This window comes from Siniperca chuatsi, linkage group LG8, assembly GCF_020085105.1.
Source record: "Siniperca chuatsi isolate FFG_IHB_CAS linkage group LG8, ASM2008510v1, whole genome shotgun sequence".
NCBI lineage: Eukaryota > Metazoa > Chordata > Actinopteri > Centrarchiformes > Sinipercidae > Siniperca > Siniperca chuatsi.
In genome coordinates, this window is record NC_058049.1 from 30,503,999 (window position 1) to 30,648,177 (window position 144,179).

Consider the following 144,179-nt stretch of genomic DNA (forward strand, 5'->3'; position numbering starts at 1 on the left):
AGGAGACTGCAACAGAGATATGGAATTAAACAAGATTTCAGGAGAGGTACAGGTAAAAATATAAATAATTATAAAGAATAAAAGATATGACTTTTATTAAAATTACTTACTTATATCTTATCTTGTCTGGAGCAAGAGAGAGAGAGAGCGAGAGAGAGAGAAGGAGAGAGACAGGTTTTGAGAGAGAGAGGGAGAGAGAGGTTTTGAGAGAGAGAGAGGGAGGGGAGGGTTTTGGGGGAAGGGGATAGGGTTAGGGAGGCACAAAGCAAAGACCACGTAGAATTTATAATTTTTTTTTTATATAGGTGAATAGTAATTATAGTGTTAATATTAATAAATTAGTAATAATAGGAATGACAGCTATAGGAAGAATAATGTCAGCATCAGTAACAGAGCCAATAACAACAACTATAGTAGCAGTTGTCGAGCAGGAACACCGGGGCAGCAGGTGGCCCACAACCACAGACCCAGACCCCGCAGCTCCGGAGGCAGAAATACCTGCTGAAAGCGACAGAAGGAGAGAGGAGAGAAACGAGAAAGCACAGAACTACAGGAGAGAGAAGATGTTGAGTTAGTATCATGCAGTAATGGGATAAAAATGCATACAGAGGGAGAGAAGGAGAGAGGAAAGAGGCGCATCATGGGAAGTCTCCCGGCAGTCTAGGCCTATAGCAGCATAACTAAGGGATGGTTCAGGACTCACCCAAGCCAGCCCCGATTATAAGCTTTATCAAAGAGGAAAGTCTTTAGCCTACTCTTAAATGTGGAGATGGTTTCTGCCTCCCGAACCCAAACTGGGACCTGATTCCACAGGAGAGGAGCTTGATAGCTGAAGGCTCTGGCTCCCATTCTACTTTTGGAGACTCTAGGAACCACAAGTAACCCTGCATTCTGGGAGCGCAGTGTTCTAGTCGGGTAATATGGTATTATGAGATCTTTAAGATATGATGGTGCCTGACAAGAGCTTTGTAGGTGAGGAGAAGGATTTTAAATTCTATTCTAAATTTAACAGGGAGCCAGTGCAGAGAAGCTAATATTGGAGAGATATGATCTCTTTTCCTAGTTTTTGTCAGTACACGTGCCGCAGCATTCTGGATCAACTGGAGAGTCTTAAGGGACTTATTCAGGCAGCCTGATAATAAGGAATTGCAGTAGTCCAGCCTAGAAGTAACAAATGCATGCACTAATTTTTCGGCATTATTTTGAGACAGGATGTACCTGATTTTTGCAATATGTAGGTGATAAAAGACAATCATTGAAGTTTGTTTCATGTGGGAGTTAAAGGATAAATCCTGATCAAAGATAACTCCGAGGTTCCTTATGGTGCTGCTGGAGGCCAGGGCAATGCCATCTAGAGTGACTATATCTTTAGATCATTTGTCTTGGAAGTGTTTGGGACCAAGTACAATAACTTCAGTTTTGTCAGAGTTTAACATCAGAAAGTTGCAGGTCATCCAGGTCTTTATGTCCTCAAGGCATGCCTGAAGTTTAGTTAACTGGTTAGTTTCATCTGGCTTGATCGATTGTTGATAGTTGGGTATCATCTGCATTGCAATGAACGTTTATGGAATGCTTCCTAATAATACTGCCTAGAGGAAGCATATAAAAGGTGAATAGAATCGGTCCAAGCACAGAACCTTGTGGAACTCTGTGACTAACTTTGGCGTGCACGGAGGACTCACCGTTAACATGTACAAACTGAGATCGATCTGATAGATAGAATTTAAACCAGCTTAGTGCGGTTCCTTTAATGCCAATTACATGTTCCAGTCTCTGTAATAGGATTTGATGGTCAATGGTGTCGAACGCAGCACTAAGATCTAACAAGACAAGTACAGAGACAAGTCCATTGTCTGATGCAATTAAAAAGTCATTTGTAATTTTCACCAGTGCTGTCTCTGTGCTATGATGCACTCTAAATCCTGACTGAAAATCCTCAAATAAACTATTGTTATGTAGAAAGTCACTCAACTGATTGGCGACTGATTTCTCAAGGATCTTAGAGAGAAAGGGAAGGTTAGATATAGTTCTGTATTTGGCTAAAACCCCAGGATCAAGAGTGGGCTTTTTAAGAAGCAGTTTAATTACAGCTACTTTAAAGGATTGTGGTACATAGCCTGCTAATAAAGACAGATTGATCATATCCAGTAAAGAAGTGTTAATTAAGGGTAAAACGTCTTTAAGCAGCCTAGTTGGAATGGGGTCTAAGAGACAGGTTGATGGCTTAGATGAATTAATCGTCGAAGTCAGCTGAAGAAGGTTGACAGGAGCAAAGCAGCCAAAACACACATCAAGCAGCCAAAACACACATCATTTTAAAGCTGAGGAACTTCACAAGAGACAGACACATGGAGCATGTAGAAACATTTTCATACTGCAGGCAGTGAGAGAATCTTTATTTTGTTATTCTGTTGTGATCTTATGTGCAAATGAAATGAAAGTGACGCTACAGTGATTTAACAGGTGGAGCCCCTGCAGTCCTCTAAATGACCCCACTTTGTAATCCACTGCTTTGGAGATACAAAATAACTCTGAAGGCTACATGTGGGGAAATATTGTAATATTGCATAATCCTCCCAAATTTGCTTCTTTTTTATAGTTTCCATCCCATTCTTGTCACCCAAGGCCATTACAATTGTTACAATGGTCCTCACACAACTGTATGTGTATTCAGTGTATATTTGTATGAAATTCCTTGGGGGAAATATACTAAACTAAATCTCATCTGCTCAACATAATACACTGAAACATGATTACATTGCATAGAGATAAAGTGAGGCTCAACATAATAGCCATTCAGTGTTTTGATTGTGTTTAATTCAGTGTTTCAACTGAATTAAACTTTAACTGAAGTTTAAAGGAAGAAAAAGAAGACAGAAGGTATTATGGGAGGGTGACTCATCGCCTAAAGCTGAAACTGCTGTAACAGAGAAAATCTGCATCCATCCAAAATTAACTAATACAAACACCAAATATTTTCCACTACATAATAAGTGATGATAGATGTAGTACTTGTGAAATATTTTGCGACATTTTTACAAAGTTAATAGTGAAATGCTAGCTACATTTATATCAAATGATGGTAACCACATGGCTGACTGTGTAGCCTACTTAGCAATATATATATTTTCTTTCCACAAATTTCTACTAATTTTATTTTCATCAATCATCAAGTTAGTGTATTATATCTATAGCCTATTATTTGGTTTCACAGTAGTATGGTATGGTATGGTAAGTTTTTTTGGAAGTTATTTGTGTATTTGTCACAAGGCTAACTTTCAATTTTAACAGGCTTTAAGATAACGTTATTATCTGCTTGTTGAATTAACATTTTATGTAATTTGCATTGGTTTTATTGATGACTAGGCTAATAGCAGTTATGTTTTTCAATGAATGGTGTGAACTCGACACATTAATGTTCAGTATTTAATGGGAACTGTGAATAACATTTTTGAAAGCTTGTTGATTACGTGTACCCTAAGGAATACAACAATGATAAAGCTGCAATAATGCATTATTGTTTTGGCCACTTGGGAGCAGCGGAACAAATTGTAATCACAATAACACATAATAGCAAACTGTTGCCTATATAGCTATTCGGTGCAAGATGGCAGCCTCGGTATTGCACTCTCTGGTACTTTTTCTGTTTTAGCGACATCAGGGATTTCGAACTGCACTCCCATCAATCCATCTGGCGAATGTCTGCTACCTTACCAACAAGATGGATGAACTGCTGCTCCTCAACAGAGCAAACACGGACATTTGTAGATCTGCCGCCCTGTGCTTCACCAAAACCTGGCTTGGTGAGCACATCCTGGACACTACACTACATCTGCCGGGCTTCCATCTCCTCTGAGCGGACCGTGTAACAGAGCTATCAGGGAAACCGAGGGGAGGTAGAATCTGCATCTACATAAACGAAGGTTGGTGTATGTCACAGTTTTAAGGAAATCATGCAGTCCTCACTTAGAGACCATTTTCATAGACTGTTTGATCTGACTTTAGAGATCTTCCTCCTTTGTTGTCCTTACAGAGTTAACAGCTTGGCGTTAACTTGCTTTGTGCTTCTTAAAGTAAGATTGTGAAGTTGGCTGGCAGGCTTTGTGTGTGGCAGCCGTTGGCACTAAACTTTGTTGCAGAGATCTAGCAGGCTCTCGTGTCGCAGCAGAAAGATCAAAGAGTTTGGTTCTGCTGTGTGTTTCTGCTCCGAGCAGATTACACGGCGAAGCCAGGAGGAGAGAGTTCAGGTGGGTGTCTGCTGGTGAGCAGGCCACACTGAGAGGGAGACAGCCACGGCCTAAACAAATCACTGGAGCTGCATGATGCTTCAACCACCTCCACAATCATCCCTCTATCACAGGACTGAATGACTACAGGCCTGTCATCCTGATATCTGTGGTCATGAAATCCCTGGAAAGACTAGTGTTGACCCACCTGAAGGACATCACAGGACCCCTCCTGGACCCCCTGCAGTTTGCCTCCTGGGGAAAAAGGTCAGTGGATGATGCAGTCAACATGGGACTGCACTACATCCTGCAAAACCTTGACTCTCCAGGGACATATGCAAGGATCCTGTTTATGGATTTATGTTGGCGTAAATTGATGAACACAAGTAAAATTGCTTTATTAAATTACAATATAATAAGATAATCCTCATTTATTGAAACAACACTACTATATACGTTGCTTCCAAAGCAACCAGTGTATGTGCAACTAATTTCCACAATTCAGTTGTGTAAAACCAACTTACTTTTTAAAAAAAATTGTAGCATATATAGCATCAGTGCTATAGGTGTCTGTAGGCTGCATCATCTTTCTGTTCAGAAAAGATGCAAAATCGTTTCATCATGCAAATTTTTAAAAGACTCATTCAGATGCATAATAAGAACTATGACTTTTATCTGCCTCAGATCTTATCTTGTAACAGACTTTAAGACTTCACTGATTTTGTTGTGGTGTAGAAGCATTGTATGGTGTCCAAGCCATTAAACATGCTATTCCAATATACTGGAGAGGCAGTCAGATCTGTGAGAAAAATCTATTTATTTCTTAGGGTTAATGGCATTCAGTTACTCAACAAACTACAATTATTAGCAATACAAAATACTTGGGGTTTTATTAATAAAAGTTAGAGTAAAATTCAACTTAAAATATCTGACTACTCAGTTATAATCTCCGAGCTCAGTAGCCTATAGGCCTATTTTCATCGCTTGGTACAGGCCTACTGCCCCGAAAGGTGATGATGATGATGATGATCTGAGGAGGAGGAGGAGGAGGAGGAGGGGGGAGAGGAGGAGGAGGAGGGATACCACCAGTTAATAACCCAGCCTCCTCTGCCTTTCAGCATCATGATCGCAGGATGTACCGGGACCCCTTCACCAGCGGAGCCACGTCGTGATGACTGTCCGCGGGCAGAGCTGAAGCCCGGTGACGCTTGACATTTCCTCCATCCAGTAGTTGATTTCTCCAAGCAGCGCGGTGTGAAGCTGGAGCTTTGGCACAAACAGTCACACTCTCTCACACTCAGAGGCTGCCTCTCTGGCGCGTACTTTGCACCGACACATTCCTCCGAGGCTTCTCCTTCCTTCCATTTGGGGATTTGAAACTTGAGGGACTTTACCGTCGCAGGCAGAGAACAAAAGGCGGTCAGACGGACAGTGTCGGTGCGGTAAATGTAGCGGCAGGCTGGGTGTCAGCGGTGCTGCTGGACCAGCCGAGAACGCACCAAGTCCCGTCCCGCATCCCGTCTTACCCCCCGGTGTACCGAAAACGGCAAACATGATTCTCCTCGGGATTGTCCTTCTTCGTTTCTTCTCAGGTACGTTCAGTGATTTGATTATTACAATAACAGAGAGAACTCTTTTTGGACAAAACACGGTCTTTGTCTAGACGGTCCTTGACGCGCAGGTCAGATGGAGAGTGGAGAATCACACTCCACACTCCGCTCCGGCGGCCTCTTCTCTCTCCCATTAGCCTTCTCTGGGGCGCACTTTTCGGCTTTGGGTCAGTCTCACGGTCTTGGAGCCAGGGGAAAGAAGCGTGGCTTAATGCCTCCCAACTTTTCAGCAGAGTAAAGAATGTTTCATTTGGCCATAGCTGGCTATTTAAATCCTCGTGTATAATTCCGTTTCGGCCGTGGTCCTGCGCTCTTAGTTCAAGACAAGACAAGACATCTCTCAGCCAGTCTGTGGTCCAGAGCGCCGCTAGGCTACGCCCTTCCAGCTGCCAGCCCCAACTAAACTTTACAGTGATGCCCGGAGCCAGAAACCTGCGGACGGAGAGGTGTCAAAGCCTCAGGAGACAGGGCCTTATAGCAGCTCAAACAACCCTCTGAGTTCTTAGAATAAAATACAAAAACAAAGTTTTATAAATATTATATAAAATAAATATTTCAAGGGGAAAAAAACAAACAAAAACTGTGAATTTTAAGAAGCAGAATCTTCATGATAAATATAAAGTAGGTACATAGAAATGACATTCAAATCTCCTTAAAGCTGTCGTGAATGGATAATAAGTAACTTTAAGTGAAGCCCTAAATGTAGCACCCAGGCCAGTGTGAGTGACTGAGGTATGGAACCACTTTATTTCAGGTGTATTCAAGCAGCAAAGATTCAGGCATGAAATTCACTGATTTTAGGGGCCCACATTTTGTATGGGTGTAGAGATAGACTAAGGGACAATTAAAGCATTTTAAAGACTTTTAATGGTCGTTCTCCCATTGTGCCTACATTGTCTCCTCTGTTACAGAGCTGCTTTTCTTTGGTTATTGCAATAGAGAACCTTGTTACGCTGAGTCCTTCTTCAGTGCTTTGTATACGGGTAATGTGTTCAGGAGTCTGTGTGCGGGCACTAAAAGCTTGTGAATGAAAAGAAAACGGAAAGAAAAAAGCAAAAACAACTTCTGTAAAGGGTTGTTCAGCAGAGTAGTGGGCTGTGGTCAAGCCTAAAACGAGCATTTCCTGGTATTATCTGGCAGTCACCGACAGTATCAAGGCAGCGTCAGGCAAAGAGCTAAAGGGCAGATTTAGCTTTAAACAAGACTCAAGTCAAGGTCGGAGTGTCCGTGGTTCTTTATTACAAACATTACAGATAGTATGTATGGGTCAATGTACAGAGCAGATCGAGCGAGGCTGGACAAGGAAACAAAGAGCGTTCTTTGACGCTGGGCGTGATCACGGCTGAACAGAATGTAAACAAACTGCTAAATACTTGTTACCGAAAATCATAAGGGTCAACAAATGTTGAGGAAGCAAAAGTCTGAAGGGCCCAGGTCAGTGGGCCAACATCCTTTCTTGTCTCCTACAATAAAGAGGTTACGCAAACCCTTTAAGGCCTGAAGATTAGATAACAGCGGCGGCCTGGGCAACACATTCGACGCACTGTGGCTGAATAATACGTATTTGTAAATGTGTTTGTTAGAGACTAAAGTATTAAACTAACTTAAGCTTTAATAAATGTAAATGTTAAAATGCACAAAGTACACAAGGAGAGATTTGAAAGCACAAAACAAAATTTGTGAGTGCAAAATCACCTGCTTCAACCGGATGCACCCATATCTGGCTGTTTTTCATAGTTTAAGTCTGATGTTGAGACACAAGCTGGAGGAGCACACTGGGAAGGCTAACAGAATGACAAAGCAGCTGGTTTCAGTTGGACTTTACAAGCCGAAGCTGCCTTTGCTCACTCTCAGATGTGGACTTTAATTACCGGCAGTATTTCACTACAGTGGTTGTAGCTGACGTTTGGCTGTATGTGGAGAGTTCCTGAAGTGTCGATGTCAGGCCTGATTTTTTCCTGTGGTATTTTTGGTTTAGTTTGCAGTTGTACTTTTACCACCTGGGGTGGCAGAAACTGGACGCTTTTATCATTTAGCAATTATTTTAGCTTATTGTGGGCTTTTTTCTGGCTACTTTTCATGCACTCTCAATGGCAGGTGTTGCAACTGCCTCAGGTCAGTGGAAGACTGAGGTGTGTCTTATGCTGTCAGACTACCATACTTGGTAGGTCATTGTGACAATAAATATACTAAAGATCAGCCTCACACCAATTTGAAAGCATATTTGTCTGTTTATTTTCCTTCTAAACACACACGTGGATAAGGTTTTACTTTTCAATTTTTCAGATCAGCTCAGCTACTCCACGGCCCTGCCAGCAAAAGTAGCCCCTGGGTGGGAATCAGTGGATTATGTCCCCGCTGTAGCAGGACTAATGACATTCCCCAGCAGTGGCTTTATGTGAGCGTGGTCTGTGCTGCAGCACGGCCCGCTGTGTTCATTAGCTGTGTTAATGATTGTCCAGCTTGTAGTGACACTGTAATGTTGAGTGACAGGCTCATATATCTCCCTGTCTCTCTGCCTCAGGTTCCCCCCCCCCCCACCTCCCTCAAGGCTTTCAGGTTGTGTCTGATTTTCCTGTTTTTAAATCTCAATCTAAATTCCCCCTTGGATTCAGCGGCGCGTCAGAATAAATTGTTCAAGTCGTTCAATGAGGAAGTGCAGTCAACCGACGCCGGTGTGCAAACACATTTGGAGCGGCGGTGGTTGACGTCTTATCGGTGCGCAGGCAGGTGTGCATGTTTGTGTGTATTTTTAGGGGTGGGAGGGTGCGTGACAGGGCTCATTTTGCCTAGACGCCACTAGTCGGTTTTTGAAGACCTATACTGATACCGATAATTTGGGAGTGAAGCTGCCGGCAGGGAATATTTACCTTCTCTTTAGATCATAACCCCTTAACATATAGCTTTCCCCTTTTGGTTCCCCTTAAAGACCAGCTTTGGTTATAGAAATTGAGAGATTTTTGTCTGTGTTCTTCTCACTGGTTTGAAGTGGGTGGGGCTCAGTTATATCAGGTATTCCCACGCACCAATCAGAATACAGCGACATGGTCAAACTACACCCACCCAGTCCAGATGAAGCAGATTAGCTGAGTTTTAGACTCTTAATCAATAATACCTAAAGAAGTTTTTTCCTAACTTTAAATTAGATTGTTGCTTATTTATTCATGACAATTTGATGTAGAAAAAAAGTTCCGATTTGAAACAAAGTTTTCAGGGGCAGCTTTAAGGAAATTAAAATCATCTTATTCAACGCTGTCTCACATATACTGTACGTATGTTCTGTATCAGCTGGTTCCAGCTCTTCATTTAAACTGAATGATCTTTACATTTAGTGAAATATTCAAACCCAAGGAATGGCTACACCATTCCTCCAAATGGAAATATTCTTCCTGTCTTGTGCATCATTTTATATGCATTTCCCCAAAATTCAGCCTGACATATTTGGTGTCTTTGGAAACTTTGAATTTGACTGATTTCCTGTCAAGAAAAAAAAGTGTTACTCAATTTTGTCCATTGCCAGATGGACATACCTTAAACACAGAACACAAAATGTTTTGAAAACCATGACGATAACAGCAATGATACTAATATAGGTTCATTTAAAGGAGTATTCTAGCGATTTAGTGTTGCACTTCCATAAACTTGTGGGACTCACTAGAGACACATTAAAAAAAGAATGGTTAAAATCAAAGCAGTTGATGCCAGTAACATATCTTTTAGTTTTGTTATCAAAAGTGCTTAAAAACATCCAAAAAAAAGCTCAGAAATGTTCGGGAACAAATCTTTAACTTTGAAGCATGTAGCTGGACTCTCCTCCAGCTCTCAGCTCCACCTTTTGTTTCTCTCATTCTCTCTTTCACCTGTCCAGCTGTCCAGCTACGCACACTGCAGACACAGAATGAATGTAGTGTGGATGTGTGGATGTGTGGATGTGTGATCATGCCGTCAGGTTAGGAGCAGGCGTGGGGGCTGACGGCTCCGTTCTGAGTGACACTCTGGGCCCATCGGCCACGTCCGGCCCTGCTGCTCACACCAGAAAGTGGCACAGCAAAATGAATCTCGCATCTTCGCAAAATATTTGATCGTGGAAGCTTGGTGATGTAATGACTACTGGCTGGGCTAATTGGTGAACTACTGTAGCTGCCGAGCTAACCGCTAACACACTAGCCAGCTGGACTAGGCTAATAACTGACTGCAGCTCTCTGAGCTTCTCTCGCTCTTCTCACTTCTGTTCTGTTTTCCCCACCCTGGCATTTTGTTCACTATTGTAAACCTTTTCAATAAAAAGTTATTGAAGAGGAAAAATACAGCTCTCTGAGCTAACAAACTTGCTAATGGTCCGTTAGCAAGCTCGTTAGATTAGCTCGTTCGCTAAAAGGACAATAAGTTCAAACAGTTTATTTAATAGACATATTTGTATCGTCGACTCCTGTCTCACGACTGTCTGCAAATCATTGCTTTTTTGTGGAGCGGTTTATATGACAGAGGAGTTTAAATAAAAGTGAATGGTGCAACACAGCTAATAAACTACAACAGCTTCCTCCATTTTGGACTGTCCGGCTCTCTGTTCTCTCAAAGGTCAGCACTATCAAGACAGCTTGTTATTAGTCAATGGCACCAATTTGCTGTTACCAGTGGACACAAAAAATTGACCCTTTGAATAAAAGGATAACATTGGCAAACTGATATATTGATACATATATAAGTAATATATTGGTCTAACTTTACCAACATTACCTCATCAAAACACATCACCTCAACTTATAGCACATAAAACACACACACACACACACACAGACACAGACAACAGGTGTCAGGTGTTTCAAAGTCTCACCGTGCTAACACACCTATTACTGATGATTCCACAGAAAATGCAGGGGTGTGTGCTTTGAACAACAGGAGTCCTTCCAGTAGGTAGAGAGAGAGAGAACGCCTTATCTGTATTGATCTCCAGTGACAGACGATGACGTCCATGAAGAGCAATGAGGCCAGAGAAATGAGCATCATAAACCTGCTTTGATGATAAGTGTAAAAAGCTGCTCGGAAGTGGAGAGGCCATCATCCCTTGTCAGGGGAGAGAGAGAGAGAGAGAGAGAGAGACAGAGAGCGAGGGAGAGAGAGAGAGAGAGAGAGAGACAGAGAGCGAGAGAGAGAGAGAGAGACACAGAGAGCGAGGGAGAGAGAGAGAGAGAGAGAGAGAGAGAGAGAGAGAGAGAGACACAGAGAGCGAGGGAGAGAGAGAGAGAGAGAGAGAGAGAGAGAGAGCGAGGAGAGAGAGAGAGAGAGAAACACACAGAGCGAGGCGAGAGAGAGAGAGAGAGACACAGAGAGAGGGAGAGAGAGAGAGAGAGAGAGAGAGAGAGAGAGAGACACAGAGAGCGAGGAGAGAGAGAGAGAGAGAGACACAGAGAGCGAGAGAGAGAGAGAGAGAGAGAGCGAGGGAGAGAGAGAGAGAGAGACACAGAGAGCGAGGGAGAGAGAGAGAGAGAGAGAGCGAGGGAGAGAGAGAGAGAGAGACACAGAGAGCGAGGGAGAGAGAGAGAGAGAGAGAGAGAGAGAGAGAGAGAGAGAGACACAGAGAGCGAGGGAGAGAGAGCGAGCGAGCGAGAGAGAGAAAGAGCGATGAAGAGAGGATTAGAAGAGTGTGAGGTGAATGAACTTGGTGAAAGAATTGAGGAAATCCATCTTCCTTCTTCTGTCACATTTAATGAAAAATGAGCAACTTACCTGGCCTCCATCCACCTGGTTCCATCTGATCTGGAGCAGAGGTGTGTGTGTGCTGTGTGCGTATGTGAGTGTGAGTGTGTGTGTGTGTGATAGCGTTCTTCTCAAAGGGAATGGTGTATCCAAGAGGTAGTTTGGAGGTCTTCTGTGTGTTTTGTTGATAACTGGGATTTGGAACTCAAACACAGGGGCGGCAGATGGTGTGTTGGCTTCTGCGTCAAGTGTATGAACAGGCGGATTGAGTGCTGTGTGTGTGTGTTGGTGTGTCCTTACTCAAACTCAGTGTCGGACACGAGTCAGTGGTCCCTGAAGGTAGCGCTGCTCTCTGTGGTCAGAGGCTGTGCTTATCCCAGGTCAGCCGTGGCCTGACCTCAGGCCCATCTGCTATCATGATGACAGATGTGTCAGAGACTGGCTTCAGATCTGTGGCTGGACCCCCAATCCTCAGTTAGTCTTTCTGACAGACTCCACTCCCTGTCGGCAGGAGGACCTCTGCCAGACATTTAGTTTGGTTCTTCAAATCCTAAATATGTTTGGAAACACATTGAATCAAATGTGTTTTCTCCTCTCGAACAGTGGGAGTAAGGAGAAAGCACACGATAGAGATGTGTGGAAGTACTGCTGATTAATACCAGTGACCCAGGGATTACCAATGAGATCAAATGAATCTGCTCTGGGACTCTCCTGACCCCACTATATACTGGGCTCCCGTGGGCTAACAGTCACCACTGTCTTCACTGTAAATGAAATTCTCATTGTGTTCCGGATGCTGAAGAAGCCATGAGCCTGAAGCTTGCAGCCATGTTTGCGTAGAACATGTCATTTACATACTCAGCTCTGATTTGTTGTTCCTGAGCGATATGTTTCCACGCATTGGTTTTCTTTTTCAAATCCCAGTAGGTTGTAAGTTATACCTCACAGAATTACACTGGAAGCTGTTAACTGCAACTCAGCTTTTTCAGCTTTTAATTTTTGTTCAAGTACATTTGTGTAGTTGAGTGGAGTAGAGAACAACTATGAACTTACTTTTCACAGGAAATCAAAAGGAGCACATTTGGGTTTCCCTCCCACGTGTCAGAAGACATTTGACCCTTTCTCAGCTTCCCTATGTTGCACCGCTGCTGCCTTTTCAGTCTTTGAGCAGTGGTGGGCGTTGCCAGCATGTTTTTCAAAGTTCAAATCACAATGATTAGCATCCCGCCGTGCCTCCAGAGTAGGTTTGTACGTGTGAACGGAGCGTTTCTGTCTTTCTAAAAGCCTGACATCATGACCCCCAACAGTTATCCCCGAGGCCTCAACTGACTCCCTCTTTTCTTGTGAAAACCACAGACTGACGACAGTCCCACTTTGCCAAAACACAAGGACAGGAGCTGCTTTAATACACAATGACACGGCAGGAGTTCCTTTGCAAAATGTAAAGTAAAATGGGAAGCATTCATCACTGTCCGAGACCTTTGCAACCATTCACACATTATCCATTATTTTGCTCCTTGATCACAATTACACTAATTATGGCTCCTCTATTACCTCAGTTTTTCATAAACAAGGAAGTAAGGGAAATGAGAATGTAGAGGCTTAGTGATTCAGAGTCTCTGAATGTCTGTGAAACGTGATTAGAAATTTGCAGGTGACACACTGACTTTTGTACGAATTATTCTGGTTCATTTAGGAGGGGGAAGAGCTGGGCTGCTGGCAGAAAGTGGCGAAGAGGGGAACCAAAGCTCAGCTCATATCGTTGATTTTCTGCAAACTGCTCCATGTGCTCCCACAATTTTTTTTTTAATTATTAGATTGGTTGACCTACTGTGGTGCTGCAGAACTAATTTTACCAATATGATGAAGTTTTTGCTCTGTTAAAAGGTCACTCAGACTCCAATTACTGGCTCTCAACTTAAGCTTTTACTAAGGAAGCACAGAATAGGGAGCCAGAGTCCATGCAGCAACCCTAAGATGTCCTCTAATCACAGGCTGCAAACACACAGTCTGTCTTCAGTCTTCCAGGCAGTCTCTCCAGAATCTCGCCCCGCACGCTTCAGCTACCAGTCGTGAATGGACCGTGAATCCAAAATGCTTCTACACATTACATTCTGACATGGTTTGGTGTCATGATTTCTAGTTTCCTCCATTTTGTCAACAGTCCCAGTTTCGGGTCCACTTACAGCTCTGTCTTCCTCCATCCGCTGACTAAGCTGACGAAGCTGCGGTACAGATTTGTGGCTGATGACAAGTGAGCAAACCCCATCTGCTGATGAAGTCATACAGTCAAAACAAAATATGGCTGAAAACTTCAGAAAAAGCAAGTGAGTGGACTTTGAGTTCCAAGGTCATGAAAGAACTTGCATGTGTAAATTTAAGTCAACTCGGATGAGAAGCACTATGAATGTTCTGCTGATGAAATCGGTTGAAAGCTCTGGAAAAAGCTAGCAGGTGGACTTTGAGTTGGGATTGTTTCGTTGAAAAACAAAAGCCTAGTTTATTGGAATAGAGCAGACGGACAGTGTGAGCACCCCCGGCTGAAGCCGAGGCCTGTTGCGCTTACTTTGCAATTTGAATTTGATCAGATATTTACATTTTTTCACGTTCAAATGGCAGTTCAAATTTTAAATAAAAAGTGACAGCCACTAACCATATTTTTCAAAGAGCCAACTCTGAAGAAGAGAACTTTGTTGGATACTACACTCAGTCAAAGCAAGTGGACTTGCTGTACATTCCTAGAAGCTTTACAGAAAAGATTTTAAAAAATCGACAGCAATCCAGTTGCGTTTAACTTTGCATGTTTAGACAGCAAAGCTCTACTTCAGCTTCACAGTAAAGTGTTAATGAATAATTAAACTAGCTTCCTGTCCTAAATGTTGACTCCACCCATCTGAAACTGACATGGCATTTAAGTAAGTCTTTATTTTGTCTCTCATTGTTGCACTCTGTAGAGCTCGATTTTCCAGCAAACACTGTGGTCACAACGGAGACTTCTTTTTCCCTGAGGTTTTTTTTTGGATGTTCAATTTAAGTTTGGGCTTCTTTGTCTGTTCATTCGGCTGTGGTTGCCATCACTTCTCATTCTAACCAACCAGTTATTCCTCTCTTTGTTCCAAACAAACCTGAAAATGTGAAACACATCACTTCCACTTCTCATCACAGTGGTGAGAATACCTCCACCCAGAGAAACACTTCTTTCCCCTGTTTTTCACCACAGCTAGCTCTCAGCCTTTCTGTGCCGACTATAGAGGCAGATATTTGTACACAGTGAAGGATAAGAGCTGATAACAGCACATGATATCAGCCAGTCTCTTCTGACCAGGTAAGTCAGTGAGACTGTGCCGTTGGAATAATAGAAGTGGAATCACATTGTGGATTAGCTGCAGTCGTTCTGTAAACTAATCCGGTTGGTTTCAGATTAATGCAACATACACTGTAGGTGTGTAAGGCCAGGAGGAGCTTGTGCTGTTGGTTAATGGTATTCATATTACCACCTCAGAATTCATGTGCTCATGATTCATTGATGTTGAGGTGCATCGTTATTAGATGATGATGATGAGGTGAGCTACAATCACTAGATCAAAAAAGAGGGGATATTTCTATTATCAGCTATGTATTTTGCTGACATTCTCGAGGTGTGTTCATAATGAGCAAATTTTAACCTTGTATTATTTGCGAGACCTGGACTCTTAGAGAGTTGTTTTGCAGTCTGTAATCTGCTAATGTACCAGCTGTAAAGACGTTAAATACAAGCTAGCTAGCAACTTAACGTTCCTCTGGCTTAGTGAAGAGTAATCTCCACAGACAGCTGTTTAAATCACACTGTTTATGTTGTGAGCTTATTAACGGTATTTGTAATGATTGCTCAGGGCACCCAGTGCCGCAGATTCTCATGGGCAAGGAAATAAAATCAGTTAGTCTAATCAATCAATAAAAACAATGCTGATTTCTTCCTGTGAACCCTGCATGAGAACTATTTCAGTTTGACCAGCCGCTGTCCTCCCAGCTCCTCAGGACCTGCTGCTGACAGGACAACTGGTCCTGAGGACAGAGACGGCCGAACAGAGGTAGGAGTCAGTGTAGACAGAAGAAACTGGCCGCTTCAGTAGCACTTACGTGCCGCTCACATCTTGCTTTTGATGTGGATTCCTCACTAATTAACTATTATTATATATCTTGTCATCCAGCCAAGAAACGGTCTGGCACAGATCCCCCCCCCCATCACTTAACATTTGTATGAAGAAAAATTAAGCAAATGGTGAAAATTAGTGCAGTTTGTGTGTTAATTTCAGTCCATTCACGTCAGTGTATTTTTTGATAACACCACCGGATGGCGCCAAATTCACAGATTTTCTAAACCTATTCATACTGCCTTTAACATGATGTCACCTGGCCGCAAAACAAATTTCCTTGTTGGGACAATAAACAAAGATAAAGATCATAAAAAGTATCTGTTATCACTTTTTTCATGTGGCTCTAATCCTACGTAGACCTTGATCAAAGAATGGATAGAACACCTGTTGTAAATCCACCTGGCTAGGTTTAAAAACTAAAATCTTTATCGGTATTTTGTAGACCAGTCAACAATTCAAAACTACCTGACCCTGTACCTATGGAAAGTAAATCTGTTGAAGTGGGAGAGTGTGCTCCAACATGTATTTCTCTTGGGTGTGAGTCAGAGAAAATGAAGTGTCACATTCTGCTCAAAGCCTGGAACACTTGACCTGTGGTTGACCTGTGGTTGACCTGTGGTTGACCTGTGGTTGCTGGATTAAGTGAATGTTAAACAAACGTGCTCGGTCTGAATGATTGTCTTGCTCAAAGCAGCTCTCCAGACTTTTTTTGTATTCACACAGTGCTGGTGTGCAGCAGATGGCATACTGGATGTTCATTGTTTTCAATGGGAAAACAATGATAAACTCCACCAGCACTGATGGAGCATGCTGCTTGCCGCCTGCAGACACAGTGTGGCAACAAAAGTTTAATCTTCCCTTCTGCTGTCTATTGATGACAAACAGATTTTGGAAATTCTACCAAAATGGAGGCACGCACGTTTATTTTTCAACATGTACTCCTTGTTCTTTTCCAGCGAAGATAAATTAGTGAAGAGCTTTCTTCATCTGACATTTTGGAGTCTGGGAGGAAAAAGGCTTACTGCCAAAGTTAGGTTTAGCTAACAATTTCACTTCCATGCTTGGCCCTTTTTGTAGTCAGCATGGCCCTTCTGGCTTGGCAACGTACACACTGTGGCAAGGACTTCCTGTGGGAACTCCTCTTGAGAAACTCCTAAAGGGGCCTACGACTACAATAACAAGGCAACAGAAACACTGGCTACCTTATTCATTTCGGTGGGACTTACTTCGGTTTGGGTGGGGGTCCCATCACAGACCACTCTTGGCAAAAAGGCAGATGAGTACGGCAAAATAGTTTCTACTGGCTCTAGTTGGCACTGTGCACTGTGTTTGCCACTGTAGCATTCAATTGCATCTTACTTCACCAGCATTGAGATGGAGAAGAAAATCATGGAATGTAAAACCGTAACTTATGGGTTCTGTTCACACTGACATTTGTAATAATGATTATTATTAAATTATTGACCATACTCAATGGGATGTTTTGTTGTTCTCTCTATTTGTCTCAATGTTACATTTAAAAAAATATCTAATAGTGATCATTTGATATTTCTGTATTTAGTGGCTTTTAACACCATTTTTCACAAGCCCAAGACGTTCATGAATTAAACATAACCAGCGTGATATTGTTGCCATGATGAATTTTCTAGACTTCATCTAACCACAAATGTATACAAAGACATGAAATGCTGTGCAGTGTCTTGGCTTTAACAAACCTTGAAACTAGACTCAGTGGTTAAGATTAAATTTTCTTCCCCTGTACCCTCTATCAACATGCCACACAACAACAAAGCCTCCTGTGTAGTTTAATAGTTGTGCTATTGTCCATACTGAAGCAATTTAAAGACAACATGAATGAGAACAAGATGGGTTTCTCTACCTAAAGCAACAAGCCCAAAACTTAACCAACAAAATACATTGCTTGTATTGCCTTCCAAAACGACCCATATCAGCAAGTTAGAAATTGGCACCCCTATTGGCTGAATGATGTTTATCAGAGCCTTCCAAAACACTTACAAATCCCTGTTGCAAAAAGATTAATATTAGCATCTTTGAGACTGTCCTCCCAGGAAGAACAACATCAGTCGTTTCAACCATACTGTATAAAACATGGATGTAGTTTCCGTGACATCACCCATAGGTTTCTGAAGAGCTGTTGTGAAGCTCAAAGTGGGTGGCTCCGGCCGTCGCCATCTTGGCAGTCCCCCGTGCCGGCTGATCAAAAAATGAGCACAAAGGTGGAGCTGAGGTGGGCCAAATGAAGCCTGGTTGCTGAACCACTTAGCGGCCAGCCACCTGTCACTCAAAGCGGCCACGACCTTATTTATGCGTAACTTTAAGCCTTAATATAATTTAAACGGGTGAGTTATAAAAATAATTACTCCCCTCACAGTTGTCATGAAGGGTGAAATTAGCTATAGAGACCAAAACCGTTTTTTGTGCCAGGCTGTAAACATGTTTATTTCTGCTGTAAAGTTGGGCATTTTAACGTGGGGCTCTGTGGGGATTGACTCACTTTTTGGAGCCAGCCTCAAGTGGCCATTCAAGGAACTGTAGTTTTTGGCACTTCTGCGTTGGTTTCATTTTTCGACCCTGGAGGTTGCCTCGTGTGTCTTGTCGTTTTACTTCCTGTCTTTGTTTGCTTTTCCCTCCAGTTTTGATTGTTTGCCCCACCCTAATTAGTTGCACCTGTGTCTCGTTGACTCCCCTACCTGAATGTATTTATTCTGTGTTCTTCCTTTTGTTCTGTGTCAGATCGACGTTGTATCTCTGTCAAGCACCTTGGTTTGTTGTTCCCCTGGATTCTTTGTGTCCCTTGTACCTTGCCTGTTTGTGGATTTTGCCTGCTCACTGTTGGACTTGTTTTTCTGTCTTTGACTGCTTACCTGCTGAGAGTTGCTTTTGCCCGCCAATTCAGTGTAAGCCTTCTTTTGTTAATAAATCTGTTATCAAACTGCACCTGCTCGGCCTCCATTGTCTGCATTTGGGTCCTACTCCTGCTTTCCTGCTTGACACACCATACTGCAATAACACTGAGACAGAGCCAGAGTGATCTGCTTTTGCTGGATTCACTTGCCTGTGTAGTGTGGAATAAAGCTGTTTTGATTTGTATCACAATGTACACAAATAAGTATCCAAGGATTACATGATCTATTGAGGAAAAATATCCATGAAAGAATGACAGTAGTATTCTCTGGGTTAGATTTCCATGTAACCTAGTTTCTTATCTTGTCCTCTCTGTGCTTGAAATTAAATTGTATATTTTCCTTTTACTGTTCCAAGAGTTTGACAGGTTAAAAAAAACAAGCTATAACGTGCTTATTATTGAGCTTTAGAGTTGTTGGTAGGAGGATTTTGTTACCTTTGGACAAAGCCAGGCTAGATGTCTCCCCGTTTTCAGTCTTCATGCTAAGCTAAGCTAACCAGCTGCTGGCTGCAGCTTCATATTTACAATACAGATATGAGGGTGGTATCAATCTTCTCATCTAACTCTCAACAAGAAAGTGAATAAGCATATTTCCCAAAATGCCGAACTATTCCTTTAACAAACACAGGGAAATTGTACAATGGTTTACATGCTGTCACTGGCTTGTTTTCAGTCTGTTAAAGAGGAACTCTGCCAATGTTACACATCAGCATGTGTTTCCAGGTGTTGGGGAGTTCTACTAGCAGACTAATTCGCCTGGAAGCTCTCAGTTCATTTTTGATTTCCAAGGGGTGTTATCAACAGGCGTAGACCAAAATGCCAAGGGACGCAAATAGAAAGACCTAAAACCAATCAGAGTAACAAAACATGCTGAGCGACACATGCAAGTCGGGGCTGTGCTTGGTCCGTTTTCAAGCAGGAAAAAAATGGCAGCCTTTCTTACAAACGTTCTCAAATTACAGCTAAACAGTACACTAAAATGTGTTTCTGAAAACATTTGAGGCAGAAAATAGGCAATGCAGTAACAGAATCTTGATTCATATTTGATCAGCACTGCCTAGTTTGACAGTTTGATCTATGTTTTATGAGCCTGTGCCTTGCGCTGTATCAACCAGTCAGGGCAGCGAGATGTGTGACGTGTGACTTCCAAACTGGACCGGTAACTCTATTTCAGTCATCGTATCGAACCCACCCCATATTAGATAAAAGGCTGTGATTGGCCCAAACCAGTACGGGTGGAAATCTGTTTGAATGGGATGGGGGCCAGACGTATCTGCCAGAGCAAATGAAACATGAGCTCGGCAGATTCGTCTGGTTCCCAGGCTAGAGTTATGCATATGTGTAAAAAGTAGTATAAAGCCTTTTGTGTGATAAATGTCCTCAAGTGATGTCACTCGAGTCGGCGTCGGTCGGTCGGGGCTGAAGGCTACAGGTGTGAAACTGAAACTAATGTGTTGGTGTGGAGTCAGAAAGACGTGAGCTGAGCAGAGCTCTGCAGCTGCTGCTCGTCTCTGCTGCAGGCTGCATTAGCCGCTACTAGCATGACACACGCCAATGTATGACCGAATTGACGGCGGTTGAGTTGCATTGTATGTAACGTAGGCGCCAGGTTTTGACAAGGAAAGAGAATGTGTGGAATAAAAAAAGATATCTCTAGCTCTGCTATATCAATTTTGAACCTTGCTGTTGTGTGCTAGAGTGCTATTGTAAGTGCAGCATATGGGATCTTATAGTATTTTCACACAGTTATTAGTGCTTTTAGTTAGCTAGTATGATTATTATATAATTCCACACTTTTATTCTTTATTCCAGATACACATTTTGGAGCCTTATTTCAAAATTTCACCTAAACCGTAAATTCAGTTTAGCAATCCATTCACACCTTTTGCTGTTCATCTGAAATTGTGAAGCAGTATATTTATGATGAACTGGCATCATACTACGTGGATGACTGAGATGACAATACACATAAAAAATAAGACTAGACCTACATGAGCTCAGCTTAGCCATAATTTAGGAAAAAAATCCTCTCTGCACTGTTGTGTGTGTGTGCTACTGGCAGACATTATGTGTGTGACCTGAGCGTGTCATGACCGCATAGGGAGCTGCAGAGGACACTGGGCTTAAAGGGAAAATGCAATGTTTCCTGTGAAGCAGAGGTGGAAATTAATTTATTTGCAAAAGTTTGGTGATATGAAGCTGGCATGAGACAGGACAGCCTCTGGTCAGAGAAGTGGTGAGGATCAAGCCAGTCGGGCTGAGCAGTTAGTCTGATATGTGGACAAAGTGAGTTGTGGCGGAGTGTTGGGATGCGGCGCTCCACAAAGACTGTTTGTTCAACCAACAATGTTTTATGTATGTGGTTAGTCTTTCATCAGCACACTCAGTATTCAATTTACATACTGTCTACTGATCCGGCACTGAATGTTAAGCTGTTTATGCTCTCTCAGCCACTTTATTCTGACACCAAGATGTGTGTGTGTGTGTGTGGAAGTCTGTGTGTGTGTGTCAGACAGATTGCCCCCTCCCCCCCGGTTGTGCAGTATTGTGCTCTGGTAGTAATGATGGGTTCTGTGCCTCCCAGTCTTCCTCCCAGCAGGACACACACATAAAACGGTCCTTCTCAGGGCAGCCATGCGCGCGTGTCTATGTGTTGTTTTTTGCACTTGTGTGTGTGTGTATGTGTGCATATGTGTGCATCTTTGCGTGATCCTAAGAACATCATTTTCGGCGGTGCATGCTCATTGTGCCTCATACTGTGCGCGTGTCCAACCCATCAAGGTTCACATTGGACGCTCGCGCTCTGTCTCTGCCTCTATCTCTCTCGCTCTCTCTTTTCTCCCACCTCTACCTTTTTCCATCTATCTTCCCATTCCCCTATTTCTCCTCCCCATATGACATTTCTGCTGTCCTCAGACAACTTCTCTGCACTTCCCCTGTGCGTATCAGTTATTGGATTTTACCAGGGGAGCCTCTCCTTTTTGCTATTGCAAATCGAAGCAGCCACACTTCAGAAAACAACAGTTCCTCTTGGAGAAACTTTGGGTTCCCCACAAAACAAAAGCTGTCTGTAGTAAATGAAAACTAGCTTAGAACATCATCTCTGTCAACCAGCTGTGAAAATCCACAGCTTTATCGAATCAACTTCTGATGTGGACTAAACACCCACACCGAGACTGGTTGAAGAAGAGAGTCTCGGTCCACTTACAATCAAACTCTGGTGCATTTCATTTGTGGTGTGAAACAGACCAAATACAGGATTCCGAGATAATATGAAGCTCTATCACAGCATAGATACTGTGAAGCATACACAAACCCAATGACGTTTACTGAAGGAATCTAATTACTATCCTGAACTATTCAATTGACTTTTTTGTTAACAGATTGCTAACTTTTTGACTCTTCTCTGCTTGTGTTATTATTAAAGTGTGTGAATCCATTATTTGCATGAATTTAACTGCTGGACTGTTCTGCAGTCTGGGTTTATTTGCTCCAAACAGCCAATGTACAGACATTAGCTGTAGCTAGCTAGCACAACATATGCACCGCACTGCACCGACTGTGTGTGTTTGTGTGCCAGTTTAGACTCTGACGGGTCTAAGAACTCACCAGAAACTTTAGTTCTTTCAGATATTTTCCTGCACGTTTATGAGGTAGCTCAACATTTTCAATTTGCGTAGACAAGGCGCTGCCTAGATAGAATTTGTGTCTGCTTGCATCTTTCCACAGAATATAAATTTCCAAAATTTTTCACAGTGACATACTATCATACCAGGATTTGATGTTGCACATTCTTGGCTAAAGGCCAGGTCATATCAGCATTTAAACCAGCAAATTAAATTCATTTTAATGGAAACGATGCAATTGGTGAATTCACTCGTGGGGGCTAAATAAATTTGCGTCATTGACGAAAAGCAAGCCATCTTGACAGCGCTGACCTTTGAGGGGTTGGAGAACCAGAGAGACCAACATGGAGGGAACTATTGAAGCTTATAAGCTGTGTTGCACCATTCACTTTTATTTATATTCCTCTGTCGGAGTATATACTGTTCCACAAAAGAGCTATGGTTTGCAGACACTTATGAGACAGCAGTCAATGGTACAAACACGTATTTCACAAAGACATGAGGATTAGTTTCACTGTACCGCTTTCTGGTGTGACCAGACCCAACATGTGGTTGTCTAGACATGTTGCCTGGGTTCCTTATAGCACAAAGCTTTCTGCTTTGGTACCTGATTACTATATTCACTACAACCAATGTGTCAAGAGTTCATGCTACAGTAATGTGATGTATCTGACCTTTACACCTCCTTCTTTCCCTCTCTAGGGCTTCTATTTTCCCTCTTACTCTTTTAACATGTCTCCCTCCATCTCTTTCATCCTCTCTTAGGTGTGTTGCCATCCTCAGCACCCATCTTCCCCTTCCCTCCCTCCCCCACTGACTGTGTTGAAGCTCATCGGGTGTGCTCCAGCGACCCCCGGTGCAAGGCGCTGTACCGGGGCTTGGAGCTGTGTGCGGCCGACGCATCGGTGTCCCCACTGGGGGAGCAGGCAGCTTCCGAATGCCTGGAGAGACAGGACGCTCTGCTGGCCAAACACCCTGCTCTGTTGGCCTGCAAGTGCCAGCGCAGCTTCCGAAAGGAGGAGCAGTGCCTGCGCATATACTGGAGGGTTCGCCTGCTGCCAGGTCAGTCAGGCCTCTGCTGGGCCTGGGGTGTAGGGGACATGCATTCAAGTCTATATGTGGGTGCATACTGTATATATAAAGCTGGGTATCCCTCTATCAATTCATTATCTAAACCAGCTTATCCAGTGCAAGGTCAAGGGGGGCTAAAGCCAATCCCAGTATGGATTTGGTGAGAGGTGAGGTACACTATAGGCAGGTCGCCAGTTTATCACAGGGCTTAAAGCTGCACTGAACCATATATTTATATAATGTGAACAGAATGGTGAGAATTATCACCACCTCTGCAGTTCCCCTTAGCTCTACAGAGCTTTTTAGTGTTTTTCAGCTCATTAGTTTTGGTTTAGCAGCCTGCATCTTTACTGTTTTGGTTAATTCTCACAGCTCTCATCAGCGTAGTTTCCATCAGTTGCTGTTTTTAGCAAACAAGCTCTGATAAACCCACTGTACACCTGCCCAGCACCAAACAGCAGACAGACACAGAGACCAGCTGGTGAACATAGTGGAGCATTTAGCAGCTAAAGAGCCAGATTTTTCTCCGGAGTTGATGGAGACCAAAACAGACGAAAGGAGTGAATATTGGACTTACATTCATCAGGAGGACACAAAACAACTTAAAATGTATGCTAATGTTGCTCGAATGTCTGCAGGATGTGTAAATAAGTAACTGTATGCCAACAATTTAGCCATAACAACTTTATAAGACCTTACTATGTCAAACATGTGCATGATAAAAAAACCTAAAACACAACAGTATTAGTGAAGCTTTAAGGGCGAGGCACACATCCTGTAATTGCCCCACAGTAGCTGCTGCTCAGCATAGGCTTGCTTTAAAGGACAATGCTGGGTTTATTCTTTATTTTTGTCAAAAAATCCCATATAAAACACCAAAAACCAACAATGTGTTACTCCATCTCTCAATACTTTCTGACTTCCCTACCCTGTCTGTGGCTCTCAGCCCCAAACCTCATATTTAAAAAGTTCTCAATGATTAAAAATGCCACTCAAACAGGAGGAAATACTGCATTTGTTGGGGACTATTTTCAGTGGCGGATTAAGACACATTTGGTACTCTAGTGAGTATTTGGACAGTGTCTGTGGCTCATTGATGTGTTTTTAGACAAAAATGGAGCTGTATATCACTCTTTGGATACACAGACAATACTTGTTAGTAAAATGAATTTATTGTTGATTTTGGTATTTTTATTAGATTTGTTGACAATAAGAAAAACAGACAATAATGCCAGCCTTACCTTTTAAAGCTCCTGAAGATTTGTAAAGTGTGTGTCCCATCATTTGAAATCAGTCATTTGACAGGCGTAGCACACGGCTCTTGTACTTTATATAGAAAACAATATGCAAGGTTTTCAAATGGTGTTTGTTGCCATTTACACATATAGACAACCAGTGACACATCCTGGAGGAAACTAGAAAACTAACCTGTGGTCATGCCTATAGCAGCACAGAATGGGCAGATGCCTTGCTCAAAAACACATTCACATGAGACTTTCTAGAAACTACTGTACATTTATTCCATAACCCTCATCTGAACACTTTTACGCAAACCTGGTTAATTTCTACTTTAACCATAAAATGTGTCATAATCCCAAACCAGCCTTGTATAGAAGTGAGGTCCAGTCACAGACACACACAGTAACAGAAGCATATCCGGAGTGCTGGTGTGATATGTCCATCAGTAAGTGAGCTAACACTAGCCAGCGGACTCCTCCTCCCCTGTGGCCTATTAGTCAGCGGAGCATTAGTGTAATTACACACTCTTCAGTTCCTAACGTCTGCTAGGCTGCTCTAGCGTGTCATTACCATAACTATATAGCCTAGAATAGGATTTACATACATAAACACTTTATATGCCATTACATTCTTGATTGAGTTTGTACTTTTGAGTGTGTTTAAATAATTTGAAGGAACCAACGGCTCGTCCACTGGTCAATCAAGGCTCTGCTAATGGGTTTCACAATTGGACAGAAGCTGTCCTCAGTAACATGAGCTCATGGGTTTGACCTCATGTCTTCCTTATTTAACCTCATTTTGGCCATGTGGATGAAATTTAAATGACAGAGGGACTGTAGTATTGCTTTACACAGGTTGTTTTTATGATGCTGTGTTGCATGGATATAAAGCCCTCTGTAATAAAAACAACAAAAAATATATTAAAAAGTGTAGCATCAAGAAGGGAAATGCACCACACTAGATCCATCTATAAGACTTTCTTTATAGCTCATATTTCTACAGTCTTTTAAATAAAGGTTGAAGAAATAGTTCATTTTAATTTGCTTTCTCTTGGAGAGTGAGATGTGAAGATTGATACCACTTTTATGTCTGTTCGTAAAGTACAGTGCTGGAGCCAGGGGTTATGAGCCTAGCTTAGCAAAAATGAGTTACTCCACGCAACTCCCTCTAGAAGAACAAACTGTAGTTTTGCATTTTTGTTTGTGTCTGTCGGTTTTAATTAACGTGTTAAGCTTTAGGTATATAGTCGTATTTTTGAACTTTGGCTGGCTTGCTGTTTTCCACTGTTTCCGGTCTTTATGCTAAGCTAGGCTAACAGGCTAAGCATTTCCTGACTTTAGCACCATACCTAACACAGAGACTTGAGATGATATATTACATATCGATCTTCTCATCTCATTCTCAGAAGAAAGGAAGTGTATTTCCCAAAATGTTGAACTACTTAAATGAAAAAATAAAATGAACTGAAGAACAATGACAGCCTTTGTCACCTGTGTAGTGTTCTAACCCTGTACTGCAGTTGTTATAGACCTTTATATTAGCACTGAGCAATGTTTAAATAATTACTATACACATACACATAGCAAACATGCTTAACAGCAAAAACACAGCACTATTATCAGATGCGAGTTGCTTCAGGGTGATCTCAGAGCTGCTAGAGAACTGACATGCAGAATACTGGCTGGATTTCATATTTCAAAGTGATAGTGACATCCACCAGCCATTCATGGACCCCAGAGGATAAATCCTAATGACTTTGGTGATCCCCTGATTTTTCATTTAGTCAGTGCATGAGGTTGATATTTTTTTGTACTGAGTAACATGTCTCAATAAATATTGGATGGATTGCCATAAAATTTGGTACTGATATTTTCCACAGATGTTCCCCACAGGATGAATCCTAATCACTATGTTGACACCTTTACTTTTTATCTAGTGCCATCAGTAGTTCGAGTGAAATATGCTAACACTCGACTAGATGAATTGGCATAAAATATGGTCCAGACATTCAAAATTTCCAGACAGTATATCCTACTTACTTTGGTGACTTTATCTATCGCCACCAGCAGGTCAAAATGTATTTTTGTCTGATACTTGGTTTATGACCAAATTCCAGCAAAACTAATGGCATTCCCATCAGCCTCAGCTGTACTTTGTGTTTGGTGCTAATTAGCAAATGTTAGAATGCTAACACACTAAACAAAGATGGTAAACATGGCAATACCCACTAAACATCAGCCTGTTAACATTGTCATTGTGAGTATGTTAGCATGCTGACATTAGCATTTAGCTCAAAGGAATGCAGTGTCTAAGTACAGCCTCACAGATCTGCTAGCATGGCTGTGGACTCTTAAAGCACAGCTACAGAGCCTATGCATGTAGGTGGCATAGCTACACATAGATAACTTGTGCCTCTTCAAAAACGTAATGACACGCCAAGTCTACTGCGGCTATGGAGATACCATGTAGAGACTGCAAGACCTGTCATCCATCAGCTTGGGCTACTGGTGTTTTCTTCTACAAGTTTCTGATGCTGGTGAAGATTGTTGATAGTGAAGACAACATCAAGCAAGTTAAAGAATCAGGCTCAGTAATCTGTTAAGCCGTTGCCACTGCTAAGCTCCTGCTCACTGTGATCACTGCTTTTACACTGAATGAAAGAATGTAAATATGGTGATTGTATGGAAGAGGTCTCCTATTCAGCAATGAGACAAAATGAACCTTTCCACGGTCGGGGGAGGCCTTTCTTCTTCTGCTTTAGCTTTTGTAAAGTAAATGACAATTCAATACAGTGAACTGTCGTAAAAAATACATTACCTAACTTAATTTAGAGATAGAATACATCACAGAATCATTTACTTTGCACACATATCAGCTTGATGGTTAGGCCAGTTTAACTGGGTTTGATCTGTTATCAATGATTTATGACTGCATTATAATTTTGGGTGATTTGAACATAGGGTACATGTTAATGACCCTATGTTAATGACTCATGTTTACACCCACAATCTTATCATTGGAGGATTTTCCACCACTGTCAAATTTATTTCCTGTGGTTGTTTTATTTACTCTTCTGTGTGTCATTGCTTACTCATATCTCCATCAAGTGTTATCTTGACTCTTCGTGGGATGACATAACCAACCAGAAGCACCATATTATCTTAAATGAGACCTATTATGCTTTTCCTTATTTTCTGTCATATATATAATGTTACAATGTTGGATGTTCATATTAATATTAAAACTAATATATAACTAAATAACTAAAAATAATATTAATTATTATTAAACATGGCCAAAGTTTCAAATAATGAGGTAAACATATGTAAAAGTAATCCCTGTGAGCAAAACACTGCTCTTATTTGTTTGTACTGTTTGTATAATTCTTTTGTCAATAAAGAATAAAAAAAGGTCATCTGCACTCATGATCTGCTCCAGGAACAGCTCGCCCACGAAGTACTAGGACACACCCATCCACCCGCTCTGCTCATAGCGCTAAAGTCAGGCAGAGTCAGCTAAGCTGAAAGGACCACCAGCTGCACGGCTAACTGAGCTAACGGCAGCTATCATTACAGTTAGCAGCAGTTAGCGGCTACTTTAAAGCTATCTGTCCATCAGGAAACTTAGTAAATCACAGAGAGTTGAGGCAGAGCAGCCAAAGTACATCAGAGGGAAAACCAGAAAATATTTTGTCCATAAAATATGATCCAGTTTCACCAAAATCAGCGAATAAAGGTCCAAAAGTTGTGTGTTTTGTGTTTTGTTCAGTAAGCAGTGAGGCCCAGCCTCCAGAAACACTCTGCTCCGGCAGCTCCAACCTAATTCTTGTCTCATTTGTGGTCTGATAAACAGTACATTCATCCAATTCAGTGCCCCATATCGTGTCATAGCCGTCCAGTACTGGGTGTATAAAGGAAACATTTACAGCGGCTTGCTGCCCCTCAGCAGGCTTCCGGTAAATTGGCCAATCAGAAGAAAGTGTGCTTTTAGGGAGGGGGGCCTTAAAGAGACAGGAGCTAAAATGGCTTGTTTCAGACAGATGAACTGAGGTTCTGCATAAAGGGCCAGTATAAGATAAATAAGGATTTTTCTTTCCTGTGAATCATGTGAAACTACTCTAGTGGAATCCCAGAATACAAAAATTTGAGCTAGAAATGAGAATACAGTTATCATAAAACTTTTATTTCAACAGTTGAATGCTTGCTAAATCCTTGCCTGTTTATAGAGCCTGAAATTTATTTCAGAGGCAAGATAACTGGTTTGTATTTGGCTATCAAATGTTATTGCCTCCAATACTGTAGTCCCAAATAATCTATCTGGCTTCTGTGCCAGAAATAGCACGGAAACAGTCTCGCTCAAAGTTGTAAATCATATCAGGTGGTAGAAAATTGTCCATTCTGGTACTTCTCGTCCATTGCTGTTTTCAATACAGTCAATCACAATCTCTTTATTTATTTAGAGGTTTGAATTGTGGCTTAGGTTCTCTAGCACCTAAGCCACAACAGTTCTAGAGTGGTTTAGATTTTTACCAGCTACCTTGTTTCCTCTGGGAAGTTCTGTTCAAAGAGATCAAATAGTTTTTCTGGTGTGCCCCAAGGTTCAATCCTAGGCCCCATTATTATCTGTTTGAAGAAGAGATTTAACTGTTTTTCTATTTGTTTGGCCAAACTTTTCAAAAATGCAAGAAATAGTTTGGACACTACATTTTCACATGTTTTCTGCATTTTCACAACTATGAAAAATGTATTCATGTTTTTGTTTTATTCATCTTTTCATGTCATTTCATGGCCTCATTCCAGATTAGATTGATGACCCCCTTCCAGTGCATTTGAGGGAGGTCACATTGAATTGCATTGGTGTTTTTCAATTAGTATTTGCTTTTTTTACCTCAGTGTTTGTCTTAGATTTGTTCCTTTTAACCTACTGTGGGTCATATTGTAAATGAACCATCAATCTTTTTGCCAATGTTTGTGTGTTCCTTTTGTCCAGGCGAGGATGAATTGGAAATATCTCCCTATGACGACACACTAATGGATACTCGCATGGCCTCCTTAGTGGCAGGTAAAACACACTCTGAGACACACACACACACAAACACGCACACACAAACACACACACACACACACACACACACACACACACACACACACACACACACACACACACAGAGTCACTCATGCAGTCTTTGTTATGATTAGGTAGTTTGGGTCAGTGTCCATCACTGTCATACATGGAGTGTGGAGTATGGAGCCATAGCACAGACAGTGCTATGGCTCCGGTCATACAAGTACATACCAGTGAAGCAGCTCAATGAATCATTAAGCCTCAGACATGTTAACTGATATGTATCAATTAATAAAGCTATATAAATTCTAGAACTGATGGATGGAGTAGCTGCACCAAAAATATTCATATTCTTCACTGATTCCATCTACAGTTGGAAAGATACTTTGTGCAGAAATTATGCACATGTATCCAGCAAGGTGTTGGGTCTCCACAGATGAATTAATTCATTTGGGTGATTTGTTTACAAGTTTTGTTAGGAGACAAAGTCTCCTGATCTACCAAAACCTGCAAAGACCTATTATATCACTGCAAAGTTTAGCTTAAACGGCTGCTACACACAAACCCTGCCAGCTAACTTCACATGCTAACAGGAGCACGAAGCAACTTAACGTCTAGGACAACCACAGCGACCGGCTTCCTCTGACCTCTACAAGCGAAGAGGATGTGCCACCTTACCCAATGCCCACCTGGCCCTCCACCCAACAATTGGCACCTGGGACCTCTATGATGGACTCCATCTACACACAGAGAGGGTGAGGATATTTGCAAAGACCCTCAAAGACATGGCTCTGGGACTCCTAGGAGCAGAGGCCATCCCAGTCCTCCTCCTCTCCATCATCACCCCAGGATTATTCCTCCTGCTGTGAGAAGACACAACAGTTCAGCCTCAGCCCCTGCCCACCAAGCACCTTTACAGCATCAGCAGTAGAGCTATGCAACAGCACCTGCCCCTTGTCGCCCTCTCCACTCACAGCAGCGGAGCTATGTAGCAGGAGCTGCATAGTACATGCCTCCATGTAATCCATATAAAATTATTATTCATTATTGTAAATGTACAGATAGTTGTAGGTGTTTTTATATTTGTTTCACTATACAGGCTCATTTTGATTGTTTTCATTTCATATAAGCTGCTGGAATATTCAGGGTCTCCACTCCTCAACCCTGAATTCATGAAATCTATCAAAGATAATGATGTAATTGTGTTAACAGAAACATGGTGTCAAAATGATATGCTCACTCACTGTCCTCCAGAAGTCATGATGCCCTCTATAAAATTAAAAAACATATGCAAGGGTAGAACATTGGGGGGAATCTTGGTGTGGTATAAAGGAGATCTTTGCCATCAGATCTCACCAGTTAAATAGGGTAAATCACACATTTGGTTAAGATAAGATCAAAGCCTGGGCATAACTGATAGAGACCTATATATCTATGCTATTTATATACCCCCAGTAGATTCTCCTTATTTCAAAGAAGACATTTTTGAAACTCTCCACTCAGAAATCGCCCATTTCCAGGCCCAGGGAAACGTGCTTCTAACTGGCGATCTAAATGGACAAACAGGAATCGAACCTGATGTCATCGACCCACATGGCAACAACCATGTGTTTGGTCAGTCTCCCCTGTTTACCGCACCAACCATCACCCCTTGTACATAGTTAACGGTAAGTTCAGAGGGGACTCTTTAGGAAGATTCACATACTCCTCAGCTCTTGGGCCTAGTGTAGTAGACTACGGACATGACCCCTCCACTATCAGTGCATTCACTGTCAGACAGCAATCCCCCCTTTCAGACCACAACCAAATAAATGTGTTCTTTCAGATCAAATGAGTGACACAAAAAGTTGGAAAAAAAACAAACTCCAGATCTCATATGAAATTTTTAGAGATTTTTTAAAGCTTTACCAAAGCTCTGTTAAGGCAGCTAAAGCACAATATAATTTGCTGAACTAATTAATAAAAATTCTCAGACCCAAAATACTGTTCAACATAATCAACTCCATCTTAAATCCAGCTGCTGCTGCTGCTCCTACTTTCACTACCGAAACCTAGAAGAAACCTAGCCTTAACCCCAACGACCATAACAGTTACAGGCCCATCTCCCAGTTACCATTTATCTCTAAGATTTTGGAAAAAGTCTTCTCCCAGATCTCCTTCAATCTGAACTTATTCAACAACTTTGACAAATTCCAATCTGGTTTTAGAGCTCTGCATAGCACAGAATCCGCTCTGCTGAAGGTTCATAATGACATCCTTCTCTCTGTTGAGTCTGGTTCCTGCGCCATATTAGTCCTGCTTGATCTCAGCGTAGTATTTGACACAATCTACCATGACTTTCTTTTGAAACACCTGGAGGGCAAAGTCGGACTGCAGGGCCCTGTGTTAAAATGGTTTACCTCCTACCTGAAAGAAAGAACCTTTTCAGTCACATTAGGAAACTGTTCTTGATCTCTTGCTCCCATTAAATGTGGCATCACCCAAGGCTCAATCTTAGGACCTCTTTTATTCTCATTATAAATGCTTTCGCTTGGCTCTATCTTTGAGAAATACAATATTCTGTACCACTGTAATGCGGATGACACACAATTATATCTACCAGTTACACCCGACAGTGCCTGCTCACTGAAGAACCTCTTTAACTGTCTAAATTACATCAAATGCTGGATGGCAAGGAACTTCCTTTAACTAAATGAAAACAAAACTGAGGTAATCATGTTTGGTTTAATGTACAATTAAATTTTAAACAAATATACAATTAGAAACAAAAAACAAAATTATACCCACATGAAAGTTGAAGATATTGAGAACGGCATTAATCAAAATCAATTTTGGGATATGTGTAACAACTTCGACACAAAGCAACCACAAGCACTACCCATTCAAAATGGTGACATCTGGTGAGGACATTGTGAAAGTCTGTTCAAAGACATACCAATAAGTCTAATTTATTCAGATCAATGTATTATAAAAGAAAAACTCCAAACATTAGAAGAAACAATTAAAGCCAATTAAACCAAACGCCCTTGATTTCCCAATTACTTGGAAAGAATGCTCAAATGCAGCACCCCATAGATGCAGGGTTCAGTGTTGAAGTTGTTCAATATTGTATTACAGTCAGGATGTTTCCCTGACATCTGGTGTAAAGGGTTCATTTTTCCCATTCATAAGAGTGGGGACAAATCAATCCCTTGTAACTACCATGACATCTGTGTCAGCTGTTGTCTAGGTATATTTTTCTGTAGTATTCTAAATAAAAGGCAAAATTCTAGATTTCCTTGACGAACACTCCATCTTGAGTAAAAATCAATTTGACTTCATTCCAAAACACTTTAATTAACAAATATGTACACTAAACAAAAAATGGTAACATATTCACTTGTTTTATTGACTTCAAGAAAGCTTTTGACTCTATCTGGCATGAAGGGCTCTATTACAGACTTATACATTGTTGCATAGGGTGCAAAGTGACAGATTCAATTCAATTTTATTTATATAGTGCCAATTCATAACAGAAGTTATGTCGCTGCCGGCTGGACTGAGAGAGAGAGAACAGGAGATAAGAGAACATACAGTAGCACAAAGCAAATTCCACATAGAATTTTTTATTAATAATAATGTAAAGGCAGTGATAATATGAATATTGATAAAATAATAATAAGTATAATAATGATAGGAATAATAGTAATAAGACTTATAATAGTAATTGTAGTATTGGTTGTCGAGCAGGAACATGAGAGCAGTAGGAGGCCAGCAATCATAGATACTGACTCTGAAGCTCCGGAGGCAGAAATACCTGCTGAAAGCGACAAAAGGAGAGAGATAAGAAAGCACAAAACTACGGGAGAGAGAAGATGTCGAGTTAGTAACATGCAGCAATGGGATAAAAATGCATACACATGGAGAGGGAGAGGAAGAGAGAGGAGCTCAGTGCATCATGGGAAGTCTCCTGCCAGTCCAGGCCGATAGCAGCATAACTAAAGGATGGTTCTGGAATCACCCAAGCCAGCCCTAACTATAAGCTTTATCAAAGAGGAAAGTCTTAAGCCTACTCTTAAATGTGGAGATGGTGTCTGCCTCCCGAACCCAAACTGGGACCTGATTTCACAGGAGAGGAGCTTGATAACTGAAGGCTCTGGCTCCCATTCTACTTTTGGAGACTCTAGGAACCACAAGTAACTCTGCATTCTGGGAGCACAGTGTGCTAGTCGGGTAATAGGCTACTATGAGCTCTTTAAGATACGATGGTACCTGACCATCAAGGGCTTGTAAGTGAGGAGAAGGATTTTAAATTCTATTCTGAAGTTTACAGATAGCCAGTGCAGAGAAGCTAATACTGGAGAAATATGATCTCTTTTCCTAGTTATTGTCAGTACACATGCCGCAGCATTCTGAATCAATTGGAGAGTCTTAAGGGACTTATTCGGGCAGCCTGATAATAAGAAATAGCAATAATCCAGCTTAGAAGTAACAAATGCATGCACTAGTTTTTCAGCATCATTTTAAGACAGGATGTGAAAGAAGGCAGTCCTTGAAGTTTGTTTCATGTGGGAGTTAAAGGATAAATCTTGATCAAAGACAACTTTGAGCTTCCTTATGGTGCTGCTGGAGGCCAGGGCAATGCCATCTAGAGTAACTATATATTTAGATAATGTGTCTCTGAGGTGTTTGGGGCCAAGTACAATAACTTCAGTTTTGTCAGAGTTTAACATCAGAAAATTGCAGGTCATCCAGGTTTTTATGTCCTTAAGGCATGCTTGAAGTTTAACTAACTGATTAGTTTCATCTGGCTTGATCGATAGATGTAATTAGGTATCATCCACATAACAATGAAAGTTTATGGAGTGTTTCCTAATAATATTGCCTAAAGGAAGCATATATAAGGTGAATAGAATTGGTTCAAGCACAGAACCTTGCGGAACTCTGTTACCAACTTTGGTGTGCCTTGAGGACTCATCCTTAACATGTACAAACTGAGATCGATCTGATAGATAGGATTTAAACCAGCATAGTGCGGTTCCTTTAATGCCAACTTAATCTTCCAGTCTCTGTAATAGGATGTGATGGTCAATGGCGTCGGATGCAGCACTAAGATCTAACAAGACAAGCACAGAGACAAGTCCATTCTCTGATGCAATTAGAAGGTCCTTTGTCATTTTCACCAGTGCTGTCTCTGTGCTATGATGCACTCTAAATCCTGACTGAAAATCCTCAAATAAACTATTGTTATTTAGAAAGTCACACAGCTGATTGGCGACTGCTTTCTCAAGGATCTTAGAGAGAAAGGGAAGGTTAGATATAGGTCTATAGTTGGCTAAAACCCTTGGATCAAGAGTGGGCTTGAGTTTTAATTACATTATTCTTTAAAAGATTGTGGTACATAGCATGTTAATTGTTATGGACAGAGAATTGGGAGACACAGATATGAAACAAGATGGTGTTTTATTGTGACAACAGCAGAGCAAACACAGATGGCAGGAATAAATGACGATGAGGAATGCATCCAGATAAAGTCAATATGATACTCTGATATTAATTCGTTCACCAGTACAGCTTTAGATGACAGAGATCTGATGTTTAAGAGTCCACATTTAATTCTCCTATTTTGTTGTGCTCTGTCAGCTGTGGTAATTTTGTTGTGTAATTTTAGGTTTTTACGTATAACTCCTCTTCTGTTAACTTTTGGTTTTATTAATTTAAGTGCTCGGGGGGCAGACACCGTCACTAAGGAGTTTTGGGTAGGTAACTGCTCTGGAAGTGCAGAGAAGCGTGTAGGACTGCAACTCCTGGTCTGAACTCTAGGTTTTGATGGTTAAGGTCCACTAATAAACTCGGCCAGATTTCTAAATATGAGAGCTGCTCCATCCAAAGTGGGATGAATGCCGTAGCAAACGGAACTCTTCACACAGAGAAGGGTGTTCGTCAATTTTCTAATTTCCAAATTCCAAATAAAATCTGGCTTAAAATATTTGATAGTGTCATCCACCCCATTGCGCTGTATGGTAGTGATGTATGGTGTCCACTCAGTCATCATAGCTTTACCCGTTGGGACAAACATCCAACAGAATCTTTACATGCAGAATTCTGCAGATACATTTCTCACGTACACAGGAAAACACCAACAAATGCATGTAGAGCAGAATTAGGCAGATACTAACTGACAATTAACATTCAAAAGAGAGCACTCACACACAGATCCTAACCAAGTACAGGCTCAGTGACCACAAACTGGCAATCGAAAAAGGAAGACACAAAAAATCATGCGAACCAAAATAAAACAGAATAACTGGTCACTGTTCGACAGGTGAGGCTGATACAGAGATGCACTTCCTCCTACAATGTACAACATTTAATGAAATAAGGAACGTTTACTTTAGTTCAACTCTGTAATCTCAGATTTCAAAGAGTTTAATGAGCTCTCAAAATTAAAACTACTCCTAGGAGAAGAAGACAGGGCAGTTCCTGCTGCCCAATATGAATCAACATGCCACAACCTGAGGGACAGTAAGTGACCTAGACACACACAGCACCCGCATGCATTCACACGCACACGTGGACACACGCACACTGTTAATGTTCATATTACTGAATTACTGTTATTGTGTGTTGTCCAAATATTTGGACTCATTATGTTTTGATGCTTTGGCAACATTGTTCTTGAAACTTTCATGCCAATAAAGCCCTTTGAATTAAATTGAAAATTAGTGACCAACTGAGGACACTGCTCTTTTTGCTAGTGGTGGGTGAATGAAACAAGCTGTTCATCACTACAAAGTCTGCTGCAACTATGTTCTCTACCACCCCACCTTGTTCTCCTTCTGTGTTGTCTCAAAGTTTCAGAGCGACAGACACAGAGCGTCCCCGTAACCATAGTAACGCACTCTTGCCCCTGCTAGTGTGCTCCCGGCAAGAGAGGAGAGGGAAAGACGCTGTGCTGCTGGCAGAAGAGCTGCGGACTGAGATTACGCAGCATGCATGGGAATAAATTAGCCTACAATATAATAGATTTGTGTTTTCTCACTTTCCCCCGATTGTCTGAGTACCTCACTAGATTTGTCGCTAGTCACTTTTTAGAAATAAAGTCGCTAAGAGGGTCTGAAAAGTCAACCCCCCCATAAATTACACCCTTGAATTATTGTATTAGGCTTGGCACTTATATTTCCCTCTTTACAACTTTTGGCTAATTTGACTTTTCCTCACCCCCTCAGCCTCATCTTTCATGCAGTTGGATGATGAGAACCAATGCCTGAAGGCAGCACAGGACTGTGGCCTGTACGAGAAGTGTGGTTCTCTGCGATCAGAGTATGTCCTGGCCTGCACCAAGCGGGTGCCCGGGACCAACCGATGCAACCAGCACAAATGTCACCGAGGCCTGCGACGCTTCCTAGAGCGGGTGCCTGAGGAGTACAGCCTGGGTGTCCTGTTCTGCCCCTGCACCAACACCCTGTGTGGTGAGAGGAGGAGGAAAACCATTGTACCCTCCTGCTCCTACCAGGAGATGGAGGGTCTGCAACCTAACTGTCTCCACCAGCAGAGCTTCTGCCGCCGAGATGACCTCTGCAGGTTAGACATGAAGCTCAGACAAATATATGGGGCTGATACTGTTAGTTAATTATAAAATGTAAAATGGCTATAAAAGGGCATTATATGAGCCAGTTTGATTACATATTTATTGTAGAATTGATAGCAATGTTATGTAACATTGCTTGTATACAGTACAGTATGTGTATGTATATTTTTGTGTGTGAATATATATTTTGTAATTATAGTAGAGTCCCCAAGTGCATTAATTCCCTTGTAGCTCACAGGAACTGTAAAATTGTGTTGACTTCAAAAATATCAGTACACATGGAGTATTGGGGTACTATTGGGAGATATCAAAGAATCAGGAGATGTAGGATTATTGTTGCTAAATGGTGGTGCTGGCTAAAAATGATATTGTCAGTGGTTAATTATCATCCACAGTGCTGCCTAATAGTTATAATAATTAACACTTGGCAGCAAAATAAGATCACATTGTTAATATCCTGTTATTGGGTCAAATATAAAAATATTTGATCTTGTTAATATCAAATATATATATATATATCAGCACAGGTGTGCATGACTAAATTGTTATTACAGTTGATCCCTGGTCACACCACAAAGTAGCACAGCAAAATTCATCCGCGTGTCTTTGCGAAATAGTTGGTGCTGGAAACTTGTTGACATAGTTGCTTTTTGCAGGGCTATTTAGCGAGTTACTTTAGGTGACAAGCTAAAGTTGGTTTCAGACAAAAATGCACAGGAGAGTAGTTACATAACTCAGGGAATTCAGAGATGCACACAATTAACATCCAGAAGAAAATGGTGGATTGCTCCCTAGGGGTTGGGAGTGAGTTGCTGCCCCAAGTGACGGAGTTCAAGTATCTTGGGGTCTAAAATGGAGCGTGAGATTAACAGGTGAATTGGTGCAACCAGCAGTAATGCGGGTATTGTACCAGACCGTTGTGGTGAAGAGGGAGCTGAGCCGGAAGGAAAAGCTTTACCAGTTGATCTACGTTCCAACTCTCACCAATGTTCATGAGCTCTTGGTAGTAACCTAAAGAAAAACATTGCGGATACAAGCAGCCGAAATGAGTTTCCTTCGTAGGTTGGCGGGGCTCACCCTTAGAGATAGGGTAAGGAGCTCAGACATCTGGAGGGAGCTCGGAGAAGAGCTGCTGCTCCTTCGCGTTGAAAGGAGCCAGTTGAGGTGGTTTGGGTATCTGATCCGGGGAGCCTTCCTTTGGAAGTTTTCCAGGCACATCCAACTGGTAGGAGACCCCAGTTCACTTTAGTTTAAATTTGGCCACAAAACCTCAGCATAAGGCACGCCCCTGTCTGAGAAAGCTTTGCCACTCTCTTGATTGGAAATAATGGCCGTTCTCTGGCGTTATTTTTTCCCCCACCTGTTTTGCGTCAAGTCCCACCCTACTGTGCTGTGATTGGCTGGCTCATTACTTTGATGCGTCCTTGTGATTGGATGCTAGCTCCACTGTTTTTTCTGTGGAATGTGTAAAACCAACATTACAGAAAGTTCCTTGTCATTTATTTATGGTGTTGTGTGGAGGATGAGGTGGAGTTGAAGAGTCTTACAGCCTGAGGAACGAAGCTGCTCTGTAGTCTGTTGGTACGACAGCGGATACTTCTGTATAGTCAACGACAACAGGGTAAACAGGCTGTGGCTGGGGTGGGTATATTGTCCTTTACTGTCCTTTTTGTATTACACTCGGTCTTGAACCAGGTGTTGCCATCAAGAAAAGCAAAGGGTTAGAGAACTGTATAAGATAACAAAATAGGCAAAATTATTTAAAATTAAAGCATTTTCTGTTTAAAATTTTTTTTATTTTATCTTAGGAAAAGGCTATGCTTACTATCATAACGTATGCACCTCAGAAGGATTAGAATCAGTGTGGTACATTAGCAGATCTTTCATAATTCGTAATAACGACCAACTAGAAAATGAATGCATTAAGTCACAGGCGAGGGAGCACTTAGGATAGCCAATCAAAGCACGGTAGGGCAGGACTTGACGTAAAAAACAGGTGGGGAAAAAATAACGCCTTTCTCTGCAATGTCTAACTTTTGCTTTTGGTGTGAAAGCCCTGTAACCGGAAACATGCTAGCTAGCAGGGAATATCCTAGTGCTAGCCAGCCACAGTAGCTTTTCAAGCTAATTCACAATTAGCGAGTGAACTGGACATGTATCTGTGCCATCAACTCCTGTCTCATGACTGACTGTAAGCCATACCTTATTCATGGAGCAGATTATATTCGACAGAGTAGGGTTATATTAATATTGGATGGTGCAGCACAGCTAAGATAGCTTCCTCTGTTTAAGTCAAGAGAAGTCAATTTCATTTGTATAGCAAATTTCATATACAGGTAAACACAATGTGCTTCACAGTACACAGTTCATTGAAAACATTTAACAAATGAAAGAAAATGAATAGAAAATACACACACACACACACACTAATTACCAAAAGCCTGAGTGAAAAGCAAAGTTTGCTTTTAACAGAAGATACAGTTGCAGCAGAGCTCAGGTCATCAGGCAGTTTGTTCCAGAGATCAGCACCATAGTAACTAAAAGCACCTTCACCTGATTTAGTTTTAATTCTAGGTACATTTAGGAGACACATGCTTGATGATCTGAGGGATCTGACTGGGCTATAGCCAGTGAGCAGGTCAGAAATATATTTAGGAGCCATACCATTTAGGGCCTTGTAAACAAGCAGTAATACCTTAAAGTCAATTCTGTACTGTACCGGCAGCCAATGAAGTGTTTTCAGTACAGGTGTAATGTGTTGGATTTTACTAGTCCCAGTTAGTACTCTGGCTGCAGCATTCTGAATGAGCTGGAGCCTACCTGTTGTCTTTTTGGGAAGTCCTACAAAAAGGGCATTACAGTAATCTAATCTGCTGAAGTTAAATGGACTGTACTTCTGTACTACTTTTCAGTCTTCTGACCACTCAAAGCGCCTCACACTACATCACATTCATACACTGATGGCAGGTGCCCAGGTTTCTGACATGCTCACTGAGAAAATGATGATAAGATGGACACAATCTCCTGCCTTTGTACTCTTGGGCCTACTATCAGAATTGATGTAGAAAGTTTTGAGACATCCAGTGGTTGATGTTATCAGTGCATCTGACAAGCTAATTTAAAGGACTGAGGTTGTCTAAGGAAAGTGAGACATACAGTTGTGTATCATCAGCATAGGAATGATAGTAGGATAAATTGTGATTTTGTATGATGGTACTAAGAGGGAGCATGTGTGATTGAATAGCAGTGTGTAGGGATGCATTAATGATATGCATAAGATCATCTGATAAGCAGTGAAAGAGACATTTAAACATTTTTGTGTGAATAGGGTCAAGAGAACAAGTGGAAGATTTAAGCTGCTGGACCACCTCGTCAAGAACACTAGAGTTGAAAAGGGTGAAACATTACACATAGTTACCAGGATGGTATGCTGATGTGAGGGAACAGACAGGATAGATTCACTTTTGCGCAATATTAAGGTATTATTTCTGATGCTGGAGTTTTTTTCTTGGAAGTAAGTGGCAAAGTCATTACATTTATCTGGAGAGAGGAGTTCAGCAGGAATCGATGTGGTGGGATTTATTAGTTTATCAATTGTGGAGAACAAAAAGTGAGCATTGTTTTTATTCATTATTATTCATTATTTCAAGTCATTATGCCGTCTTGAAATTTTTATTTCTTTATTATAGCAGTTAAGTATATTTTTATAGATTGCATAATTTATCTGCAGCTTGGTCTTTCGCCATTTATGTTCAGCCCTTCAGCAGGATCTTTTTAGCATCCTCACATTTTCCCCAATTCTCTAAAAAGGTTTGGGTTTTCCAGTGATCTCTTTAGTTCTAATGGGAGCAATGCTGTCCATGATCTGACTTAAAACAGAGTTGAAGTTGTCCATCATCTCATCACATGATGACATGGTGGGCAGTGTATGCTTAGTGTATTCATAAACAAACATATGTTCATATGCAGTATAAGTACATAGTATAATATTATGAATCTGACTACATTGCCATGTTTGGATACATAGGACATATTAGTGATACTTGATACAAATTTAAAGTTATTAAAAATTGGCACAAAATAGCAAGGTGGCATTGGTCCTCAAAAGGAAGGAAGGAACACTGTGTCCAAAGCAAAGGTATCAAGAAGAAAGTAATAATGAGAGGACAAAGAAAAGGCAAAATGTACAAGTACTAAAATGTGTCAATACTACAAAAAAAACCAACATACACATCAAGTTTTCTTGCCCACTTCTTGTATTTGATGTTGAGTTGTTGTTTATGTTGTTGCCAGGTCCAGACTGGCTGATTTCCTTAATAACTGCCAGCCATCTCCTCTGACAGTCAGCGGCTGTCTGAAAGACTCAGCAGGCCTGTGCCTCCGAGCCTACGCTGGACTCATCGGTACGGGGCTGCAGGGGCAGGGGGAGGAAAAGGGGGAGAAGAGGGAAGAGATGGGGAAGGAGGAAAGATGAGAAGCTGAATTACATTAAATAGAAGGGTGCATTTTACATCCACCAGGACATAACTTCTAGGAGAGGATATTTTGGCACATTATTGAGTTTGTCTGTAGGACATTTTAAAAATCCTGATACAGATTTCCGTGAAATTTGGGAGACAGAGAAGCCTTGGGCATTTGAACTCTGGATTACAATTTGGCAGTGATTTTGATTTCTGATCAACATCTGAAAGCTAGGCATCATGAAAAGTTTTATCAACCAGTCAACCAAATTTATTGAAATGTTTTTTGAATTGTAAAGAAAAGAGAATTGTAAAATGTATGGTATCTAAAGCTTACAAATGGAATTTCATTAGGTAGAAAAGTCAAGATTTGAAAGCATGCAAGGACAGATTTGAAGCTCAGAAGAAGAGCAAAAGAGGACATAATTGTGGACACAACCAGCCCTAGACTCCTAGAAATTATGTTTTTATATAACTAATTTGCAACAGCAAATACGTTTTGAGGGAAACATAATGCTGACTGAATTACGTTTTCTATTAACATAATGAGGAAATGTTGTTAATTAATGTACCGTGCAAGTCGCAAAAATGTTGATACTGAAGTTATCAGTAAAACGTTCACTGATAACGTATTTCATTTGTTTTCTGCCAAAAAACGCAATCTATCCACTCATAGTGACTACAGCATTATTCAACTTTTTTATGGTTATGTTTAGGCACTGGCACTAATACAGAAAAAGTCAGCAGTGACTTGAGACATAAGATTTTAACTGAACATTTAACTGAAATCACGATCTTTCCCTAACCTTAACCAAAGTGATTTTGTTGCCTAAACTTAACCGCAGACAGGAGTCTGGATGCAAACCCTGGATTCTGGTGTCACAGTCCCGCACTTTGTATGTCCACCGTCCACCTCGACCACCTCCCTGCGACTCCAGCGTGGTACATGAATGTATTGTTTCACTCACTCAAAGAAATGTTGTCTCTGAACATAATCCAGGCAGTGATTTCGTTTGTCACAACGTAATTATGAAAACAATTTAGTAATATACAACAAATGTAATTTCTAGGAGACCGTAGGAGAGCGTTGACACAACTGTTACTGTGACACTGCTGTTAGGACTTCCTTTACACCTTATCTCAGATCCAACCTGAGAGCAGAGCAGTCTCTATTGCATTTGACCTGGAAGCTAGATCAAGCAAGATCCTGTAGGACCACACTGTCTAAGTTACAGCAGGCTACTTTCAGTGTGCACCATTTTACTTTTGTCTAAAAGACTGCAACGAGAAAGAATGAAGGCATCACTATCAATACACACACATACGCGCTTTTTCACTTTTGTCATTAATAAACTTCCATACATGGAAGCCCATACTATCACTTTTCTATAATACTTGTTGCTGTAAGACACATCAGCACATGGGCATGCTGGCTAGCATTAAGACAGGGACTGAAATGAAGAGAGAAGACAAAGAAGTTTGGGTTGAACTGGAAATTGTCCTCATGAGTGATAGCTACATGGTAGACGCAACAGAAAAAGATACGTTGAATATATTGTCCTAAGACTCTCTAAAACAGAGCTAATAATGCCCAAATCTCAAAATAAAAGTGGCTATACAGAATCCAGTGAGTGGATGGGTGGAGGGATAGATGGCTGGAGTGGGAGAGTAATGAGTGGAGGTGTGCACGAGGTGATCAGACAGAGCAGAAGCAGTGAAGAAGCAGCAAGGTAGAAAGTGAGGGCGAATGACGGCTGACAGGAGATGTGGATAGAGAAGCGTTGAGTGGCCTTCTGCTCACTCTGACAATGATGGATGACTTTCATATAAGGCTCATAGCTTTCTTAGAGGCACAACCCGCATAATCCACATACTTGCAAAAGGGTAGCCTGCCAGAGATAACCGAACAATGTGAATCCAGAAGAACAAAAAAACATATTGGCAGTAGTCATAACTCCTGTAGAGTGCCAAATAACATTTGATCACAGAAGACAGAGAATGTGACGTCACTTCAATCACTGATCATTTGGCAAATGTTGACTACTAATGTATCCGTATGAGATATATGCTTGAAAACTACTGTGTATTGTATCTTAAACTCAGGGCTATCTGTAGTCCCTAGCCATTTCCTATTCCAAAAAAGTCTATTTTCATACTGATATGAAATTACACCAATTGCTGCCTGTACAACCTTGTCTCCTAGAAATGACGCTTATATACTACTAATTTGCAACAGCAAATACATTTTTATGAAACGTAATGCCGTCGGGATTATGTTTTTTGTCATTATAATGAGGAAATGTTAATGAACTTATCTGACAACTCGCAAAATGTTAATACTAAATGTATCAGTAAAATATTCACTGAAAACACATTTTGTACAATATCCACTCGTAGCAAATAAAGCATTATTTATCTTCGTTGTGGTTATGTTTAACCATTTAAAAATTTGGTTAAGGTTAGGTATTGGTCCACAGTGACTTGAAGCATGCAGCAGGACGTGTTTATTAACATTTAACCAAAACCACGATCTTTCCTGAACCTTAACCAAAGTGCTTTTGTTGACTAAACTTAACCACTCATCAACCTGGGGATGCGAGCCCCTGTCTCTGGTGTCAAAGTCCTGCAATTTGTAAGTCCACCATTCACTCAGGCCATCTCCCAACGACTAGCATGCCATAAATGTAGCACTAAAGCAAAAGTTGCCTGTAAACATTATCCAGGCCGCTATTATCTTTCCTGATACAACGTATGGGGAAAATAAATTAGTATTATATAAATATGTATTCTTGGAGACAGGGTTAGCCTGGGTCAAAAAATGCATTCATCAATCTAAAAAGCTATGGTATGCTTTGGCAAATGGTCAGCTGTATTTAAAGTATACATAGATTGTAGAAAATTTGGCAAATAAGCTTTTTCACTTTTCATACGAGAGTTGGATGAGAAGATCAATATCAATCTCATGTCTGTGCATTAAGTACAGAGCTGGAGTCAGGATGTGGTTAGCCTAGCTTAGCATAAAGACTGGTAGCAGGGGGAAAATAGGCCAACCAGCACCTCTAAAGCTCACTGATTAACACAATAGATCTACTGTGTTTAATCCAAACACAAGGAAAGGACTAGGATTTGTGGTTTTAGGCGGAATTACTGTTGTAACTATTTCTTATTGAACACCAGTATCCATCCGCCCAGCACAGTTTGCCTGGCAACCTCACTATGATGACAAGACTCTGGGAAATCACTGCAACCAGCTTTGTTCGAAAAGTAAAGTTTTGCATACATAATTTTTATGCATGTAACTCTCCCTAAAACCACAAATAGTCAGTTTTACATTGTGTATGGACTAAATAAATGAGACACAACATGTTGATTAGTGAGCTTTGCAGTTGTTGGTAGGTGTATTTTTGAACTTGACATAGCCTGACAAGCTGTTTCCTCCCCCCACTTAAAGTCTTTATGCTAAGCTAGGCTAGTCAATTCCTAGCTCCAGCTTCGAACTTAGTGCACAGACATGAGAGTAGTATTGATTTTCTCTTCTGCCTCTTGGAAAGAAAGCCAATCAGTGTATTTCCCAAATGATGAACTGTTTCTTCAAGACTTAAACGTGATATGTTTTGGGAGTGTGTGTCGCACAAAATTTGGGCTGTCTGGCTGTAAAAATTGCCAAGATGGCATTGAGAACAAAAACACCAACTCCAGGCTTTAAAATGTCCTTTCAACTCACAGAGTCTACATCATGTTTTTCTACGGGCATGTTTCAGCTTTGTTTGAAGTAAAAGAACACTATCCTCTTTCTGTTTCGTGCCATAAAGCAATTTAGCTGATTTCCTCACAAATCAAAGTAAAATGCAGTGTAGAAGCCAGTAGAGGCTTCCAGTCTTTTTGGCCATGGCATAATTTGTTTCATTTGGCGATTGTGTTTACATCTCTGAATAACTGTGAAAAAGATGAATTAACATCAAAGTAAAACTTGTAGGTCCTTTGACTTGTCCAAAGCTAACATTTGCCACCTCTGACCCCTCTAACCCGTAGGTACCATCATGACACCCAACTACATCAGTAACAGCTCTGCAGACGTGTCGCTGTGGTGCAACTGTGAAGGCAGTGGCAACCAGTGGCAGGACTGTCTGAGACTGCAGCGCATGTTCACCCACAACACCTGCCTGCGTGAGTCTACACTCTACATGCATGCTTCCTATACTGGTATACATATACAGTAGCCTACTCTATTTGGTCTGTGCAGTAATTTACCTGAGTTGGACCATGACAGATGTGGTGAGATGGGTTTATTTATTTGTTGTCTATTGGCCCTTAAACATGATTGATTTTGATCAGATTTCGGACAGTTTATTATTTTTTTGTTTGCAGTATCAGTAGTATCAGTAGTAGATGTGGTAGCTGCATGAAACTTTTTATGCAACATTTTTCTGAAAACTGCGGCCATAGCGGGCAACTGCCCCAGGGCCCCAGACCCCCAAAGGCCAACATAGTGTGTCAGTTTGATTGTGATAATTTATTAATTAATTGCTAATTTGTTTGGGAAGTATGCACCACTATATATAATATCACCTGAAATTGCCTTAAGGTAGGTCCTGCATTATCTGGGGCCTCTTGTTGATTAGCCTTTTTTAACATTAAAGCCTATATGTATCTATATTCCCCAATAGATCTTTATTTAATCAATTATCACAAAATAATATATACATGGCAAACCTGGGGCCAGGTAGTATTCCAGGAGAGGAAAACAGGTGGGTGTCTGGGACTCTAAAGGCAAAATCTAATTAAAAAGCCATGTGTATTCTACTTTGTGCACTGCACTTGATGGATACCTCTGTACACTAATTCCCACAGAGTGGGAAGAATGGGGGTTCAGTAAGGCCCCGCAGCTAATCTTTTCCTCAGGGCTCCAAGGCTCTTTTACATAGCGCTCAGTAGCAGGTTAACACAGCCTGGTTATTGTTGCTGTTTTTATAGTGAAGTTATTAAAATGTCTTGCCTAAATCAGGATCCACAACAAAGTAAATATGATTAGAAAGGGAAATTGTTTCAAAAGACTGGCACATCTTCACTCTGTTGGTCAGTTAAAGAAATGGTGGGATCTGTTGGGTCTCTGTAATTAGTATTAGAAAGAGTCCGGTCTAGACCTGCTCTGTAGGAAAAGCGCAATGAAATAACTTCTGTTATGAATTGGCGCTATATAAATAAAATTGAACTGAACTCTTGGACAGAAAGAGAATAATCGTATTTCCTAAAATGTCAAACTACACTCTTCAAGAATTTTCCCTCAGTTTTGCTGCTAAAAACAGCTGTGCAATTTGGGTTTTTCTTAGAGCCTCAAGGCATGTAAGGATCTTATTTATTTAAAGAAATGTCCTAAGGACACAGCTTAAGCTAGTTTTGTGCAACCAATTTTTCTAATGAAAAATATCCTGAAAAATATAAGGGAATTATTTCTTATGGTTTTATGGCATGTCTTACCGCCCCGTCCTGTATGTTGTTTCAGACGCTTTTTACCCCAAAGCACTTGAGTATTTACAGTTTTGGGAATTGTTTGGAATATAGTCCCATTTGAAAGACTGCTGTCCATATTGTTTTATAAACCGTGTTTGAAATAATGTATCTGAAGACCAGAATTAAAACAAATTATTGTGTCACTATCAAAGATGCTAAGGAAATAAATGAAAAAATGTCTTTGACACAATGTCTGCTGAATCTGTCTGGGTGGCTGGCTCCTACAGCGATGCTCACAGTATGAAGTGAACTCCACCTCTTTATATGTCAGCTACATGCTACAGCCTTAGCATCCATAAGAGTCTTACAGTCTGTATCTGCAGCATTAGGCTTCTGCAGGAATCAAGAGGTGTGAGGAGAGGAGCCCGAGGGTAAAGCCCTCCAGGTGTCACTCAGTCACAGCAGCTGTCAATAAGGCTGTCGATACACACTGAGCCTGTATGTCCAAACACCGGAGCCCGGGTCCATGCGTCAATGCACTTCCCATAAAGCTTGGTGATTTATCAAGCTGCCGACAGCTCAAATAATAAAGCTGCCAAATAGATATGTAAGTTCACGCCCACTCAGACGCAGCGTCGCAGCACACAGGCCAGCCGAGCGCACACACACACACACACACACACACACACACACACCAGAGCAGTGATGGGACTGTGTCTCCATGCAGGTAACTCTATCAGTTGGATGGGGAGCCCCGGCTCCCTGCCTGCAGACATCACCCCCCCTCCTGCTCCCAGACCCTCCCCGCTGGTTCAGGAGGATGAGCTGCTGAGCAACAACCACCTGCCTGAACACAACAACATCGTGAGTACACTTTAGCTCAGCACGCGCATCGCCTTCACATTTTAAATTACCTTTCAGACGTTTATCCCAAGGCCTTTTCCATTATCTTTGGTTTGAGCCCATCTTGTCACTGTCACAGTATGTTGTTTATTTAATGTATTTGTTTTATCTCCATTGCTGTGGCTTTTTATCTGTTTTATTATTTTTACTGTTTACCTGCTTTTTTCTTGCAAGCTCAAAACTTCATATTCACTTGCTTCTTTTGGATTGTGACAACGTAACATGGAGTTTGTGTTTAAAGATATTCTTTACATATTTGCCAAATCTTTCATATGTGGAATTTACCAAGTAATCTACCACATGCCACCATTTTCACCATTTTATTATAAGAAACATTCTGAAAACCAGTTTTCAAAGCAAAAAAACAAAAAAAAAAAAATACGATAAGATTGTCTAAGAAAGTTTTGGTCAAATCTTTAGATGAATTTGAACATTTAATGAGTTTTAATATTTTGGACTACTTGGACATATATTTCGGTGGCAGTTGCAAAGCAGTTGCAGGTACATCAGACTTTTAAGAATCAGAGTATAGCACTACCACCAGGAGAATCTTTCCAATAAGGAAATGACTAATTATTTTCTCAGTTAATAAAAACAGAGAGCAGCTGAGGCCGATGGGAGCGTCAGCAGCTCTGCAGGTATTCGGTCAGAGACCAAAGTGTCGGACACGTTAACATGTCGACCTGATGGTGGCGCTAGATGGAAAGTCAGAGGACTTCTAAAGTTATTACAGTTCATCTGGAAGGGGAACATGAACTAAACTCAGATTAATGGCAATCCATGCAACAGTTGTTGAGACATTTCACTCAAAGCCACCAAAGTCAGAGGATTGATTGTCTGGGCACCACGACTGCCTGCACACAGTTTAATGGGAGTCCTCCAATAGTTGCTGAGTGAGTTCTGCCTGGACCAAAGTGGTGGACCAACTGACAGACCAACTGACAGACAGACCGACTGACTGACCGACCGACCGACCGACCGACCGACTGACAGACCAACTGACAGACCGACTGACTGACCAACTGACAGACCAACTGACAGACCAACTGACAGACCGACCGACTGACTGACCGACCGACCGACCGACCGACTGACAGACCGACTGACAGACCAACTGACAGACCGACTGACAGACCGACTGACAGACCGACCGACCGACTGACCGACCGACCGACCGACCGACCGACTGACAGACCGACCGACTGACAGACCGACCGACTGACCGACAGACAGACCGACTGACAGACCGACCGACCGACTGACCGACCGACCGACCGACTGACAGACCGACTGACAGACCGACTGACAGACTGACAGACCGACTGACGACCGACTGACAGACCGACTGACTGACAGACCGGCCGACCGACCGACTGACGATCGACCGACCGACAGACTGACTGACAGACCGGCCGACCGACCGACCGACCGACAGACTGACCGACTGACTGGACTGACTGACAGACCGACCGACCAACCGACCGACCGACAGACTGACAGACTGACTGACTGACAGACTGACTGACAGACTGACCGACTGACCGACCGACCGACCGACCGACCGACTGACGAGACCGACTGACAGACGGACCGACTGACCGACCGACCGACCGACTGACAGACCGACTGACAGACCGACTGACAGACTGACAGACCGACCGACTGACAGACCGACCGACTGACAGACCGGCCGACCGACTGACAGACCGACCGACTGACAGACTGACTGACAGACCGGCCGACCGACCGACCGACCGACAGACTGACCGACTGACAGACTGACTGACAGACCGACCGACCAACCGACCGACCGACAGACTGACAGACTGACTGACTGACAGACTGACTGACAGAACGACCGACTGACTGACTGACCGACCGACCGACCGACTGACAGACCGACTGACAGACTGACAGACCGACTGACAGACTGACAGACCGACTGACTGACTGACAGACCGACTGACTGACTGACATTTCCATTCCTACAGCCATGCCACTATGTTGGCATAGTTACATTGCTAAAAAATGCACATCACAATTTTTTCAGAGCCCAAAGTGACTTCTTCAAATGATTTTAAAAGTCCAAAACACAAAGATATTCAATTATTATTCTGATTAAATACAGTGATGTATAACAAAGAAAAGCAGCAACGCCTCACATCTGAGAAGCTGGAACCTGAGGATGTTTGGCATTTTGCTTGAAAAATGACTGAAACGATTAATTATCAAAAAGAAAAAATACAAGTGAAGACACATAAAAGCAATTTGGCAATAAATGCAGACCAAATACAACACAGAATTTTTTGTAAAGTTCTAATAACATTAGTCACAAATGAAAAACAAACTCCCTCTACTAAAGGTTCCCTGTGGAGCTTCTGACCTCTAGTGGCAGTGGAGCTGTTTTTTTGATGAGTGGGTCCCCGTTCAGTTTATCTCGTGCACACGCAGGCGTGGTAAACACTCCTGCCAATCATTTCACACTATTCCGCTGATCTACAGGTGGCGGTGGCACGCCAAGATATGCAGCACTGCGCCAACAAAGGCAGGACAGTAGAAGACGGCTAGCAAGTAAACATGGATGTGAACAATGCTGGATTTAAATACTTAGAGTTGGCTTTGCAAATGTTTTATGAGGAAGGAAATGCACTCAACGCGTTTTTTAGACCTCAGCGACAGACACATTGAGTGTGTAATATTAATTCACAGTTACAAGGAAACGCCACTGGAAGGCTTTTACGTGGAAGCAGCTGCAGGAAGATTATTAGCCTGAGAATATTAGCCTGCGCTACTAGCAGATTAATGTGGCTCTGATGTGAAACACAGCTCTGGATGGTAGCCACTCCTTACACTACAAGAGATAGTGCACTAATGCAGACATTTTACACAAGCCTAGTGATTATTATATATGCAAATAGGAAAAAGAGAAATACTGTGAGGGAAGTTTGTATTTATTTTTAATTATGCATCCAGTAATACTTATGTTTGATCTATCATTGACAGTTGTCATCCTCATGAGAAGGTCAAACCTCTCATCAGTCGTAGTACAACACAACAGTGAGATTAAAGGAGTAGCTGTGGGGCAAGACGTATCAAAGCACTTTGGCAAGCCTTCAAAAGGTGCTACAGAGTGTACGATCCAGCAGGAGCAGTGTGCGTAGGCTGCTGAGGTCCAGAGGATGGGTGACACCTCATGAATACAGTTTGAGTTATTCAGAACTAAAAACAGATGTAAGATATTCACCTGTAAACCCGGGGAGTACTTCAGAATCTTTCAGCAGCAGCGGAGAGAAGCTTTGCAGGAATCTTTGGCCTTGATTTCAAGCTGAGACCCAACAGCTGGTCATCCAACGAAACTGTTCAAATTAAGCCGGGGCTGTACCTGTCTGTGTGTTTGTTTAAACACATTTGCTTACAACCGGGGCCCAAATACTTTTGTGTTTGGTCACCTGGTAAAAGACTGAGGACTCTAGTTTCACAGCGCTAAAATGTCAGAAACAACAACAGTTTCCATCAGCGTACAGGATTGTTCAGTCTTGACAGTCAGGAGCATATACTGTAATGAACAGCTGAGTAAATACAAAGACAAAACACTGGGCAACAGGTAGACAACTAAGTTGCCAGACTAGGCAACCGCAGAAAACTCACAAGAACATGAATTCTTCTTTATACTGCAATCTGTGTGGAAAAGGCAAAGAAACAGATGTGGATGAGATGGGGGCTGGAGAGAGGGGGAGCATGGACGGTACACTCCACAGAGAGACCTGGAGGAGAGAGAACCTCAGTGTGAGGTGATCTTCAGCTGAGCTCTGCACTCAAACCTGAAGAAGAGAATTATGAAATAAAAGCTACCCACTCACAGCACATCGCACTAGTTTGCTATTTGCTCTGCCATTCTTGGCCAGTTTTGTTCTTATTATTTCTCCCACTTGCACACAAGATGTCAGTATCCTGATTCCAGGTGTAAATATCAAACATGTTTAAAATAATCGTTATGACAACAATGGGCAGCGACTGAATCAGAAGGCAAACTAGTAGAATCCTTCGACACCATACACTGTAGGATTTTTCCTCCTGACTGTCAACAACTGACCCACACTGGAACAAGTCGATCCAACTTGGTCTGATCAAATTAAGCAATAGTAGCATTTATCCCCGCCATAGGCAGATTACCAGGGCTGCGGTCTGAGGTCTTTTGTCTATGATTTCTAAGTGGATTTATGGACGTTTTTAAATTCACCTCACGCAGTATCTCTGCCTCCCCTTCAGCCTCCCCGTGCCCCCGTGAGGCTTTTGTGTTTGTCCTGCTGAATGTCCATGTCTATTACAGACCATATCCTGTAATTCAATCCTTGTGTGTGAGTCATACTATAATTGCCATTTTCAGATTAAAACAGTTTAGGTGTGAAAATGTTCCAATCTCAAACAAGTGATCCTTTAATTCATAATCTACATACATTTTCCTGGTGCTTAGCAGGTGGGTGGTGAGGGGATCAGGGTCAGACCTCAACTACGACCAAACAAATGTTCACCCGGTCCTGACTGTGTCCGTTTAATTTGTCTTTCCCAGCCAATCAGGCTTCACACAGTCTGTGACACAGACAAGTCTTGGCCCTGAACTGTTTTGATTGCAGTCCGGTTGGATCAAGTCTGAGTCTGCCAGCTCAGTAATGTGCAGACAGTAACAGACACACAGGCATGCTGAAATGTGCTGTGAACACATATGTTCTGAGAGGACCACAGCTCCTGGCTCGCCCTTGTCCAACACTGACCATTAAATGTGGTCCAATCCTATCGTGGTCCTGGCTACTGTAACCTTGGCCAGACCACAATCTGCCGTGGCTGTGGCTCCCCGGCTCCCAGCATGCCTCACTGCCAGAGATAATCTGGGCCGCCAGACAAGAGGGGATTCCAACTCGCTCTCTTCCTCGGTTGCCCTCCTCCGCTTGCTCTCTCTCTCTGCCTCTCTGTGTCCGTCTGTGTCTCTCTCCCAGTGAGCGGATTAGATGAGGTGTTGGTTGGAAGCAGTACATCAGTCAGGCTTCATTAGTATGAATTTATTCATGCCCATATGTCTCCCCCCTCTTTCTCTCCCCTCTCCAAATCCCCCTCTTCTCTCCTTCTGTCCTTTCCTCAGTTCCTTTTACTCATTCACTCTATTTTTTCTGTTCTCAGTTCATTCATTCTTGCATCCTCAAGCCTTCAGACCCCTCCCCCCTCCATCCATACCTGCTCCACATCTCCTCATCTGTCTGTCACTCAGCTGCTTTACTGACAGTGTGCTATCCAGTGAAATTAGAGAACATATGAACAGCACACCTCCCAAATCTCAGCTACGTGTTGTGGACCTGCTTGTTGATTCAACTCCTATCAGGAGGTGAATTCGAAACAGAGACGAACAAATGTAAACATATTACATACAAGTGAACATATTCGAACAATTTCCTTGCATGTTCGCCTACGTGCAGCCCGGAGAAGCAGAATTTCAGCATTAGGAAATGATGCAGGATACTCTTGCTATGATGTGCAAGACGGGTTTCCCGTAACAGACTGAGAAAGTGTCCATGGATACGTTAAAGTTACTAAGTTATGTACTAATCATGGTACTTAGAAGGTAAAGATGTCAGTATGCTTCTAATGAAGTGCTTGTCGGATCATCCAGCAGCATCTGAAATACCCTTACCCCCCACGCCTTTCCGACACAACTGACCCAACAATCCCGCCCACTTCAGGCAGCATGTGGCCCAGGTGTGAGGAGGTCTGAAAGTAGTTCTTTCTTTTATTCTTCACAGGACTGCGTTCGGCCCTTTTTACGTGTTCAACACCATGAATTCCTTCAGGGAAGATTCATCATGTATGATTCGTCACTATGACAGCAGGCATTTTCACCCCGCCTTTGAGTGTGGCCTTTTGAAACACTTTTGCCTTTAGACATGGTCGGACCTCACTTCGTATGAACTAGTTTCAAGTGTTTCAAGCATATCCCCATCTAATCAGAACAAGCTGCCAGGAACAGCATTGGGCTGTGAGGCGATTTTGGCGTAGTGGCCACACTCAGTATTGCAAGATCAAGTCTTTTCCCCATACACAATCATTACAAAAGGAATGCCTGTCAAACCATGAATATACACCCCAAAGTAAGTCTTTGTATTGACTGAATTAGGTCTAATAAAATTTAAAACATCTCAGTAAAACGTTTTATGTCATTTATGTGCACAGGATGCACTGGCTCAGCCGGAAAAGGACTCTAGTGTATGTACTCCGCAGGCCCTAAAAAATGGAAGCCCACGGCAGCCTGAATTTTTTATTGTTGTCTGGACCTGGTGAGGAACTTTCATTGGAATGAACAGGGCACCCTCTTGGAATACAGTGTCCGGTTCTATTCATACATCCGTAAATCAGAGCCAGTAGAGAAGCATGCTACCAATAGTGCTAGCTCAGCTACCCCTGTTGGTCATGTGACTCTCATCTGACACATTTTAGCAGTCCCTCGAGAAATTTTCCTTTGCAGATAAAGGGCTTGTCTGTAGCTTTCTGATAGGGAGTTTGAGATAGCAGGAAAAGGAGGAGTTAAGTGAGTTTTCAACTTATTGGGCGGATAAGAATGTGGCCACACTGTACAAACCGCATTTACATCTGACTAAGAGCTGACAACAGTTCAAGTCAGACCACCTAAGATGTGGTTTGGCTGATCCAATCACATTCCGATTGCAGTGTGGTCTGCATGCATTTACACCTGCATTAACACGCATTTTCCATATACAGATATGATATCCAGATACAGGTCGCATATTAATACCTGGTGGAAATGGGTTGTACAACACAATGCAAACAACTTTTTAGTCTTATCACAGCAACTGAACATGACAACTCACAACAAACAGCAATATTAAACACACTGTAACAGCACTGTATATAATAAGTATATGTATAAGTTCCCTCGACATGTGCTGGTCCTAAAAAGAACCCAAGTCTGTCTTCCACACTCCAATTATCTTCAAAGAAATATTAACAATGTTCTTCAGGCTTTTTCTGTCCCCACACCAATGCGTTATAAAAGCAGCAGATGAAAGGAAAGGTCACAAGACCCTCAGTAAAAGATAGTGACTAACTGCAGACTGGAGAAAGCTTAGAGAGAAAGTGCTCTCTCTGCCGGTCAGGCTTAATATTTTTAATATCCCATCTTAAATGATTGTAACACTGTACACAATACTTACTAGAATCTATTTCACTACTAATAAACAAATTATTGTAAGTGAGAAAAACTGAACCATGATGCATTTCTGTACCCTGCAGGAGAGCAAGATGACTGCCTTGTTTACAGCTTCTGCAACTGTCAGACTAGATGATGAAAAGTTAAAAATTAGTCAAAACATGCCAGTCAAAAAATCTAAACATCATTACACGAGCAGGTATCAGAGGCAGTATTTCAATGAAATAATAGAGTGGCGTATTATTATCAGTAGAACAACAACCTGCACACAATATACTAGCATGGGCCTTGGGCTCCTCCAGATGTTGGTGCATATCATTGAGGATGAAGAGCTGGGCATCCTTAACACTCAACACCCATAACACTGCAGTGAATCATATTCATCAACAGCTTTAAAGTTTTAAATAAAGACTTCTCTTGATTAAAGTGTTCACACATGAACATACAAAATACATTTAACATCATGTTTAATAGCAAAACAAACATTGTAATGTCACCCATCAACCAAAAAGACATTCAAGTGACATTAAAAAAAAAGTATAATCACACACTTACGTGTAATAAAATACATGACATCAGATTTCTATTGTCAGATCTTTGTTCAAGCAGGTATTGAACAAGAATCTGTATTCTGTATTGTGAATTTGTTTATGCTTCTGAAAGCTAAAAGTCTGCCAAAAATGTTTTCAAAAATATATTTTGGGTTGCAACATTGCATTACAAATTGAGTTCTTCAATTTCAGATTATGTTTTCTCAGACCTCAACCCTCTCGCCAGACAGAACATTGACACTGGACAATTGTGCAAAACCTCAAAATTACATTCAGTGACGTTGTTATCATTCAAACTACATTGTTAAAAGGAGTTCTTTGTAATATCTACACATGGCAGCTACACAACAAGTCCACAACAAAATACGTTGTTTCTAACTGCCCTCTAGAACGACTCATAGAAGTGTTTTCTGATCTGACTATCAGCAGGACGGCCTGTGCCTTCCAAAACTGTTACAAATCACTGTTGAAAAATAAATCTGTTTTATGATGTGACAACACTTTGGTTAAGGTTTAGGGAAAGATTATGGTTTGGGTTAAAATGACTACTTCGTTAAGGTTAGGGGACCTTCATCGTCATGGTTACAATGGTAAATGAAGCTAAGGTTATTGAATGAATGTGGTCATGGTAAAAAGAAAAACATCGGTTCGGAGAACCTCATGCTTCAGCTGCTTCATTCATGCTTCACCATCAGTGGCTCATACATGAGCTGCTTGGCTACCAGCTGACTAGTAACATCCAATCATATTTATGTAGGTGTACAGCACTGCCAATATACCCTGATAGGTCTCTCTATTATTGCACTCAGTGTATGAAATATGTGTGGTCTTGGACTACCTAATTAACACTTGAGACTCCCTGAAAAAGTTTATTTTCATGTTGAAATGTTGAAAGGTGTGAAGCAGCACAGAAAATGTGACTGACAGTGAACAGGCAGCTAGCTATATCAGTGCCACAACTGCTGGCATGGATACTGGCGTTGGTTGTAGTTCTGCAAACTATACAGTAATTATAGGCTTGAAAAGAAGCCTCATTGATGTCTTCAAAATCCAATACACATTAACAAGTCCATATGCAAATTATCAGTCCTATCCAACAGAAAACATTCTGAAACAGGCTTATAAACTCAAATTAAACTAATGGGGGGCAGAATCCTTGTAGCTGCTAGGATTCTTCAGCGCTCCCTCAATGAGCAGAACCTTTTCCACCAAATCTGCTATAAATTCCTTGATGTGTCTTTGACTGGACGTTGGCACTGAACGTTGGCATGTAAATCATGTGGAATCATCCAGTATTGACATGATTCCAATATGAACATAATGCCAAGGTATACTGGGCTAGGCTGTAGAAAAATATCCAACTAAATGTCTGCCCCCAAACAAACAAATTCAGTTCAATTAAATTTTATTTGTATAGTGCCAATTCATAACAAAAGTTACCTCCTTGCACGTTTCCTACAGAGCAGGTCTAGACCGTACTCTTTATAATATTTACAGAGACCCAACAAATCCCACCATGAGCAAGCACTTGGCGACAGTGGCAAGAAAAAAACTTCCTTTAAGAGGCAGAAACCTTGGACAGAACCAGACTCAGTGGTGGGCGGCCATCCGCCGCTGCCGTGTTAGGTTTTGAGAGAGAGAGAGAGAGAGAGAGAGAGAGAGAGAAGGGGGGTGGGGGAGAGTGAAGCACAATGCAAATTCCACCTAGAATTTTAAAATAGTAATAATGTAATGTAATATTAATATTAATAAAATAATAATAATAGGAATGATAGTCATATGAATAATAATGACAATAATAGTAACAGAGCCAATAACAACAACTGTAGTAGCAGTTGTCGAGCAGGAACACCGGGGCAGCAGGTGGCCCACAACCACAGATCCAGACTCTGCAGCTCCAGAGGCAGAAATACCTGCTGAAAGCGACAGAAGGAGAGAGGAGAGAAACAAGAAAGCACAGAACTACGGGAGAGAGAAGATGTCGAGTTAGTAACATGCAGTAATGGGATAAAAATGCATACAGATGGAGAGGGAGAGGAGGAGAGAGGAGCTCAGTGCATCATGGGAAGTCTCCCGGTAGTCTAGGCCTATAGCAGCATAACTAAGGAATGGATCAGGACTTACCCAAGCCAGCCTTAACTATAAGCTTTATCAAAGAGGAAAGTCTTAAGCCTACTCTTAAATGTGAAGATGGTGATGAGCTCTTTAAGATACAATGGTGCCTGACCATTAAGAGCTTTGTAGGTGAGGAGAAGGATTTCTATTCTGGATTTTACAGGGAGCCAGTGCAGAGAAGCTAATATTGGAGAAATATGATCTCTTTTCCTAGTTCTTGTCAGTACACGTGCCACAGCATTCTGGATCAACTGGAGAGTTTTAAGGGACTTATTCGGGCAGCCTGATAATAAGGAATTGCAATAATCCAGCCTAGAAGTAACAAATGCATGCACTAGTTTTTCGACATCATTTTGAGACAGGATGTGCCAGATTTTTGCTATGTTACGTAGGGGAAAGAAGGCAGTCCTTGAAGTTTGTTTCATGTGGGAGTTAAAGGATAAATCCTGATCAAAGACAACTCCGAGGTTCCTGACGGTGGTGCTGGAGGTCAGGGCAATGCCATCTATAGTAACTATATCTTTAGATAATGTGTCTCGGAGGTGTTTGGGACCAAGTACAATAACTTCAGTTTTGTCAGAGTTTAACATCAGAAAATTGCAGGCCATCCAGGTTTTTATGTCCTTAAGGCATGCTTGAAGTTTAACTAACTGATTAGTTTCATCTGGCTTGATCGATAGATGTAATTAGGCATCATCCACATAATAATGAAAGTTTATGGATTGTTTCCTAATAATATTGCCTAAAGGAAGCATATATAAGGTGAATAGAATTGATTCAAGCACAGAACCTTGTGGAACTTCGTGACTTTGGCGTGCACGGAGGACTCACTGTTAACATGTACAAACTGAGATCGATCTGATAGATAGAATTTAAACCAGCTTAGTGCGGTTCCTTTAATGCCAACTGAATCTTCCAGTCTCTGTAATAGGATGTGATGGTCAATGGTGTCGGATGCAGCACTAAGATCTAACAAGACAAGCACAGAGACAAGTCCATTGTCTTTTCAAACAATTCAAAACACTAAGTCCTTTGTTTTAATTTAAACTTTTCTTTCATAATGCACTTCCCATGCAAATTACAAATTACATGTTACATGCAAAAAAAAATACAAATTACATGCAAAAAAGTGTACTGATTGTTTTATCATGATCATTTAATTTAATATTTTATTTCTTTCAGTGATTTTAATGGGATGAGGGTATGTTGGGGGGCAAATCAATTCTGCTAAGGGGCCCAAAAATACTTTGACTGGTCCTAGAAAATGACTTCACACCATGCACCATGCACCACACTTCACTTTCATGTAGTATTAAGAATTTAGGATGAATTGGTTGAATCTATGTTTGTTCGTTTTAAGTCCTTCAATGCAGTGTCTCAGAAAGATGAATTTGAAAAACTAAATCTGAGTTGCCTCATACCTACATTTTAATTATTTTTTTTTTGTATCCAATCAATTTGCCATTCAGATTATGGGATAAAAATTCTGTTTGATCAAATTCAATCTCAAAACCTGACATACAATTTCTTGCCAATTTCTACTTTACTTTACCCGTCTATGTATGAAACATTCAATTTTAACATTAAAATTCATTATTAAAATTTGCAATACAAATTGTGATTTCCAAATTTGATTTATCAGGCACAACTATCTGCTCACAGAATTGAGAAATCAAACTTGATCTTCACTATTTACCATCTGAGATTTCCTATTGTAATAATACTACTGTTGTATCTGCTGTCCCCAACGGTTTTTACTAACACTGTCTGCGCTCTCTCAGGTGGTGGAGAGCGAGGAGGAGGAGGAACTGAAACAGACAGAGGAGGAGGGTGCTGAAGGTGGCCAGTTTGACGTCATCCCGCTGTACTCAGAAAGGGCCACCATCTCCAACCTGGGCTCCTCTGGCACAGGGGGGGCTGCATCCCTGACCACTGTCCCTCCTAAACCCATACTACTGCTCCTTCTGCTTCTGTCTGCCTCCCTCACCTGGGGGTAGAACAGAGGATATAGAGATGACATACACACACATACACATGCACATGGACACACTCGCATATGATGGACCTGTCAACAATCCTGGACTGATGGCTGTAAAGTTATAGGAAGCATAGTGAAGAATTGGACTTCACATTTTGTCAGTAGCATCCCCTTGATTCTTCACTTCTTTCCTTGCTTCCTTTCTTTCCTCCTTTGAAAATGGCACTTTGTTCAACATGATCTGACTGCAGCTGCAATGGTGTATTAATGTCCTGGGAGCACAGGAAACCTAGTCGTGGTAGGGTGTTCACATGCTGCCATCAACCAATGAGCATAATGTAGCTGTTCCTGTCATGGGTCCAGAACTGCTATGTCAGTTTGAGTGGCTTGCTCAGTTATAAGCACACAAACATTAGCCAGGTGTGTTAGCAGGATAAAATATTGGCTTGTAGGTAATGTTGCATTCTTGCCATATCGTACAGAGCTAGTAACTGTTCATGTCAGCCTCCTAAATTTGAATCATCAGTAGTAGATATGAATTTCTGACAGCTATGATATCTCTCACTTGGTGAAAAGAGATAACCAAGCGTCCACAAACTGGTGCTAAAATGGCTGCAAAGCCACCATTGCTGGCAGTTCAACACAAATAAAATACATAATATTAAGATTAAACTCTATTGCAACTATTTAAAAAGGAGCTGTGTAGCTTACACAGTTAATGTCTGGTTTAACTTGTTAGCAAGATGCTACAAATATGTACCAAAATAAAAGTAGCTAACTAGCTAGTATACATTTCCATTTATCTGGTGTGCCTACAAGGTTAGCAGAGGAGGTAACATCTTAGAATAAGGTGTGAACTCTCCCAAGTCATAACAATGAGACGGTTTTCCTCTTCTTCCCAATCTGCAAAGCATGCAATGCACTAATCACTTTACCCTAGCATACTTTACCATGCTAATGAATTATCGTGCTAGCAAACACAACATGTTAGGCTGCAAACATGTTATTAAACAAATGTTAGCATTTAGGCTATAGCAGCACATAAATACATAACTACTATGATGTTGCATAGCCTACTGTTTCTATCTTGTATTTCAATTTTAATTGGATTTAATTTATTTATTTAATTGAGCAATGGCTACTTTCTATGTAAAAGGGGCTCAGTTAAAATAATGAACATTTCCAAGCTGTCTCATTAACTAGCTATATTTATCAGCTATGGTAGCAACATAATTAAGTTGCTGGCTACACAAAAACATGCTCCAAACTCTTTCATTTGGCTTACTGAAATTTTACAACAGAAAAAGAAAATCTGAAAAGGTTGGTACATGTGATGTTGCCAAAGTGCAAACAAATGTTTTAGTATGATAATGAACTTAGCTAGTTAAGTTGGTAAGGATACAGCTGTATTTCTAAAGGAAACTTAAGAAGGCAAAAGTTCTTGTTAACTTTTACAGAGGAGTAAATAGAAAGCATCCTGAGTGGAAACATCACAAGCTGGCATGGGATGTGCAGGGCCCAGGACCAGAGGGCTCTGCAGCGGGTGATTAAAACCGCTCAGAACATCATTGGTACCCATCTACAGAGCATCAGTGATATCTGTGAGACGAGGCGTCTGCGCAGAGCCCAAAGGATACTTAAGGACAGCATGAAGCACATAGCTATGTTTTAAGTATAGGGAACACAGTCAAAATAGTGAACATCCAACAGCCCAACAACCCAAACTCTGTCATATTAGCAGCTATGCATAATTGAGTGCAACATTCCAAACTCTTTCATTTGGCCATATGTCATTTTAATTTTATGGTCATTTTTAATTATCGAAAGTAGAAAATAAAACACAAATGGATATTACATTTTCTAGCATGTTTCTGGAGTCAACGCAGATGATGGACCAGGAAACACAATAAACAAATGATCTGAGTGGTATAACAAACTGGGTGCTTGGATGTGAACACCCCACACATACAGAAATGCCCCACAGCTGCAGCTGGAACTTGTTGTTTTTTTGTTTTTAAAAGAAACTCATTGATAGATGATGATTTGTCCCACTGGTTGCGGCTTACCTGTCTATGGGTCATCCTAACAATGACTGAAGGGGGAAAGGGCTTTGATATACGATGCATCAGTCAAACTTTATCATGGTGATGAATGGAGCGATCCTCTTCTCCCTGCTGCCATCCCTATTCTACAGCTGTGGTGAATGACAAATTACACACTTGTCTCATTGTTTAATGAACATCAAGTGCCAAGTGTGTGATGTGTGTGTTTGTGTGTGCGCATGCATGGATCAGGCAGAGAGATTGCAAAGAAAATTGGGTAAAGCTTTTTGTTATAATTTGAGTCTTGCACTTCATCGTTCCCACCCACGTCAGCATAGCCACACATACTGTGTAGACTCACACACACACACATACATTTGCACACATACTGCCTGCCATGTATTGAGCCGATGCAGCTCTTTCTTGCTTTATTGCTCTATCCCCGTCTGTATCTCCCTCCCCGGTGACTCAGGACCGGGACCTGAGCTGCCACAGGCACCGATATGAATAAAGCCGTCATAATAAAAACAACACACCAGAAACAATATGAGCTCTAAAACGGCAGAACAAATCAAATAGCTCCCCAGCAGGCGAAAAACACACGCTACGTCTGACACCAACACAGAGACAAAATGAAAAGAGTTAGAGAACAAGTGGGAGAGAGAGATGTATGGAGGAGAAATTAAGAAAAAAAATAAGGCCGAGTCCCCGTGTGGTCTTTGTGCGTTTGATGTTTTACTTGTTTTTAGTTGGGAGGCTGATAATCAGTCCCTGACAACATCTCTTTATCATCTGACAGGCTCCTGGGGGGGAGGAGTGTGTGTGTGCGTGTGTGTGTTGGGGGGCATCAGGCAATGATAGAAATAGTGCGCTATAGTGAGAACAGAAAGGACCCTGGAGCACAAACATAGCAGAGAGAAACGCCAGCTCTTGATTTTCTATGTCTTATAAATCTTTTGCTGACACAATTTTTTCTCTCGTTCCTTTCCTATTTCTTGGGAGTGTGTAAAATTAACTTCCATCTGCAGGGGTGCCAGTGATGGTGTAGGGCAAGGAGACAAAGGAGGGAGAGAGGGGAGGAAAGGGAGAGAAGGGAGGGAAGGGAGGGAAAAGATGACAGGGGGCAGGAGGAGAGACAAGGAGAAGATAGGAGAAAAAAGAGGAAACAAATTGGAGGGAGAGTACGAAAAAAGAAAAGAGGAAGCATGAAGGAGAAGAGGAAAGTAGGAAATAGACAGAAGAAAGCAGCAAGGAGAAGGACGAACGAAGAAAGAAGAGGAAGAAAAAGAGGACAGGAAAAAAGGGATGGCAGGAAGCAGGAAAGAGGATGAACAAATGAGAAAAGGCAGACAAGAGTCAGAAGAAACGCAGAAACAACAAAGAGGATGAGCAAACATGGAGAAAGAAGGGGGGAAGGAAGAAATGGAAGGGGCAAAGAGAAAATAAATAGAGGTGAGGTGAAAAGAGGGAAACAGGAGATATGAAGGAGTGGAGGAGAGGAGTAGGGGAAAAGAGGAGGAAGGAATGCAAGGAGAGGAGGAAAAAAGAGAGAGGGGAAAGAGAGAGAGGAGGAAAAAAGATGGAAATAGACACTGAGAGCAACAAGGAAAAGAGGGCAGAAAAAGGGAGCAAGGGAAGAAAAGAGTGGAAATGAGAGGAGGGACAGGAAGAGGAGGGAGGGAGAGGAGGAAACAAATGAATGAGAGAGGAAACCAGGAGAAGAGAAGAAGAAAAAAGTAGAGAGGAAGAGAGTGGAAGGAAAGGATAGAAAATAGAAAAGGGGAGAGGAGAGAGTTGAGAAGAGAAAAAGAAGAAAGGAATAAGAGGGTTGAAGAGAGTGGTGGAACAAGGAGAGGAGAAAACAAAGTTGAAAGTAGGAAAGAGGAGGAGAAGAAATAAGAGCAAGGAGGGAAAGGAAGAAGGAAGGAAAAAGCAGAAAATAAAAGCAGAGAGAAAGAGGAGAAAAAAGACATGAAGGAGAAAAGAAAAGAGAAGGGGGTGGGCAGAAGGAAGGGTAAAGGAGGAAGAGGTTTGCTTTGTGAAGCCACCGAGGAAACAAACTACAAAGAGAATGAAAGGATGTGAGAGGTGACAGGTCTGCTGTGCGCTTTAACCTCTCTTTCTCTTTCCTCAGACACTGTGTGCAACTACTGAGAAATACACGCTCACACACACAAATACACACACACACACAGTCTCAAAGGGCTTTCTGTCTGAACACACCCCTCAGACAAAGCGTCTGTCAATCAGTGAAACAGCGATAAGAGACAGAGGAAAGCTCTGTCGGCTCACCGATACTTCTTTAAACATTTAGCAGGCTGAACAGTAAATACTGATGTTCTGTGAGGAGGACTTTGCCAAAGTATTAACTAAAAGTCATAAACAGCAATCAGGCACTGTAATCGAACAGAAGATGCTGATTACAATGAAACATTCATTCATTGTAATGACTGCAAATGTCTCCATGAAGTGTTTTCATTAAGCTTTACAGGGAATCATCAGAGCTGACAGCATGAATCATGACAGCTTTGTAAAGGTTAAAGAAACACCATGTGCACCTTAAAACATCTGACGAACCTTGACAAAATTTTCAAATGATAAATTCTATACTTTTCTTTCTGTCAATAAATCCCACGAACAGACCCAAACCAGCAATGAATGTATCCTATTAACAAGCCTGATGGATCTTCTTCCTCTGAGCCATGGAGCTCCACTGTTGTCCAGAAACTATTAAAAACACATCAGCGAGCCGCACTGTTGCACTGGCTGACATGTTCCTTCATCACCATGAACACACACACTGTATTGTTTATAGAAAGAATTTTGCCAGTTCTGTGAGATAAATCAAAAAAGATTTTCAGGAGTCCCACCAGGATTTTGTTGTTTTCATATAATTATCGCAGCCTGATTTGCAACCAAATTTGACACAGCTTTTGTAATAATTGCCAACCTTTTAAATCTTTTTGCAATGGACTGCTGTATTTTTAAAAATTTTAATCTGGAGAAAACTGGGAATTGGTTGAAGTGTAATGAATTCCTTCTATTTGGATGATCACAAATTCCTAGTGGGACTGGACTTTGCATCTTTAAACAAGTCAGAGTAAAGGCTGGCCACGCCAGCACTGAAAACAGCAACATTGTGGAACTATTGCACCTATCTGCTCACAGGGCCGACGCAAGTTAGCAAGCCAGCTAGCTTGGACAGCTGTTGTGACTGACTGGTGCTAGCAGATTCCAGACTGGCTAGCAGTTAGCTTGTCAGCTATAGTAGTTAGCTAACTAGCCCTGTGAGTAGTCACTATCCCACCAAACTTCTAGCACCACCTACGTCGCATAGATGCGCAGATGACTTTTGCTGTGCCACTTTCTGGTGTGACCAGGGGTCAAGATGTGTCAGAAACGGTGAAAGTGCTTGAAACAAGTTGACTTGTATTGGAAACAGGTAGAAAGATAACCCAATGGCTGATTTTGTTAGTCTACTTTTTAAGATTTTAAGATGAGAAGGTCGCCACTTCAGAGTGGTTTTGAAAATGTGGGGACACAAGTCGAACACTCTCCCCTCCTGAAACAATTGAAGTGAAGCCTGTAAACTAGTTCAGGTAGTCAAGTTAAGTTTGCTGCTCCACTCACGAACTCTTCCCACTGCAGCATAAATCCATGCTGCATGCCTGCTGCCGCACCTGAAAGCTATGCTGGCACTTGCTACTACTGCTGCTGCTGCTGTTCATATAGCATTTAAAAAGCTACACCTCCATCTCGAGTCATCGTTCTTAGTAGTTGGTGGTGGTAGAGCTCCGGTCCAAATGTTGAACTCGAGCTGCTACTGTGTGCGCTAGCCACTGATGGTGCTAGCTCAGGAAGCTGCTGCAGTAGAGTCGGCACTAATGTTAGCTGGGCTAGCTTGCTGTGTAGTCGGGAGAGAAGAAATATTGTTGACTGCGCTTGGAGAAGTTGCCTGGGATTTGGAATCTGGTGGTTTTGAGTTCAAAGGAGTAGATCCTGTAGTAGATTCTGGTGCATGGGGTTTCGCGCCATTTCCTTATGTCCATAGTCCATTGATAAATGCTAACATTAGCTAGCTTCATTGAAAGTGAGACACGTCAACAGTCAGTGATGATGGCGACGTGTTTTGTCAGGCAGCGCTGTCAAATTAGATTTTGCGAGGGGGGGCCATTTTACTGTGTGATTATTTGTGCTTTAGAAAGTGAAACAAACAGAAAATAACGTTTTCTTTCTCTCATTCAGTGGCTTTCTCACTACAGGCGCTCCCTCTCTTCATTCATTCTGTAGGTCGCTCGACCACAGCTCTCTCTCTCTCAAAGAAATGAACACAATCGAAGCTTCTCGGTATCACTATTTTTCAGCATAGACTGCAAGCCTGATGCAGATGTCGAAGCTGGGTACACGAAATAAACCAAGTGAGGACACAACTAGCAGAGTATCCTAGTTTGGTCCATGAGCTCGGCCTGGACGGCCCCTGGTTTCACTGATATTTCAGGCTGTTTGACTGGTCCGATCTCCAGATTGGCCACCGCAGCGTGACGTGGGGTTGCGTTTCTCCCTCCGCAAAAGTTGATTCTGTTTCAACTCTTCTACCGCAGGTCGCTGTATTTTTATTTATTTATTTTTTATCCCCCGTGGCCCCCACTGCCACAAGGACTGCTGATTTCACCACAGTGCCTGATTTGGTCTGGGATGTAAGCCTGATTTTTATTAGATGTATTTTTAAGTTATGAATTTGTTTGCAAATTAATAGTTTTAATTATTTATCAATACATGATTACCATATTTAATCTTTATTATAATTTAATGAATTTTGCGAATTTTGGGGGGGCACAAAAGCGCATTTGGACAGGCATTGCCCCGCAATGCCCTATGGGCAGTAACAGTCTGATTACACCAGCATGTGGCAATTATTTTCTAAATTTGACAAAAGTGAGCATACAGTAAATTACAGTAAATTACCTGAAAAGGCGATGAGCAGTTACCCCAGAATTCCCCCCCAACACCCCCACCTCCTACCACCAAATAGTGGAGGTTAATTGAGATCAGCAGGGGAGGGCAGGCGTCTGATTGACATGGCTAGCGGGGGCCGGAGCGACGGCCTTTTACCGGGCCCTGTTGTTCGTTTTAATTGTTGTCTCGACTGTTTGTTGCCAGGGCCGACACATGGTGGCAGGACGACAAGCGGGATGGACGGAGGGAGTAAGAGAGACAGTGGAGGGAGCGAGAGGAGGGAGTGGACACCGGTGATTTACATTAATATGTACTGAAATAAACAAGCGGAGAAGCCATGCGTTAAATCAACTCAGAGAGATAGAGATAGAGAAAGAAAGCCTCAAGGGTGAGAGAGGAATAGAGAAGGAGGATGTGTGTGTGCTTGGAAAGAAGCGCTCTTTTTATTGTTCTATTACCGTGCAGTAGATTTACATGCACGGAAGCGCACGCACACACACACTCACTCACTCACACACACCATGTCAGATTTGAGCGTCTAGTGTGTCTGCTTTCTCTCTCCAGTATTTTAGTATTCTAATCCATCATTGGCCTGACATGGGGATGCTGTCTCTCTCCTTTCTTTCTCCATCTATGTCTCTCTCTCTCTCCATGCTACTGCACATACACGGCATCCAAATGGAAGATAAAGGCAGAGCAGGGGCAAAAACAAACTCCACAGCAGGGAGAGCTTTATCCAGAGAGATAAAACAGAGGAATGAAAGCGGCGACGGAGAGATACAGAGGAAGTTGAAGAGATGGAAAGAGGAAAAAGGGAGGAAGGAGCAGAAGAAGAAACAGAGGAGGTAGGAGATGAAATGGCAGTAGGAAAAGGAGAGGAAAATGAAGGCAGAGAGATGAGGAGGATGAGCGGTTGGTGGGATGGGCGAGAGAGCAAGAGACAGAAACAGAGAGAGAGATGTGTGTGTGACTGAAACTCCCTGCTCCATTTCACACTCTGTAGGTCCTGACGCATCGGCAATCAAAGACACACATACACGCACACAAAGACACACACAAAGACACACATGGATGCTGTCCTTTTTCGATTTCTAATTCACAAACACACACACACACACACACACACACACACACACACACACACACACTTGTTTGCCGCCATTTCTCAGTCATACACGCAGATAAACAAAGATGCACAAACACACAGTCACAGTCGTTAAACTGAAATTCCTGCAGCTTTGCCCTTGACTCTCTCTGCTTCTTGGATCTCTGCTTTTTCACTTGGTTTACTTTGATGCTTCCTCCCAGAGCTGCTATTTTGCACCAATGACCAACTTTGATACAGTGAGAAATCTGTCAGAGAAACACAGAGGCAAGTCAGGTCAAGGAAGAGCTGATACTCCTAAAAAGTTCATTACAAGACTGGAGGTTAACTTTTCCCTTAAAGCCAATTACAAAAAAAACAAAACCCTAACATATTTTTTCACTCACACTCCAGTGGTATCTATCCATATAGATGGTTTTGATTTTATTTGCCCATGTTTCCCCCCAATACAATGATGGGGAATAGAAGTTTGATTGTGGCATTGAAAAATTACATTTAATGCAACAGCAATGCATCTATCCAGACACAAAATCCTGATTATTTTGGATAATCCTCAGACCTTACAACAGAAATAGTCCCTATGAAAACGGTTGACTGGGTGACATATCCCAAAACATGAGGAAATGAAACCAAAACTATCAGTTTTTTATGACATTGTTCTTGAAATGTCAGATATGTTTTGCTAACAGTGGCCATAATACCCCATCGCACAGTAAAGTTTAGCAAGGATTTATTTTTTGGGGTTTTTTTTGTAACTTGGGTTAACTGACCCTTTAAAAGATTAATATTGATGTTTCAGATTAGAAGTTGTTAATGTATCTGAACATAATATGTGAAGGAGCTGCTTGACATTTTAACCTATGTACACTTTCTGTCATTCGGACTCACATTACAGGATATTCATTAATGTTTGCCTCTTAGTAAAAAAGACGGGAAGCAGAGGCAAACTGCTAGCTTAACTTCATCAAGAGTTGAAAAAACACAACTTCGAATAACTACATAACTGATGATCAAAGTAACTGCATGCAAGTGCTGTCCTCATTGTGGGGTTACCAGATCTAAATTGTTGGAAGCAACATTCACATCTGTAATGTTTGTTACATTTTTATTGAATCCTATGTATCCTATGTCTGTTTAATAAGCAGTCATTTGGCAAGAGTTACATGAACAAAGTTGGCATGGTAAAAAGGTTTGGATTTGTTGAAAGGTGTGTTAGCTATTTTCCTCAGCTTCCAGTCTTTATGCTAAGCTAGGCTAGACACTCCTGGACCTACTGTATCTATGTACTGGGTGCACAGATTAAACTGATAGCCATCTTGTCATCTGAGTCTGGGTATGATGGTAAACAAGAGGGGTTCGCAAAATGTTGGTATTCCTTTAATACGTACCAGCCTCTGAAACAGAATTTAGACCATCATGGGGCACACAAAGACTCCACTGAAAGCCATGCTTGTCAAATTCCTTCAAGTGAGACTATGTAATTTTTGCTGAACAGCAACCACTTTATTCACAAGTAACATTTATGGGATAATGGTAAATGCTAAGACCAAGCGGCCACCTCCTGGGCTGAAGAATGAAGCCAATGCGGAAGTGCCAAAAACTGCAACTCAAATGGCCACTTGAGGCTGGCTCCAAAAGCGAGTCAGTCCCCATTAACCCCCAGAAATAAACATGTTTACAGCCTGGTACAAAAAACGGATTTGGTCTCCATAGCTAATTTCCCCGTTCATGAGAACTGTGAGGGGGTGAATTTTTATACAACTCACCCGTTTAAATTATTTTAAGGCTTAAAGTTCTGCATAATTAAGGACGTGGCCAATTTGAGTGACAGGTGGGTGCCCTATCAGGTGGCTTGCCTCTAGGTGGTTCAGCAACCAGGCTTCATTCGGCCTTCATTCATCTTTGCCCATTTTTGGATTAGCCAGAGTCAGGGACTGCCAAGATGGCAACAGCCAGAGCCACTGGAGCTGCCCACTGTTTTTTTTCTTATGAATTAAAGTTTTCATTTGTATGAGGATGAATGTGTTAAATCCTCTTTCAAAAGTAACATAGTCTCGCTTTAAGTGGGTTATCAGCTCCTTAAGGAAGGGTGGCGTAGATCTCACTCTCACGACTTCTTCTGTTTGGACATCTGACATGAAAAATCCAAAAAAGCCTGGTCTCTATTAACCAGCCTTGCACTTTTTCAACTGTGTAAAAATGTGTGTAATGAGGGAATTGTGTGCAGTGTTGTCTCATGTGACAGTTCATTAGCATTGTTTTGTATAATTTCACCAAATTCCCAGACCCATATGGGAATATTTATGCTGTTGGTTTAGTATTCAGATGTATAACTGTCTCATTCTTGAACACTATGACTGGAATAATTTCTGTACAATTAAATATCTAGTGAATGAATTGTTTGGGGCTTCCTGGAGTTTTCTCTAGGACCCCACCAGGTATCCCCTCATAGGCTCCTGGGACTTCCTGGACTCTTTGAGTACCACTTTACCGCATTGCACATGAAATGATGTTTCAGATGTGTTTCTGCAAAGTGTTTTTGTCTTTAGCTGAATGTTTTTTCCAGCCGACACAGATGCACAAGCTCGTCATGCATTGCCATGGTTACCCCGGTCTCACCTAGGTTGCTGTACCCCGGGTGATCCCAAAAGGTAAATGGAGCTGAATAATCTTTGGAAGTCAGATTCTTTTCAATACACCAACACCTGGCGAGGGCACAGTGGCCATTTTTTCCCTGCTTGACTGACTGACTGAACCCCCCCTCCTCCCCCACCTCTTATCTCGGCAGGTGCCTGGTTGAATGGGACATCATCGCCATGGAGATTGAGGCAATAACACTCGCACAGGCACGCACACACACATACACAGAGTCACAGACTCGGAAATGAGACTGGCTTTCATGAGCGAGCGGCTGAACAGTCTGACTCAATGAAAAGTTGTCTCTCCAAAGGGAAGACAGCCGCGTGGATTGAGCTGTCACTTGAAGAGAACTTTGCTCTGCTCTTTCATCCCTCTGTGTGAATATGGACGGATCTCTCTTTCTCTTTCATTCTGTCAAATGTTAACCTTCCGTTTGGGTAATTCCACACTAAAGCCTTGGCCCAGGAGAAAAGCAGGTGGAGATAAATGCACTCCATTTAAAGAACACTGACCAAGGCTGAAAATGCTCCTGTCACCCCTCCCCCTCCCCTTCGCTTCCTGTCTAAAGCATGTCAGTATACAGTGCCAGAGTGAGGGAGGCACATCACCACAGGGCTTTCCCCACTTGCTCTCATTTTAGTGTGTGATCCATCCTAACACTCCTTTGGTCCTGTGCTTAACTGCCTGTTGGACTGTTGATGAAACTTTTGACTGTTTCTTAGACACACGAACTCCATCGGGCTCTCCTTCACACACATTTAAAAAATAGAAGTAAACATTGACTCCAGTCGATAGAGATCGGTGGTTGATTGGTTTTAAACTGTGTTGGTGAAAAGGTATGTATCTCTGGGGGGCATGTATGTGGCCCCGCATGAAATATTTCTATTTCTGATCATTCGTTGACATTTTGCCCTGCTGAATGTGCCCCTGTGGGGATATGAACCACTCCATGTATCTGCTGTGTTCACCTGTGAATAATAAAATAAATGTACAAGCTGACATTTCTTTACCTCGACTTCCAGTGTGTCTGTTCTTTTCTAATGACTTCTTATAGATTTTGCAGTGCAGATTTACAAATGTTGTTGTTTTGGCTCTGTACTCCAGCACATTGGATTTGAAAGTAACTGTGAGGTTACAGTGTCACTTATAATTTGAATTGAGGTTCTTTACACCCACATTATACAGCACTCCCCAACTCAAATGTGTTTTGGGGCAGAGTGTTTTGTTTCATTGTTTCATTATTCACAAAGGATCTTAGCAAAAGGTGTAGATTTGATGCTGTAAAAAGTATTGGACTTTTTTATGTATCATGTTTATAACATGATCACTGTAAAAGAAAATGCTAATTACACCCACAGTGATTAACAGGAAAACATACTTTAATGTCTAAATGAAAACACATTTGTACAAATTAATATCTATTAAGTACAAATTTAAAAAAATATATATATTCAACACTATCACATGGTCTTAAGCTGGTGGAGTTTGTTCACGTGTCATAGTGATAGATCTGTTGATATGTGAGTTCTGTACAGTTAGGTGTTGTGACTTCATCCATTGCACTTTTAGGATTTCTCATCTGTGTTGGCTTAAAGTGAGGCATCAAAGCTAATCCTTGATCTTAGAAAGAGTTGAGTAACAAAACAACACCAATTTAAGCATAGTCCAATAATTTACAAGTGAAAAGGGGGGCATGGCTATGGTGCAGAGCTGAGCGGTTGCATTTATACTCTCTTCATCAAAATAGGTTAAACTGAACAATTACCCTGTGTTAAAAGCAAACAAATTCCTTTCCTTTATTAAATTTAATTTGAGTGTATCTGGGACCTAGATATGTTGACCAAACAGCCTAAAACTGCCTTGGTTCATCAGAAAAAGGCTCAGAACAAGGCCGACCGACTTGAGGAAATAGGGGATGATGCTAACAAGCTAACTACACATGCACAAACTCTGGAAACAGCAAGGATTTTAGAAGCAATCACAGCTGTCAAGGACGACTTTGGATCCAAATATTACAGAGTTCTGACTGCAATAAATGGGATCAAGTTGGACTTCAAAGATTTCTCAGGGAGACTGGGACAGGCAGAAGATCAGATTGGTGACGTAGAGGACGATATCACCGGCCATAAAACACAAAATTGCGTCACTGGAGAAACAGGTGTCTGAACTCATCTCCAAAATGGACAATCTGGAAAACAGGAATCGACACTCGAATCTCAGACTGGTGAATCTCCTGGAGAAAGTCAAAAAAGGCAATGCAGTTGCTTTTCTGGAAAAGTGGTTACCCGACACCCCTACGTCCGGACCCTTTCCTGCTCTGCCGATTATCGAAAGGGCTCACAGACTACCGGATATGCTGCAATCCTCTGCTCCACGAGTCATGATAATGAAGTTCTTAAATTTTCTTTTTTTTTTATATAAATTGTTTTTGTTTCAAAAAAGTAGAACAAGTTATTGCAATAACAAACACAAAGTATCAGCATACAGCTACCCCCACTAGGACCAAGAAAGGTCATCCCACCCTCCCACCCATGTGGCGACCAGTTCCCTCCCCTCCCATCCCACGATAGTTATTACATACCTTAAATAGTACATAGATTCATAGATGTACAACAATACAGCAAAGTGCACTTACATGCATTATAATGCCATACTTGTACATAAGGACATAAAAACCTGGATGACCTGCAATTTTCTGATGTTAAACTCTGACAAAACAGTTATTGTACTTGGCCCCAAACACCTCAGAGACACATTATCTAAAGATATAGTTACTCTAGATGGCATTGCCCTGGCCTCCAGCACCATGGTCAGGCACCATCATATCTTAAAGAGCTCATAATACCTTATTATCCCACTAGAACACTACGCTCCCAGAAAGCAGGGTTACTTGTGGTTCCTAGAGTCTCCAAAAGAAGAATGGGAGCCAGAGCCTTCCAGGCTGACTAACGTAAGGGAAAGGCTCACTTTCACAACAACACCACTGGTTGGTTTAGACTACCTTCCTTAAAGGGGAAGGCTCGGCCAGTAACGCAGGTGCAGTTAGGTTGTGGGTGTGCTAACCAGAGGTGGAAAAAGTATTCAGGTCCAAGTACTAATACCAACCCCACTGTGAAAATACTCCCATTGTGCAGTAAAATGGTCCCTGTCAGTGTTTTACTATTATATATGATGTTTCTGGATTAATATTACTGCTGCATTAATGTGTATGTTGCATTTTACTGCTGTAAATGTTTAAGGTTGAGCTCATTTTAACTGCTTTATATACTGTTGGGTAGTTTAATCTACAGCAATGCATCATATTCTACAAGATCATCATATGGTTGTACTCTTTGAGAATTTACGGTATGTTATTTTAGAGAAAATGTGTATATAGAGATTTATATTGTATATATAACCTAAAAATATAGAGATATTATTTATAAGCCATATTGCCCAGCCCTAATGCACACCCAGTAAATCTGATAAGGTAGAAGATACTTCTTTCCAGAATGAGGCCACCCCAGGGCACTCCCGCTACATATGCATAAATGAGCCCACAAGGCCAAGAGTACATAGAGTGACAAAAATATGTAAAAAATTTAAATGAATACGTTTGTGGTTAGTTGTTTGGTTTTTAGATGTGGAGTCCAAGTTGTCCCAGACAGTAAACCAATCGACCTCACCACTGCGGTGGTCAAGATCTCTTTTCCACAACTGATGAACAATAAGAGGACTTCAAGAGAAGACCAAACCACTTGTCTGAACACCCACAAGCAACATGACAGGAAGCTCATGGGTGTAAAAAGAATGCCCCAAGGGTACACCATAAGCACGCATGGAAGATCTGAGTCGCAGGTATAGGAAAAATGAAGAGCCAGGTAAATCGAATGATATTCGCAAGTCATTAAACATTCTGAGACCCTCCTTATTACAGATATCAGACAGAATATGTAACATGTTTTCCTCACTGGCCCACTTGGCCAGTAGATCAGAGTTTTACTGGCCTCTTGTATATTTTCACTTGCCCAGCAGCCAAAAAATTTTTTTTTTTAACATTTAATAATTCTAGGGGCCATATATTGCAAAATGTACCCAAAAAGGACTTCAATCATTCCCTTACACTATAAGACATTAGGTAAATATTTACATTTTAATCCAATCAAAGAATACAGTAGGCCTACAGTACATTGTAGAGATGCTATAGTGGCTTCTAATTGCCAAGAATTTCCACTTGTAGACGCCCAGCAGAGATTCCAAAATGCTTTCCATCAATCCAGCAGTGAAAACATAGCGATGGGTTGTGTTTTTTACCGTGTTTGATATGTTGCTTGTGGCAGACTGGTTCCAATAGTCCAGTCTGACAATATCCGTGATGATCCTTCAGTTATCAAGCTCCTCTCCTGTGGAATCAGATCCCAGTTTGGGTTCGGGAGGCAGACACCATCTCCACATTTAAGAGTAGGCTTAAGACTTTCCTCTTTGATAAAACTTATAGTTAGGGCTGGCTTGGGTGAGTCCTGAACCATCCCTTAGTTATGCTGCTATAGGCCTAGACTGCCGGGAGACTTCCCATGATGCACTGAGCTCCTCTCTCCTCCTCTCCCTCTCCATCTGTATGCATTTGTATCCCATTACTGCATGTTACTAACTCGACATCTTCTCTCTCCCGTAGTTTTGTGCTTTCTCGTTTCTCTCCTCTCTCCTTCTGTCGCTTTCAGCAGGTATTGGGGTTTAGTGTCTTGCCCAAGGACACTTCGACATGTGGACTGAGGGAAGCCGGGATCGACCGCTGACCTTCCGATTGGTGGACAACCCGGAAACCTAACGCGGTGGCGGCGGATGGCTGCCCACCATTGAGCCTGGTTCTGTCCAAGGTTTCTGCCAGTTAAAGGAAGTTTTTTCTTGCCACTGTCGCCGAATGCTTGCTCATGGTGGGATTTGTTGAGTCTCTGTAAAAACTATTATAAAGCGTACGGTCTAGACCTGCTCTATTGGAAAAGTGCAATGAGACAACTTCTGTTATGAATTGGCGCTATATAAATAAAATTTAATTAATTTAATTTAATATTTAAAGGTAACAACAGAGACTTGAAACAAATAAAGCGGTTGAAAAAACTGTGTACTGGCGTCTTCCTGTGCTAACTAACTAATGAGACACCTGCAACCCCATCGTAACTATCCATTAGTCAGTAGGTGAGTCAAGGCTTCAAAATAAAAGCACTTATAAAAATAAAACAAAAACAATAATCTATTCTCACCTATCCATGTATATAACTAAGTAAGGCATAAACCAAAAATATATGGGCTCAGATATCTAATATTAATACAAATAAAAATGGCTCCTACATCACCAACCCCTTATTGTAGTGGCATAAGGCAAACAATAATCCAAAAAAAAGGAAAGATTTCTCATAGGAGCCTAACTTAAATATCTGAATATCCATTTACCTAAACAAGTTTCATCCAAACAATCCATATTTACAAAAAATCCCCCTCCCCTAGTTCTTTTAAACGCAAGTGTCCATTGTTGTCAAAGCAAGTCCAAAGCACATAGTAAATGGTCCTTTAGAGTTATGATAAGTCAGTAGTTCGAAGTCAAAGAGCAGTGGTTTAGGTCTGCTGATCTGTGGCTTCGACAAGCAGAGAAATTTTACTGACAGGTCTCTCAGGTTTGCTTCTCTTGGTGCGAAGGCGCACACTGTGCATATGTCCCTTAGAGTCAGGCAGTGACTCAATGATCTTAGCCATAAGCCAAGGTCCCTGAGGAACTGAGTTATCAGCAACCAAGAAAAGGTCTGTGAGAGGCATGATCTGCAGGGTTTAGTTCTGTGTTAACATATCGCCATTGCAAAACATCTGAAGCTTCTCAAATGGCGCAAACACGATTAACTACAAATGTACGAAACCTTCTGCTTTCATTCTTGATGTACTTTAGTACTGATGTACTGTCTGTCCAAAAGACAGATCTTTCAGGGGTACTTGTATCTTTTCCATTTTTACTGCTAGTACAGCTGCAGTGAGCTCCATCCTTGGAATTGTGATGGGCTTCAGAGGCGCAACTCTTGACTTTCCCATGATGAATGCAATGTGCACCTTGTCCTCATCATTGGTCAACCACAAGTATGACACTGTGCCATACCCCACCGCATGATTGAAATGGTGTATTTGAGCTTACTTTACCTATGCAAAGTTATTAGGTTTGAAACATCTTGGAATCTGTTGAAGGCCCATTAGTCATTTGTTCCATGACTGGACATACACAACTGGAATTTTCTTATCCCATCCAAAATTGTGCTGAAACAGTTCCTACAAAAGGTGTTTTGCTAAAAAAAGACAAAGGGAGCAAGGAATCCAAATGGCCCGTAAACCGAACTAACCTTAGACAGAATTCCCCTTCCATTGACAGGCTGATGTTTTGTGGGAATGTGAAATCTGAAGCCATTCTCCTCAACACACCACTGGACTCCCAAAAGCCCTGGAAGTTTTTAATTGTAGTTGAGTACATGGAGGGTAAAATATCCACAACCAGGTATTTGAAGGACTTCACCACCAGAATGTGAGATGGTATGGTGGAAGGAACAAGTAATGAGATGACTGGAAGTAGTGATGACTTAGACCAGTTAACTCTAACTCGATAGAGCACTAATTTCTTTAAAAGTGTACAAGACTTGGGGAATGGAAGTCGGGGCATTGTTTATATAACAAAATATCCTCAGCAAATAATGATATGTGGTGTGATGTGTTACAAAAGGTGATGGGGGAAATCAAGGGGTGCTGTCTTATCTTTTGAGCTAAAGGCTCCAGCGAAAGAGCAAATTATATGGATTTGAGGACGCATCCCTGCCTGGAACCCCTTGAAATGGGGAAAGGATGTAATTTTAAAGGCACATCAAAGATGGTACAAAACAAGCTGCTGGACTGCATGCTGTCAGTGCTTAAGGATTACATTCTGAAGGAAGCTGATTTTATCTCCATTCAAGCAGACAAGACGACATTTCCAGCCACTGCCAGCTGGTGCTAAGCTACATCAACACCAACAGTAACATCCAACAGCGTTTTTTTTTTTTTCATTACCAACCAGAACACAACAGCCCACACCATCGCTACAGCGCTTCTGGAGAGGCTAAGCACCGTACTCCCAAATACACAATGAATAACCAGGTATCAAGCAGATGTACCCAAACTGGTAGTGTACATTTGTTCGTGTTCAGCCCCACGTTCAGCCCCATGCTATGTGCATAGTTGATTTTAAAACAAATCTGAAATTATTCCATGTGAGGGGTCAATTGATATTTACAAGATTGTTTATGTTATTATTTTGGGTATTTCCTTCTGTTAACTGTTTTGTATTGGTTATCAGGGACCCCACAATTTATTTTTGAGTATAATTCAAATTTAATCACTGAGAGAGTTTTGAAGCAGAAGTTTGATGGAGTTTACTATCTCTACACCTCAGAGCCCTTGACTTGAGCCTTAAAAATAATCAATAAGATCTTAAAATAAATCCTATAACAAACAGGGAGCCAATGTAAAGAGTAATCATGGTTAGGGGAGATAAAAGCATGTACAACAGTTTCTGTATCACTAAAATTTAAAATAGATCATATTTTTGCAATATTTCTGAGGTGATAAAACATGATTGGACAAACTTAATGATATGTTACTCAAAACAAACTGCTATCAAACAGGACACCAAGATTTCTTGTTTTGTGATATGTTGGGGCCCAATAACAAGGATTTCTGTTTTATTTGAGTTGAGCTGAATAAAATTTACAGGCAGTCCTGCAGAGAACTCGGCATCACTAAGTGGGCTTGTCATCCGCATAACAAAGAAAAGAAATCCCATGTCTATGGATAACATCACCCAAAGGAAGCTTGTGTAAGGAGAGCAGTATTGGTCCCAGAACTGAACCTTGAGGCACACCATACTTGATATGGGAAAAGGATGACATGAAGTTATTAATGCTGACACAGAATTTCCTATTGGACAGATAAGATGAGAACCAGTCTAGTGCAGTGCCAGATATGCCCACCCAGTGCCTCAGTCTATCTAGAAGAATGCCATGATCAATAGTGTCAGAGGTAGCAGTAAGTTAAGTCCAGCAGCACAAGAATTGAACGCATGCCTGCGTCGGCATTCATTAAAAGGTCATTAGTGACTTTGAGAAGGGCTGTCTCAGTGCTGTGGTGCTGGCAAAATGTGGTCTGTGAGTTCAGGCAGAGTAACAGCAGAAAATTCGCTCAAAGAATCCCTGAATGGGTGATCCACATCTAAAAAGGCAGGATTACCTTTCCAGCAAAGTGCAAAAGAAACTTTTCACAAACAGCATCACAATCAACTGGGGCACAAGAAAAGGCTGGGGTAACTAACTGATCCACAGTCTTAAATAGGAATCTGGGATTGTGTTGATGGGTAGAAATAAGTGCAGAGAAATGGCATGTTCGTGCATTTTTCACCATCCCATTATAAAAGAGTTCTCTTTCATAGTGTCTTTCATGGACCTGGAGACCTGATTTCATCCATTTGCATCCTGATCTTCTGCATTTCCTTTTACAGCTTCATTTAACCATGGCTGTTTCTAGTCTTTGAGTTTGATCTATTTTTCAGAGGAGCTATGAGATCTAAGGTTGAAGAACACAGGTAGTTAAAATAATCAACCGAATCGTTGGTGTTGGAGGAATCAGGAAACACATTGCCAGGAGAATTGAACAGTGTACAAAATTTAGAGGCACTATGCTCATTAAGGACACATGTGTAATTACAGCGGGATAAGACAGTACTAGCAGCCTGTAATTCAATATGACCTTCTACTATACTGACCTTCTTTTGTTGCCATCATGATTACTGATTACTGGGCCATCATGGCAACAAAAGAAGGTCAGTTTCAGGTGAAACTAGGCAGGGTAACAGCAGAAACTCAGGAAGACTCCTTCCTGAGGGCAGGGCTTAAGTAACACAGAGTAGCTTAAATTTCTGAGTTCTCAGACCATTTTTCACAATTGAGAAAGACTCCCGGATGGGAGCCAAAACGTCCTGATTCTGAAAACAGTGTCCAGATGACTACGACGGAAACCTTTTCTACAAAAGTATAAAAAGAACTATAACCCACCCAGCCCTGGATCCTCGAGCGTTAAGGAAGTCTTCTGCCTCTGCGAGTCGAAGACGCGCATCAGTTTAAGCCTGGCTGGGTGAAGGCGGAAGATTTGGAATACCTGCTTCTTTGCGATGTCAATGGCAGAAGAAAAGCATTGGCGCTGGTTGATGGTGAAGGGACTGTAGTCCGCAGTGAAGCAAATGGCCTTACCGCTAAGTTTGAGTGGAGTATGTCTTGCTGCTTTAAGGATTCTGTCATGGTCAGTGAAATGCAGGAGCTTGCAAATGAAAGTGCGAGAGCCATTAGAGTTGATTGGGAAGGGGGACATGATGTGCCCTCATAATTTCAGTCGTCTGCTCACCCAAACTGGGTACTGTACCCAAAGTACATAGGCTGTCTCGTTGGGTATAGTTTTCTAGACTACAGAATCTACCCTGCTAAATTCAGGCTCATTTCACAAGGGGAAACCCTGCATGTTTGCTGACCCTTCAAGCATGGAGTTGTTTATCAAGAATCTGGAAACCCAGCTGGCTGGTTGGCTTGCAGGATTGTATTTGGGATGAACACTGTCAGTGACTGAATTTTTTGGCAACAGACGATGTGAACACTCAACTTGAACTTTGCTTTTCAGCTACCACGGAAAGGTATTGTTTCTACTTCATGCACTTTGTAACGTTGCTTTCCTGTAGCTGTTGCTGATGTTTTAGTTTATGATAGGTTATGATGGGATAATGACATGCAATCAAATTGTTTTAAAAACGAGATTACAATTTACAGACATGACATGAAAATAAGCACCGATGTTGTGCTTATTTTCATTACATCTATGACATGTTTGGCATTCCTCATACTTGATTGCATTTTATATGCTGTCCACTGTAAATTTAAAATTTACATCGTAGAATGTTAGATTCTTGGTTAAATTAGCTACAGTGAAGCAAGTAATTAGTAGACTTAAACAACTCAAATCATCAGTCATGTATCTTCAGGAAACCCACCCACTGCCAGATGAAATTCTGAAGATAAAGAAGAGATGGCCCGGGCAAGTCATTTCAGCCTCTTACTTATCTCACACCAGAGGGGTGATGATCCTGATTCACAGATCTGTCCCCTTTAGGGTGGACAACATAATTCGTGAAATAGCGGGTAAATATTTGATTTTTCAATACCAATTTTATGAAATCCATTTTAACAAAAAGAAATTTCAATACACATTATGGTACAATTACTCACTTCAAAGGAGGAAGCTGTTAAAAGACCTGGGGGCAGCTGGAGAAACTGTTTTTATACTGCACACTACTCAACCTGGATAACTAAAAAATAAGAAAAAAACTAAAAAGACTAAAATGAAGAAAATTCGGGGACCTCCACAGTGCAGGACAGTGGTGAGGAAAAGCAGCTGGGCAGCGGTGAGGATGAGCAGCTAGGCAGTGGTGAGGACGAAAAGCTGAACAATGGAGAGTCATGATGTCAGCAGGAGCCATGCTTCCTTCTAGAGGGTTTCCCAGAAGCTGTCTCTAGGACAGGAACGGGCTGAGGTGCAGACTGGATGCTGGCTGGCTGGCTCAGTATGGACTTGTGCTGTTGGTAGGCTGCACTCACGTAGTAATGAGGAGGTCATAAAAGTGCTGAAGCTATGGCAATAGCTTACTTTATCTGAATAAATTACAGTCCCAATGATTTCTAAGTATCAAGGAGCTGCTGCTCATAATTTCTAGCAGAAAAAACAAGAATATCAGCAAAAGAATGCAAGCAGAGGCGAGAGCAAGCAGCAAAGCGTCTGCACTGTAAGAAAGCATTTGAATACATTGCAAATACTCTAAAGGCTGAGCCAGTGGTACTCTTACTTACAGTATACCGTCCTCCTAGCTATGGACAGGTTTTCTTTCAGAGTTTTTGGAACTAATGTCACTCATTATCACTAACTTTGATAGAATAATTGTAAATGGTGATATTACTAACCATGTAAATAACTTATCAGATCCTAAAGCCACAGAATTCATCAATATCTTAAACAGTGTGGAACTTAACCAGCATGTGACTGACCCCACCCATAGCCACGGTAACACTCTGGATCTAGTTATTTCCAGAGCATTCACTGTCACTGATCTAGCGGTGTTTGATATCAATGTGTCTGATCATTAATGTGTTTCCTTTAATGTTTCACTGAATACCATGAGAAATAAGTCTGAAACCATAATTAAAAGAAGACATTTAGATACCACTGCAGAACTATGATTTGCTGAGCTCACCAATTCCCTAGATCCCAAATGTTTTAATTATACTGTAGACAAAATGGTAGATGCCTTTAACAGTCAATTGGCTGACATGCTTGATAAATTAGCTCCTATGAACACTAAAAAAAGGTCTCACTTTAAAGCGAGGCCTTGGATGAACAAAGATGTTCGTGAGAAGAAAATAAAGGGGACCTGTTTCGGACCTGACCTTCACGTGCACGTTCGTGACCTGTCGTGTACGGGACAGAATGGTAGTAAAAGGACATTTGGTTCTAATTCACAAACTAATGTAGATGTGCTGCAGACGGATACGGGGGTGTGAAAAGTGTGGATACATCCTGATACGAGGTTGTGATTAGCATTGGATGACTAAGTTTTAAAACATGTCCCTACATGTCCTGAGGTCGGCATTTGTTTTAACGAATGTAATGAATTATATTTTTATGCATCTGTGTGGATGATTACAACGATGACTTTTCTCGCTGGGGCTTTGCAATTTTCATTAATGAAAAGCGACTCGCGTCAATCTAAAGAGTTAATTAGACTGTCAGAGGAAAAGCGGGGGAATATCTATATGTTTTTTATATTGTATTTTATGCCATATGACAGATAAAGTAAGCTCAGCAACGCAGCGGATCTCCTCTCCTGAAATGTGCTCATGTAGGAATGGCGACGTTGCTATAGTTACGAGGGACGCTCGATATACATTTGGTTTCAGGTTTTAGGGAGGAGATTAGTTTTCCAAAACTATTAAATATAATGGGATATATTAATTTTATAAATTGTGAGATTGATCACATAGTGTATGTTTTCTTTCGTCTTTTCATCCTCTGTGGGTGTGTGAGCGCGGTGTCAGTCCCCTCTGCCTATTCCCATGGGAAGATGTTAATTTATTCTTATTTTTTACAGCTTCAATATGTATGTTCTCACAGTAGATAAATCGAGACAGGGTGGTAGTAAAAGGGCATTTGGGGATATTTCACACAGGATAATGGAGTTAACTACATGACAGGTGTAGGGGGGCTGTGGAAGGGGGAACTTCCTAAAATACTGTTAAAAGATCCAGCAGACAACAACAACAAAAGACATCAAAAGTAAGACAGGTGTGCATGGGGTGTTTTTTACCCTATATATGCCTGGCTGTAGGACACCAACGACACTTTTCTGTGAGGCCTCTTTGCTGAGATATCGTGTCGGTCTGAAGACAATTCAACTAAGCCCTGCATTCTGTAGAAAAGGGCTGTTGTTGCTGGTGACTACTTACAAAACTTTTATCTATATGCTGTTTTCAAAAATGTTATTGTATCTTTTTCTCTGATTTATTTTTAAAATATACAAGTATTTTCAAAACAGCACTGTATTGCGTGGCAGAATCCCCAGGATGGGGAAATTCAAGCAGTGGATAAAGAAAAAGGACATATTTCTCAGGTAGGGTGTGTGAGGGTCTGTTTTACACGCACGCATGATACTGCATGTGACGATGAATATACGCTATTCGTGATTCTTTTAAAATAAAACTGATATGTTACTTTTTAAATAATTTGATATATGTTGTTATCTCTAGAAGAATGCCATTTATTTGACGAAATCCCTCAAAGAAGTGCCGGCATATGCTCATGGTTGTTAGAGACAAAGAAGAAGTATCTGAACGAAAACCCCAGGAGTAAAGGTCCGTATTCTGGATCCAAAAAATGTACACTTGAAATCATTTTAAATAAGATTGTTTTTTGTTATATTTCACAATTTAACCTGTATAATTGACAATGCGTGTGTGTGTGTGTGCGTGTGTTTTTATATGATCAAAACAAATACTATTAGTGTCTCAGATAGACAAAGGGCAAGGCCTATTGAATATCAGAAAACCAGAAGATGTGGACCCCATTGTGAATCTCAATTCCCAAGATTTGGGTGAGTAGTTTGTATTCAAATATGGATCATGTAAATAGACTGATTTTAAAAACATATTGTTCGTGAATTAACTTGTGTGTGTGTGTGTGTTTTATATGGTCAAAACAGACCCTAAATGTGCCCCAGATACTCCGGTAACATCATCCCAGACCAAATGGATCAGTGATACACCAGTGTCAGGACCTTCTGAACAACCTAAGCGAATTCCGGACACCCTGAACCTGAGAGAGGCGGCCTTAATTCTAGCCCCAGGTCTTCTGCCTCCAGAGTCAGCATCCGAAGAGCCTTCAGAGTTGCTGGACTGGATGGACGCCCAGATCCAGTGTTGGGACGATAGCAGTTTTCCACTGGATGAACCACAGACATTGTCACATAGTGGGAAACAACGCATTACGCCATTGGTACAAAATTCAAGACTCAAACAGCCGCTTCAAAACAAGACTTACACATATTTGCAAAAAGAACACCACGGGCTGGTAAGGCATGGCAAGGCACGGCTACGGGTGTGTAGAATAACAAAAATATTGGTAGAAAAAAACTCCAAGAGGCTAGCCCTCATAGCTTTAAAACAGGCAAGAATATATCGTAAAATCAGAAAAGAGATTTCTCGTCTTAGAAGGGATATAGGTCTGATGAACACAAAAATTGGACATATTCGTTAATAGATGGATCTATAAACATGGTATGTGCTCAAAAAGTTGTGTCTGATATTGCTTATCTTACTTGTAGTGTTCAATCATGAGTCGTAAATGCTTACGCAAATCCAGATATGGAAAACATTGCGCTATTGTAATCAGTGATGATGAGAGTGGTAGTGATTATGATCACGAATAATCGCAGTTTGAGAGGTTTTCAGATATAGAGAATGAAATCAATCGCTATGTTAGTGATACAGATTCAGACAGTGTAGAGAAATGGCTTGAAGCATACGGACCATCGCCCACATTTGAAACCTTCACTGATATTGAAATCGATATTGACACATTAGATGAGGATGTCAGTTTCCTTCCAATGCGTTTATCAAGAGCTCCTGACACATTGGGTTTTGAAGATGCCAAAAAAGGTTATTTCCCACACCTATTCAACAAAGCCAAGAATGCTAACTATATAGAACCGTGTCCAGATCCATATTTTTATGGATATGCCAACATGTCTGACAAAGATGGGGCAACTTTTGATTACACCACGCTTGCTTCAAGTTGTATGGCTGTGTTTAAAACACAATTCCTGAACCCTGACACACTGGCATTGACATATGATGGTGCTTACATCAATCAAAACAAGTCTTTCTCTAATGTAACTATACAGTGGCTTGAATTTGAGGGTTTCAAAAACAAGTTAGAAATTCGGCATGCCCTCATTCATGGCGAAGAACAAATTGGTCCATATCATATTGACGGAATTTGCAAACGAGACATTGTATCACAGACAGACAGTTTAAAGAAAAAATACAAGCTCTTAGACAGATGCACAAACTCCACGTCCCGGGGATGTGGAAATGCGAGTGGGAAAGTGTGTGGGACTTTTTGAAAAGTTAGGAGATGCCTGAAAGGCTCAACCCACGGAAGGCGCTGTTTGGGGGTTGCACCAACGCGTACAGACTACACTAAAAAGTTGGTGAGGGCGAGAAAATGTATTATTATGACTTCGCCTTGTTGTGTCCAACTGTGCAGGCTCGTAAAAGCCACCCAACTGGACATCCTCAAGTAATATTCCACGACTTTGGGATGATTGAAAATTACATTGAGCTGATAAAATGTAGAGAGCCCTCTCAGGAACTTGGGGCAGCTTAGAACTGCTTAAGGCTGTTGAAAAAGGTTATGTTGTCACCAAGATTCATGAGGTTTGGCATTTTGCAGAGAAGAGCAATGATTTGTTCAAAGAGTATGTAAAAACCTTCCTAAAGCAAAAACAGGAGGCTTCAGGCAACCCTAGTTTTGCAAAAGATGAAGACAGGACTATTATGATAAAGAGGGTATTCGGTTAAATCCAGATAAAATAAATAGCTGTGCGAAGCATCAACAAACTGTTGCTCAACTCCTTGTGGGGTCGTTTTTCAATGCGCGAAAATCAGGCTACATGTGAACTAGTGACAGACCCTGAGCATTTTGCCCGCTATATGATTAGCGATCAGTATGATGTCAGACAGTTTGTATTTGTATCTGATGATGTTGCTCTTGATCAGTGGAGATACAGAATAGCACAGGCTGCTAAAATCAAAAACATAGACGTATTTTTTAGAGCCTTTATGATGGCTCATGCCAGACTTATGCTTTATGATTTGATGGACAAGCTAGGGGACAGATGTATCTATTCTGACACAGACAGTGTTGTTTTTATGGCAAAGGATGGAGATTGGGTCCCAGAGACAGGTCCCTTTTTAGGGGACCTAACTGATTAAAATAATGGAGACACCGGTGGTGATGATTACGTTGTGGAATTCGTGTCCAGTGGTCCAAAATCTTATGCTTATCAGACTCTGAACAACAAGAAACAGTTGAAATGCAAAGGGGTCACTCTAAATGCGTGCAACACTGCTGTGGTCACACACGACACCCTAGTGAATCTTGTGTATGAGTTTGCGAATTGTGACAAGACACCACAAAATATAGTGACGATATCAGACACAATAGTGAGGAACAATAAGGCATTTGAGCTAAAAAACAAATCAGTTGTTAAAAGGCTTCAAGTGGTGTACACCAAGTATTGTGTCTTCTCTGATCTGACAACCTTACCCTACGGCTATTAAAAATGGGTGGTAGAGAGCATGTTGATTTTAATTTTAGACAACAGCATCCATTACATATTGAAAACATTATATACATTTATTCATGCTGGCAGCCATTGTATGACGAATTGTTAAAACTTAGAAATGTGAATTTTATTGAAGGTTTCCCTTGTCTGTATGTGATGAAAGACTCTTCTAAAATTTTAAAAAACCTTCCAAATTTTAAAAAACATTCCAAAACACAGCAAGAATGGAAGAAGAAGGCACAATATATTTTGGACAAATCCTCAAAAAACATTACTTCATGGACTAAACAAGGAGAATTTGTATTTAATGGGAATATTATGAAAGGCTCGCATGTGTATGATTTGATAAGAAGTGTGACTCCTACTCACAATGTGGCCAGCAGTCACCGGCCTATAGGATGGAATGCATACTTAACAATTATCGGCTATGTTGAATGTACCTTTATCAGTTGTACCAATCATAAAGAAGAGTTAAAGAGAACAACGGCTGATGCCCCTACTACTCTTATTAGCAGAAGGAAATGGCTAACAGAAATTGAACAGAAAATGTGAGTATGTAGGCGGGTTCCCAAAACAATATAATATGACATTACTAATGACATTACTTCTAGCAAAATTAGGTTGAAAAGGCTTTGAAGGGTATTGCTGTCCATCAACATATAAACATAAAAACTCTATATCATAATGATTAAATGTAAATGGATTACATGCATGCTGTGAAGGCTTCATGATCTACAAATCCTACGATAATAAATTTAGGTATCTAGGTAACAATACCTTAGTTATCTCCTCCAGCTGTCACATCCTCCATATGTTCTGCAGTATCCATGCAGAATAGTCCAAATCCAAACTTCGTCTGCAGAGTATCCTTCCCATAATTTAAAAGACATTCTATAATACATAAGATAAGGATAGGTGTTTGACGACTGTGTTATAAGCCTATCCCCCAGCGAAATGTCCACTTGTGAAAATATTGTACAACCCCGGTAGTTGATAAATCCAACTTCATCTCCTTGTGCCAGATTTCCCACGTTAGCTTTGGTGATCTTGACACATGTATATAGAAAAGTATTGTTCAGATCTAGACAGTCCTCGGTGCTTGCTGGGATAAAAATTATATTGGCGCAGAGTCCTAAGTGGCTGCTAGAGGGGGGATTTCGATGTAGGCACATTTCTCGATACTTGTTTGTGTCAAAGGCACCATAAACAGATATACACATCGGGTGATATACAGTGGTGTGAAAAAGTGTTTGCCCCCTTCCTGATTTCTTATTTTTTTGCATGTTTGTCACACTTAAATGTTTCAGATCATCAAATACATTTAAATATTAGTCAAAGATAACACAAGTAAACAAAAAATGCAGTTTTTAAATGAAGGTTGTCACCACAGAACAAATGAGAAAAAAGTCATTGAGATCTATCAGACTGGAAAAGGTTATAAAGCAATTTCCAAAGCTTTGGGACTCCAGCGAACCACAGTGAGAGCCATTATCCACAAATGGCGAAAACATGGAACAGTGGTGAACCTTCCCAGGAGTGGCTGGCCGACCAAAATTACCCCAAGAGCGCAGCGACGACTCATCCAAGAGGTCACAAAAGACCCCACAACAACATCCAAAGAACTGCAGGCCTCACTTGCCTCAGTTAAGGTCAGTGTTCATGACTCCACCATAAGAAAGATTACGCCATTACATCTGGCGTAAAAGTAACACTGCATTTCAGAAAAAGAACATCATACCAACAGTAAAATATGGTGGTGGTAGTGTGATGGTCTGGGGCTATTTTGCTGCTTCAGGACCTGGAAGACTTGATGTGATAAATGGAACCATGAATTCTGCTGTCTACCAAAAACTCCTGATGGAGAATATCTGGCCATCTGTTCGTGGCCTTGTACTTACTGTAAATGGTATATACCATTTGTTAGGTCCTAAATTTAAGAGAGAGACACTATAACAGACTTGGGAACCTGGCTCAACAGACCAGATCAGAAGTTAAATCTTGGTGTCATTTTGGACTCTGATTTAAGCTTTGAAGCCCATATTAGCAAAGTGACCAAGACGGTTTTCTTCCACCTGTGATATGTAGCCAAAGTAAGGCAAGATGCACAGAAGTTGATTCATGCATTTACTACTAGCAGGTTAGATTATTGTAATGCACTCTTCACTGACCTACCAAACTTGGTGTCAACCAACAAGAGCTCTTAGGTCCTCTGATGCTGGTATTTTAACTGTTTCTAAAGTAACCCACAAAACGAGTGGGGAAACTGCTTTTAGCTACTATGCTCCTATGCTATGCTGACTGTGGAACACTGTTACATTAAATATGCAACTTCTGTTGACATTTTTTAAAAACAGCTGAAGACTTACTTATACAGGCAGGCATTTAGTTAATGTAATACATTTGAATCAGTTGAAAAAACCCAGACTAAATACACTTAGGTAGGGAAGACAACAAGACACAGGTGCAATTAATCAAGGCGGGGCCAACAATCTAAACTGGAGGGAAAGCAAACAAAGACAAAAAGAAAAAACACAAGACACACAAGGCGAGGAGAACACTACAAAATAAAACATGAAACAGGACAAAACCCCAAAACTATGACAGCCATACTGTAAAGTATTTTCACTTTATTTTTATGTATTGTTTTTTGTTTTAAATGCCATACTGTAAAGCTGTAAAGTTTTAGTTAAATTGAACCATTCATCTAGTGTGGACTCTTCTCACATACAGAGTAGGAAGAAGCTGTTACAATATGTAATTATCTGAACCTGTGTGATCTTTGGAGGAGTTTAAATCCTGATAAACTAGAATTTTCTTGTTACTCCTCCCTTTTTACATCATACCTACATGCATAGATTATTTTCTTATATCCAGCTCTATGCTCTTCTCTGTGGTAGATTGTAATTATAATAGTATAGCTTTCTGATTCAAATTTCCTGCTTTTTCTTTAAAATTGAGATCTTTTTCAACATGAATACGGATGAGACCTCTGCTATTGTCAGATGGGAGGCATTTAAGCGTATATCAGAGGCATGATCATATCTTATACCAGCTCAAAAACAAACAAACTCAAACTGAAAATGAAAGAGCTAGACCACAGGATTAGAGCGTTGGGGAGAAATGACTCAATAAAAATAAACCCGAATTAATGTCTCTTAAAGCCTAATACGAAGCGATGTCCACATAAAAAACAGAAAATAGTTACTCTGATCAAGGTGAAAAGCTAGGGAGATAAGTGGGACAATATCAATGGCCCCTCAGGAGATTAATGAGACCTTTACCTCTTACTACAAAACACTATATACTTCTGAATCCTTTCTGTTTTTAAAGTAAACAAAACAAAATCGTCTGTCATGTTTTTGAATATGCAGGAGAGATTAAATCCAGTGATAAGCTATCCTTTTGACAATGTGGTGAACAGATTCAAATATCTTGGTACCATCTCCAGCCATTGAGGACTTGGTGTCTTGTAACTATGAACCTGTGATGACTGTAGTAACTGAATCTATGCCAGTCTCTCTTATAGACTGTATAAATGTAATCAAGATGAGCTGCCCAAGTTTTTATATATTTTTCAATTTGTCCCTCTACCCCCACCACCACAGTATTTTCAAAGTATATAGTCAAAGATGCAGTTATCATTATTTTATTTGCCATATGAGAGAGGAGGGTTACAATTACCAGTTTACAATGGTTCTCCACTTAGTGCAGCAATGTACTGATTCTTGCCCGAGCCTTACTTGCCATGGGTAGAAATTGAAAGTATTTGTACCAAAGGCTTGTGGCTTGACACTTGTTTATACTTGCACCTGTCAAAAAGCTAAAGAAGCTTACTGATAACACCTTTATGAGAAACACAATTATTGTCTGGCATGAATTACAATCGTTTCTGGGTGAATCTACATTACTTTCATGTTTTTCACCAATATGGGGAAACAATACCTTCTCTCCTGGCAAAAGAGACCAGGGCTTTAAAATGTGAGAAACAAAAGACATGTATAAAATTATGAATCTATACAAGGAGAACAAACTATTGTCATTTGAAGAACTTAAAAATAAATAATGAATACATCAGAAACACTTTTTTAAATATTTACAGTTAAGGAGCTTAATTTATGCACAGACACACTCTAGAACATACTTTAGAAAATGTATCAGTGAATAATTGCTTTGGTAGGAGTCAAACATCCTTACTCTATAACATACTGGTCTAAAACCATAAAGATTCTACTAAGCATAAAGTGGAAAACACACTGCTGCCGCAGCAGCATATGACGCACGTCAAGTCTCGCCCCTAGCACCTATAGGAAGTGCCACGCTGCAGACTGTATATGTATGTATTGTGAGAGACAGTGATAGCAAGAGGTGAGGACAGGAAGTCAAGCTGCCATGGGAGCCGGGATGTAGCCTACAAGCAGGGAGTGAGTGGAGTTTATTTATTTAACAAACTAGTAAACGTCTGTAGTTGGGCCAACATTATATTTAAGTACAAAACAGATTTTTCTCTGGGAAAAAAGTGTTTTTTCAAGGGTGGCAACGCTGGAAATAGGACATTGGCATGAAGGGTTGCATCGTGGTGCTTCACGAGTGCCGGTGCTCACCCAGCCACCACCAGAGTGGGGGTTGGACATAGAAAATAAAAGAGGCAGCTGTTTTGACAGCAGCGTTCAGTGGCGGTGTGTTTTGGCCTTAAGAGAGCTCAATGGATATAGGACTTGCAAGAAGATATAAGATAAGAGAGGGGGTGTAGTGAGGAATGCATGTTTATAAATACATTTTTATAAAAATTTACAAGTGAAAAGATATGTAAAAGAGTACTCCACCGATTTATCATTGCACTCCTATAATATTGTCAGACAAAAAAAAGGATCCAAATCGATGCAGCATAACCAGCGATATTAGCCTTTTTTATTCCACTCATTCTTCTTCCTTGTCAAAACCTTGCGGCGACATTACCCAGAATGCAACTTGATGGCCGACAGTTCGGTCGGAGAGTCAGGTGTGCTATGCTAGTTGTAGCTAATGTAGCCTGGAGCCTCTGCCTGCAGTAGAGATGAGGAGCGGGCTAGTTCACTTCTTTCTAACTCCACACCAACAGATTTTTTTCATTTTCAAACCAAATGACGCTAACACAAGTGACATCCCTTGAGGATCAGACTTCACACAGCTCCTTTTAGAGACACAAAATTTGCAGTACACCTGGAAACACACTTTGATGTGTAAAATCGTTGGATATCCGCTTTAAGTATCTATTCCACAAGGATTCTACAAAAAGTAATATGATGATACAAAAAGTTTATCTAAGTTGAACCAGTTATGTTATGTCTACTAAAATTCAGGGATTATGTATCTCTATGGTCTATAATTCCTACACTGATGTGATCAACACACTCACAAGACAAGAGTCATCACATTAACTTAATAGTCACTGTTTCATTTAAAATCCAATGTGTTGGAGTACAGAGCCAACTGTTGATTTGACTTTGCAAAAAGCTCCACTTTAAATTTGGTTTTATTTAATTTTGGTTTAGTTTTTGTTCTATACCTGTATCTATGTCTATGTACCCTTCTATTCTGGAACAGTGCTATACACCAGACAGTCGAACAGCTTCATGCATTAATCCAGACAATAACTGTAATAAACAACTGAATGTACTGTGTCTTCATTTGATCAAGGCAGACATGACATGACATGACTGATTGAGGGATTGACTGAGGGCCAGCTGTTATAAAGATTTCATTGACCATACTGAGTCGGGCTGCTGTACCTTCATGTTGATGTCTTGGTAAATCTGTTGATGGCTTGACCTGAATTCTGACCTGAACCCTTTCATGCCTGATGTCTACTATAGTGGAGAATTTCTTTAAATCCATTTTGAACTATTTTAGACATATCATTACATCTGTCTTTACCTATTTTCCTTCATGATTATTATATTTATATCTTGTTTTGTTTTTTTAACTTTTTTATTGGAAGAACATCACAAAAAATACAAATCTCAGAGCAAACAAGAAGTCAATTTTTTCACCCATTTTTTTACCCCTGGGTCCACACTGCTCTCACAACCCCCAGACAGTAACAAACATTAAAGGGAAAACTGCCATCACACTAATTGCAACAGTTATAACAAGCTTAAAGGCAGCGGTGACACCAAAAATAACAATACACGACACACATGACAGAAGAAAAAAAATGGTTTAGGAGAGGTCTCCAAGTCCTTTAAAAAGAATTTAGGGAACCCTTGAAGGACCAGTGTGTAAGATTTAGGGGAATGTGTTGGAAGAATATGGCAGAAATGGAATATAATATTCATAAGTAAGTTTTCATCAGTGTATAATCACCTGAAAATAAGAATCGTAGTGTTTTCTTTATCTTAGAATGAGCTCTTTATATCTATAGAGGGAACGGGTCCTCTTGGAGTCCGCCATGTTGCTTCGCCGTGTTTCTACAGTGGCCCATAACGGATAAATCAAACACTGGCTCTCGTTAGGGCCATTCGTGTTTTTTGGGAGTTTTGTGGCCACCATAGGTTCTCCTACATGCTTGGAAGGGGAGGATGAGACGAGTGGTATTCAGTTGGTTGCAATCTGCATCCTCACCGCTAGATGCCACTAAATCTTATCTTTAAAGGAAAATCTAAGCTTCTCTAGTCTAATGGACAGTAAAGTATCCCACCTATTGTGAGTCAGAGGTAGAACATGTTTCCATTTAAGAAGTATAAGTCGCCTTGCCAATAAGGTGGTAAAGGCGAGAACATGTTGCATGACTTTAGAAGTATTAGGCTGTAGAGGGACTCCGAACAAGGCCAAAAGAGGGCTGGAGATAAAAGCAGTATTATATGCTGTAATAAGTGTGTTGAAGATTTCAGACCAGAAGGCTTTAAGCTCTGGGCAGGACCAGAACATGTAAGTGTGGTCGGCTGGAGATTGCTGGCACCTATTACATGAGTCTGATAAATTAGGCTAAATCCTGGATAGCCGTGCATTGGTGTAATGGACATTGTAGGTGGTTGTGCATAGCACACTTGGTGGAAGAGTGTACTAGTCGTAAAATATGCTACCATTGGTCATCAGATAAGATACAGTTCCCCATTCCTGTTCCCAAGACTCCTTAGGGCCCTTTATTGGGTGTTCAATGGTAGAACTAATGATACAGTAAATATTAGAGTTGCATTTTTTATTTATTCGGGTCAAGAGCCAATAAGGAATCAATGAGGGTTTCTGCCGGACGATGAGGGAATTTGGAATTTTGATTATCTCATTGTTTTGGTTTTACAACCCTCCCTCAACTTTGTTTAGTTCAGTCCAGACCGTCCTCCCCAAAATTACAGCCGTATAGGTCATCTGTGCAAGCAGGTTATTATGACTCATATTTACATTTATTGTTAGGTGGCAACCTCTAGTGGCCGTAGTAATTATAATTGCAACAAAAGAGGAAGTAAGGTGACATAGTATAATTTAATATTTTAACATATCACTGTCACCGGAGATTGTTCCCACCTAGACAACCACCATCATCCCTGTACCTAAAAGGTCTAGAGTGTCTAGTCTAAATGACTACCTCCCTGTGGCCCTCACCCTCATTCTGATGAAGTGCTTTGAGAAACTGGTTCTCCAGCACATTAAGAACAACATCCCAGCCAGCCTGGACCCTCACCAGTTTGCTTTCAGAACCAACAGATCCACAGTGGATGCCATCTCCACTGCCCTCCGCTCAGTCTTCACACACCTTGAGAACAACACCACCTACATCAGAATGTTGTTTGTTGATTTCAGCTCAGCATTCAACACAGTCTCCCCATGAAACTGATTGGCAAACTTAGCACTCTGGGCTTGAGTACCACATTCTAATTGGATATTGGACATCCTCACAAACAGACCCCAGACAGTCAGGATTGGCGGTCACACCTCCTCCACTCTAGTGCTGAACACTGGAGCCCCTCAGTGTTGTGTGCTCAGCCCCCTCCTGTTCATGCTGTACACCCACGACTGCATCCCCCGACATGGAGACAACTCTGTTGTGAAGTTTGCGGATGATACCACCATCACCTGCCGGATTTCAAACAATGATGAGACTTCATATTGGGATGCCAAACCAAGGAGCTGATCATTTATTTTAGGAAAAAGGAGGCAAAGACAAACACCCCTGTCTACATCAGTGGAGCAGGTTAACAGTTTTAGGTTCCTGGGAATCAGCATCACAAAGAACCTGACATGGTCCTCTCACATCTCCACCCTGGTCAAGAAAGCTCAGAAACGGCTGTATTTCTTTAGGAAACTTAAGAAGGCAAAATCCTCGTGCCAGATTTGTGTTAACTTTTACAGAGGAGCAAGAGAAAGCATCCTGACTGGAAACATCACAAACTGGCATGGGATGTGCACGGCCCAGGACCGGAGGGCTCTGGAGCGGGCGATTTAAAACCGCTCAGAAGATCATTGGTACCCATCTACAGAGCATCAGTGATATCGGTGAGGTGAGATGCCCAAAGGATACTTAAGGACAGTACCCCCCCCCCCCCCCATTTTTGTATTTTTATGTGAACTCTTGTTTTCATTTTGATTTCAGTGTTTTTTTCACTAAAAGTAATTATTCCACGTTGACCTCAGGCCACAAAAATGATCACAAATCACATGCCACACCCTGTGCTTTTGTCCTGTGTGCCATTGATTCACAATGATAGAGCCCCAGGTGTTTAGAAGAGCAAATATAAAAGCTTTCATAAAGTGGGTTTTAATTGATTCACTATTGTGTTGTAGTAATTTGTGATGAAAAGTAGACATTTATTTACATGTCGTGGGTTATTAACTTAACTTTAAAAGTAAGAGTACAAATGTCAAAATAGCTTCTGAACGTCAGGCTAATGAGTTGTCACTGCGTGGGTCTAAAACATGAACAGCCCTCACAAAGATAGAAGTACCTGAACTAATACACACACACTTACACACAAAGCTCCCTGTGAGGTCCATTCTGAGGCCTATTAAATAATCAGGTTCCTTCCCCACTGGCAAAAATCAGAACCAATCGACTGCTCCTCAGCAAACTGCTGTGTGTGTGTGTTGTGTGTGTGTGACAGAAAGAGAGGGAGCCAGTACATAAAAGCAGGCAAGATTCTTTATATGTCAGTGTGTAGGTGTACACTCACAAATCCAGACGTTTGTGTTGTTTGTCTGCGTGTGTGTGCTGCGTCTCCTCCAGCGCTGCCATTCATTCTCTGGAAGCAGCTCCAGAATTAGCGATGAGTATTTTCAGCCTCCATGGCTCATCTCTCACCAATGACCCTGTTTGAATTCAGGCCTTAGCTTCTTTTTACCTCCAAATCCACCTCCATTCCTTTGATCTCATAACACCGACCCCCCCAACACACATTTCTTGCTCATTCTCACTGTACACTTTGAAACTCACTCTTTCACTCCATTCTGTTTTCTCTTATTCCTCTTTTCCATTTACATAGTTTGACTAATAACGTTTATTTTGAAGGTTGACATTCAAACCTCAACACTGAAACTGCAAATATCATATATTTATGTATGTAACATAACACAAAACAGGGTGCTGGAAATTAAGATCTAACCAATTGGAGGATCAGAAGGAGCAATGTGGATACCATCCTAAGGTTGATAAAAAGACTAATGTTACTTGAAGGTCTGTAACGGGACGCAAACTTCAGTCTTCAGATGTTGGTACTGCACATAAATTGTGAGGTGTGGATTCGTCTAATACTTAATTCTCAATGTGTGATGGTCTCCGCACAAGCTCTGCTTTGTCACCAATTCTGCTTGTACATTTTCATGTACAGAATCTCTAAGTGCAGCTGAGGAGTGGCAAGCATCCAGTTTGTTGATGGCAGTATTTCATCTCTGCATTTTGATTACGATGGAGTACTGCTGGATTCATCAAACTGTAACCTCCAATGGACATGGTGGTGGTAGTGTAAAGCAGTTGGGATGATGGTGGGCAACGCCAATTCTGAAGCCACGGTATTGTCCCTAAAAAACACTGACATGCAACCTTTAGTTTGGAAGTTCTTAAGGGTTCAGTGCTTGAAACGCACTAGGTCATTCAACATGTTGTTCAACCACGTCTAAAGGCAAACATGTTTATGTATATACCTGTTCTAAATGTCCACACTCAAAAGGCCTACCATCATAGCCTTCTCCTGGCACCACACTACCTCCCTGATCTCTCTTCATGAACTCCATGACTTTGTGTGTCTTTGTTGTCTCAACTTGATGAATCGTGCAAATGGGGATAACGGCCGAAATACATGGGGCACGGACGTGATGCATCACGTAGGCGGGGCGGGTTAGGATTAGCTAGCGTGTGTGAATATAGAGTTTTGCCAAGTGATAATGCAGTTAGTTATGCAGGGTTTGGAAGCCTAGGCTATATTAACTGGTACTGAATTAATTAACTGGATTGTTTAAACTACAGAATCACTGATGCACATTGATTTGATTTATTTATTTTAAGGTTGCTGTGCTGCGTCGCATTGCCTCTGGTACAATGAGGTATTATTTTAATCGTTTTTAAACAGATTGTACTTGTTTTTTTACACAATTCTGTCGTTTTTACCTGTTGGAGGGCCACGTGGTGTAAAAATATAGATGAGCAGCACGATGCCCTTGCGGGGGCACATGACTTCCGTGGTCAGTGGAGTAACTTCAGTTGATTATAATGGACGCACTCTGCTGTGGGCATGCTGAGGAAGACGTGTCGCACCGCGTCTATGCCCCATGTATTTCAGACTTAAGGGTGCACGCTTTCAGACACTCTCTCCCTGAAGGCAAACCTGGTGTTTCACTCAGTTGTACACACTAAAAATGACAGACGTAATGCAGTTCAAACTAGAGATTTCCCAAGCCGATACTAAAAATAGGTATCAGGGCCGATCCGTGCATATTTTAGAGGATCAGTATCAGCTAAAATAAAGCCGATCAACTGCAGTTCCTTTCTTAACTGTAGTCTACAGTGTTTTGTCCACCTAAGCTTGCTAATGTTAAAAGTGTGAATGTGAATAATTGTTTGGATGCACCGGTACGAGTCTGACTCTGAATTCTGACATCTAGGTTGGCAAAAATCCCACTCTAACTCTCTCATTCTCAGTGGCAAAGAATAACAGCATACAAACCATTCAGCTAGCAGCTTTTCATTTTTAGCTGGCATTAACCATCACTTTCATTTGTTAAAATGACAAACTCCACCAGTGAATGGTCACATCAGCTAATTAAAGTTAATTCAGTGAGTAATTTGATTTCAGGCCAAAATTAAACTTGGTTGTTGTTGGGTTTGTGTACTCTCTGCAACATGGTTTTGTGTTGAAGTCTGTTCCCTCTTCCACAAGTGTTTCCCCCCTGTTAAAATTATATTTCCCGTTGGGCTCCCCTTGGTGATTGGGGTTTGGGCTTAGGTTAGGTGTGAAAAATAAGGCGTGCCAAAGTCAGTAGGCTACACCTGTTATTTTAATGTGGCGTATACATTTTTAATTAACATTGCATATCATCTGTTGCTATGTAAATAGTATTGGATCAGACTTGTATCGACAGATACCCAATATTCACTAGCAAGTACCACACCATCGGCAGGATACGTTTAAATGATTTATTGATGAAACAAGATTGTGTGGGAGACTTGACTTGCTGTTTGCTTGGTTGGCTACTATGTATGGGGAAGCTTCAGGGGGGAATCAGCTGTAGCACCTGGGCATGATGGACCACCAAAAGCCTCCACTTATTTTAGAGAAGATTGAGCAGATCTGAGATCTTTGAGATCAGAACGAATGTAATGGTGATACGCTTGGGAGGACCAACAGCTCATGATTTGTATTAAGTGCTCAGGAATGCCGTTGCGGGAGGCCGGGGTAACAGCTCCTATTCCTGCAAGGGAGGGTTGTGCGGTCATGCAGGGCAGGCATGGCATCCACCGCAGTAGGAGCAGACATGGAGGAAGCGGAACATGGACATGGTACATCCAGCCTCGTTGAAGTTGTTGCAGATGGAACGACCTCCTTGGATCATGATTGGTCTGCCTTTTTTTCTGTACCTTTGTTTATGGGGAAGAAGATGGTAGGGGCTGGTGATGCTTGCTTTGGAGGTACGGGTTCTGGTGGGGCCGCAGACGATATAGACAAGAGAAAGCTGAAGTTCTTGTTTGGGCTTTGTTAGGTTAAATACAGTGGTGTGAAAAAATGTTTGCCCCCTTCCTGATTTCTGTAAACACAAAATGCAGTTTTTAAATATTAAGGGAAAACAAAATCCAAACCTACATGGCCCTGTGTAAAAAAGTGATTGCCCCACCTGTTAAAACATAACTTAACTGTGGTTTATCACACCTGAGTTCAATTTCTCTAGCCACACCCAGGCCTGATTACTGACGCACCTGTTCTCAATCAAGAAATCAATTAAATAGGACCTGCCTGACAAAGTGAAGTAGACCAAAAGATCTTCAAAAGCTAGACATCATGCCGAGATCCAAAGAAATTCAGGATAAATGAGAAAGAAAGTAATTGAGATCTATCGGTCTGCAAAAGGTTATAAAGCAATTTCCAAAGCTTTGGGACTCCAAAGGTGATGTCCAGCAAACGATGTAGGTTTTGTAGATAATTGGCAGACTTTTTGGGGAAGACCTGGTCTAATTATGAGAGACGACATTCATCCCACTTTGGATGGAGCAGCTCTCATATCCAGAAATCTGAAGAACAGGAACAGAGTTGCAGTCCTACACGCTTCTCTGCGCTTCCAGAGCAGTTACCCACCCAAAACTCTTTAGTGATGATGTCTGCCCCCCGAGCACTTAAATTATTAAAATTAAAAGTTAACAGAAGAGGAGTTATATATTAAAACATAAGCAAAAACACTGAAATAGCACAACAAAATAGGAGAGTTAAATGTGGACTCTTAAACATCAGATCTCTGTCATCTAAAGCCTTACTAGTGAACGATTTATCATATTGACTTATTTTGTCTTAAGCCGAGGAGGTGGAGTTGCAGCCATCTTCGACTCAAGCCTATTAATCAACCCTAAACCTAAACTAAATTATAACTCATTCGAAAGCCTTGTTCTTAGTCTTTCACACCCAACCTGGAAAACAGCCAATTCTATTTGTTATAGTGTACTGCACTCCTGGTCCTCATTCTGAATTTTTATCTGAATTCTCAGAGTTTTAATCAAGTTTAGTCCTTAAAACAGATAAAGTAATTATTGTAGGTGATTTCAATATTCATGTGGATGTTGAAAATGATAGCCTTAGTACTGTGTTTATCTCATTATTAGATTCGATTGGCTTTTGTCAGAGTGTACATAAACCCACTCATTGTTTTAACCACACCCTCGACCTTGTTCTGGTATACGGCATTGAAATTGAACATTTAAGAGTCTTTTCAAAGAATCCTTCATTATCGGACCATTGGGGGTGACTGTGGCTTAGTGGTAGAGCGGGTCGTCCACTAATCAGAAGGTCAGCGGTTCGATCCAAGCTTCTCCCAGCCTACATGTTGAAGTGTCTCTCCTCTGAACATGTCCAAACCACCTCAATCTGGCCTCTCTGACTTTATCTCCGAAACATCTAACATGAGCTGTCCCTCTGATGTACTCATTCCTGATCCTGTCCATCCTCGTCACTCCCAAAGAGAACCTCAACATCTTAAGCTCTGCCTCTTGTCTTTTCTTCAGTGCCACTGTCTCTAAGCTGTACAACATCGCTGGTCTTACCACCGTCTTGAACACCTTTCCTTTCATTCTTGCTGATACTCTTTTATCACACAACAAACCTGACACCTGACAAACCTGTTCCAACCTGCTTGCGCTCGCCTCTTCACCTCTTTTCCACAGTCTCCATTGCTCTGAACCGTTGACCCTAAGTACTTAAAGTCCTGCACCTTCTTCACCTCTGCTCCCTGTAACCTCACCGTTCCACCTGGGTCCCTCTCATTGACACACATGTATTCTGTCTTACTGCGGCTAAGCTTCATTCCTCTGTTTTCCAGAGCAGACCTCCATCTCACTAGATTTTCCTCCACCTGCTCCCTGCTCTCACTACAAATCACAATGTCATCCGCAAACATCATAGTCCATGGGGATTCCTGTCTAACCTCATCTGTCAGCCTGTCCATCACCAGAGCAAACAAGAAGGGGCTCAGAGCCGATCTTTGATGCAAACCCACCTCCACCTTGAACTCCTCTGTCACACCTACAGCACACCTCACCACGGTCTTACAGCTCTCATACATGTCCTGCACCACTCTAACATATTTCTCTGCCACTCCAGACTTCCTCATACAATACCACAGCTCCTCTCTCGGCACCCTGTCATACGCTTTCTCTAAATCTACGAAGACACAATGCAACTCCCTATGTACTTCTCCATCAGCATTCTCAAAGCAAATACTGCCTCTGTTGTACTCTTTCTAGGCATGAAACCATATTGCTGCTCACAAATGCTCACCTCTGCCCTTAACCTAGCTTCCACTACTCTTTCCCACAACTTCATTGTATGGCTCATCAGCTTTATTCCTCTGTAGTTGCCACAGCTCTGCACATCTCCCTTGTTCTTAAAATTGGCACCAGTACACTTCTCCTCCATTCCTCGGGCATCCTCTCACTCTCCAAGATCTCGTTAAACGAACTAGTCAGAAACTCTACTGCCACCTCTCCTAGACACTTCCATACCTCCACAGGTATGTCATCTGGACCAACTGCCTTTCCACTCTTCATCCTCTTCAACGTCCTCCTCACTTCACTCTTGCTAATCTTTGCTACTTCCTGCTCCACACCAGTCACTGCTTCTACTCTTCATTCCCTTTCATTTTCCTCATTCATCAACTCTTCAAAGTACTCCTTCCATCTTCCCATCACACTCCTGGCACCTGTCAATACATTTCCATCCTTATCTTTAATCACCCTAACCTGCTGCACATCCTTCCCATCTCTATCTCTTTGTCTGGCCAACATGTACAAATCCACCTCTCCCTCTGTAGTGTCCAACCTAGCATACAAGTCCTCATATGCTCTTTGTTTGGCCTTTGCCACCTCCACCTTCACCTTACGCTGCATCTCCCTGTACTCCTGTCTACTCTCTTCAGTCCTCTCAGTGTCCCACTTCTTCTTAGCTAACCTCTTTCTCTGTATACACTCCTGCACTTCCTTGTTCCACCACCAAGTCTCCTTGTCCGCTTTCCTCTTTCCAGATGACACACCGAGTACCCTCCTACCTGTCTCCCTGATCACATTAGCTGTAGTGGTCGAGTCATCAGTCTCAGCTCCTCCCTGAAAACTACACGACATTCTTCCTTTTTCAACTTCCACCACTTCATCCTCTGCTCTGCCTTTGTCCTCTTCATCTTCCTCACCACCAGAGTCATTTTACACACTACTATCCTGTGTTGTCTGGCTACACTCTCCCCTACCACTACTTTACAGTCACTGGTCTCTTTCAGTTTAGAACGTCTACACAAGATGTAGTCCACCTGAGTGCTTCTACCTCCGCTCTTATATGTCACCCTATGTTCCTGCCTCTTCTGGAAGAAAGTGTTCACTACAGCCATTTCCATCCTCTTTGCAAAGTCTACTACCATCTGTCCTTCTGCGTTCCTGTCCTGAAGATCAAACCTGCCCATCACATTCTCATCACCTCTGTTCCCTTCACCTACATGCCCATTGAAATCTGCACCAATCACCACTCTCTCACCTCTGGGGATGCTCTGCATCACTTCATCTAACACACTCCAGAATTTCTCCTTCTCTTCTAACTCACATCCTACCTGTGGGGCATAACCACTCACAACATTGAACATCACCCCTTCAATTTCCAGCTTCAGACTCATCAACCTGTCTGATACTCTTTTCACCTCTAGAACATTCCTCACAAACTCCTCTTTCAGGATAACTCCTACTCCGTTTCTCTTCCTATCTGACCCATGGTAGAACAACTTGAACCCTGCTCCTAAGCTTCTAGCCTTGCTACCTTTCCACCTGGTCTCCTGGACACACAGTATGTCCACCTTCCTTCTCTGCATCATGTCAATCAACTCTCTAGCCTTCCCTGTCATAGTCCCAACATTCAAAGTCCCTACTGTCAATCTTACATTCTTAGCTTTCCTCTTCTCTCTCTGCCTACGAACACACCTTCCTCCTCTCCTTCTTCGTCTTTGACCAACAGTAGACCAATTTCCACCGGTACCCTGTAGGTCAACAGCACCGGTGGCGGTCGTTGTTAACCCGGGCCCTGACCGATACGGTATGGAAGTCATTTTCACGATTCGCATTTTTTATTTGGCATGTGTTTTACATTGGATGCCCTTCCTGACACAACCCTCTGCATTTATCCAGACTTGGGACTGGATAAATGCAGCTCCTCTCCTGTGGAATGAGATCCCAGTTTGGGTTCAGGAGGCAGACAGCATCTCCACATTTAAGAGTAGGCTTAAGACTTTCCTCTTTGATAAAGCTTATAGTTAGGGCTGGCTTGGGTGAGCCCTGAACCATCCCTCAGTTATGCTGCTATAGGCCTAGACTGCCGGGAGACTTCCCATGGTGCACCTCTTTCCTCTCTCCTCCTTTCCCTCTCCATCTGGGTGCATTTTTATCCTATTACTGCATGTTTCTAACTTGACATCTTCTCTCTCCCGTAGTTTTGTGCTTTTTCATTACTCTCCTCTCTCCTGTCACTTTCAGCAGGTATTTCTACCTCCGGAGCTGCAGAGACTGGATCTGTGGTTGTGGGTCACTTGCTGCACCCGTGTTCTGTTATTGGCTCTGTTACTAATACTGTGATTATTATTCCTATAGCTGTCATTCCTATCATTATTATTATTTTATTAATATTAATGTTACAACTACAATTACATTATTACTATTTTAAAAATTCTAGCTGGTATTTGCATTGTGCCCTCCCCCCAAAAACCTCTCTCTCTTATAACCTCTCTCTCTCTCTCTCTCTCTCTCTCTCTCTCTCTCTCTCTCTCTAACTATTCTCTCTGATCTCTCTCTCTCTCTCTAAACCTCTCTCTCTCTTTCTCTCCATCTCTCTCTAAACCTAACATTAAGATGGATGGCCGCCCACCATTGAGTCTGGTTCTGTCCAAGGTTTCTGCCTCTTAAAGGAAGTTTTTTCTTGCTACTGTTACCAAATGCTTGCTCATGGTGGGATTTGTTGGGTCTCTGTAAATAATATTATAAAGAGTACGGTCTAGACCTGCTCTATAGGAAAAGTGCAATGAGATAACTTCTGCTATGAATTGGTGCTATATAAACAAAATTGAATTGAATTGTAATACTCCTCAGCTGATATTAAATCCAGCCTGATTGAAGGTCGACTTGTGATTCTGTGTATGTGTCCTGTCTTGCCCAACAGGCTTGGTGTGGCTTAGCGTGCGCGGGAATGGAGCAGGAAGAGGCCAGATGAGACGGGGCACTACACAGGGAGCATGGTAGGGCTGCACAAGCAGCAAAGATGTGGTAATAGATTTCATTATCAAGTGTGCCCCAGTAAGTGTTCTCACTGAACTATTGGAGATGGACAGCGGCTTCAGAAGCAAAGCGAATGTGGTATTGATAGAAACCATTTCCTCAGAAATGAAGGGCCAGATTTAGAATGACTGCCATGTAGTCGTCCATTTCTTGTCAGTGGGTGGGTGGGAAACTGGGAACATATACGTCCCTGAAGAGAGTGAAAGGGTAAGCAAACTCGGTGGAAGAAAGCTCTGTTGCGGGTGATTTCCTCCCTTTCGGGTAAGGGAGCCCTTCTTGGCCTTCAGAAAATCTGATCTGGATGTTTGATGGAGGGAAGGCATGATGAGAAGACCGAGATCTATGTAATTACTATCTATGATCTGTTTACGTAGATTGGAGGGAACTGGAGAAAGACGGGAGATGAAAGTGTTAGGATGGCAAAAGGGAGGATTAGCTGTGGACATAGTGAAGTTGCCAGTTGCCTGCTTGTCTGGAAGGTGTTGAGAAGGAAGACTGAAGTAAAGAGTGGAAGGGAATTGCTGCTGAAAGGGCTGTGAAGGAAAGCTGGGCGCCAGACGCTCCAGCTGACATGGGCTGGCATGACTGGTGGAGCTGGGAGATGGAAGATCCTGGCATCCCGGTGCCAGGAGCCCCGACTAAAGCCAGTTGCTGTGGTTGGAGGAAGTGGGCCGCTGGGGGTGCTGGCATCCTGGTGCCAAAAGCCCCTATTGGAGCTAGCTGCTGTAGTTGATGGAAGTGGGCAGCAGAGGGTGCTGGCACCCCATTGCCAGGAGATGCAGTGGTTGTTGGAAGTGGGCTTCGGGGGGCACTGGCATCCTGGTGCCAGGAGCCACAACTGAAACCGGCTGCTGCGGTTGTTGAAAGTGGGCAGCAGGGGGCGCTGGCATCGTGGTGCCAGTTTCCCCCACTGTGGCTGGCTGGTGTTGGTACTGCAGCTGGATGGCAGGGTGCACTGAAGTCCCAGTGTAGATTCCTCTGTATGATGTGGGCTGCTGGAGCTGTGCTGAACACCCTGAATTTTATTTATGGTTGCTTCAACTGACGCTGATGTAACTGAATGTGGGTGAGAGGTGACTGATGAGTCTCGTTATTTCTTCTGTTCTTGCTGGCTTTTCTGTTGTCTTCAGGCTAGAGGATGTAGGTTAGCTGTCCCTTTAATGGGAGCACTGATGTCACAGCGTGTAGTTGGGGTGCGTGCGATAACGTCATCCGTAAGTGAGCTGGTGATGACGGAACAGTTGCCATGAAGGGCTGACATGAGAGTGTTGAGTTTTGCTTTATTGTCTGTTCTATAGAAGTAGATTCCTTTGTCCTTCAGCACTTTTTTAAGTGAGGCAACAGTCCAGTCAGACAATTTTGATGAAGGCTGGTTGTCGAGGAGTCTTTCTGGAGCGTGGTGACGCTGCGACCGACTGCGGGTTGTGAGGCTGGAGTGGTCGGGTAGAAGACGGGGGAGTCTGGGTTGTCCTCAGAGGCGAAGGAGTCAGAGAAGTGCAGCAGGGGCGCCAGACTGATCTTGAGTGTCCCCTTGAGAAAGGTTGGGGGAGACGGATTCGTTGGATGAATTGTAATGGTCTTGGATGTGGAGGAGGGATGAACCAGGTGGGATACGGACCATGGAAGAGACGGAATATGGACTTGCTGGACTCACCGCTTTGTGGTCGTCTTTTGGATAATGTTAGCGGGGAGCAGGGACTCAGGTACAGAGGCGGCGGAGAACTTTCTGGCTTCTGGGTGTCTTTGGGAGTAATCCTGAATCCTGTCCGAAAAGATGGAATCCATACTTGGATGAGGTGAGTGGCAGGATGGGATTGGATTGGTCGTATGTATGAATTGGAAGGTTGCTAGCATGCTCAATGTGGTCTCAGTTCAAATGCAGAATTACGAGAGCGAAGAGGAAGAGACGGGTTAAGTAGGTATTTATGGAAGTGCTGGAAGTGGCATGGTTGAGGTGTAGTCCTGCTCTTGAAACGCTGCTAGATCGCTCCAATTAAAGGACTCGGATCTGGATTGTGGCAAAAACAAACTTGACAAGGACATCCCTATTTCAAACTCTGGCTGACTTTCACACCTCTGCACACCAGGCCAATCACTGCTTGAAGTAGGCATGCTTGTTAAATTGTCGGTTTCTTAAATTTAAAAAAATTGCTAGATGCAGCCCTCCCATGCCGATGGTGTGCAGGAAGGGGGTTTCAGACACTGTTTGACCCCAGATAAGCACATTTGAAGCATACAGAGCCTTTGGGTTGTTGTTTATGAGCGAATGTAAGCTGGAGCATGAGATCAGTAGGCAGATTAGTGCAGTGTCCACAGTGATGTGATCCTCTAGCTGACTGTCATGGTAATAAAGAGGCTGATCCAGGAGGCAACACTTTCAATCTACCAGTTGATCTACATTCCAAGATCAGGCTTGGATAGTTAAATAATGGGTATCTGGGCTCACATTCAGGGACAAAATGAGTACCTCAGATATCCAGAAAGAGCTCGAAGTAGAACAGACCTGATCAAGAAGGTAGGATACCTCAGGACAGACCCAGACACTACATATCCCATCTAGTCTCAGAATGCCTCAGGATCCCTCAAGATGGATGCAAAAAACAGCAAGTATAATACTTCGAAACAACATTTAGACTGGAAGACACCCAATTTTATTGCTGGAAACAGGGATCAGGAATACCTTTACTACCAATACCATTACTAGCAATAACAGCAATAAACTTTATTCATACTTCTGTGGTATTTTAACAGCCTCCAAATCTTAAATTAATACTGTATCATACCAATTGTATCAGCATGAATAAATGGATCCAGATCTGACCTTCAATAAAATGACTTCATCAGACTCATATGTAAACCAATTGTATTTTTTTCTTTCACTTTTTTACACTCCTATTTCTCTCTTTTGTCACACTTGTGCTTCTCCTCTGTCTAATCCTTTCTTCATTGCCATCATCCACCTAAACAAAAATGATTCTCCAGAGCCCCGATGGACAAATGCAGAGGGAAGGATGATGGTGAGCGGGAGGATGAGTAGTAGGCAGGGGAAACAAAGTAAAGCTTTTAATCTGTAAATGGAGAAGGGTAATGGTCATTTAAGCATTAAGATATCCCCTCTGTCCGTCTGCTCTGTTTGCGTCTCCTTAATGCTCCTTAAACATTTATGAAGGCTGATAACAAAGAAAGACTGTAGCTACGCAGAGTAATCAAATCACTGCTGGTTATAGGGCTTTACTCGGAAGAGTGAGGGAGGGGAAGAATAAGCAAGAAAGATGGGGGAGAGGCTGGGAATTAAGGGGAGAACACAGAGTGACAGTGTAAGAAATAGAGACAGAAAGGGGAGAAGACAAAGAATAGAAAGAAAAATATATTAGCTCTTAAAATAGTCATCTTGCAATGTACAAATAAACTGCAGCGTGTTGCTGTCAAGGAGAATATATCACAACGTATATTACACTTTCCCTAAACACATCTCAATGTCTCTCTGATGGGTTCCCTCCCAAAACAACATATATTCATTTTACAGAGTGTGTTCACTGAAAGTCATGACTCGCTACATTCACAACTGAAAATAGCAGGATTTTACAAGCTAAGTTTTGGAGATAGCTATTAAGTTAAATAATACCCTGTGGTAAGTTTTATATTGTTATATCATGTGGTAAGTTTTTAATATGACAGTGTCCGAGTAGTGTTCAATCATGTTTCATGAAGTACAAAAAAGGGAGATTCCATTTTTACCTGAACACTAGTTGTCATTGCTCATTGAAACACATTCAAGTTTAGGTTTGTTTTATTTCATTTTCTCAATTTTCTCAGTATTTATTTTGTAATAATGTTATGGTGGCCACCTTGTGTCGTGATTTAAAAAAAGACTTGTAGACTGTAATTGAGAGGAAATTCTGTCATTAGAATTAAAAAACTTGTATTTTAACATGGAGGATGGCACGGCATATACAACCTGTCATAGTTTTGGGATTTTGTCCTGTCTTTGTTTGCTTTCCCTCCAGTTTAGATTGTTGGCCCCTACCTAAGTGTATTTAGTCCGGGTTTTTTGTCATTTATCATTTGCATCAGCAGTGGTATGTGGTTTAGATGTCAGGTGTCCCAGCCTTGTTTCCTGTGCTTCTTCGGAGTCTCTTGGATTTTTTTCTGCATTTGCTTGAACCTTGCCTGGATTTTGTTTATTGCCTGCTCGTTGTCTGATTTGTTTGTCTATCTTGGACTTCCCTCCTGATTTGGATCTCTGCCTGCCTGACTATACGTGTAAGCCTTTCCCCGTAATTAATTAATGAACTGCATCTGTTCTGCCTCTAGTCTGCATTTGGGTCCTATTCCTTATGTTCCCTGCTCCCTTGCTTGACATCCACTACGACAGAACAAACTGAACATAATGGACCCAGCAGAAACAATGTCCGACGAACTGTTTGAACTAATCTTGGACCTGATGAGCTTGAAGGAGTGTTGGAGGACAGTACAAGCAGACAGCCATAGCTGGTGCACACTATGCAGTGTCCTCCAAGCTTTGGCTGAGGGACTCTGTACCTGAGTGGGCCATGGACTTCATGAATGCCCCCGATTCCCTGATTCCCTGCCTGCTAGCAACCAACATGCTAGCAGCCAGCCTACTAGCCCTCTGTCAGTCAGGCCTCGGATACGTTTGCCTGTAATCTGCCTGCACCCCGGCATGCCAGTCATCAGCCTGCACCTCGACCTGCTAGTTCCCAGCAGATATGCCTGCATGCCTACCTCCTGCGTGCTAGTCTCCAGTCTGCATCTCAGCGTGCTAACCAGCTGGCACCTCAGGCCGTTGCTGTCTTGGCGCCTTCTGGGAAACTCACCAGGAGGAAGCATGGCACCCGCCGATGTGGTTCTTCACCACTGCCCAGCTGCTCATCTTCAGCGCTGCCCAGCCCCCCAGAGACTCAGCTGCCCAGCGTCCCAGAGCCATCAGCAGTTGGCAGCCTGGCTGACACCAGTTCCTGCGCGGTCCCCATTCGGCTGCCTGGCCGACACATGTTCCTGCGCTGTGGCGGTCTCCAGTTCCTGTGCCGCGGCAGAACCCTGAACTCTCTGCTGGATCGCAGCACACCGCTGAACTCTCTGCTGGATCGCAACCGCCTCCTGCTCCGGTTGGATCGCAGCATGCCCCTGCTCCGGTTGGGCCGTAACCATTGCCTGCTCCAGTTGGGCCGCAGCAGCATCCTCCTGCCATTGCTGGATCACAGCAGCACCCTCCGATTCCACCAGAGCGGCAGGCTCCTGGTTCCCTGGCATCACTGGTTCCGCCAGCTCATCTACCAGTCTCCTCATCACCGGCCTCCTGTCCTGTTGCCCTGTCTCCAGACACTGATCTTGTTCTCCGGCCACACTGCTGGCCTCCAGTGACCTTCTGCCTTCACCGCCCATCTCCAGAATGGTTCCGCCTTCGTCCCCAGCCTCCGGAAGGGTTCCGCCTTCGCCGCTGGCCTCCAGTGACCTTTGGCCTGCTCCGCCGGTATTGGGCCAGACCTCCAGATGGTTTTGGTCTTTAGTCTGGCCTCCAAAGGGTTTCACCTTCATTGTGGACCTCATGAGTTCGGACCTACTCTGCCTTTCAGCCCTGTCTCCGGGGTGCCCCCCTGACTTGCTCTGCTCTTCTGTCCAACCCCTGGGCCATCCGCCCGAGGTCCCCCAGCTCCACTTATGTACAGCATGTATATTATTTTCGCGACACCTAATTATTAAATGAAATATTTCGTACTGCTTCCTCCATTCAGACTTCAGGACATGGAGGGAGAGGGAGAGGTGCGAGCTTTAGCGACTCAGCAACTGTGTATCACTCAGGGCTCACGTTCACTGTGTAGTATGTTCAGTGAACGAATCAGTGAACATGCGCTGTTCCATTGCAGTGAAAATATGAAAATAATGAGACAGTCTCATCCACCTGTTTTTCATATCGCAGGTTTCACTACGCATTGCAAACTGCAGCGACACACACACATATATATATGCTCTGTTCAGTGAGTGTATCCTTCTAGCTGTCCTCTTTTCAAAACAGTAAAGGTTATATGTGTGTGTGTGTAACATTAAATGTTAGTATTAGCATATAATATATGCTAATACTAACACATAGATAACAAACTGGACTGGACCATGAACACTCAAGCTGTTTACAGGAAGGGCCAGAGCCGCCTCTATTTTCTGAGGAGGCTGAGGTCCTTCAACATGTGCCGGACAATGCTGAAGATGTTCTATGAGTCTGTGGTGGCCAGTGCTATCCTGTATGCTGTTGCATGCTGGGGCAGCAGGTTAAAGGTAGCGGACGCAAACAGACTCAATAAACTGATCCGTAAGGCCAGTGACATTGTGGGGGGTGGAGCTGGACTCTCTGGCGGTGGTGTCAGAGAGGAGGATGCTGGCCAAACTACACGCCATCTTAGACAGTGTCTCCCACCCGCTCCATGACGTGCTGGTCAAACAAAGGAGCACCTTCAGAGGAAGACTCATCCCACCAAAAAGCACCACAGAGCGCCACAGGAAGTCATTCCTGCCTGTGGCCATCAAACTATTTAACTCCTCCCTCTAAGGGTTAGTCTGTTTGACCCTAGGTCACTAAACTGGACATTGAGCATTACATCTCCGCCATAATTAATAATAATTGTGCAATATTCTGTGTACTACTCCCGTGCAATATTAGTTTTCCCATGTTAGTTTTTCTTATTTATTGTATTGATATCATATACCTCTATTACTCTTGACAGTACATGCACCTCCGCTTATTACTATTACTTATTACATATGTGGTGACACTGTATTTTATACTGTACTTTCATCATCAACCAGTAAACCCATTTGGTACTCGACACTTAGTTTATCTTATACTTATACCAACATGATACTTATTTATTTTCTGACCCGTTTATAGTGTTTATAGTGTATCATATCGTTTTCTAGTACTTTCTCCTGTGTGCACTGACGTAAAGGCGAGCTACTGTAACAAAGAGTTTCCCTACGGGGATCAATAAAGTATTTCTGATTCTGATACTCCAGTCTTCCTCTCAGGGGGGGGCTCCTGCCTTTCGGGTGTACCAGCAGAGATTTTAAGGTGTTCAATGATTTTGAGGTAAGTGCTGACTCCTTGTGACTTGAAGACTCTGGATAGATTGATGTTCTGACAGCCCAGCTGCATAGGAGAGTCCCATTGGGATGTGTCTGGCGGTCGGCATTGGGTTTTTGGTGTAGGTCTTTGTCTTAAGTCAAGTTGGCATTCTCGTCATCCATCCTAGTATTCATTGGTAGAAAGAGCCCCTCGGTCATGCTGCACCTCTCTCTCTCTATCCCCCTCTTCACTAGCAAGATGTTCTGCTCTATGTAGGACCTTGGACAAGAGACTGAATGAACACCAGAAACAGACAACATCAGCTGTCAGTGAACACCAGACCAAAAGCGCTTGAGTGGTCGGAAGACTAGAAAAGCGTATTGCAAGTACAGTCTATTTACCATTTAGCAAAACCGCTCACAGCATCTACTAGGAGATCAAATGTCATTAACCAGGAGTCAGTGGACAGCTGGAGAAAGATCAAGGAGGACATTCACATCCAACACCAGAGAACAGACAGTTGCAGGGGTTGTCTCTCCCCACCATCTGTTATCATATGACCAAAGTTTAATACTTTACAATTTAAAAGTTTACAATACAAAAGTTTAAAACAAACACCATCTCCATGACAACTGAGCAAGTATGGGAGTATGTATGGGCACATTTACACTTGGTATTAAAATGGGTTCTCATTATGTAGATTCTGCCTGCATTGTGATCTCAATATGAGAATTAGTTAGGCGGGGCTGGTGGACAAGTCACTAGACATGGAGCATTCCAGGTCAAGGTAAGCAAATGCCACAAATGGACGTCAGTCATTTCTAAATTACATTTGGCGAAGGGAAGACTTGCTAGCTACTGCTACTGCTTGTAGCTTTTGGGTAATTACCACTGATAAATAAGTAGGTAAATACAGAGAAACTATAGCTGAAATACTAAGAAAAACCTCTACTATTACCCATCCACTCAACTAAGTACCGTGTAGTTGTGAACAGTTGAGGTTGGTAATAACTCAGATATAAATGCGTACTTCTTACTAATTAAGTGAGAAATATCAATTTACAACTGTAGTTATCCAAGGTTTATGTTGCTAACAGCCCAAGTTTAATTATGTACTATCTAGAAATTAAGATAAATTAAGATAAATTACTTTTAATTATATAGTTATTGTTCATGGCAACACCCATTTATAAAGGGTTTATTAGATTTACATTCGAAACCATGGAATTGTTTTTATTTAAGTTGAAAAATGACATCAATACTTGGTAACCTGGTAACAACCTCTGCAGGAACAGTTTTTCTCTAGTAACTGGCCTCCATGCTGCTTTCTGCTGTTTACTAACCCTGTTTTCCGGCAAGTTCGTGACGTCAAACGTGACACATCAGACAAAAACAGAAAGGCAAACTCGTCTACTGGCAATTGGAATGCACACAATCGCCTATTTTTAGCAGGTTTACCCACGTTTAAAAAACCTGCATATATGTGCCAATTTTGGTGTAAAACGGGAATAAGTAAAATAATTTATTCAGTAAGTAAACTGAAACTGTACTGTAAATGGAAGCCTTGTTTGTTAAAAGATTGAAAAAGCATAGCAAGTTTGTGGTCATGTTAAAATCTGTAATGAGGTTAAAAAGATCATACATTCATGACTAACAGTTCAAATTCAAATTGGGTAATGTAGTCAGACTTAAAAATAAAAGAGAAAAAAAAAAGTTGTTTATATTACATTGTTTACATTATTCTTTATTGTTTAATTTAAGATGTAAAAAGGTTGATCGGTGTTCTACAAGGTGGTCTTAATCTAAAATCCTGAGACTTCTGTCTCCACCCACATACCTGGGGAAGTTGCAGTGTTTTCCACATTAGAGCAAAGTCCTCACTGAGGCAACATCACTATCACTCTCATCATTATTTCGCCCCATTTTTCAGGGGTGTAACATTTCCATGGTAATACCATGGAATTGTAATGGATAGAAAGTTTTCTCTGTTCTTTCTCTTGTCTATGCTGTAGTTCTTTTAAGAGCTTGATGGCAACATTTCCAGCCCGATATTAAATCTTGTCATTAACTTGAATCGTGTCTCTTAATCATTACACACAAAATGAGGTAACTATTTTGGGCAGGCATATTGTTTTTCATTGTTTCCTTATATTACAATCAAATTTGATATTTATACGTGTTAATTTCGGTGCATGGTAAAATATTTGCCGACCTAAATAAATAAAGTTCATAGTTAACAGAGGCTCTATAACGGCCAGGTGGCTTTGATTCATCGGCCAAAGAATGTCTGGAGGGCATTTTCGACCAAATGCCATTGGCAATATATTGCCAATTAGCAAACACTCTCCGTACTATGTCTTGCCAATGCAACTTTATACAACGGGGCTACATCTGCTAGACGTATTTGTGCTGTTTGGGAGATCAGAGGGAAAACCAGAAAATATTATCGCCATAAAATATGATCTCTGTAGTTACAAATGGAGCTGCAGTGATACAAGAAATATTTCAGACTCGATGTGACACAGGTTTTCAAACCTAATTCTTGTCTCAGTAAATTCAGCAAATTCAGTGCCCCATATCACTATTTTCACCAAAATTAGTGAATACAGTTATAAAGTTGTCTTCTTGGCTTTCTGCCACAAGCAGACTATGCACATGAGCAAAGCAGCAGATGTTCAAGAAAGTGACATCCTAACTTGATGAGAGCACTGACAGATTTAATTTTCATTTTCATTTAGACACCAAAAGACATGGTGACATGTAAATGTAAATGCAATAGACTGGGGGCGCTGTTTCGCTTATTGCATTTGAATATTGTCCATTGTACAGCAGGTTAAGTCTTTGAAAATGAAATGTCAAATGCAGTTTTCATTTTCATTTTCAAATTGTTAAAACATTTCATTTTCATTTTCATTTTGACTTCAATATTACTTGCAAGAATGGAAAATGAGTTTACATTGTTTATATTTCATTTTCAAATTTGAGCGGGTTACCACTTAGAAAATGAAATGTCATTCATTTTCATTTTAATATGGTCAGAGAACGCCCATACAATGTATGTAATGTATGTGAAAATTGGATTATTGCATTTTCATTTGAATTTTTACACAAATAAAACATACATATGTGGAAAATGATAATGCTATTGTGGAACTACATTTTCATTTCCAAGTTAAAATTATCATTTGAATATAGTCCAGTATACACTTCCATAAAAAACAATTCCATAGTTTCTAAGGTAAATCTAAGAAACCCTTTATAAATGGGTGTAGCCATGAACAATAACTATATAAGAAAAAGTCATTTATTGGAACCTACTATCTTAACTTCTAGATAGTACATAATTAAACTTGGGCTGTTACCAACATAAACCTTGGACAACTACAATTGTAACTTGAATAGATGGTTAATAGCGGAGGTATTTCTAAGAATTGGTTGCCTACTTTCAAGTACGAGTTATTACCAACCTAAACTGGTTACAACTACACAGTACTTGATGGGTAATAGTGGAGGTTTTTCTTAGTATTTCAGCTGTAGTTTCTCTGTATTTACCTACTTATTACCAGTGGTAATTACCCAACAATATACTATAATTAACCATATATTTACTGACTAAATACTTTGTAATTAGGGCACTGTAAAGGAAGGGTTGCCCTTTCAACTTGGTGAAAGGGTAACCCTTTCTTAAGAAGAAGGTTGTGCTGTACAGATTGAATTTACACCTGGCTGAGATCAGTTCACATGGGTGTCATGAGTGTCCCATAGAAAATGTACTTCTAAACACAATATTTCATTGTTTTTCCAGCAAGTAGAATGATGATATGGTACCAACGTGTTTTCTGCTGTCTGACTGCGCACACATCCTTGATAGATAGAGGTAAAAAGGAGTTCCTTTCTTTTTGGGACCGGTTAAAATTTCGTTATGAATGATCAGTTCAGCATGACTAATGTTTTATCACCCACATTCCCAGGAATATTAATCCCCTATGAATATGACAGCTGACAGTGGAAGCTACTCTACATTTAGGAAAAAATCCACTTTATTAGACTATTATTTTTTGTTCATGGCACTAGTGAATGGATCTGCAGCTGCACCACAACAACCTCACTCCAGTATCTCACTGTTTTTTAAAACTCAATGTTACATGTTTATAATATCAGATGTGGGTGTTAGGAGATATGTGGCACAAGTTTGGAATCATTTCTTAAGTTCTATCTCTCTCTTCTGGTCCTTCCTCTTCTCTCGCTCCACTTTTTCCACTTATGTCCTCTTATCCAAATCTCCCTCCGTGTGACCAGTGTTGGGTTCTGGTTTGTGCTGATTCACAGTAGATGCGGCTGAGACAGCATGGCCTGGTAACAGCGACTGGGTCAGGACAGATAAAGATGAATTTCCTTCCAAAAGCAGGCATAGCAGGAAAAGTACACTTCCCCATATACAATCTGTATGGCCTATAGGTTGGAAGCAGCTCAGCTAGTCATCCAACTGTGTGCGGGGGTATGGGTCACTCAGGGTTAAATGGAGCCAATCACAGACAGAAAAACAGCATTACACACCACATTAGGCATCATCTCACCGCTCTCTCTCCTCCTTTCTCTTCTTTCTCTCTCTCCCCCTCTCTTTCTCTCTCTCCAGGTGTGCAGCCAGCTGATAGTGTCGGCTCTATTTGCACATTCACTTGAAATTCTCCAGAACTAATAGATTCTACCAGATTCAACTAACTCAATACTGCTGATCTGCAGCTTATTACAGCCAACCAGCCAACTAGCTAATCATTCAACCAACCAGCCAACCAAGGAACTGAACTGTAAATATAATATGAATATGAGGTCTGCATCTGAAATGTAATCTATAAAGTCAATCCTTTATTATTGTTTTACGATCAGCTGAGGCAATGCAGAAAGCTTAATAACATCTCCTGGAGGACTGCCTGCTGCACGGCAAATACACTCCATCTCAACAGAATGTATTAATCTTGTATATTGCTGTGGTCAGATAAACATATACCTTGCCTTCACAATGCAGAAGGAAAAAAAATATTTTCAGGTGTGAAGAACAGCATTCATGTCATGTACCATGGAATAATACAGTAGATTACAGCATTCATGACTCAACACATAAATGAAGTCACACGTGAAAATCGATGTGTGATTCTTAATTGAACTCAGTGTGCTTTTGTACATGTGCTTCTTGGAAATGTATTGGTGCCCAACAAAATGACAGTTCAGCTATTCTTAGATCCAAAGCTGCACTTGTAAATGAAAGAGTGAATAAACCCAAGACTTGAAATAAAATAAAACAAATAAAGCGAACATGGAGAAAGTTATAGTAGTTAGGGGTTAATAATATATAATATGATATATAATAATATATAATATGCCTGTGAACCTGCAACAGGCTCAACAACTGCTGTAGATAATTGGTTGGAAACTACAAAAACAGCATGGATCAGAAAAATGCCAGCTGCACACAAGAACTACTTACTTTGTGGCCTTTCATTCAACAGATTACAATTCATACATTAAGGTTCAATTTTGACTGCAAAAATGACTGTTTGTTTTTTTTATCTCCACTTCGCACAAGTGGGTCTATGGTAGTTGGCTTCACCAGTGGTGGGTTGATGCCCAAAGAGAAAAAAATGTGAGACCACATACTGACCCATGTAAACATCCTAGGGGATTTAACAATTTTCAGAGGCGGGTAAACAGCTGCTATATGCTTTTACCTTCCACAAGACCTCTGTTCCAGCCTTAGCAGTAGTGAGTCAGCAAATGTAAAATTGTCTTGAGGGTGGTGCCAGTGGATAGGTACTGATGTTATTAAATTCAAAAGGTTGAAAAGTTGGGGGAAAAACGTGGATAATCTCACCCTCTGCCCAGCACTTTGCTCATTCTTTCTGTGTGTATATTGATCAGTTCTCATCCACCATCTTTGTTGGTGATGTAAGAGTCAAATGTCTGAATCGGACACTTTTATTGGCTACAGTGGATGATGGCACAGCCAATCAGAATGTCTGATTCAGAGGCATGGCTGTGTTGTTGCGTGTTTTTGTGTGTATCATAATGAGATGTAAAAGGAAAAGTTTGTACAGAAACAAAGAGATACATTCAGATACAAAAATACAAAGACATGGCAAAAAAGACATTTAGTGCAGCTTTTTCGTCAAGGAGATGTGAAGAAACTGACAACTGTGCCTGAGTCGTGCTATTCAGAAGATGAGAGGAATTTCACAGATGTATAAATCCATACAAGAACAAGTAAGTAATGCTGTTATGAAATACATACAAAGTGATGTATTATGTAGGCTACAGAGTAGGGAAATGTGATTTTGGATTGCAGATATATTGTTTTTGCGCACTAGGACACCATTTGCGCTGTAATCCAGACGGACCTACAGTATCTGATGTGTGTGCGTGTGTGTTTTCCCTGTAGGCAATACTGATCATAGCATGGTAAAGTCAATGTATAGTATGTAAAATAAACAGACCATTACTGTAGAATAGTATAGGGTGGATGTAAATAGTATGTGAAATACACCAAATACTACTGTAGACTTTTTACAGTATATAAATAGCCTATATAAATAAACTTATTATTATTACTATTTTAGTCATTTTAATCCCTCCAGAAGGTGTGTTTTGATGGGGGGAGAAGGGTTAGGCCACTGAGGAAGTGTGTGTTGAACAAGCCTTTGAGTAATTCTTATTCTTTATTTATTTATTTTCATATGTTATAGTGTGGATGCTGACAAGGTGGGCCACCAACAGAGTGGAAGGAGGAGGAGAAGGAGGAGAAGAGGAATAAGGTCTCCCCCTGACCAACTACAACTATCCCCTCCAGGACCAGGAAGAATACCCCATTCTGGTGCACGGTGTGCCAGATGCCCCTGTGTGTGATTGTGGACAGGAACTTGCATATCATATTTAGGGATATGCATTTCTAGCACAACCCAAACAAATGTCTGCAACTTTCTATGTTGAGTTTTGACTTACTTAATTTAAAAAATAAAAGTATGGGCTAAATTCCCCAATTATAGTGAATAGAAGTCTTTATTGATTGCTATAGATCATTATCTGAGGTTGTGCTGACTTTGGGAATGACATGCAAAAATGGAAAGGTCTTAATGTGGGTCTCAATTAACCGTACCTGTACACAGATTTCAACAGTCCCTTTAGAACCACTATCAGGCTAAAGCTGAGGTCGCCTTTGGCTGGCAGCTTTTGACTCTTTTCATGAATCAAAAAAAGGTGATTCAGAGTCAGGTAAATATAGGTGGTTAATTTCAATCAGTGCATACCTCTGACTTAATGGTCATGTCTTAATTTTAGCTATCCAACCCATCCTTTCAACCCAGTGTCCCTAGAAATTACTCTCATATCTGCAGATGCTTATATCTTGTGCTATGTATATAGTTCAGTGAAATTGAAGGTTTAGTCCTCTCAGCTTTGATTCTGAAAATTGATGCCCAAGTCCAGTAGTTTTAGTTTCCTAGACATAACCATACCTTAAGGCGTCAGTATGCTTCAAATAAAATGCTTCTTGGACCATCAAACAGTCATTTGTCCAGTGCCTCAGTTTATGATCAGATACCTGCAAAACTACCATTCCAATCAGCCTCTTGAGTGTGATCATTTGGAACAGATGTAAACACTGTTGCCTTCAGATGTGGTCGATACTTCACACAAACTAGTTTGTTTCAAACATACCCTGGCCTTTAAGCCTTCTATTGTTACTACTGCATATGTGCTGATATTTTAGGTATGCCAAATTAGAAATGATGCCATTGAACATTGAAGAACGTTGTCAACAAAATCAATCAATCAGTGTCAACCTTCTGTTTGGCAAGTGGGTTAGGCTTTTGATATGCCAAACAATTTAGCTGTGACATGATGAAGTTGACTTTAGTTAGATGCCAGTGATCCTTACTTTGGTCTATAGGATTAAAGATGCAACCACTTCATCCAATTCCAGTGATTCTTTTTGCAAGTTAAATGGGCATAGTTTACATTTGGGTTTGTCTCCTTCATCCCATTTAACAAGCACATTAGAACATTCAAACCTATGTATGTTTTGAGGTGTGATACAAAGACAACAGGACTTGTTATCTGGATTCCAGGTTCAAAGCCCTTGGTGAGCTGTCAGGGAACAGCGTGCACTTTGAATGAAAACTGCATGCATTAAAACAAGAGGGTTGAATAGCATTTTGAGTTTGGGAATGCTTTGCAGTTCTGTCATACTCAGGTCAGTTATTGCAGAGCATTTTGTCTGTGACAAATTTGGCAGTAAAGACACAAACAGGAAGCAGGCTATCACTCAAAATTGCTCAGTGGGTAGACAAGTCCAAATTGTACCAGTGTGAAGTGTACACGGCTTGCTATTGTCAGGTAAAAATGGACAGATGCAGGTGCACTACCATGGTATCCATTGCAACCCCTAAACAGCACATAAACATACCAGCTGCTGTCCACAATATTACTTCTGTCCTCATGTGTAGCTGGTATACAACTAACATGAGTGTAACCTGTGTACAAATCACTGTATTAAGTGTGTTCTGGGTCCATTCAGAGAGCCTTTTCTGTTCTCTCAGGAGGAAGGTGCATTTACTGCTGTGAGCATAATAGCCCAAACTAGACATGTCGTCACTCACCTCACAGAAACCACAGACAAGGTCTTCTCACTTGATAATACTCCACACGATTCATCTGAGCATTTCTTAATATATAAATGAAGACATGGAGCAGGCAATGATTAGATCACGTCAGCTTGGCTTTGTTAAAAGTTCCTTGTAAGGTTGCTCTTGAAAATCAAACAGAACTGACTGTCAAACTGTAAAAAAGAAACTGACCATACAAATACACAACAAAATAAGACTGATTGCTTAGGGCATAGTTTTGTCTTGTCTCTGTTTCTTTTATTTATAACATTAAAGAACAAAAGAACACAAATCATAAACAGTATGTGTTGGGTTTACTTATAATGTATGTAATTTTAATTAAGACACATTGGGTATAATCAACCAGAGTGCATTAGCAATTTACTTACTATTTTTACTATTTACTTAACAGTTAATGTACAGAGCACGTTAATGTTTGCAAAACACCTGTGAGAGTTTTAGGCAACATACAGGTTTTTTTTAGCCAGTACTAATGTTCATTGTTTGTTAAGTACCTAGTTGTTAAGTGTGATGTTATACATTGGTTAACTGTATTGTAATTATTGTGTGTTTTTCTGTTTATCATTTGTAAAAAAACATTCTGTTGCTCTAGATATGTGCATAGTGGCAATAAATGGCTTAAAGCTGGGGTATGCGATTCTAATCCAATACACGTCTTTTTGTCAAATTCAGCGAATATCTCCTCACGGTCCGTTAGCTGTCCGTTCAGTGTGTGCGCTGAAAAAAACCCCAGTGTTTGTACACAGCCCTGACTCTGTGAATGGGAAAAACAAAGTGGCTTAGACCGAGCCACACAACGCCATTCCAGCCACGAGTTGTGTGTCAGGTAATGTTAAATGACAATAATCACACTGCCAGTGGACTTGGTATGTGTATTGTTGGGATTCAAGTAGGGCAGGTTTGGTTATTAATAGAAATATCAAAGATATTTATGAATATTAATGAAATTATTGATATTCTCAAAATTATTAATATGGGTGAATAATTGCGGGACACCACCCTGGGATCAGGGACCAATAACCAAACGTGAAAAACAGTCTCAAAGGTGGCTGTCCACCCAAAAAATGTTGATATTTAAAGTACTATCTTACATTAAAAGGGAGGACAGTGAAGGGTGAGATCCGAGCACTGACCATCGCAACCAGCCATTATCACAACATGTACACACAATAACCACAGGCAACTGCTCTTTAAAAGATACAATAGCATGTATTTAACCTTAGCACTGATTCACAATCAATAACTTCGACCAACAACCACTACCGTCTAGTCTAAATACAATAAGCATACAACAGTGTGTGTGTGTGTGTGTGTGTGTGTGTGTGTGTGTGTGTGTGTGTGTGTGTGTGTATGGGACAATAGAGAGGGTGGGGTGCAAGGAAGGTGGCGGCCATGTGGGTGGTCGTCATGCACAAAGCCAAATTGCGGGCAGACCCGCAAATCTCAAACAGATGGACAGAGCTAAAACGGGAGGACGAGCTCTATTTGTCCTCAAAATAACATGCAGCTAGCTGGCTAAGCTACCACGTTATCTGGGCTGTTTGAGATGTGTGTAAGCGTGTAAAGGTGTGTGGGCTAGCGGAGAGAGAGAGGGAAGAGAGAGGGAAGCACACAGAGTAAGGCACATGGAATCTCAAATGCCATGACAAAGCCTAATAGCTGTCCCTTTATCACACAGTAATCTGGCAGTAGACTTTCGTACAACGGCCGTGTTACTGGACCTTAGTCTGATAAAGCACAGTTATTAGCTCCCACAGTGGCTAAAGCTAACACAGGTAAAACGGCCCAACAGCGTGGTACTGATACAAAATGGAACGTGCTAAACACAAAGAAAAACACACCAATTCGAACTCAGTGGCCCGTCACTTTTCCAAAAAGCAAAGCACAATTCACAACACTGAAACTTAAAATAACACAGTTATAAAAATCTATCTCTTTCCAGACACAAGCCTCTTACTTGAAATCGCTCTCGGTTACCGACCGATGCCACGGTTTGTTTGGAGCAGAGTTTCTCTCAGCTGCTGATGCTGATGAAGTCGGGTCCACTGGCGAAACTGTTCCTTTTCGAGGCAGCAAAGGAAAACGGGTGACGTCGGTAGGGAGAGGGGCTCAGCGGCGATCTTGCTCTGGGTGAAGGGAACGGTCAGTCCGTTTGTCTTCCTTCTGCAGGTACGGGATCGTTATGGGGCGGAAACGATCAGGATCCAAAAAGTGTAGAGCAAACACAAAACAGTCGGTTTCTCGTCCAGCGAGTTAAGCGTCTTCTTGTGGTAACGGCAGTTACCGTGGAGAGAGACATGATGCGCCTCCTTTAGTAAAAGGGTTACTGTGGAAATGGCAACGGGCAGTGTGGAGCGCCAGGCTTTATAGAGTTGGTGTCGTCATGGCTGTGCGCCGAGATTTCATGCGCTGTCTCGCGCCTCTCGTCCAATAGGAGTTTAGATTCAACTGAGATCTCGTCTCAACTTCAAGTTCAGGTGTGTATTAACGGTTTTGTCGGCTTGGCGCCTTCCTATTGTCTCTTCTTTGTTTCTCAGTCAGGCCTCTTAGTGAAGGCTTTGGCTTTTCCGGGTAGGCCTGTCTTTTGTCCCTCACATGTGGTGAGGTTAGGCAAGGCCCAACAGTATTACGCTGACGATGACAGTAACTGTTGAAATGTTAATATGTTGTCATTATAAAGGCTTGTACATTAATCAGTGTGCTCCAGTCAATTAGACATTTCAAAGATACATGAGGGAAACTGAACTACCTCAAGCTAAATGTTGTCTGCAGCTTAGAAAGCTGTAGTTGTCATCACATGGTATTTATGTTGGTGAAGAGAGTGATAGCGACAGCTTAATAAGAACATGAGACTGAGTTTTGTTAATGAAGAAAGAGTTGCTCAAAGAGTTGCCCATGACTGAGTTACGACTAATGTTTTAAACAATATGTTATCGTGACATTGTGCCATTTGCTCTGTTAAGGAATGGAGTGAGAAGAAAGAAGGAGAGAGAGAAGAGAAGAGAAAAGAAGGAAGACATGGATGATATGAGAAGAGGAGGGTAGGGAATGCAGGAAGAGAAGGAATGTGGCAGGAAAGAAAGCAAAGAGGGCAAGAAGAAGGCTGCAAGAGTAGGACATACACGAAAAGTTAAAGAGAAAGTACGAACAGAAAGAAGGAAGATGACATGGAATAAAAAAGTGAGGGAGGAAAATAAGAAAGGAGGTGCAGGTACAAAAGAGCAAAGAAGAGGAGGAAGAAGAAGAGAGCGAAGACGGAGAGGTAATGAGGGGAACAGCAGAGAGAAGAACGACTACAACGCTCATTAAAGAAGAGAAGAGCTCCATTAAACAGCAAACCGTCCATGTGTGTGTGTGTGTGTGTGTGTGTGTGTGTGTGTGTGTGTGTGTGTGGGGCACGTGTATGTGCATCTGATATGTGTGTGTTTGCGCACTCCGGTGGCTGCAGGGCTGTTGTCTGTACCTCATAAGTATAATGATGGCACATAAAGGAACTTCATGGCATTACACACACAGGCAGTCCAGACTGCTCTGGCACCTAGCTTCTAATTACATATTGATACAGCAAACAACAGAAAGCTAGTACCATAAATGAACAGAACTAAAGCTATACACTGAAAGAAAACCAGTTAGTCAGTTTGACACACACACACACACACACACACACACAAACCAGCAGCAACTATTATAATGCCCAAAAATTAATGAGCTGAATTGTAACTGTAATATGGATATGGATTCGCATCCTGACGAGAATCCATAAAGCAGATCCTTTATTATTTTTTTATGAAGAACTGAAGCATTGCAGAAAACTTAATAACACTGTTTGGCTGACTGACTGGCTACGTGCCTGACATCTTAGCTGCACCGCAAAAAAAAATTCTGATTGGACTACTTGTATTCAATCTCAAAATCTTTTTTCATTTTCCCCCTAAAACAAGTGAAGCAAATTCAGAGTGAAAATGCAGCTGTGACACAACTTTATTTTCTGTGATGCCGATGGATGAAGGCTTAAAACAGCCAAAGCCTTTCATCTTTTTCTGGGAAATAATAATGTGATTGCTCATCATGGATAAAATGTTGGTGAATAGACCCCACTATGGGCAGTTAGAAGGCAGTCGATAGTTATTGGTTGATGTCACAGCTGGATTTGTTTCATATTATTTTGCCTCAAGAATATTGTTAGGTTCTCTTGTACTTTAAAATGCATGTCTTCATTCTATTAGGTTCAGAGACTTTTAATTAGTTTAATTCTCTCCTCTACTTTGTCTCTGCATTCACGCCTACTGCTGAATGTGCCTTAAAGGAATATCGTTGTTTAAGCTACCAGGGACTCAGACTGAAAACAGCCCTGTATTACACCAGCGCAGGGGGCTGCGTTGGTGGGGCATGTTGTTTAAGGTATGGTCCAAGAAGTCTAGTTGGAGTAACAGATTCATGCGTTTAAAGGCTTATCAGATGCCAAAACATTGCACAACAGTTTGTAATTTTACTTAACTCTGTAAAGTTATCACATCAGAAACAATTTTATCTTTCATTGGTAAACAGTAGAAATTCAACAGTCATGTTACAAAGTAATCTTCCAGGAATGCGCGCCTGCCTGAATGTGAATGGCTAACGCTTACCGGATGATGTTGTGTTGCAGCGAGTTGAGCCTGGTTTAACTGTTTTGCCAGATGACCCAGCATTTTTTTGCAGAACTCCCCTGTGTTGGCACCCCACAATGTGCAGCCAAGCTGGCTGCATTCAAATCAATGACAGCCAACAGCCTTATGCACAGTGGCACACAGTAAGCTAAATAATAATGTCTCCATGTTAATGTGCTAACAATGACATTGTTAACAGTCTGATATTCATAAGGTAATGCCATTTGATAATTAGCACTAAACACAATTTACAGCTGAGGATGTAAGGAATGTCATTCAATTTTATTTTATTTATTTGTATAGCGCCAATTCATAACAGAAGTTAAATAAATTGCCCTTTTCCTATAGAGCAGGTCTAGACTGTACTCTTTATAATATTATTTACAGAGACCCAACAAATCCCACCACGAGCAAGCATTTGGTGACAGTGGCAAGGAAAAACTTCCTTTAAGAGGCAGAAACCTCGAGCAGAACCAGACTCAATGGTGGGCAGCCATCTGCCTTGTTAGGTTTTAAGAGAGAGCGAGAGAGAATTTATTGGATGAATTGAAATTTGAAATGCAATTCATCCATGGGGAATATTTCGTGTCAATCCATCCAATAGTTCTCAAGACATTTCACTCTGAACCAAAAATGTCAACCTGCTGGTGGTGCTAGAGGAAAAGTCATCACCCCTGATTGGCATTAGGATTCTCCTGCCCTAACATAGCATCTTATAGTAACATCTTGACAATTGTGAGATAAACAGTTAAATTATGCTGATCATGCTACAAAGTAATATACAAGGAATGCGCACTTGCAAGTAAAATGTGCGCTGTGAAAATACTACAAGTAAAAGTCTGATATTCAAAATTTTACTGAAATAAAGGTACATTTGTCATGGTCAGCCACCATGCCGTGCGATCCCTGCAGAATCCAGTGCAGTTTCCCTCTCCCTGTGTGTCTTGGGTGCCAGCTACCCAGCGGTCTCCCTGCTCTGCCAGCTACCCAGCGGTCTCCCTGCTCCGCCAGCTACCCAGCGGCCTCCCTAGTCTGCCGGCCAACCAGCGGACTTCCGGTGCTGCCGGTGCTGCCGGCTAACCAGCGTTTTCCTCGGCTCCACCAACGACCACCCATGCCAATCGAAGCCGGTCCTCACCACTCTACGGATCCGCTGCCGGCTTAGCATCACCAGGTCCACTCCCAGTCGGAGCACACTGCGTCCTCGAGAGCTACAGTGGACGGCCCTGGCTACACCCTCGACTAAAGACTATATTCATTCATTATCCTCTGTGTGAATAAATACTGAATTACCTCCTCTACTCATTGTGTTCTGCATTTGTGGGTTCTGGTTCGTACACTACGACAACATTAGTATTGTCAGCAAAATGTAGTTAAAGTAGCAAAAGTGAAAGTACTTGTTCTGCAGAGTAACCCCTTCAAGAGTGTTACATTATTATACATTTATATTACTGGCATATTATTACTGATGCATTAACACATTTTAAGCATTTTAATGTTGAAGCTGGTTGAGGTGGAACTGACTTGAACTTCTTCATATACTGATTGGTAGTTTAATGTATAATGATGCATCATCTTTTACAAGTTGTTCAAATCATAATCTGCAAAGTAAGTAGTAGCTATAGCTGTCAGATAAATGTAGTGGAGTAAAAAGTACAATATTTCCCTCTGAAATGTAGTTGAGTGGAAGTGTTAAGTAGTATAAAATTGAAATACTCAAGTAAATCTACTGACTTACATTCCATCACTGTTGATTGGCAAATGTGTTATATTGCCAAATGATGTTATACTGTGTTCAATTAGGTTTTTGTTGGACAACCCTGCATATTTTTGCATGAGATCAACATCAGTTTCATCTCTGTGTGTCCAGTACAGAGATAGATCCAGGACCTGATTAGCCTAGCTTAGCACAAAGACTGGAGGCAGCGGGAAATTGCTCGCCTAGCTAAGATAAAAGGGAAATAATATGCCTTCCAACATCTCCAAAGCTATCTGAAAAACATTACAACAAGCTGTGCTTTTACAAGCTCTGCCAAGTGTTAGGAGTGCTAGGCTCTGTTAGCCTGGAGTAACACAAAAGAAATGGCTACTGTAATCTTCGTGCTGGGTTATCTTTTCATCTCAGATATAACTGGGATCCCCACATCTTGCAGCTGCATGTACCCTTGCTGGCCATCTTAGATCTCCTGCTTTCCCAAAAAGGAAATTAGTAGTGCTTTTACTCAAGTGCCCTGTGATGCAATAACAGCAGATTAGGACCCATTAGAAACAGGGTGACTTTTGTTAACTATAATTATCAGGCAAAGATTGGAAAATTACATTTAATTTGGTATCACATTTTTAACTATACTGGTGTCCCATTATGCATTGCGATTATAATCCTTATGAGGGACTCACAATGTACCTATGATGCATTATACCGCTTTAATTGTGCCACTTGCAAAGAACGTTACCATAAAAAAGGAAAAAGAAGGAAAGAGAAAATAAACAAAAGTGATAGAAGGTAAGGACAAAGATAGAAGGACCAACAATGTAGATGAGAATGCAGGTTACTGTATCTTCGTATAACATGACTGACAGCTTTAGACTTAGACAACAGTGTCTTATGCGCAAAATACAAAAGAAAAAACTGGACCCTTTTACAATTGTCGTTTCAAGTGTCTCGTATCCTGATAAAATCCAGATGAGATTTAAGATATTTACACTTAGCCACATACAGTATATAACAAAACTGAGTAGACCCCTGTGCAATATCACCAAAATCAAATCCTGTCCATTTAATAATAAACAACAAACATTTGTTTTTAGCCAAAGCCCAAGAAGAATGAAACTACTTAATTTGAAAAACAGAAATGTTTGACTAATTAAACTTATAATTAAAGGTCCATATTTAAGAACCAACTGCAACAAAAGTCAGTACACCCTTTATTAGTGAGATTGCATTTTTTTTATATTTTGTATGTCCACCTTTATTTTTGATGACAGATTCGATTGTCTTGGGCATGGATGATACCAGTCTTGCAAAAGAAATGTGGAGAGATGTTTTGCCATTCTTCACAGATGATTCTTTTCGACTGCTGTTTACTGGAGGGGTTTTGTTGCTCTTCCTTCTGCTTAAAAATACCCCAAAGGTCTTCTATCTGATTCAAGTCAGGGGACATACTTGGCCAGCTCATAGGTTTCACTTTTTTCCTCTTTAAAAACTCTTGTGTGATTTTTGCAGTGTGTTTGAGATCATTGTCATGCTGGAAAATCCCTCTCCTGCCAAGCTTCTTGAGACTGGGAGTCATCTTTTCATTCAGTATTTGGGTATACAAACTTGCATTCATGGTGCCTTCTATAAATGTCATCTCCCCTACACCTTTTGCACTCATGGAGCCCCACAAAAGCACAATCCCACCTTCAGGTTTCAGGGTAGGCACTATGCAATCACTGTGGTAGTCCTGGCCAGGCCCACGCCGAACATGCTGGACCCCATCTGATCCAAACAAATTTATTTTGGTTTCATCCGACCAAAGAATGTGCTGCCAATATTCATCAGGCTTCTTCATGTTCTTTGGCAAAATTTAATCTTGCAGTTTTGTGCCGATTTGTGAGCAATGGTTTTCATGCAATGTCCTTCACACTGTCTGACCAGTCACTGAAACACCAATATCCACAGATAATCCTTGTGCCAAGTCAGACGCACTTGGCCGTCTGTTTTTCAATGCAAGGTTGTATAAGTAGCGAATTGTGCGTGCCTACATTCTTTGCGGCCATTGTGCCTTGGTGGCTCTTCCTATACCTCCTAACCACTGCTGCAACTGTATTTTGGCTTATGTTCAGTAGCCTTCTGATGTTCTTGTAACCTCTCCCATCTTTATGAAGTCTCACAATCTGGTTTCTTGATTATTCAGGCAATTCCTTACCATGTGGAGCCATGTTGCATTAGACCCAACCCATAAGGCCAAAACTGAGAAAGCTGTGGTCTTCACAAGTTCTTTTATAACCTTGTTCATGCAATTTGTCTTAATTGGAAATCACAGGTATAATCACTTTTGTTGAAGTGATCACAGGTAAACTGATTTTTGTTGCAGTGACCACAGGTGTTTTTAATTGTACATAAGATCAAATACCCTACACTTCAACTTAAATATAATACAATTACTGTAAGATGAAACAATTTTGAATCATGTGATATTTTAATGATATTGCACAGGAATGTACTCAGTTTTTTATATACTGTATATGTGTCTTTTTGGCCAGATCACAAATGTGATTGCAATCCGTCTTTGTTGTCCCAGGCTACATGCAAATCAGGGTCAGTACTCCTCCAGTCCAGAAGGAGGTGGTAATGCACCTGAAATAACAGTTTAGCAGTTTAGTTACAACAATAATAGTTTAGCTAGTGTTAGCTAACAACTATCCATAAACTAACACGAATTGAACATGAATCGCATTTATAAACTACGAGAAATACAAAAGTTTTATCTCCTTTACAGCTCTAACTCACGCCACTCCCTCACCCACACAGATCATCATACCAAGTGTCAACTGAACACGCTCCTGGTCAGTGGCTGCTTGAGGTGGGCATACCTGTCGGATTGTCAGTTTCAGAAAGTTACAAACATTTTTGGATGCAGTCCCCCCAATTACTACATCAGAAAGGTGTTGGGGGAAGGGGTCACACACGCTGTTTGATGATCCCACAAGCACTTCGCTTGAAGCATGCTGACATCTTTAAGGTATTGTTACTCAGAAGTTAGCTCAGACATACATTCGGTGGCAGTTAAGACGAGAAGGCAACCTAGGAATGAAAAGTTCTTTACTGATGTGATTTCTTCATGTTCTTACCTGGTCCTGTTTATTGTTGTCAGTGTAAGACATTATATAGTGTGTGATTCCATTTGCCATAAAGCCAGTAGTACAGGTTTGTTCTCTCTCAATAGGTAAATGTCGCTGGTAGTTGTGTGACTTGGCCAGTTCATGAGAGGTTGTTTAGCTCAGAGCGCCGCACAAATGTAGCAAATTCATATCAATATGTCCTCTGTATATAGTGTTGTGACTTACTGAGATGCTACTAAGAAGTTAACAAGCTGAAATAATGGATTTCACAGTGCTAAATTGGTCATTTAACGTGCTTTCGTCAAACAAGCTAGCTAGCTGTGGTGCTAAAATAGCTTGTTGATTTTTTTATCAGTACATATATCCGGTTCCTATCCAGACAATAAATGGCAACACAGAAATAGATGCAGGCCTGCTTTCCATCATTCCTCCACCCAACACAACACAGTGCAGAGTCAAGGGGTAGCCAGCTTCAGTGGTGTCTGGCTGAGCTCAGTTACATCAACTTACACCAGTCCTGTTTCAGTGTAGTCAGCATTGTAAATAAATGTTGACTATTACAGAGCTTCTACCCGCAAACCTAGGTATGTCTAAGTACAATTGGCAACACTTTACATCAATATTGAGGGTTCTGCATGGGCCACTTCTCACCTAGGCCACTGATTTGGCTCCTATAGTAGTGTTGGGACCACTGGACTTCACAGATGAATTTCTTCATTTGTGTGACTTAAACTGAACTTTTGTTATGAAACTGAACCACTGAACTTGGTCTTCCATAATCACAATCACAATCACTCTCTTTTCTCTTGGCCTCCTCTCTGCTGCTGCAGTGGTCTGGCCATGGACTGGTAACGTAACTTTGATGAATGTACATGTACTGATGTGTTTTTTATTGAGGTTTAATTGTTGTGATCTTCTCCATGATTAACGTTAGGTTATTATTGTAACCCTAGTTCTCAGCCACCACTAAGTTGATGTTAGTTAACATAATGCCTTAAACACAGCCATACATGCGGAGAGGAAACTCAAAGCTCCTGCCACAGTTTCTTTCTTTGTTTCTGAACACGTGTTTTCATGTAAGCAAGGAAACACACACATTCTTTCTGGTGCGCACCCAACACACACACACCTAACCATAACCACTACTTGCCTACCCCTAATCCTAACTCTACCCCAAACCAAACTCTAATCTTAACCACTGACCATAACATCAGCTTTTTCCAAATTGGGGACACGGCTTTTGTCCCCAATTAGACAATTCGTCCCCAATTAACTGATCTTGAATCTGAAATGTGTCCCCAAAGCTAACTTAAGTCATACCCACACACACACACACACACATACACACTCCCTTTTGTTCTATAGTTAGCACATTTTAGTTAGAACTTTATTAATTAAAGTCATAATATTATAATTTTCAATCATTCTGAGCCAAATTTAATTGATTGCACCAACACAATTTGGTGCCCCTTTAAATCATTTTAATTCCCAACAGAAGAAAAAGCCTGTTTTTAACTGAATTTATCTTGAGCAAACGTGTTGTGGCTCTTGACCTCTCCCAGTTGTCTTCTCATTGAGACTTATGTGGTTAAATGGCTGTTGATGAGGGACAGCAGTTGAGCTTGTTGGTGGCAGAGGATGAATGATCCAGGCTGATTAAGCATGTGCATGGATTTGTCTTTAACTGATCTGTGAGCAAAGTCTGGCACCACCTCCGGCTGTAAAACTATTTTACAAAGTTAGCATACAAGAATTGTCTGAAGGCTCTGCACTCAACTCAATACAATACAAACTCAATGGCCATAGTTTAATTTGTTGCTTGGAAACAAAAATAATTAACAAGAGTAATTAAGCATATCAAGTACCAAGGCCAAGATAGTCTGCAAAAAAAGTCCATCATTCCAACATCCATTAACATTATTAACAGTACTATAATGCACATGAACACTCTTGCCACATTATGCTACTATTTTATCCAATGTGTTTTTATTTTATATTTGCTAGTCTTTTGGTAAGATGTGTGTACTATGTTAAATCAAACACTAACTTCCCATACATTGTGATGGACAATAAAGTTTATCTGAATCTAAACTCTGAATCTGAATAACTACCATACTGAGGATATTTAAAGCTACATGCAGAATGCATTATTTAATCCAGACATCACTGATTCCTTTGATGCCATTCCTTTCTCATGGCAGAGTTTTTCCCCACAGGAGAGCATCTGGTGTGTTATCTCTCAGTCTTAACTCATGAGGTAGTGTGAAGGGATCATTGTGGCAAGGTGCTTTGAGCAGACAGCATACTCTGGCACTTTATTATCTTTGTTTGCTTGCTGGGATACAAGTCGTCTATTTTATAGAAGCCCTCCTTGGTTTTGTTGTAGTACAAATTGAGAGCCCAAATTGCAAAATTTCACATAATTGGGATTTTGAAACTCAACTGTGAACTATGTTGGGTTTCAACAAAACAGCAGTGAGCTTGGAGGAAATTTGGGGATTTGTGGGCACTAGAGGTGGCCAGTATATGTACGTACGAATCCTTATCTATAAATCTACAAAGTGAACTGACTATACTGAATCACCATTGTCACTGACTGAATCAGTAGCCTTTAGCAGTGGAGCTCCTCACTGGTGTCTGATAATGCTGTTGTCAGCCCAGCCATGATTAACAGTACGCTACTTCCTCGTTAAAAGCCTATTAAAAGACAGAAACAATCATAATCTGATAACACTGAAAATGAACGTGACCGCTTGGACTAACATCAGACTGAACTGAAGGCAAGTCAGAATCAACGCTGAACGTCTTATTTACAGTGATGCGTTCACTTACTGTTGTACATACTGAAGTGCATTTGAACAGTGTTGCGACTGCTTAGCAGGAAAATAGCAACATAGTCAGTGACTGCGAATCTTTGAACTGAACTGAACGGAGTGATTCGAAGTAGCAAATTTATTCGTGATTTCCACCTCTAGTGGGCACCATTGAGCACTATATTGAATTCACTGAGTTTATCTTTAAAGCTGCTAAACCCGCTGTACACTACCTGCTCAGCACCAAACAGACACAGTTAGCAACTAAATGGTAAACATAGTGGAGCATTTAATAGCTAAAGAGCCAGATATTTTTCTCAGGATGTTGGTGGAGACCAAAACAGAGCTAAAAGGTGAGTAAATCTTGGACTTACATTCATCAGGTAGTCACAAACATAACTCCAAATTAATGATGTTGCTCTGTGTCTGCTCTATGTGTGAACAGGAAATTCTTTGCAAACATGTTAGCCATATCAACCTTATAAGGTTACAATATGTCAAAGATGTTGTTACAGGTTGATCTGCTGCCCCCAAGCGGCCAAAATAAATGAATTGATGCAGCTTTACAGATACCATGATTTGGACACTGAAACTTGAAAACAGTGTATCTTCAGTACTGACCTCACAAAATTCCAACCAATAACGTCATCAAAATGTCTTCAAAAATCCTGTGTTTCTAATCATTCTATCAAATCAGACCGCCTTTCTCTCCATAACTGATTAGTTGAACCAATTGGTTTACACTTATGATTGATCCCTTGCTGTCTATTGTCCCGCCCAACATCTTGTTTTAAAAGGCACCACATGAAAAGTCAGCAGATCACCAAAGTTATTACAATTCATCCTGTGGGGAACATGAATTGAATTACGAAATTCCATGGCAATCCATCCAATGGTTGTCTAGACATTTCACTCTGATCCAAAAATGTCAACCTGCTGATGGCTCTAGAGGAAAAGTCAGGAGATCAACAAACTCATTTGTATACATCCTTTGACTGAAACTGCCCATCCTAAAGCAACTAGCGTGGCTAAGAGATGCAGGAAACAAACCAAAATTACCAAAAAGTTGTCCTGTAAATACCAACGTGACCAATAGAACAATCTATCAAACAGAAAGAAGATGAGAGAAGAAAAAAGAAGAGAGGAAGGTAAAAGAGGGGATGAAGAAAGACAGGAGGAAGGGAAGAGATTTTTATTGGACTTTATTATTTGTAACCCACAGAAGACAATCCACAGATGTGTAGCATAATACACAAATATCTCACTATCCACAAACATGTATTTTTTAATGGTGGGCGGCCATCCGCCGCTGCCGTGTTGGGAATCTGTAAATTGAGGTTCATCATTGTCATCTCCAGGTGAGTGTGCTGTGCTGTGCTTGCTTACTTACTGGCATTACCTACAGTTTGCTAACGTTAGTGTTAGCTAGCTGTGGCAGTGGTGTACAAGCTAGCTCATGTTAGATCATTTAATTCGGGGCCCTGTTTCAGAAAGCGGGTGTAATGAAAACTGTGAGGGAAACTCTGGGTTTTCAGTTTTAGAAAGAGAGGTAACTTAAAGTCTGGATCAGTTACCATGGTAACTGACTCTGTGAACCTAGCCTGCTCGCTGGCAGGTTTTCTTCAACAAACCCTGAGTTTCTCTGTGTCTCCTCCCTCTTACAAAGCCAGGCACGCCGTTTCATTTCCTCATTCATTCAATCTGTATCAGAGTGCTATCGAAGCCCATTAGTTAGCGCAGAATCTAAATCCTGGTTGGATATTAGTTTGTTACTCAGGACTGTCTGAAGTTACCGCTTTTATGAGCTGTCAGTCATTTCTTTGAACAGCGTTTTTTGGGCAGGTCCTTCTGTTTTTAGCACTGCCTCTGTGCACACAACAGCTGTCAGTTTGTTAGAGCAGCTCCACTAACATGTTTATTGCATTTTAATCTCAGTTTAAATGGTGAAAAAAAAGTGACAGTAATTTAAAAGTTAAATGCTTTGTAAACCATGATGTCTCTGGTGTGTTTCTACTACATGATTATGGGAATGATGTGACTTGTGGATTTTCTCAAGACATCGCTGACCCTCTCATCTCTTTCTCTCTCTCCGTCTTCTCAGCAGCACCTTGGCCTCATCTCTCCTGTCCTGTTATCATCACTGGACTCCAAGCCACCATCAACACTGCATTCTACTGGATACTGCTGCTGGATGACACTGGACTCTGCTCTGATTTTCATCTCCATCTAAACTTTTCTGTACAAGTATATAGTTTACTTTTGAATAGTTTATCACAATGTATTTGTTTTTCATTTATATTGAAATAAATATGAGCCTACTTTTGAGAATTGTGTCTTGTAGTAAAGAGATGAACCTGATGCTGAATCACGACCTTTAGCTTAAATAAAGATGCTTTACTTTGTCTTTCACCTCCTGGTAGAGGCCAGCTGGTTTTCTCCTGTTATACAATGACTCTTGTTCAGCCTTCTTCCAGCAGCCTACAGACTGTAGTGCTGTCAGGTCATGTGAGGGAATCTCCTGCTGGTGTAGCTAGTAACTGCACCTCAATATACAGATTCCTTTTTACAGATTTGCTGTGGTACGAACTGGACAAAATTCCACAAATAATTAGGAGGGAAGTCACAAATGTCACATGTTTACATGTATTTGTTGTGATGAAACTATTTACATTTGTAAAATCTATATCAGTTATGTGAAATTAAAATATGTTTTTACAGAGTAAGTTATGCATATTTGCAAATCGCTCTGTATTTTTGTGGATATGACTTTACACAACACAAATTAAAAAATACATGTTTGTGGATAGTGAAATATTTGTGTATTATGCTACACATTTGTGGATTGTCTTCTGTAGGTTACAAATAATATAGTCCAATAAAAAGATTAGTGGAAAAAATCTAGGATAAACAGATGGATTGAAGATGAGAAAGAGATGAAGCAGAGACGGACAAAAAATAGTGGGGAAGGTATAAAGAGACCATAACAAGATGAAAGTGATGTTATGTACATAGATCTGCTGGACGTGTGTGTAAAGGGGTGTGGGTCAAACAGAGTGGAAGATGGGATGAGTAAATAATGAGATGGAGAGGAAGCGGGTCCTTAGCTAAGTCAGCTGGCATATACTGTAAATGCTTCAAAGCTGTAAATAATTCATAAACACTTCTTTCCATGCTGATGATCCCTTTTATTTTATCACTCAGATCCACTACAGATTGTCTCCTTAACTCCTGAACTTATTGTAGCACAAGTACACTTTTGTTCATCAAACATCTTCCTCCCCACACCATCACCCTGTCCTCTTTGTCAGTTCTGTCTCTCTTTATTGCTCTCACTATTTCTTTTACTTCATTGATTTATATTTCATTGATTTTCTTTTGTGCATGTTTCATGACTGACATGACTGAAGGCTGAACTTAATGAAGGACTGAAGGACTGACCTGATGGAACTGCACTGTACTGGACAAAACAGCACTATTTTGGACTGAATTAGGTTGGTTTAACTAAACAAATTTAAACTTAGCTTATTCCTACGCAGACCAGGCTAAAAGCCTAAAACAGCACTACCTGTTGATAGGGACCTCAGTGTTGAATACAAAAGTGTTAAGCCTGAACAGCATATTGATGTCTTTTTCTATTCTTAGAGACTTGCTGCTAGAGGGCTCATAACTGTGCTCAGAGAAAAAAGAAAGGACATGGGATCACCAAAAGGAATGAGGTACATCCTCTGGAGACCATGAATATCGACGGCAGATTTAAGGCTGGGGAGCTTGAAACAAACACAACCTCGTTCAAACATGTCTGAAGGCAAAGTGTTATATGTACTTACATCTGTTCCGAATGGCCACACTCAAAGGAAGAGCGAAAACCTGCTGTCACAGAAAGGGGCTAGACGCAATGCATTGTTCAAATGGGGACAACGGTGCACACTTTCTGATAGTCTCTCCTCAAAGGCATTCACGGTGTTGCACTTGGTTGTTCTCAGGTAAAGTGACGCAAATACTTGTGTGATGAATACCAAAAGAGGACTGGATCGAGAAGCTCAAATCATGTATACATTCTCATTTTCGCACACCTGGCCAACTGCTGCATAAAGGTAACATTGTCGCTTTCGCAGGTTACAAAAATTGTAAGAAAATTATTGATAAGTGAAGCTTTGAATATAAGTGGAAATGTTGTCTAATAAGAAGTATTCATCTTCCATAACGTGGAACCATGAATATCCACTGAAAATTGCATGACAATTTCTCTGTTCGTTTTCCACATACCGTGTCATGGAACAAAGGGGAAAATTTGGCCTCATGATGGTGTTAGTAAAACATTTAGAGGTGACCTAAAAATTTTGGAATCACCTTCTAGAGACCTTGAATAGTCACAGCAAATTTCATGGGAAGCTGGCCAAAATGTTGTTGAAGTATTTTGATATGGAACAAAGTGTTGGACAGATGGACTGATGGTTTGTCAGGATCTCCTTCCTTAGGCCCTGCTGCTGCTGAGTTCACAAAGGAAAAACATCTCAGTTCACTCTTAACTTATTGGTATTTGTATTGTATATTTCTGTGGAGGTAGGAGGGAGAACAAGTTCCAAAAGTGATCCACACAGACACCACACAAATAACTGTCCAAACACAAATGGCAAATGTTCTTTTTTTCCTCAGATGACCCATCTCGAAAGAGACGGCAGTAGAGAGCAAGTGAAACTAAAGTGGTGGTGTAGGAGGAGGGTGAGAGGAGTTGAGATGGACCCAATGAATGAGTGTTGTAGAAAGAGACTGCGAGGAATGATTTGAGGCCTGCAGGTGTTTTCATATCCTGAAAGAGATCGATATTTGCGTTCATTCTGACGCTGACTGTAGCGCGCGGCTCCAAATAAATAACCATAATCACAAAACGCCCCGAGATTGACTCTCAATAGAATTATCATTCTTTTCTCTTTGGCAGATTTGGATATTGCTCCTTCAGGGTTCTCAAACGACTTTGTTGCTGAGTGTGTTGTGAGTGTGTGCGTGCACGCTTGTTTATCTGCGTGTTGAGGGCATTCAAATTTTCATTGAGTCAATGAACTATGGGCATTATATGAAGTGTGTGTGGGCAATCTTGTGACAGTGTGCTTGTTTGTGTGTGCGCCTGATTGTGTGTGTAGCCATGGGCTGTGAACAACAACAGGCCACAGTAATTGAATCTTCATCTGAGCCCTTAAGTCTAACCATTAGACAATGATAACACAACACACACACTGTGCGTTCAGTCTCATTACAGTATCAGAACAATATAGCTGTAGCTGAAGTGCACAGCAGTGAGTTTTGTCTTTCATCATTAAGAGCTGATGGCCCACTGTGTTTGAGCCCTAAGAGATACAAAGAAAGAAAAGTGATATGAGGAGGAAAGTGAATAAAAAAGTTGCTAGGTTATGTTTTGAACCTGCTATTAATATGTAATCCATGTGAGGAAATATCTCATCCGGATAAGAAAAAGCCCATTAATGCAAGCTTTAAATGCACACAGCACGTATTGTGATGGAATCTGCCAGAGTCAGTGAGGTGGAAATGCAATTCTCACAGTGTGTTTCCTTTCCATCCTGGGCAGAGGTGTCGTCACTGCAGGTAGAATCTTCATCACAGCTGAAACAAGTCATCATCATCAGGGCTGGAAAAACACCACAGGTAGAGGCGTGATTGCCAATAACAACTACAGCAGTGTTTTGGCACAGAGACGGAGCAAGTCGTCACATGTACTGGAGCGTGGTACAAAGAGACCCTGGCCCTGTCTTCAGTGCTGAGTAGTGTGCTGCTGACTAATAATTCTTGTTCAGAGCTGTCTCCTCTCTGCTTTGCAGTCACCACTACTTTAACTGTTGTCTTAATGGAGCAGTACACCCCCATCAGCCCCATTCACCCCCCTACCTCTCCTGTCTGTCTCCCCCAATTCTAATTCAGCCCCACTCTGCAAAAATCAATGAAATGGAATTGACTGATACCCACAAAATGCATTACAGTTCATAATAGTAAGTAACAGTTCAATAATAATAAATAAACAAGACTAAAAGTCTGAAGTCTGGCTAGCGGCCCCTAGAGGATGTAAACTTCATTACACCCCAGATCAGCAGATTTCATGGCGCTCATTTAAAGTTACGAGATACATTTTGTGTGAAGTTGACAGTTGATCAGGACAGTTTCCAAAATCCAAAGGGTTCATCCTCAAATGAGAATTAATATCCCCAGTCAATTAAATAATAATCTGGCCATTTGTTATTAGATATTTCATTGTTCCTAAGATACCTCGTCGCGGACATAATTTTGGCCTGAGCCTGGTGGTGAAATATCATGGGGTCATAAAATTAATTTGGTTTATTTGCTATGTTCAAAAACTACCAAACGCTGAAATCTTTTTGAGTGCAATTTCATAAATTTATTCCACCAAGATGATTACTTATTACCTGTAATTTATTTAAAACTGAAGTTCTTCCTCTTTCTTTCTTTGGTGATTTCTTTCCTGAATGACCTGATTTTTTAAGTAGAATGATGTCTTGGGGGTTGCTTTTGATGGGAGCTTCATGTATTCATAGAGGATGGCATTCTGTCAGAAATGGGTTTTGAGCAGTCTTTTTCTGTCACACAGCAACTCATTAAATGTAGCTAACAGTAGACTGCGATGGGACAGTCACTTAGTCTGAAGTCTCTTCTCAAGTCTGCAGGACCAATTTTTAAGTTGGTAGCTTGCAGGATATCAATATCTACCCCAATTTTTTCTAACTGGCTTTTCAAAAGAGCCACTAGGACTGATGTTTATGGGGATTTCTGTCATACTTTAAGTCTAAATTATCTAAGAAAATTTAAAATCTTAAAAACCTCAATGTCTTCATGCTCTTCCATCCACTATTTTCTGCTTTTCACCCCCCCCCCCTCTCTCCTGCTCTCTGATGAGTTTTATTGTTGTTTTAATGGCATTGTGGAATCTGCAGTGCAGCTAGACTGGACTGGATGGATTAAACTTGAAAACAGGTAATGAGTTTCTGGCTGGCCAAGCCAACACTCACAAATTAACAATATCACCAGGAAAGCACTTGTCTCCATCTCAGAGCTGCATTATGCAGGAATTAATTTGAAAATTCCTGTCCTTTCAGTCTAAATCACCAAGTGGAGCTGCAACAGCAAAAAGAGTCACCATCTAATTGAGACGCTGTTGACAAAATATATATCTAAAACAGGAAGTGAAACATGACAATCTGGAAAAGCATGTTTTATGAGCACCTTTCACTTTTTGTGGAAAACACCCATTGCCTCTTGCATCCCTTTGTATAAAGCTATAAAACATCTGACAGGTCATGAGTATGCCATCTGCAGTTCACTAACATAATTTTCCAGGATTTCTGGGGATTGTGGTTTGCCAAACACACACTCTGTTTGTTGAGTAGTTCTATCACGTGGAGAGGTGTAGGAGGAGAATCCAGCACTGGAGATGCATTAGAGATGCTGACTTCTGTTAATTTTTTCTGACAAGCTGCTACCTCGATGCAATATCTGCACAGAAAATGTAGCCTGAGCTTACTGTATGTCTATCAATATCATTATCAGTGCGTAACTCATACCACCTTCTGTCACACAAATTGAACAATCCGGTTAAAGATACAGTATATAAGGGCAGTAACTAATGATTATTTTCATTATCAAGTAAGCTCTTGATTATTTTTAAATTAACTGATTAATCAAGTAGTCTATGAAATGTCAGAAAATAATGACAAATGTTAACAAGGTGATTTATATTCGTGCTTATCTTGTTAGTCCTAAATAGATTCAGTTATAATACAGCAATTATGAAACAGAGAAAAGTTGCACAGTTTCACATTTGAGAAGTGGGAACCAGCTTATGTTACACATTTTTGCTTAAAAGCCCTTGTCAACCGGCTCCTTAGTATGAGTGATGAGATCCTACATGAACATACTATTTCCTGCCAAAGTTAGAAAAGTTATTTCCCCTTTGATATTTCTGTATTTCTTTTTTTCCCTGTGCTCTTCTCATTGGTTTGAAGTGGGCTGGGCTCAGTTAGAAAAAGGTGATGTCACATACTTTGTGCATCGATCACAGTTTAGCAACATTTGAATCAGAATCTGATGACAGTTGGTGGGTTTTTTGGGCACTGTCAATCAAATCTCTTCAAACACTAACCCACATCAACACAGTCCTGATGCAGCAGGTTGGCTAAGTTTTTAAATGTTAAACTCTTACTCATAACTATGACTCTCTTCAGGAGGGGGAGATAGTAAACCCAAACCTCCCCAACTGGAGACAGGAGGAGAACAGGGTCTGGATGGCCCTACAGGTCCAAGATGTGGGCGTGAGTCAGTTTCAAGGTGACAAGATTAGCAATTCATGGTTGTCTGATCCTACCAAGGTAGACTTCAGGCAGAGGCACTCTATTGAGAGTCTGGCACTGAGAAGTGGCACATACCCTACCAGTTCCTGTCGGGATGCCAGATTGAGGATGGGGCAGCCTGCAGGCACTGTCAGGCTAGGTTGGAATCCTGCTCGCACATATGTGAAGGGAACCCGGGTAAGCTAGCACCACAAGACATATGACGTCTTGGCCATCAAGGCGGAATGTGCTAGCTGGAAGGCAACCAGGGAGTTCTGAGAGGAGGCCTCAGGATTCCCGACCCGGTATGCACTAAGGATGGCATGGCTCTGATCCTTGATGTCACCATAAGGTTCGAGACGGAATCGGAGACTCTACAAAGCGGTAGAGAAAGTTGACCACTACCCGTTGCTTCTCAGATTGCAGCCATGGTGGGTGCAGGAAGTGTGAAGGTCATGGGATTCCCGGTTGGAAAAACAAAGTCCTGACTGAAATGGCAATGACAGTAGGCCGTAAGGAGACATTTGCATGGCTGGTTAGCCGGAAGACCCTTCTGTGGTCTCTGGATGTGCTAAGAGATATTCTGTGTAAGCCAGCCTTGTAGGGTTCCTCCACCCTCTGTCTGGGGGTCAGTTGGTAAACGGGGGGATGGTGGGAGACGTGTAGACGTGAGAGCGAGAGAGAGAGAGAGAGAGAAGCACAATGCAAATACCACCTAGAATTTTAAAATAGTAAGAATGTAATGGTAGTGGTGATATTGATGTTAATAAATTAATAATGATAGGGATGCTTCAGGACTCACCCAAGCCAGCCCTAACTATAAGCTTTATCAAAGAGGAAAATCTTAAGCCTACTCTTAAATGTGGAGATGGTGTCTGCCTCCCGAACTCAAACTGGGATCTGATTCCACAGGAGAGGAGCTTGATAACTGAAGGCTCTGGCTCCCATTCTACTTTTGGAGACTCTAGGAACCACAAGTAACCCTGCATTCTGGGAGCACAGTGTTCTAGTCGGATAATAAGGTATTATAAGCGCCTTCAGATACGATGGTGGCTGACCATTAAGAGCTTTGTAGGTGAGAAGGAGCCACTGCAGAGAAGCTAATATTGGAGAAATATGATCTCTTTTAGTAGTTCTTGGCAGTACACGTCAGGGACTTATTCGGGCAGCCTGATAATGAATAAAGGAATTGCAATAGTCCAACCTAGAAGTAACAAATGCATGAACTAGTTTTTCTACATCATTTTGAGACAGCATGTGCCTGATTTTTGCAATGTTGCGTAGGTGAAAGAAGGCAGTCCTTGAAGTTTGTTTCATGTGGGAGTTAAAGGATAAATCCTGATCAAAGATAACTCAGACGTAATGCCATCTAGAGCAACTACAGTGGTGTGAATAACAGGTGGGGGCAATCACTTTTTCACACAGGGCCATGTAGATTTGGATTTTGTTTTCCCTTAATAATTACAACCTTCATTTAAAAACTGCATTTTGTGTTTACTTGTTGTCTTTGACTAATATTTAAATTTGCTTGATGATCTGAAACATTTAAGTGTGACAATCATGCAAAAAAAAAGAAATAAGGAAGGGGGCAAACACTTTGACATCATGCTGAGATCCAAAGAAATTCAGGAACAAATGAGAAAGAAAGTAATTGAGATCTGTCAGACTGGAAAAGTTTATAAAGCCATTTCTAAAACTTTGGGACTCCAGCGAACCACAGTGAGAGCCATTATCCACAAATGGAAAAAACATGGAACAGTGGTGAACCTTCCCAGGAGTGGCCGGCCGACCAAAATTACCCCAAGAGCGCAGCGACGACTCATCCAAGAGGTCACAAAAGACCCCACAACAACATCCAAAGAACTGCAGGCCTCACTTGTCTCAGTTAAGGTCAGTGTTCATGACTCCACCATAAGAAAGAGACTGGGCAAAAATGGCCTGCATGGCAGAGTTCCAAGACGAAAACCACTGCTGAGCAAAAAGAACATTAAGGCTCATATCATATTTGCCAGAAAACATCTTGATGATCCCCAAGACTTTTGGGAAAATACTCTGTGGACTGACAAGACAAAAGTTGAACTTTTTGGAAGGTGTGTGTCCCATTACATCTGGCGTAAAAATAACACCGCATTTCAGAAAAAGAACACCATAAAAACAGTAAAATATGGTGGTGGTAGTGTGATGGTCTGGGGCTGTTTTGCTGCTTTAGGACCTGGAAGACTTGCAGTGATAAATCGAACCATGAATTCTGCTGTCTACCAAAAACTCCTGAAGGAGAATGTCCGGCCATTTGTTTATGACCTCAAGCTGAAGCGAACTTGGGTTCTGCAGCAGGACAATGATTCAAAACACACCAGCAAGTCCACCTCTGAAAGGCTGAAGAAGAACAAAATGAAGACTTTGGAGTGGCCTAGTCAAAGTCCTGACCTGAATCCTTTTGAGATGCTGTGGCGTGATCTTAAAAAGGCAGTTCATGCTCGAAAACCCTCCAATGTGGCTGAATAACAACAATTCTGCAAAGATGAGTGGGCCAAAATTTCTCCACAGCGCTGTAGAAGACTCATTGCAAGTTATCGCAAACACTTGATTGCAGTTGTTGCTGCTAAGGGTGGTCCAACCAGTTATTAGGTTTAGAGGCAATCACTTTTTCACACAGGGCCATGTATGTTTGGATTTTGTTTTCCCTTAATAATTATGACCTTCATTTAAAAACTGCATTTTGTGTTTACTTGTGTTATCTTTGACTAATATTTAAATTTGTTTGATGATCTGAAACATTTAAGTGTGAAAAACATGAAAAAAAGAAATAAGGAAGACACTTTTTCACACCACTGTATATCTTTAGATAATGTGTCTCTGAGGTGTTTGGGGCCAAATACAATAACTTCAGTTTTGTCAGAGTTTAACATCAGAAAATTGCAGGTCATCCATGTCTTTATGTCCTTAAGGCATGCTTGAAGTTTTGCTAGCTGGTTAGTGCCATCTGGCTTGATCGATACATATAATTGGGTATCATCCGCATAACAATGAAAGTTTATACAGAGTACAGAGACAAGTCCATTGTCTGATGCAATTAAAAGGTCATTTGTAATTTTTACCTGTATTGTGCTATGATGCACTCTAAATCCTGACTGAAAATCCTCAAACTATTCTTGTTGGTTATTATCTTGGAGTGGGCACCTATTACATGTGTCCAGGGGCGAACTGTCTCAAAATCTGTCCATAACCAAAAGAAAGACAATTTACTCCTTTTTTTTGAGAGAGAGAGATGAAAATAAATCTGAGAGTAGGATGTGATATAGTATAAACAAAAGTAATGACTTATTTTCTGCTTGACTGGCAAGTAATAATAGCACTCATACTGAAATTTGTTACAGCACTTTTCTTTGAGAAAAGTGGGAATATCATTGTAATGTGATCGCTCTCAGTGCAGTAACATCAACATCATGCAGGCACAGTAGACACATCACAAGGGGGGTGGTATGGAGGTTGTGTTTGCATGATAGGTCCATATGTGTTTTCATGGGAGATCAACCCATCACTCTCCTTCGAGCCTCCTCCCTGATCCTCTTCCTCCCTCCCCTTCATTCCTCTTTCTACGCCATATGTCTCTACATTTGATGTGTGAATGTGTGTATGCATCAACACAGTTGTGTTTGCTCGCACATATGAGTGTGTGTGTGTATATGTGTGTGTTCATGTTTGGAAGAGGTCTTAATCAGATTGTGTTGCTGAGTGAAATATGAAGAGCTGGGTGATTTCATTAAGGTGGT

At 41.4% G+C, this 144,179-nt stretch overlaps 1 protein-coding gene and 1 long non-coding RNA gene across 4 annotated transcripts; both read left to right on the forward strand.

The window, feature by feature from the left end:
• Nucleotides 1-4,616: 4,616 nt before the first annotated feature.
• gfra3 (GDNF family receptor alpha 3) lies at nucleotides 4,617-71,588 on the forward strand. 2 transcript variants are annotated; one of them, XR_006378890.1, is made up of 9 exons: nucleotides 4,617-5,818; nucleotides 22,987-23,283; nucleotides 29,521-29,592; nucleotides 36,804-37,158; nucleotides 41,459-41,568; nucleotides 45,658-45,792; nucleotides 47,804-47,940; nucleotides 59,640-70,590; nucleotides 70,728-71,588. XR_006378890.1 is itself a non-coding variant. In XM_044205336.1 (8 exons), exons 1-8 carry the CDS (start codon nucleotides 5,779-5,781, stop codon nucleotides 59,853-59,855), a joined length of 1,362 nt encoding a protein of 453 aa, XP_044061271.1. In that variant the 5' UTR covers nucleotides 4,617-5,778; the 3' UTR covers nucleotides 59,856-71,588. The 2 variants fall into 2 exon arrangements, 1 of the variants encoding a protein (XP_044061271.1); XM_044205336.1 differs by having other exon boundaries at nucleotides 59,640-71,588.
• A 40,160-nt stretch (nucleotides 71,589-111,748) lies between these two features.
• Nucleotides 111,749-116,431, forward strand: LOC122880318. Of its 2 annotated transcripts, XR_006378888.1 has the most exons (4): nucleotides 111,749-111,884; nucleotides 114,903-114,974; nucleotides 115,397-115,519; nucleotides 115,734-116,431. It is a non-coding gene; the product is annotated as an uncharacterized LOC122880318 (long non-coding RNA). The 2 variants fall into 2 exon arrangements; XR_006378889.1 differs by lacking the exon at nucleotides 115,397-115,519.
• The last annotated feature ends 27,748 nt before the right edge of the window (nucleotides 116,432-144,179 follow it).

Excerpts from the sequence above, each read along its gene's own strand:
- gfra3 (XM_044205336.1), top strand. The coding sequence starts at position 5,779 with ATGATTCTCCTCGGGATTGTCCTTCTTCGTTTCTTCTCAG. Across the intron at positions 5,819-22,986 it reads CCTTCTTCGTTTCTTCTCAG|GTGTGTTGCCATCCTCAGCA; the intron begins GTACGTTCAGTG and ends ATCCTCTCTTAG. Across the intron at positions 37,159-41,458 it reads CGCCGAGATGACCTCTGCAG|GTCCAGACTGGCTGATTTCC; the intron begins GTTAGACATGAA and ends TGTTGTTGCCAG.